The sequence below is a fragment of the Protopterus annectens genome, chromosome 4.part1 (genome assembly GCF_019279795.1).
Source record: "Protopterus annectens isolate FY-2018-M chromosome 4.part1, PAN1.0, whole genome shotgun sequence".
NCBI classification, from domain to species: Eukaryota; Metazoa; Chordata; order Ceratodontiformes; family Protopteridae; genus Protopterus; species Protopterus annectens.
The window spans coordinates 5,379,005-5,523,183 of NC_056734.1; the positions used below are offsets into that span (position 1 = coordinate 5,379,005).

Genomic DNA, 144,179 nt, shown 5'->3' on the forward strand with positions numbered 1-144,179 from the left:
ATCGAAGGCCTTAGCCAGATCGAGGTAGGCTGTATGGACTGCCTTTCCCTCAGCAATGGCTTTGGTGACTGTTTCAAAAAGTCAACCAAGTTTAAAAGGCATGATCTGCCTTTGACAAAGCCAAACTGGGTTGGATCCAAAGTCTGCAAATTCCTATGTCTTTATTTATGAGGTCCATTATGATCCTCTCCATGGCTTTGCAGATAAGGCTTGTCAAGCTAATGGGCGGTAATTTCCAGGGTCGGTGGAGGCACCGCCTTTGTGAAGTGGTACCACAGTTGCAGTGCGCCACTCCTGGGTGCGTATCCAGAGGTAAGACTTTGATTAAACAGCTGTCCTAGCTGTGGGTTTAATTCCTCATTGAGTTCATGGAGCACACAGCCGGGGACACCATCAGGTCCCATGGATGCTGTGTTTTTGCTTTGGAGAGAGCAGTTCTCACTTGGGCGCTGGAGATGTTTGGGGGCTGCAATCGTTTGGTATAGATATCTCTCCTTTTGGGGAGGGGAGAAGTTTGCACTGAACCTGTCAGCCAGTATGTTGGCAATGTCTGTAGGATCAGTAATCTTCACATCATTTTGAACTAGCTCTGAGCATATCTGGGAGTTTCCTCCCAGGTTTCTAACATAGCTAAAGAAGGCCTTATGATTGTCTTTTGAGTCTTTAGCTATTTTTCTCTCGAAATTTGCTTTGGATGATTTTATGAGAGCTCTTAGTTTTTTACTTATAGTGATCAAGGGTGTCTTACCTTTTAAGGATTTTGCTCTATCTTGTAGTAGCTTCCTCCTTTTGTTGTAGAGTTTGTTTATGGCTGGGGTCCACCAGACTGGATGCTTGCCTTTGGTACAAAGAGTCTTTGTTTTGCTTGGGATTGCCTTATCCATGCAGTCCTGCAGGTGCTGGTAGAAGGCATTTGTAAGTGATTCAGCGGCTTGAGTACTGTTTTCCGGCTCGGGGCCTTAAAGGAGACCACACTAGTCTTTAGAAGTGTGAAGTCGGCTTTGAGAAGTTCTTTACTGTGGTCTTTTTATTTCAGGTGGGGGTGGGATGAGGACCTCCAGCGAGATTAGTTTGTGGTCTGATCTCACCAGTGAGGGTACACCTCCGGTGTTGAACATTGTGCTCCCATGTTCGTGATGATGAGATCAAGTATGTTATCTCCTCTTGTGGGGATGGTGACTAGTTGTTCCATGGCATTTGAGTTTATGAATTCCAGGAACTTTTGGGCTAGGGTGTTTGGGCTTGAGTAGTGTTCCCAGTCTATATTAGGGTAATTGAAGTCACCTAGTATGATGGTGTTTGGTGATACATTTATCCCTCTAGTGTTTTCAGGAAGGCCATGTGAGGTTCCTGAGTTTGTGAGGGTGGCCTGTAACATGCTACAATTTGCAGAGCAGTCTTGCCTATGGTTAATTGCACCTGGATGGTCTCCGATGCATCGTCGTTGCCACCAGTCTTGAGGTGTGGGTGTCCTTGATGAATATGGATACCCCTCCTTTCTTGGTATTGTCCAGATTTTGGGGCCGAACGCATGATATGAGGTAAAACCTGATAGCGCGGGGTGCTCTCAGGAGCCTTGAACCAGGTTTCTGTCACAGCACAGACATCGATGTTCTCCATACTGAGAAGGGCCTCGAGTGCGTGCATTTTGAGATTTAGACTTCTGGCATTGAGCAGCATTACCCTTAGTTTTTTCCTTTTTGTGTTCTAGGGTGGTAGGTTTAGAATTTGAGCCTTGCCTAAAAAGGCACTATGGGGTGGCAAGAGCCTTTGCCAATATCCGAATCCCAGGGTGACAGGTGCAAGCCGTCCCTTGGCAGCGTGGCTTGTCCAGCATGTCATCCCAGGCAGACAGACACTGGATCCCCTTTGAATGACACCAGTGTTTAAGCCAATTGTTAAAGCTGATCATCTTATCTCTGTATTGTGGCATCATTCTTGGTGAAGGTAGGATTACTGCTCAAGGTCAGGGTCATACCTGTCTGGGCTACATAATCAGAGAGCTCCTCAATGTCTCTTTTCATGTAGTCCAAGGAGGTACGTCTCAGGTCGCTTACACCAGCGTGGACAATGACTGAATCATATTTGTACCTGCTGTTGAGAGACCTGAGTGCTTGCGTTATGTGGCGGATTCTAGCGCCCGACAGGCAGCTTACTGTGACCTTCTCCTTACTCAGTCTGGTGAGCGGGACGTCAGTGTGTCTGACTATGGAGTCACCAATGACTAGTGTGTCTGGCATTGTGTTTGGCCTTAAGGGCTGTGACTGTTTGACACTCTGACTGTGAGGTCTATGTGTTGCAGGTGTTGTGTTCTGAGGTGGTGGTTGTTTGGGTGTCTGCTTTGGTGGCCTCTGCTGTTTTGGTAGATTTTGATCAGAGCCTCCAGTATGTCTTTGTGTGTTTATGTGTATGATTTGAGGTTGTAATGGTAATATGTGAGACTGGGTCTATAGTGTGTGTGGTAACCTTCTCCTCCTGACTGGTCTTGCCAGTCCTATGTTGAGAGAGCTCAGCCTCCAGTTTGGCCGTGTAGTTGCATCTCTCGCATGTATTTGTGTTTTGTGGGAGGAGGAGAGGGTTGTTCAGGTACATGAGGCAATTGTAACATTGCCTCAATATTCCCAGGTTCACCAGCTGAGCAGGAGAGGACGCTAGCAACTGATCCCTCGACATGCTAGAAGGAATAGACAAAAACTTTAAAAAGATTCCGGGGGACGTGGGTGACCGAGAAATGGGGGTTGCCTTTTTGGGGTACTATCTATGACAAGAGTGCCGTATCAAGGTAATAAGTACTGTAGGAGCAAGTGCTACGTTTAACAGATAGAGAATAGTCTACTTGGAGTCAAGTAGAGATGATCTTTTTAATTATAGGATACGCTGATTAGATCAGTAGTATAGTTCGAGGAAGGTAGTTTAAGGGAAAATTTGAAGAGTGGACTTTAGGTAGCCCGAATAGTTTAAACCTGCTTAACCGGCGCTGCCCTAGTGTGCAACAGTAGCAACTCCGCGCTAAATCGGGCTAAATCAGGCTAAATCGCGCTAAAGCGTGCTTTATAGCAGGGGGCTGGAAAAGACAGGAAATGACCCAAATTGGCCAACAAACCACAAGTCACTGCCCTAAACCACTCCTCCGAGGACAAATGAAGGAGTTATGGAAATGACCCCTAGTGGCCAATAAAACTACAGTTTCAAGTCAGTAACCACCTCTCCGGGGGCAGGAAGCTGCTCAATGTTAGTCACTCCCACTGATAAACACAGAGACCCTCCTTCAGCCCAAGCAAAAATGGCCTCACAGAAACTTTCAAACAGTTCAGGAACAGCAAGCCTGTAACTGAACTTTTTTAACTCTCAGAAAAGTGGGAAAAAGCAAGATTTTTTTTTTTGTTTTGTTTTTACAGAGATAGCAGAGGTTCACAAGTAATATCAAGTTATAACAGTGCAGTAAATGACCCCACACAAGAGTGCTAGGTCAAGGACAGAAAATATGCAAGTTAAGAAAAAACGATTTAAAATTAAGTGCAAACAGGAAATTCAGCAAACAGCTTTTGGTTGTGCTCTAAATACAGCTACTAATACAGAAATCAAGTTTAACAAGCCAGAAAATGCTCAAGCTAGGCAGCTATGCAGAAAAACTTAGCAAATAAACAGAGAAAAATACTTAAAATCTCAAAAGTGGCTCCTTCTTCTCTCAGCGTTTTTCCTCTTGGAGGGTGCTTCACCAACAGCCAACAAGCCTGAAAAGACGCTCAAACCACGAGGCAACTAGGTTTTAAGAGAGGAAGATGAAGGAGTTATGGAAATGACCCCTAGTGGCCAATAAAACTACAGTTTCAAGTCAGTAACCACCTCTCCGGGGCAGGGAAGCTGCTCAATGTTAGTCACTCCCACTGATAAACACAGAGACCCTCCTTCAGCCCAAGCAAAATGGCCTCACAGAAACTTTCAAACAGTTCAGGAACAGCAAGCCTGTAACTGAACTTTTTAACTCTCAGAAAAGTGGGAAAAAGCAAGATTTTTTTTTGTTTTGTTTTTACAGAGATAGCAGAGGTTCACAAGTAATATCAAGTTATAACAGTGCAGTAAATGACCCCACACAAGAGTGCTAGGTCAAGGACAGAAAATATGCAAGTTAAGAAAAAACGATTTAAAATTAAGTGCAAACAGGAAATTCAGCAAACAGCTTTTGGTTGTGCTCTAAATACAGCTACTAATACAGAAATCAAGTTTAACAAGCCAGAAAATGCTCAAGCTAGGCAGCTATGCAGAAAAACTTAGCAAATAAACAGAGAAAAATACTTAAAATCTCAAAAGTGGCTCCTTCTTCTCTCAGCGTTTTTCCTCTTGGAGGGTGCTTCACCAACAGCCAACAAGCCTGAAAAGACGCTCAAACCACGAGGCAACTAGGTTTTAAGAGAGGAAGATGAAGGAGTTATGGAAATGACCCCTAGTGGCCAATAAAACTACAGTTTCAAGTCAGTAACCACCTCTCCGCCGGCCAGGGAAGCTGCTCAATGTTAGTCACTGCCCCTGATAAACACAGAGACCCTCCTCCAGCCCAAGCAAAATGGCCTCACAGAAACTTTCAAACAGTTCAGGAACAGCAAGCCTGTAACTGAACTTTTTTAACTCTCAGAAAAGTGGGAAAAAAGCAAGATTTTTTTTTTGTTTTTGTTTTTACAGAGATAGCAGAGGTTCACAAGTAATATCAAGTTATAACAGTGCAGTAAATGACCCCACACAAGAGTGCTAGGTCAAGGACAGAAAATATGCAAGTTTTAAGAAAAAACGATTTAAAATTAAGTGCAAACAGGAAATTCAGCAAACAGCTTTTGGTTGTGCTCTAAATACAGCTACTAATACAGAAATCAAGTTTAACAAGCCAGAAAATGCTCAAGCTAGGCAGCTATGCAGAAAAACTTAGCAAATAAACAGAGAAAAAATACTTAAAATCTCAAAAGTGGCTCCCTTCTTCTCTCAGCGTTTTTCCTCTTGGAGGGTGCTTCACCAACAGCCAACAAGCCTGAAAAGACGCTCAAACCACGAGGCAACTAGGTTTTAAGAGAGGAAGATGAAGGAGTTATGGAAATGACCCCTAGTGGCCAATAAAACTACAGTTTCAAGTCAGTAACCACCTCTCCGGGGCAGGGAAGCTGCTCAATGTTAGTCACTCCCACTGATAAACACAGAGACCCTCCTTCAGCCCAAGCAAAATGGCCTCACAGAAACTTTCAAACAGTTCAGGAACAGCAAGCCTGTAACTGAACTTTTTAACTCTCAGAAAAGTGGGAAAAAGCAAGATTTTTTTTTTTGTTTTGTTTTTACAGAGATAGCAGAGGTTCACAAGTAATATCAAGTTATAACAGTGCAGTAAATGACCCCACACAAGAGTGCTAGGTCAAGGACAGAAAATATGCAAGTTTTAAGAAAAAAACGATTTAAAATTAAGTGCAAACAGGAAATTCAGCAAACAGCTTTTGGTTGTGCTCTAAATACAGCTACTAATACAGAAATCAAGTTTAACAAGCCAGAAAATGCTCAAGCTAGGCAGCTATGCAGAAAAACTTAGCAAATAAACAGAGAAAAAATACTTAAAATCTCAAAAGTGGCTCCCTTCTTCTCTCAGCGTTTTTTCCTCTTGGAGGGTGCTTCACCAACAGCCAACAAGCCTGAAAAGACGCTCAAACCACGAGGCAACTAGGTTTTAAGAGCTTGAGCTTGTAGATTCACTTGGTAGCTCAAGGCTGTGTTCCACAATGCCAAGGCTAGTCTGCAGAGGGGGTAAGAATGGGTACCCCCCTGTTTGTTTATGTACAACATGACCGTGGTGTTGTCCGTCTTTACCATTAGTTGTCCTGGAAGAACGTGGTCCTTGAAGGCTGTCAGAGCATTCTGTACAGCTAACATTTCCTTTTGATTTATGTGCAGGTGCATTTGACTTGGGTTCCATTTGCCCTGAATGCACCTCCCTGTCAGGTGAGCCCCCCATGCATAGTCTGATGCATCTGTTGTCAAGGTTTGGGTGGCAGGGGGTAGTGTGAATGGTAGTCCCTTGTTTTGGTGGCAGGCCTCTGCCCACCAAAGGAACTCTAGGCGTAGGCAAGATATGATAGGAATCATTGCTTCTAGATCCTGTGAATGTTGACACCATAGGCTTTTAAGATACCATTGCAGTTTCCTCATATGCAGTCTTGCATATGGAATTAGAAGAATGCAGGAGGCCATGAATCCCAAGGCTTGCAGTATTTGCCTTGCAGATAACTGGGCTTTTGTGGCCATTTGTTTGAAGTAGGTTGTCAAAAGAATCCATTTCTCTGGCATGAGGAAAGCCATCTAGGAAGTTGTATTCAAGCTTGCTCCCAGGAATATAATTTGTTGACAGGGTACCATGTGTGATTTATTTTCATTTATGGTGTACCCCAGACAAGTCAATACCCTCTGAACAAAGGCCAGATGATTCAGAGGTATGTCCTGGCTTTCTGCCTGAATTAGACAATCGTCCAGGTATGGGTATATTTGAATATTTCTTTGCCTGAAAAATGCAAGGACTGGAGCTAGGCACTTTGTGAATACCCTGGGTGCAGTAGATAAGCCAAAGGGCAGTGCAGAGAACCGATAGTGCATGTAGCCTGCTTTGAAGCATAGGTATCTTCTGCAAGATTCCCTGATTGGGATGTGCAGGTATGCTTCTTTTAAGTCTAGTGTTGCCTGCCATGCATCTTTGCCTAACATAGGAAGCAGTTGGTGAAGAGTCAGCATCTTGAATTTTGGAATCACCAGAAAGGTATTTAGAGTAGAAAGGTCCAGGATAGGATGCCATGTATTGCCTTTTCTAGGTACCAAGAAAAGTCTTGAATAGAAACCTTGTCCCTTTTCCTCTTCTGGTACCAACTGAATAGCCCCCATGCTTAAAGGAGAGAGTACTTTATTTTGGGCCTCTGCCCACTGATTTGGGGGTATATCTAGCCACCTGCTTGGTGTTGGTAAGGTGTGGAAGTGAATCTGCATCCTTGGGACACTATATTTAAAACCCATTTGTCCTGGGTAATGAGTTCCCAGTTTTTTGCATGCAGACCAATCTTTCCGCCTAAAGGTGCATTCAGTTGGGAAGTGCTTGGAAATTTTAAAAGCAAGTCATTGCAACAGTTTTCCATAGGGGGGGGGTCTTACTACTCCCTGATTTGGGTGTGGAAACCCCCCACTGTTTAGTCTTGTGTGTCCCCTGGGACTGAAACCTGGGGTTTCTGCTGTGTCTGGATTTGGCTTGGGTAGACCTGGAAGGGGCTGGAAAGGACCAATTCTTAGAGGGCCAGTGCCTACTAAATCTAGGAGGCTGAATATTTAACAGTTTGCATAGATTTAGCTTATCTTCCATCTTTTTAAGAGCTTCCTTAGCCTTGTTGCCAAACAGGTGGTCCTGATTTAAGGAAACATCCAGCAATTTAGCTTTAACATGATCAGGCAAAGATTGCTCCTTAAGCCAAGCATGTCTTCTGAGCACAGACCCAGTAACAGCAGCCCTGCAAGAGGCCTCTAATTAAATCCTGTAATTCTTTATTTTTCACACAAACAGGAATCAACATAATTTTCTGTTTAAGCAATCCAATAACATGTTGCTGATACTTTAACATATGAAACTGGCAGTTTAAAGCTCTAATGGCCAAGTGTAAACCTTCTTACCCCATCTATCCAGCACCCTGGAGTCTCTATCAGAAGGGGTAGGATTTTTAGCAGTAGAAGCCTTAATGCCCTTGGACCCCTGTGAAATAGTCTCTAGATCCGCAATAAGATTTTTAAAAAGGAACTTGTGTGACTCAGGGATCCTGTAATACCTGTCAGGTTTTCTGGGAGCAGGAGGCAAGGAATCAGGGGCCAAATTAGATTCCGAAAAAGCATCATCAACAATGTTTAGTACAGGAGGAATTGCTAAAGGCCTATGCTGAGGCAGGGTAAAAAAATCCCTAAGCCTCTTTTTTTAATCAGAAAAATCCTGGCTTTCCCAGTGGAAATGCTCCCTTTGAGTATGTAAGGTTTCACCAAAAGAAAAATCCTCTGGATGGGAAGCAGAGGGAATAGAGTCCTCTGCATCAGAATCCTCAGAAGTAGATAAGGGCAAATCCAGATAATCAGAAGAATCAGAAAAAACAGAATCCTGGTCATAAGATTCATAAACAACTTCAGTCCTAGGACTCTTAGAAGAGGGGGGGGGGGCTGGCTTCCCCTGATTAGAGTTATTAGATCTTCAGCCATTCTTATCATTTGTTTGTCTGGCATAGAGGCCTGAGTATGTGGTATGGGCGTCGTTTTTTTAGGCATGGTTCGAGATTTAGGCCTAAGTGAAGAAGGGGGTATCGGTTTAATATGCAAGTCCATAGGCCTGAATTCACCCTCAGAAGCCGGTGCCTGCACAGTGGCTCCAGACCCATCCAAGGTAGAGACATCCACAGGTTCCATAGTTGAAGCATCTTGCGGCATACTGGACTCCGAATGGGTCTAAGTAGAGGCCTGCGAATCAGAAGTAGCTGGTATCAGGTGCTGCGAAAGCACCTCACTGAGTACCGGCGAACTGGCGACTGGCTTAGGAGAAGCGTCGTCACCAGTTTTGGACCTTGGCGGCCTGTGTCTGTCTTTATCTTTGCATTTTTTCAGAATCCCGGTAGTTGAATGGCTAACTGACGACATTTCTGAATAATTAAACCAAGATCCGAATTATTTAGAGGCGTAAATATACCGATGATGGACAGTACGCTGATTAAATAAAGCACAAAACCGACATCAAGGTATGTCGTGTTCAGGGCCTAGGCAAGGAATACAGTACGAATGAAAATCTTTATGAGGTATTTGCTTTCCAAAAGTAATGCAATTATTCGGTAAGGAGCAAGAAAAAGTTTCCCCAACGCGGTACTTAGCTTTAGTTGAAGACTTTGGTTCTGAAACTCGAAAATGAAAATTTCAGGAGTCAGCCGACCGGCACTTGCAAACTGCTTCTGCTTCGGGCACCGCACAGCAAGAAAGACTGATAAAATGGCGTCTGCTGCATGCTTTATATCCCTGACGTCATGGAAGATGAGACAGCAACTGACGCAGGACCCAAGACTTTGATAATCAGGCCGACTGAAGGCTACCTGCAAGCAGATAACACAAATGTAATGACTGCAACAGTGAAACACAAAGAACATCTGATTATGTGATCCAAACACACAAAGTCTAGTGTTGCCAGGAAACTTGAATGAAAAAGGAGGTAACAGGTTGTGAAGTGACAGCATTTTGAACTTTGGGACCATCACAAACAGTTTTAGGAAAGAAAGATCCAGAACTGGTCTCAAAGCATTTTCATTTATTGACACTAAAAAAAATCACTAAACAAAAACCTTTTCCCACCTAGGAAAGTGAAACTGGTTCTATCACTCACTGGGACAGCATGTGATGAAGGACAGGTAGAAATAGAGTCTGGTCTGATGGATAAGGAATTGCCACCTGGAATGGAGGAACGTCCTCCCACTCACCTGTAACCTTGATGAATGATCCTTAGAATCCATTTGTCTGAAACTATCTGTTGCCAAAAAGAAAAGTGGAGATTCAGACTTTCTGGAAGTGAAAAGGGGAGGCCAGGTTTGACCAGAGGGACAAGGTTCCTTAAATCTTCATTCTGACGTGGATTGTCTTTGGTTTTGGGGATTCCAGAATTCTTTTTGGAATCCCTTTACCATTTCTTCTTAAATGCCTATTTACATGCATTTTGTAACAGCTGTGTATTTTTATTATTTTTTGCCAAAATTGTTTGAGGGTTAGATAGTCCCTTAAAAATGTTGAAAAAGTGGGGCTAAAATCTCATCGTACTCATTTCATCATACTTTTTGATCACCTCTGCAGCAGGAGGAACAAAAACAATCTCTGTCCAAAGGTGAGTTTAGACTTTAACTTTCATCATCAGACAAGTTCTGAAAAAGCAGCTAGGCAGACCTCCTCAAAACCGTACCTGTGGTCACAGCCCTTGAAGTAGTATCAGCACAGTCATTCATACAGTGTAAACAAGGAGTAGTGAGGTGTACTACCAAGGAAACCAAATTATTTAAATTGACAGCAAAGAGATCTAGTTTTAAAAAGTACAATATTGTCTACTGACAGTCCGTTAAAACGCAAACTCCTAGCTTTAAAATAATGTTCCTGAACAGAACTGTGTTATCAAGGACAGTGTTATCAAATAAATCTTTTTTTTTTTTTTTTTTTTAAAATGGAAGTTTTTTTTCTCCTCTCTAAACAGAACTTAATCTTTACAGCAGAGGCACAGCACAAACCATCCGATCCTTGAAAGTCTTGTAGGTGTGTACTCTTTGGAAGAAGTAAAGGGCTTGGTGCCAAAACCTGTCTTTTTAGTCAGCTCAAGTTGATTGATGGTTTGAGCACATGGAAGTTGCCCTGTAGCTTTGGAAGCGGGATAGCTATTACTTCCTTGGCAGGATACAACTATATATATATATAAATATATATACAGCTCAGGCTACTGTAGCAGTGCTCAGTACGATAAACATTATGACTTAGTATATTTGGAGACATGAATGCGTTAGGGTGCAGTTTTCCCTGCAAAAAAGTTGTTTTATGATGTCTGTTCAATTGGATCTGTGCCTGCTTATTGTGTCTGTGTATGAGTTACCAACAAAATGCAACAATGGAGCAAGAAAATTTGCCTTTTACTCCACTGTTGTATGAAATAAGTATATCTTGAGGTGGTGAGGGTACCAGGGGACTCACTTATCTGGTCAGGATAAAACAGACGAACAAGCGTGGGTTCAGTTTATGCAGCTTTATTACACACAAACACATCAGGAAGGAGGTTTTGTGACTTAAACTTATAAAGAGACTGAATACCACACTCATACATGTTAACACTCTGGCTGTTCTCTCAAAATGGCACTGTTGCCTGCACATGCACACTATTTATATGCATGTGCTACATCTGGAAATGCTTCTTTAAAGGTACATGTGCTCTGTTCTACATCCTCCCTCTTTAAAAAATAGATCATACATCAAATGACAGTACTCAAGGACACACAATTATACAGAAATTATCTTTGACATGCAGTTATACAGAACTAATTCTTTGAGATGCAATTACACAAAATTAGACACATAAAATAGAACTAATTCTTTGAGATGCAATTACACACAATTAGACACATATAAAACAATCATGTCCAGGTTGCTGTGTATTTTACACTAGGTCTAGAAATACGACCTGATCATGTTAACATAAAAGTCAGAGTTAGCTCTAGCAATGGGGGCAGTTTTCAAGAAATGCTCAATTTTGGGGACAGCTGGGACAACATCACGTACGGGAATGGATACAGAGACATGTTCTTTGGTGTGAACATTGTCAGGGTTGCTCCGAGATCGAGTCTGTATCACAGGTACAATGCTGTGGTATTGCTTCTGACACAGGAAGAAGATACAACAAAAAAAGAAGCTAGCACCTAGGACGAATGAAGAGAAATTTATTGAAACTAGACCGGTTTCAGCACATAGCTTTCATCAGTAGTAAAATCACAGGCAGCAGGAAAAGACCTTGCAATAAATACCTGTTCCAATCTTAAATTTGACATAATTTCCTGTTTTGGAATGAAAACAAAATAATGTTATAAATATACAATGCTTGAATAATTGTTATAATAACATGATAAAATAAACATGTAAATTGATAATTATTATACCGACAAATATATCAGGCACAAAAACAAAATAGAGGAAATATTACAATTTGTCATTAAGTCCAGGAGAAAAAAGACCACCTAGTTTCGCTATCCATTTTCTTTCCTTGCTATTAAGTATATCATGCCATCCAGTTTTGAAGGATCCATTACCTGTAATATTATCAATAATTGTAAATGAAAATTTGGCAGTAGGGTGATTCAATGTGTGTCTGTACAAGGCATTGGTAGCTCGGGCATTCCTGATGTCACCCATATGTTCAGACATTCTAACCCTAAATTGTCTGGATGTCTGGCCTTAGGCTTGGCAAGTACACATGGCGAGATAGACAACCCAATCCATACTGCAATTACCAAAACAGTGTATATTGTAAAGTTGTTCAGTATTCCTACTAGTGAAGGTTTTAGTTTTAAATACATACTTACAAAAAGTGCAGTGTCCACAAGGGTATGATCCAACCAGTTTATCCCCCATGAGAGAGTTTGTTGTTGATAAATTATCATCCCGAAATGTGTTTTTTTTTATAGTGAGAAAAGTAAGACCCTAAGGTCTTACCTTTTCTATATGAGAATGAACACCTGTCCCCCAGGTGGTCCTCCAACTGTGAATGAGTTTTAAGGATGTTCCAATGCTTGTCCACAATGTCCAAAAGGTACACTGTGTTCCTTCTGTATGTAGTCACAAGCCTCAGAGTGTCATGATTATTCTGCTTTGGATGTGGTTGATATTGTAATAATGTATCCCTGGATCAGTTTTTATACCATTGTATGGTAGAACTAATATTATGTTTAGCATATCCCCTTGCTAAAAATCTATTAGCTAAATCATCGTGGTGTTGTTTCAGATCCTGTTGAGAAGAGCAAATCCTTTTAAGGCACAAAAACTGAGATTTGGGAATATTATTGATTGTATGCTTAGGATGGAGATTGCTGGCATGTAACAAGGTGTTGTATTCAGAAAATTTACGATATACAGTAGTTCTTAATGTATTATCAGGCTGGCGCTGTAAAAGCACATCAAGAAAATGAATTTCATTTTGATGGTAATCAACAGTAAACTCAGCGCCCCATATATTTCCATTTAGATGTTCTACAAACCCATCCAAATATTGACTACCTCCTTTCCAAACCAGCCAACAGTCATCTAGGTATCTTCTCCAAATGACAATTTCAGGCATATATAAATTATGAAGTTCATCATAAATAATATGCTCCTCTACATATCCCATATAGAGGTCAGCATAAATTGGGGCGAAAGAAGCCCCCATTGCTGTGCCCTGTATCTGCCAATAGCAATGCTGTTGGAAATAGAAAACGTTTTTAGTGAGGATGTGTTCAGCCATGCAAATAAGTAAGGTGTTAAAACCTGGACGATAGATATTAGCTTTATTCAACCAGAATTCAATTGCAACTAATCCTGCCCAATGCAGAATGCTAGTGTATAATGATTTAACATCAAGGGTACACATTAGCCAATGTGGTTCTAATTGGGAATCTGAAACAATTTGCAAAAATTCAGTGGTATCCTTGAGTCTAGCTCTAATAAATGGCAGAAGTGGTTTGAGTTTGTCCGTGAGGAATGCTGACAAAGGTTCTGTGAGGGACCCAATCCCTGAAACTATAGGTCTACCGGGTGGTTGATGAGAAGATTTATGAATCTTTGGTAATAAATATAAATATTGTTTGGCAGGATCAATGACTGTTAAATGTGATTTAGTATTAGCACTAATAATACCTTCCTCAACTGCATCCTGTAGAAAATCATCAATTTCTTTTTTAAAATTAGGAGTAGGGTCTGTGGGCATCCTCATGTAATGATGGGGTTTAGACAGCTGTCAATTTCCCTCTTCCCAATAATAATCGGAGGCCATGACGACCACCGCACCACCCTTATCAGCAGGGAGAATAACAATATTGGTATTATTACTAAGATCCCTGAGGGTCTGTTGTTCCACTTTTGATAAGTTATGTTTAGTAATGTTTTCGGAGCTCAAATGAAAATGTAGATCTTTGATGACCGCTTGCTGAAAAATGGCCACATGTTTATCCAAGGGTGGATTAAAGTTAGACCGATGGAATCTAAATTCAAAAGATCTTTGAGACTGATCATGTTGATCCTGTTGTTCAAAAAACAATTTAAGATTAATTTTTCTGCAAAATGCTATAATATCAGAAACAAAATTACTCTCATCAACAAAAAAGCCAGGGATGAATCCAAGACATTTATTAAGCAATGCTTGTTCATTAGATGTTAAAACATATTGAGAAATATTGTGTACATTAGTACATTGAGAATCTATTTCACTATTGATTGGAAAAGGTCCTCGAGACTTTTTACCCTTGTGTTTACGTCCTCCCCTGCGTTTCCTACCCCTAAAGTGTGTTCAGATACACGTCCCCTTTTGGAATCTGGGAATCACCAATATGTATAGATTCTGTGTCCGTGGTGGAGGACTCCTCACCGGAGGTGGTGTTTAGAGAGACACCTTTTTTCAGTATGGATCTTGGTCTCTTCTTACGAATATGGGTGGCATTCTTAGTACCATCGGCAAATCTTACTCCTTTATGCGACTCAAACTGTCTACCTCTATCGTAATCCTCCATATCCCTGGAGAACTTATGCAGCTTTTTAGCCTTTAAATTATTCTCAAAACTAATAAGTTCCTTTGACAGTTTACTCAAGCTATCTTTAAAACTAGTCTGTTCTTCAAACTGTTTCAAATCATTACATATTTTTTCAACTTCACCAATATTAGCCTGAACTGTTCTTTCATAAAAGGATGCCAATATGTTAAAAGACATAGATGCCTCCTGCTGGGCTTGATGCCAATCTTTAAGTAGAGTGCCATCAGGTGTATTAACCTGTGGCTGTACTTTAGACCTGAGACAGCTAGGGGTTATATTTTGGTTTTGATAGGCTTTAAACAGTTTCAAATGCCAAATATTAGTCCGTAAGGTTTTAATTTTTTTGCCCAGTTGGGTAAATAACAAATTGCAACCGTCAACTGGATCCAAGTGGCAACTTTCTGTAGAGCCAACATGCATTGCTCTAATACCAAAAACCTGAATGTCATCCTTATCAGCGCAAAGTCCAGAAAGTAATTTATGAAGATCCATGACAATGAGTTGCCAATTTGTATAAAGACAGTATTAGGCAATAATCAGTATAAATTTGGATTGAAAAACTACTAGTAAATAATACAACCCAAGCAACTGTCAAAGAGCAAGAATAAGTAACCCTGAAAAATGGTATGCACAAATTTGAGCCGCAAAAAGAGGAAAAGGAATTGCCTAGTAAAAATAAAACCAAAAGCCACCTGGCTAGTGTCTTTCTTATAAACAATCATATAACCACTACTAATGCGGCATCCGGAATACAGAAAGTGTAGCACATTTGCAGGGAATGGCAATCAACTGCTGTGTAATTATTAACAAAATTGGACACCTGTTCCAATGAGATGAGTATAAAATGTAGAATCAACATCAGGAAGCATATATCCAGCTTCCAAATAATCCTATCCTTCACAAAGGTCAAGCAACACAATGCACGAATATTACTGTATCCACCAAGCATATGGATGAGTGCTAAAAGGATCCCAATCTGCACATAATCAGCATAAGTATAAAATCAGTGTCATTAGAAAAATCATAATCTATCCCATAACCTGAGCTGAATGCTTATACAGTAATGATATAGTACATTTACAGATGATTTAGTTCAACTATTAAGAAAAAGCTAAGAGAAGTTAAGAGAATTAAACACCTGTTACAGTGAAATGAGTACAAAAATAGAAACAACATCGAGGAGCATATAACCAGCTTCCAAAAGGTCCCATCATTCCAAAAGGCCAATCAACACACTGCAGGAATATCACTATATTCACCGAGCATGGAAATAGGTGCTAAGAAGAGGTCTACCTGCACTTAGTCTGTATAAGTGCTAGAGCAATATGATAAAGAATTCTTATTGATACTTCTAGTATAGAAGACAATTACTAAAAGACCAAAAAAGGCCCATTAAATGAAGTGTCAGTACTCAAAACTTGTCTCATGACCCAAACTCATACAAATGTAACTACTAGCATGCCCAATGTAAAATATATAATGAGCACTCAACCTGCATAAATGTCAGATCAGTATAATTGTTATATACAGGATTATCGTTAATAATCCTATCTTAGTTGTTAAAATAAGCTTGAACAAGGAAAACAGGCCTGTAATATATCTAAACACATAACGTTTTAATATTAGTTCTGCCATACAATGGTCCAAAAACCAATCCAGGGATACATTATTACAATATCAACCATGTCCAAAGCAGAATAATCATGACACTCTGAGGCTTGTGACTACATACGGAAGAAACACAGTGTACCTTTTGGACATTGTGGACAAGCATTGGAACATCCTTAAAACTCATTCAGAGTTGGAGGACCACCTGGGTGACAGGTGTTCATTCTCATATAGAAAAGACCTTTCTCACTAAAAAAAAAAAAAAAAAACACATTTCGGGATGATATTTATCAAAAACAAACTCTCATGGGGGATAAACTGGTTGGATCATACCCTTGTGGACACTGCACTTTTTGTAAGTATGTATTTAAAACTAAAACCTTCACTAGCAGGAATACTGGACAACTTTACAATATACACTGTTTTGGTAATTGCAGTATGGATTGGGTTGTCTATCTCGCCATGTGTACTTGCCAAGCCTTCTACGTAGGCCAGACATCCAGACAATTTAGGTTAGAATGTCTGAACATATGGGTGACATCAGGAATGCCCGAGCTACCAATGCCTTATACAGACACACATTGAATCACCCTACTGCCAAATTTTCATTTACAATTATTGATAATATTACAGGTAATAGATCATTCAAAACTGGATGGCATGATATACTTAATAGCAAGGAAAGAAAATGGATAGTGAAACTAGGTGGTCTTTTTTCTCCAGGACTTAATGACAAATTGTAATATTTCCTCTATTTTATTTTTGTGCCTGATATATTTGTGGGTATAATAATTATCAATTTACATGTTTATTTTATCATATTATAACAATTACTCAAGCATTGTATATTTATAACATTATTTTGTTTTCATTCCAAAACAGGAAATTATGTCAAATTTAAGATTGGAACAAGTATTTATTTGCAAGGTCTTTTCCTGCTGCCTGTGATTTTACTACTGATGAAGCTATGTGCTGAAACCAGTCTAGTTCCAATAAATTTCTATTCACTCGTCCTAGGTGCTGGCTTCTTTTTTTGTTGTATACATGCTTGTTTGTCTTGCACCTGTTGTACTGGCTAGCTCTGATCTGCCTACAGGAAGAAGATGCCTTGTGCTTTCTCCTGTATTCTATTCCCTCAGATTCCACTAAGTAGAATCTTGGCTCAGCATATATACATCTCACTTGACCAGTTCGATCAAAGCCTCACTGTTTGCATCCTTACCATCTCTCCTTTTAATGGATGAAGAAATCTGCTCATTTTATCTTAGCTGGACTTCTGAGAAGAACGCTTTTTAAAAAGCTGGGCTTTGATTGCTCTGTTGTTTTTAGCATTAGGCACTAAAACTAGAACTGATAGACAAGGTTGCTCTGGTTTGCTTAGAAGTCTGAGAGCAGAGGAGCCAGGTAGGCTGTCACGGGGTATATTTGTGAGATTTAGTAAATTATGGATATTTGCATTATCACACTTTGACCTCTCTGGTAATTGCTTTGCACTCTGTACTGCACATGTGCAGTACAATTTCACTGTGGGTATTCTAGACTACTAGTAACATGGATAAAATCCCACTCTTTTGCAAGTCTCTGAAACAATTGACTGCTAAACTGGGTACCATTGTCAAACGATCTTGTGGACTACTATGGACAAAGAAATGAGGTTTCATCTTAGTAATAACAGCAATGGATGTCAGGCTAGGTAGCAAATCAATCTCAATCCAGTTTGAATAAGAGTCGACCAAAAGTAATTAATGCTGATTGTTCCACTCTAATTTGTCAGTGGCTACTGTTGACCAAGGTAGTTCAGGAATCTGGCTTAGCTGAAGTGGCTCTTTTTGCAAATGTTGCTTAGTACTATTACATACTGAATGAGATGAAAGCACTTTATCAATGTCTTTTGACAGAGAAGGCAAAAGCACTAGCCCTCTCACCCTTTTAGTAGATTCAGACCCTGGGTAGCCATGATGCAAAATCTGAATATATTCCTGTTGTAAGGAAGTAGGAAAAATAACTTTGGGACCTTTGAAAATGATATCTTCCATCAGCATCTCATCTCTATATGGAAAATAAGGTTGCACATCTGGTGGTACAAGGATTGCTTTGACAGCCATCCAACAATGATGAAGTGGTTGAGCCTTTTCAAAACTGGATGTCTTTGTATGATCTCAGCTCATCAAGTCTCATGGGAGAAAAATTACACACTTCCATGACATTAAGTTGAAACTCTACATCAAGCTGTTCTGTGGTATTTCTGGGTGATCTGGATAATGAATCAGCCAGATAAAGAGGTTTGCCTTTTCTATAGACCATTTTGAAATTGTACTTTTGTAATCCAAGCATTCTTTGTAGTCTTGCTGGAAAGGTATGCATAGGCTCCTTTAAAATAGTGACTAGTATCAGTTTAAATTTGGATAGCTTGGACATAAACATAATCGTGCAACTTCGAACAGGCAAACACAATTGCCAAAAGTTCCTTCTCAATTTGAGCATACTGCATCTCAGTTTGGGTAAGAGCTCTATAGGCAACAGGTCTGATCTCTTGAAGAATAACTGCACCAAGACAGAACTTTGAAACATCACAGGAAAGAATTACCTTCTGAGTTTTTGTTTAAAGAGGGGCAAGGAAGGAAGTAATGTAAGTTCATCAGGTAGTAGGTTCCAGTTTTTGCCAGAAGTGTTAGAGAACAGCGAGTCCCCTACCAAGTTGTTGGACTTACTTATGCTAACTAGTAGTTTATTAGATCATAACAAATTAATTTTTTATAGGGGATTATGAGGTTTGAAAGTATAGGGGGGGTGTTTGGTTGATTTAGGATCTTGTGGGTTATGGTAAGTTGTGAAAGTTGTAGCAGGTTTTGCAGTTAAGCCAGCCTAGCTGCTTTAGATTCTGACAGTGATGGCTTCGGAAGGTATTACCAGTGGCAAATCTGGCAATGTGATTATAGGAGTTGGCCAATTTGAGATTATTTTTTGACAGGTTAGTAAATATGGGGGAGGCATAGAGAAGTGTAGAGATAAGATGGGAGTGGGCAATGGTAGATCTAGCTGCTGGTGTAAGGAAGGGTTTAATTCTGTATAGGGACCCCATTTTACTGTTCAGTGTTTTTTAAAGTGTTATTAATATGGGTGTCAAAGTTGTGGTCAATTGTAATACCTAGGAGTTCGGTGGTAGAGTCAGGGGATATGAGGGTGCCATTGTTAGATATAATGGAGAAATCAATGAGGGAGGACTTGCGAGTAGGTGTAAAGAGGAGGAACTTTGTTTTTTTGGGATTCAGGAGGAGGCAACATTTTAAGAACCAGGTCTCCACTGTGTTAAACACTTTCTGAGTTAGGGATTGCAGTTCTGATGCAGAGTTAGCTGAACATATGAGCGTTGAATTATCTGTGTACTGTATGCAGGTGGCTTGAGGAATAGCTAGGTATAGATCATTGATAAATATTGAGAATAGGAGCAGTCCTAGAATGGAACCTTGAGGGACCCCCCAGGATTACAGGTAGGTGGGAAGAAAGACTACTGTCCCAGAGCACAGCCTGCTGCCTATTACTAATGTAGGAAACTAAACCATTGTACAGTCTGATTGCTAAGTGAAAGTGATTTGAGAATATTTATAAGAAGAGTATGGTTTACCATATCAAAAGCTTTTGAAAGATCAATAAAGAGTGCTAAAGAGAGAGCACTGCCATTACTGTTTCTGTTAATGTCAGTAGTAATACTGTCAAATGGCCATGTTGGCTGTTAGCTAGTATGTTATACTGAATTAAATGGTCAAGTAGCTGGTGATGAATGCATTTTTCCATTACTTTTGCTAAGGGTGACAGTAGGGCAATAGGCCGAGTATTTTGTCAGCTGAAGGAGTACATGGTTTTTGGATGAGCTTAAAGATGAAGTTAGTAGAGATGGGTTGCAGGTGGAAAGTAGGAAGGGGATTAGGAGAAGAGGTAAGAAGGCTAGAGTTATCAGGGGATAGCTGGCAGGCTAGAGATTGAATGTCTTCTGTAAAAAAGATGTTAAAGGTATTAGCAGTTTGGTTGGGAGCATTATGATTAGCATCAAATGGGGTTGGTATACTGGAGTGACCTGGGTGTAGGAGTTTATTGATACTCGCCCAGAACCTTTGTGGATTATTTTGGTTTGTTTGCTGTAGTTTGCTATAAAAGTTCTTGTCTGAGAGAATAGCCTTTTTTGTTACATTTCTCAACTGTCTAAAAGTTTGCTAATCGGTAATACTTTTGGTAGCTCGCCACCTAGACCAAGATTTGTTTCTGACTAGGATTTTCTGTCTGGTTTTTTTTTGTAAGCCAAGGGGCTGGTTTTGACTTGATTCTAATAGAGCATTTAGGAGCATGCTGGTTAAGGATAGTTAAGAATTTTTCATTGAAGTATTTGACTGCCTCTTCAAGTGAGTGTGTTTTTAAAGGAGTCCAGTCACAAGAGCTCAACTCACATTCAAATAGCACTGGTTTAAAGTGTTTATTGGACCTTGAAGTTCTACATGTGGGAGGATGGGAAATATCACTTTTTTGTCTGATAATGTAGGTCAAAGAGTGGTCACTTATGTCATCTGGTAAGATTCCTACCGTACATGTTTGGAAATGGTTATTAATAAGAATCCAATCTAAGGTACTCTTTATTGTTTGGTCTGTTAATTCTGGTAGAGGAGTTGATGATTTGAGTGAAGCCGTGGAGGTCAATGAGAGAAGTAGGATGTTCGGTGTTGACACTTCCAATCAATATTAAAGTCCCCTAGGATTATAGTTTCTTGTGGGAAAGTTAATGAAATCCAGCTGAGGATATTCTCAAGTGTACTAGAATTATTGCCAGGAGGCAGATAGATACAGATGATGTAGAAGGATTTACTTGAGTTAAGTTGAATTTTGGAAATAAGGACTTCTGCATTATTATCCTGGGGTAGATTATAAGATGAAGTGGTAACATGTAGGCTGTCTTTAAATAGATGAACTTTGACTGCACTTTGCACTGTAACTGTACTTTGCACACAGCAAACTCCAAAATAAGTGTACTGTAATAAAGCACACACTCTCCAAACACTTTGCACACTCTGAGATACGTCAAACTCTAATTATGCTTTGAATAGCTTTGGTCAATGCAAAATAGTAGCTTATGCCCAAAACATGGTTGTTTAAACGCATGCAATCAACTTGCTTTTTTAAGCTCATTTCCCCTTTTATTGTACTCGCTATGCCCATTTACCCTCATATCATGCTCATTATACTTTTCTTGTGCTCATTTTACTTTAAACCTGCCCTTTATGAAAATCAAAAGTAATTCTGAGCCCCTTATGAACACTTCTGCTAGTTTTATCAAATATTGTGGTTTCAAACATTTCATTTAATTAATAATGTGTTTTGTACCTTACGAATGCGGTTTCAGTTTCTTTGCAAAATAAATCATTTCTGCAAGTTTTGGTTACCTGAAGTTAGTTTCTGGCCCTTTTTGATCATTTGAGCTCTGTATCACTCAACCTGCTCAATCTGCCATCACCTTCAACTCTGCACCTCATGGCTTGAAGTTGCACTTTTAATCCTGCTTCTGACACCATATTGTTCGTTCGGTTAGGATAAAAAATATGAACAGTTGTGGGTTCGGTTCAAGCAGCTTTATTACATACAAACATCAGGAATGAGGCTTTATAACGTAACTTAAATAAACTTATATACATACCCGACTACCACACTCGTACATGTTAACACTCAGGCTGTTCTCTCAAAATGGCACTGCTGCCTGCATGTGCTCACTATTTATATGCATGTCCCTACATCTCAAAATAATTCTTAAAGATACAACACATTTTCTGTTCTAGAAGGGGCTTGCCCACCTTGAAAAAGGTGATGCACCCCCCCCCCATTTTGTGCTTTAAGTGGATCAGCAGTCAATAGAACAATCGGTTTTTGGATTGCAATGAAAGACTGAGCTATGATCCCATATAGACCCTTCCAAGTAATGGGATACACAAATAAGGCAGATAATATTGCTGCCTTATTTACAAGAAATACCTATTTAATTTGTACCCACCTGACATATATCACTGCAGTTTTTCAATGACCATATAAGTGTGTATTGTGACAAGCACCCCTTTTTATGGGACCACATAATTTTATATAAAAAAGCGATGTATGGAGGAAGAATGGCATCCTTAAGGCACGTCAAACTGCTGTTTGTGAGATTCAGTTTGAAGATTTTTTTCTGTCCTTGTAGACACAGAAAATACAAATAAACTTGAGGGAAAGTAATGCTGCAAGTCTCAAAAGGACTGGGAAAATGAGCACAAATTTAGTAGTCAAGATGAGAGGAGAAGTAACTCATACAAAGCAGAGTCTGATTTCCTCAACTCTGAATCTCTTTTGAGAACACAAACCTTAGCTATAGAGACATGCTGCGATACTCACTTTAGTTAAATTGTGTCAGTCAAAGTAAATGAACCAAACTAAATATTCTGAAGAATCACTTTTGCTTCCTTAGCTTACCTGGTTAAAAAGGGACTAAAAAAGCTGTCAAAGTACTACTTTATGTGGTAACACTTTATTCTTGGACTTTGCGTTTAAAAAGGGTAAAGAAGCATAGTGTTTCTAAGTCATTAGTAAATAGTGTTAAATAGTAATAGCAAATACATAATCAAACATACAGTTACTGAAAGAAAAAAAAAATCTAGACATTCATTTAGCAGGTTCAATATATTTTACTCAAAAATAAGTTCAAAGTAATATAAGAAATTGAATTTTATTCTTTATAAACATTTATTACAGTTGTAAAGAAAGGAAAACAGCAAGTAAATCAGATGGCCGTGTCCGTTTGCATAGCATTTTAGTAGACATGCACTACAATTTCCAGGAGGCCACAAAAAGGTGGCAATTTTAATGCATGCACAGTGGTGCAACAAAACAGAGGACAAAACCTCTGATTCTGAAATCCTATGCAGAAGAATGATTAGGGACATATTACAGAATGCTGCTCTAGAAAAACAAATCTATGTGATGCATTACATCAGTGGCACAGTCAGGTGATCTGCTGAGAAAAGAAAGGCTACCCATTTCCTTGTCATTTTACAAAGCAGACTAAGCCAGTTGAATACAAAACCTGTCATGAAAAAGAAGAGGGTTCAAACCAGAAAAAAAAAAAACTGTAAACTTCCAGTAACCAGTAACATGACAACAAAAGTCTGAAGCACATCAAAGTAGCACTTCCTTTTTGGATGAGCATTTATGTCAAAAAGTTTTCTGCTGTACATTTAAAATGCACATGACAAACTAATACTCAAAATCTGCTATAAGGTGTCCATGCAAGATAGCAGTTAAAATTTTAACAATATATGAAAAAAACTTACTAGAAAAATTTGAGCCATTTTCCAACAAAAAACACTCCTCTAATTCTCTCCACGTCAAAGTAGAACAGGTGGAAGCAGTGTGCAAATGTGCTCTGCAAAAGGCAACATTTTATGTTTTGCTTTCTCCAAATTTTATTTTAACAGGATTCAGTTTAAACACAGATATTAATACTTGTACCGGAAGACATCTTCCCACCTCTCCACACTAGTGCAACAATTTCCCAAGCCAGAAAAGCCAACAGAACATACAAGTAAATGATGAGCAAATATATACACATATATAACATGGCTATTTTAAATACATTTAAATATGTTAATACCAAAAATCACAGTTAAAAAGATATGCATATTGCTTGTAGCATTAAAAAAAGAACAGCTAAAGTTGTTGGAGTGGTTGGCTGGAAGGGCTTCAGAATGCATATTAAGTCTTAAATGTAATAAGCACATTATTCAAGTTCCACTAGTCAGCTCAGAATTGCAACAGTACTTTCTGGTTGCTCACCAAATATACCAGAGAAAAATTCCAGAGCTAAGCGGATGTGAACGGGGATGAAGACATAAGCCGTGTACACAACCATTGCGATGACAGTGAACATTACAGCATTGAAGACTGCTTGTTCCCAGGGTTCTAAGACATAGCAACATGTGATCAGAAGGTACTGGTAATAAAACCAGCAGAGACACTCCTTCAATGATTTCCTGTCCATCTTCGGTCTTCCACAATCAAAATCAGCCTAAAGACAAAATCAAGCATTTTTAAAGCTTAATTCTTCTGTCGAGCTTATGCTTTGAAATAAGCTTAAAAAACTTTAAGCTTCTATTTTATCTGGAAGTAGAAGACTTCAAACAAATGTATTTCACATTACTGTATTTTTCATATTAAAGTTTGTGAAGTAAACTTGTATTTAAAACATTATTACGGACAGCTTGCAAATATGTGAATTATTATTCATAAAAAAGTCTTGATTCATACTTGTGTGCAGGTCTTGTTGTGGATTATATTAGTTTATTCACCATTAATCCACTAAATACATTGATTGTTACAATTCTGTGCCCACATCAGTGATATTCCAAATTTGCATGGTGTTACTATAATTACCTATAGCACTTTCAGTAAAAGTTTCTATTTTGGGAGTGTTGTTATTGTTAGTGTAATATTCACCATACCATACAATGGTGTGTTACTACTACAGATCTCCACCAACAGCACAATTAGCATAAGGAAAAATAGACAGACCTCCACTGATAAAAGAGGGGTACTCATCATCAACTGATCTGTGAAGGTGCCTTCTGATAACTCTAGGTAGGCACAGTTTACAATATTTCATACTTTCTGCATTCAAGGACACATGCACCAGTGGCCAGCATGTTAACATGTTTATTAATGTACATTAAATACATTAACCTTGAGAAATGTGCAAATACTCAATGAGGAAAAAAAACTGCAATCCTGCCACTGTGTGCTTCACAAAATGATGCAGGTGTATACACACAGAAAAGAAAAAGTAGCATGTTTTCCTTTTATGAGAGGCCGTACATTAGCAATACAATATAAATGCAGAGATTCAAACTCAGAATGGGTTTGCACAATAATATTAATATATTAAAGATTCTGAAAAAATACACAATACACTAATTTTAAATGGAGAAGAGACAGTAGATAGCTTCAACCTATTTGGATCAACAAATAGTAATACTATGCCAAGAAGTCAAGAAATCCAATTACAAAATGGGGCATCCTTCATACAAAGTCAACTTGTCCAAGCTATGGTACTGTTAACATTGCAGATACATGAAAGTTCAACAGTGAAGAAGTGCCACAAAGAAAACTGATATCTTTGAATCATGATGTTGGAGAAGAACACTGCTTATACCAAGGGCTACCAGAAAAACAAATCAATAAGCACTGGGGGAGATACAGCCTAAACATTTCTTGGAAGCTCAGGATTATAAAAGTATCATACAAAAAGAAATATCATTACAAAAAAAATGCTTGACCAGGCTTAATGTTAAAGTAAGAAAGAAATTCCCACAATGGATTGATACAATAACAGGGATGTAGTGCCCCTTTAGCAGTAATAAGGCATCTGCCTGAAGACAGAAAATGGGTCAGGACAACTACCCAGAGTCATCACACATGCCATGGAGACTGTGAGGATGTAACTGATGTAGCTGTAAGATTTATATGGTGCAATTAGACAGGTGCAGTTTACAGCTTTAATGTATATATGGTTAAGTTTTCCAGGTGATGAGCCATGTTCAAATGAATATATCAGGTTGCCCGACAACTATATTCACCCCCCCTTCCAGCACACACATGAAAAGCAGCATAGTTACCAAAGTAGAAACCCAAACCTGAATCAGCTTCCAGCAACTAAAAATGACAAAAAAGTTGTGATACATACTCAACTGTAACTAAAGAGAAACAATATGACCAGTCAAAGAGAAAGAAATCCTTCCCACTATAACAAATAGCTAGTCCCACACACAAAAATACACGTTTAAAATTAGAACAGATCTAAAAATATGTAAAACACTTGCACATAAAATAAAACTGTCCACCTAAACAGCAGCTTAAAATGAAAAAAAGGTGCATTCATTTTCTGACCTCCTGCTTCATCTAATTCAGGGTCATAAGTCAACTAATTCTTAATGAGACACCAGCACATGTGGTGTACACTCACCTATAGGCAATTTTGAAGAATCACCAAATCAGCCATGGCACATCTTTAGAATGTGCAAGGAAACTGAAACACGCAGTGGAAACCATTCCTATGGAACAAAAGATAACAGTCTTGTCATCATTTATGCCCTGCCAGTGCCTGCATTTAGACCATATCTCCTTTCTGAGGTCAAGGCTAGTAAAGTCAAGCATGTATTTCACAGACTATCCAGTCAATCATCCAGTTCCCATTTAAATGAAGACAATATATCATTACTGCTTAATTTGCAGGGGGAGTCATTTCCAGAGGTGGGGAAGGCACTGTGTGATGAACCTCTCTCTTCACAGTGTTTTATTTATTTGCTGGTGAAAATCTAGATCCTTGGTTCTGGTTATTTGCAATAAAAGAGGTCTAGGACCACTGCCTAGATCTCCTCAAAGGTGTCTATATGATACTGAATAAAGGGACAGTACTTCTGGGCTTTACTGGTAGTTCAGAGCTTTTAAGCCAGCGATCTTCGCACTTAACCTCTGAAGTCTTTCTAGTTGATCTAGTGAGGGATATCACAAAGGGGACACTTATTCAGTAAGAGGTCTAATCAATGCTGAATGAAAGGGGACAATAACCTTTTTAGATCTGGACGATATTCCTTTATCAATTATCTGCAATAAATAAAAGGCTTTCCTTAAAAGCGTCATTACATAATGATCAAAAGAGAGGGAATTGACTGACTCAAGTTCCAAAATTTCTAACAACCTTCTCATTTTGGAATGGGGTGTGTTGTCTATGCTGTAAGCCGGGGGGGGGGGGTGGACTGTCTACCAAATGTGTCAATAGTGCATTTTTAGCATCTAATTTGAACCCGTTATTAGTACTAGATATTTTTAGGTGCAAGTTCATAATGAAGGGCTTGAGCATCACAGAAGGACTAGACAATGACCCCCAGTTTAAAATTTATCTGCAGACTTAGTTAGGCAGAGGTCTTAGTTCATTGCCTGGACAGCAGAAAAGTCAATTTTGAACAGCGGATGCCTAGCACTGACCCCTGTGAGACACAGCTTTGTCATCTTCATATACCTATCATTCTATAGACTATCTGTGATCACTTTGACAACATAATGATCTACTTATAATGAATTTAAGCTTACCAACTATGACAGCACTGGGGATGGTGCCAAATGCCTTGGCCAGACCAAGGTACATTTGTGTGGCCAGCATGACTGTTGTCAACAGCTTGTGTTACCCTAAGTTAACTAGACTAATTAGACAGCATCTCTCCTTGATAAAAGCCAATCTGCTGTAGCTCTAGCCAGATGAGGATTTTTAAAATCATAGTTTATAAGGTCAGTTATATGTTTCATGTCTGGGCAAACAAGACTCGCCAGGCCAATGGGCCTAAAATTCTCCACCACTGCTGTATGCTAATCATCAAAGAAAAAGTCAATGGGCAGGATTCACGAAGCCTCCATGTAAGAGTTACAAGGCTTACACGAAGGCTGCAGTTAAATGGTGTGACGTCAGCATGACACCTAAGGCTTACACAGTCCGTGGAAGACAGTAGGGGGTGTGTCCGTAGGCCGAGCCCTGCAAACGGACACCCCCCCAGAAGAGTAAAAGTCCCGAAAGTAAACCCCCACGACAGAGTCCATGGAAATGTGAATAAACATAACACAACACATGCCCCCAGAGACTATGAACATAAAATATATAAATGAACATGTTATATTTTTTTTAAATTGTAAAGATGTTTGCCCGTGAGTGCGCTCGTTTGCGCGGGCGTGCCTGGCGCTTAGCCACAGTTAGCAGTCAGTGGAAAAGCATATAAGAACTAAATATGCAAAGTAAGCCAAAAAGCAATAGCGTAGCGGTAGAGACGTCGGCTGAAAAGCAGGCAGTCATGGTTCGGGCCCCCACAACATCAATTTTTATTTTTAGTGAAATAAGCACGAAACAAGTCCCTGACATATATGTACACATATAAAATTATATTTTATGTAAAATGTAATGAAATGGGCCATTTATTTTGAAGAAATGTGAGATAAAATAATAAAAAATGCCAGATGTGCCTATAGCTGAACTACAGTTTAACAAGTTGAGTGCATCTGCCCGTAGGTGAGCAGTGGTTTAACATGTGTAAAATGAGTGCCCGAAGGTGAGTGTTTAACATGTGTAAAATGAGTGCCTGAAGGTGAGCAGTGGTTTAACAGGTACAAAATGAGTGCCCAAAGGTGAGCAGTGGTTTAACATGCTGAAATGGTGTGCCCGTAGCTGAGCTGAGCGTAATATGCATGATGACAGCCAAATGAAGCGTAAACCACCTTACCCCATTTGCACGGAGCTGCGCACCGCGCCAACAAGCTAACCGACGGGCAACGGTGAGCAAGCTGTAACAAAACTGCCTTTACACAGACACACCTCCTAGCCTGTGTAGACAGTCATAAAATATAAAAAGCAGTGGCTAGGTTCGAACCCAGGATACCATGCAACACAGTCAAGGTAATGAACCACTAAGCCATAACAGCTGTACTTAGAAATGCAGTAATAGCAAATATATAGGAATGAATAGAAAGAGGAGCATGACAAAGCAGGTTTTGTGAAGCTGATACAATTCCAAAATGGCCAATCACAGATAAGTGCGGGAAAAACGGCATATATAAGCCCCATAGGTGGGAATACACAGCATAACAGATTGTAGAACCAACTTGCAGCCAGAATGTCAGGTGTAGGTGAGGGTAGTTGCTTTCAAGCACAGAGGTGGGGCGTTGAGGAGTCCAAATATATGGTTTGGCTCTTTGTCCACAATCATGAGGCCCAACTCATGCAGGGCCAGGTCATGTGGGGACCGGTTGGCTCATGATCTTACCAGTGCCACAGGGATACCAAGGACTGGTGAGCAGGTCCGTCACCACCATGCTGACCTGAAGAGACAGAAGCAGGACCAACTGAACCATTGGATCCAGGAGGCCCGGCAAATGCCCAACGCCCCACTACTGAGTAAGTTACATCTAATTATTTATGTAAGAAATTAACCTAGCTGATATTATGGAGATGTGTATTCCAATATTACTTTATTTATATGACAGCTGCAGGTTCTGCGAACCGTAGAGCCTATGGCGATAGGCTGGTGCAGTTGCACCACCAGGCAGGTCAGTAATCCTCTCCCTGTAACTGTAAATAAATATAAAAGCATGACAGTTAGCAAAATAGTGCAGTGTAGTTATTAAGTAATAAAATGTGCAAGTAACAGTGTAACAGGGTTTGCAAGTATTGCTTGATTACAAAAGTGTGTTGCAGTCTGTAATCCAAACAGAAAAATGAAAATGTCTGAAATAAAGATGTCCCACCTGTAATATAATAGTACACAACTTGCAGCAGGCTGAAAAGTACAGCTGCAGAAGCTGAGTAAAACACGTGTGAAATATATCCCTGTTGAAATACAGAAACATGACAGAAGTGAGACTGTTAGAAAGGATTGTAATAACTACAGGTAAAACATGTCAATAAAGCGTAGAAGTAAGTACCATCCTGAATTGTAAAAATAAAACAAGTGAGAGAGTGAGAAAGAGTTATGAATCCACCAATAAAGTAGTAATAACTCCTGAATAAAGTATACTGCAGTCGGTACAGAATGAAATGAATGTGACAAGCAGAACCAAACTGCGAAATGTGTTCAAATTGTTCCTGCAGCTGGAATGTGTATCCCAAAATCTGGGTATGTTGCTCTCAGTCTGCAATATGCAGATAGTATGGTTGTCTGAAATACCAAACATCCACAGTTGTCTATAGCTATATAAAGCAAATGTAGCAGGATGATGTAGCTGAACAGAGCCAGATATGAACGTGTATGAATAAAAATGAAAATGTATATTGATGTAGCAGTAACATTCCTATCACCAACTTGAAGTAGTTATCACATAGGAAACTGTAGGTAGAACTGTAGTGTGTATATATCTGCAGCTATTAGAAATGTACAGCATATGTATTGGTATTTGAAGGTGTTAATTTTCTTCACCCTACCCTATAACAACATATAATACATTCCACGTGTAATTGGTATGTGCAATCAAAATTAACACCCCTGGACATTTGTCCTGTTGGGTCATACATATTTGCATGTATGTTGATGCATCTGCCCTGTTCATACATCCAAACCTGATGGCCTGTTGCCATCAATCAACCCTGCATGTTGTTGGACTGTGTATTGCTGTTCAAATTATGCATGTGTTATGCTTGCTGTTCAATGGTTTGAATATCTGGGTGTTTGGTTAATGGGAATACTAATGCATGCTGTTACAACTAATTGTGAATGGTATTGTATGTTACTAACCCAAACTGTCATGACATAATGCAAAACATAGGACGACAGGGAAGGCGGGTTCCAGCGGACCCACCTCTCCCACCTCAGCTGGTGAGTGCACCTGGCAGTAGTGCCCAGTACGGACCCTCCTCTGGTGGCCCTGTGCCACCAGTGGGTGGAAGCGCTGCAGGGGATGGGGCTCATCCCCCCTCTGCAAGTGTGGCCGGAGGAGAACAACCACTCACCCTCCGTAGCGTCCGGACTGTGGTGCGTAGGGAGATCCAGGAAGCTGTTCTTGGGCCCCTACGCCAGCTTGAGGCACAGGTGGCACAACTAACAGGCATGCCTGCTTCCCGGCCTGCACAGCCCCATCCTGGGCAGTGAAGGCACTCTAGATATCCAAACATCCGTCCCCGTCAATTGTGTAACCCTCCACACGTGTCATACACCGCCCCTGTATGCGTCTTGTTTGTCTTGTCTGTTGACCTAGCCAACCTACCTCCCCAGCTATACCGACTTCCTTTACCTGACTTACCACCCTCAACTGAAAAAAAAAAAAAAAAAAAAAAAAAAGAGCACTCTATACCCACAATAAAATTACGCCCCATACATAGCTGCCCATTTCGCACACATGTCTGCTGGACATGGAAACTGTGAATTACAATTGGCTGTACAACAAGTATTATTGTTGTCCTTACACCTCTCTCAGGGGTGGAAGGTTTCAAATGTCACACCAAATTACAAACATATACACAGCTGTTGCTGATGAAGAAATGGGCAGCTATGGGCCTTACCTACATCCCTCCTGCAAAACCCAAGCTTGTTTCCCTACTGTCTTACCCTCTTTGTGACCCCTTTTTCACCACTTTCCTGTCTCCCCATTTTCATTTCTTTCAAAGAAAATAGCGCAGGTGTGCGCAAGAGTAAGCGGTTGTAAGCGGGTGTGCGCGGAGCTGAACGCCAGTGCGCATGCGGGAGCTCCACGCAAACCAGCGCTAACCTGGTTACAACTGCTTAAAAGTGCCTTAGTCACTCTGAATGACAGGTCCTGTAGTCTGTTCAAAAGCAAAATAAAATCCCACTGTCAGTCCCGAACCCAGGACCTTGGAAACAGTAGTCTGCATGACTTACCACTAAGCCATGACTGTTATATAAGAACATTGTGCTACAATAAATATATAATGTAATAGTAGGAATGAATGTAAAGGGAATATAGGATATGTAGTACACAAAGCATGTCATGTATATTTACTGTCAAATCTAGTGGATTTCTATAATAGTAGTGTGCGAACAGAAACAGCCATGCTAGTTGGTAGCTAGTAGGTAATAATGTCACTATAGCACCTTGCAAGCCACACACATACTCACAGCAGGATAATCACTGCCCATACCCCACAACCTCTTACAGGAACACAACCGGACCAAGTAATAAAATATGTGGAGCAAAGGGCCAAAAACAGGGACACATTCCAAATAATGTTACAACAAACTTAGACAGTTCAGAGAGTAACATGTTCTGCATTTTGTTGGATGTTTGGAAGGGTATGAAGTCTGAAACTTAAATGCTTGTCACTATAGTTTGACTTGAGCCCAGATTGATTTGCCAGAAAGAGCTGTTCATGAGATATTGACCAAAATATGAGGCAGAAATGTGGACAACCTGCAAATATCTGTACACTTAAGAGGTCTGACACTGCCATATTTGAATAGTTAAGAGCCTCATATTTGAATAGTTAAGAGCCTAGACATAGCAACAGTGACTGAGTTACAGGGATGCCCCACAGACTCCATGTGAAATGTACAAACAGTAGGCAGAAAGGTGTTACAACACATGCAATGGTAACTATGAAGTACTGAAAGTATGCACCACTTGCACTCCAGAAATAGTGTAGTAATACATATGCTCATGCTATCCCACAGTCACAACTGCAGAATACCAGACAATTTAATGGGTGTATCCCACTGATATGTACCATTCCATGAGGCAGATAAAAGATGCACCTGAGAGCCTCTAGGGCCTGCTCAGCAGCACACTCAAATACCCTAATAGATGTCAAGGCCTACACCATGGCCAGACCACACTGCATGCAGTAACACCCTAGCGGATATAGCAAGCATTCCAAGGTGTGAATGTACATGGAAAATAGGAAAGCCACAGCAACACACTATAGTTCAAGACACCTAGCAGGCATACAAGTAGTGAATGTAAAGGGCAAATATTGAAGCCATAGCAAGAAAGTGCAAGAGCCACTGCTATACACCAGTTACACCACATGTCCCACAGGAAAGCACACACACCCACATTAACAGTAGTAGTAGTAGTCTTAGGTGTCAGTGTACATACACACGTAGTACAGGAAACTGGAGAAATTAATGGAGAAATGTTAATCTACAACACAGATGGAAATGAGAGAGATACTAACCTTTACACTCACAGAACATTGTCCACGGCATACCAACATGGTCCGTGCCCTTAAAATCTGAAAGGGCTACACCTATCTCACATACCTTTTTATAGCACTGTCCTGAAATCACAGTGAGAACTGCAATCAGTACACAACTGGCTACATGCAATTAGCAAATGCTGGCTAACAATTGGTGCAGAGGCCATCACATGGACATATGCAGATACCTACAAAAGCATGCTGTACTCCCAGTCCACACATGCAATACTTTCATTGCACCCTGTGGAGGTAGGGGGAGACAGAGAGAGAGAGAGAAAAAAAAAACACACACAAACAAAACCGGTCAGCAACAACCACTTGAAAGCTGACAACTAGCAAGTGGAGCAGCAGGACACAAAACCAGATGGCAGCACAAGCAGCTGTGACAAACACAGGTAATGTAAAGTAATACTATAAAAGTCTACATACTGTGAACCCTCCATATGTGTCATTGGTCTGTATCCATATGTATATGAAGATGTGCAAAGGGCAGGGAACATACAGCAACTGTCAGTGAAGGCTGTACATACATATGTATGTGAGAGCACCTATGCGCACATATCAATGTAGGTTGAATGTAGGTTGTAGTGCAATGTACAAAGTAGGTTTCACAGTTATGTATGTTTAGCAGTATGTTAGTGTGTGTATACAGTTTTGTAAACAAACATGTTGATATACCTATCATATGGATATGTATGTCTATATATATATATATATATATATATATATATATATATATATATATATATATATATATATATATATAAAATATGCATATATGTATACATACATACATAGAGAGAGATGTAGGAATACATAGACAGATGTAGACAGATAGAATATGTACAAACATATATATGTAATACACACATACAGATATAGATATATGTAGATACATATACATAGAGACAGACAGATCTGACTATCTACAGGTATGACTGTATATGACGATCTCGAACTCCCCCTGTCCCACCCCCTCTGTCACTCTCACCCCCTCTCCATATCTATAGCAATATATGTACATCAATACATATATGTGTATATGTATACAGATATATATATATATATATATATATATATATACACACACATATACATATATAGAGAGAGAGAGAGATGTATATATATTCTGAGTGAGGCACGTGAACAGATGTACTGCAACAGGTGCCTGGTGACAAAGGCATGGAGTAAACACCAGTGTCAAAACTGGAGTACCATACCCCATTTCAAATCACCTACACCAGTAACCACCAGATATGTGACTGGCTGCCCACCACTGCATGTGTCAGGGGTGAACAGGGTCATAAATGTGTACAATAGTCCCCCCAATGATGTTCACAGTGGCACACTATACCTGGAATACCTGCACATGGTATGTGTCAGCAGACATGGTGTGTCAGCTATGGACATGTAGGTCAGTGTACCCCTCCACACCACATAATGGCTGCCACGGTATGTACCTCACATGACAGCTACAGATATGGAGAAGGACACAGTGACATGTGCAATACTGTGACAATGCACTCAAACACATTACCAATGCACAGTGACTGACAACACCACAGAGTACACACATACTACCCACATTGAGGTTACCACTCCTGGATTTACATACTTAAGTCACACCCATAGTCACACCCATGACAGATGTCCAACAACCATAGTAACACCTCACACCATCCACAACCTAAATGACTGCTGTGTGTCGTCCATGACACTGCAATAGAGAGCACATGGTGGAGGTACAGGTTCCTACCCACAGACAAGACATACCCTGCAATAAACCACACAGCATTAAGAAGCAAGACTCCCCATGAGTACATGTCACACATACCCCTGCTGAATGTTAGTCAGATAGGTAATATGCCATATGAGTCATCCTGTGTAACTGTTTGACAGCAGCAGGTACCATCACATCACATGTGTCACAATGGTCAGGGTAGCAGAACAGTATGCTGCTGTAGTCCCAGGGGCAATAGCATATTGTATTGTAATGTATTGTATTGTGTTGTATTGTATTGGTATGTAGAGGTGCCTCCTTCGTGTAGTGGAACCACTGCTGCTGTGCGCCACTGTACAGGTACATATAGTGTAGTCAGGCTAGTGTTACATAGCACTTCTATATGTGTGTTTAGCTCCTCTTGGAGTTCATGTAGCATGCAACCGGGGATACCATTAGGTCCCATTCATGTTGTGTATCCTGCTTTCCTGACGGCGGCTCTCACCTGGACATCTGTGATGACAGGGAGGTTACAGTCAGCTGGGATAAGTATGTCTTATTTTGGGGGAGAGGGAGGGGGGAACCTACACTGAACCTGCCACAATGTTGCCAATATCTGTGGGTTCAGGGAATCATTTGTTGTTGTGCACTAACAATGAGCATAGTGGAGGGTTTCTGACCAGGTTGCTAACATAACTGAAGAAGGCCTTGTGGTTATCTGTAGTGTCCCTGTTGATTTCCCTCTCAAAGTTGCCCATGGATGTTTGCATGTGAGAAAATAGCTCCTTACTAGTGCTGATCAGACATGCCTTCCCTTTATGGAATTATGCTCTGTCTTGCAGTAGCTTCCATCTTTTGTTATACAATCTGTCTATGGCTGGGGTCCACCAGACAGGATGCTGTCCCTTTGTGGAGAGTGTCTTTGTCTTATATGGGATTGCATGATCCATGCATTCTCGGAGATGTCCGTAGAAATAATTTGTGAAGGGGTCAGCATTGTGGGTTGTGTCTTCCACTGGCCCAGTGGGCTGAAAGGATACCGTGTCACTGTTACAAAGTGTAAAGTTTGCATTTGAAATGTTATTCACTATAGTCATTTGTGCTGGTGGTGGAGGTGGGATATGTATATCCAGGGCAATTAGTTTGTGGTCAGCTCACAGTAGTTGATGATGTACCCCATACAGTACCTCGATACAAACCCCCAGAGTGAGGAGGTGCTTTGGACCTGAATCAGTGTTCTGACTGCTGGGGTTTGGTAGTATGTCGTATGGAGTGTGCCAGGTACTGTTGCACAGTATTTGGCTGAGCACTGATACCTGGCCATTTACATATGTATCCACCAATAGACAGACAGATGCTATATATGTGAGATATGTTGTATCACAACAGTCGAGTAGCATGTGTAGTATGTGTGCCAAATTCTGCTGACATATTTTGCTGATATCATGTTATTTCCTTTTTCAGGACCATGGCTCACCAGCGCAATCCAGGTTACTCAGCAGCTGAGGATGAGGAGATACACCCGAGCCTGGTGTGGGATTATGCAATACTCTTTTCCCACACCAGCCAGAATCAGCAGGAGAGGGCTGCACTGTGGCAAGACCTGGTCCGTCGGGTAAATGACATAGGCACGCATAATAGGATGTATGAGCAGGTACGACATCACTGCAGTGATTTAAATCAGAAATGTCCATCAGCGTGCGTCAGATATCCACAGGCAACAGGTTGCCACAGGTGGTGGGGTGGCTACACATCCCCCACTCACCAGACTGGAGGGACTACTCATAAGTGATGTGGCTCCTGCCCGCCAACAACAACAACAGCAGCAGACATGCATTATGATGGAGGCTGGAGCCATGCAGCAGCAAGACTACGAGCATGCAGGTAATATGCCATATGTATAGTTGACTGTTGTGTACACTGGTAGTTAATGCATGTGTGAGGTGTGTCCTTTTTGTAGCTGTCATCATAGTATTTAATGTGCAAGTGTGATCAGCAGCTGACCTGTGAAAGGTGACTGTTGTACTACTGACTTGTATCATACTCAGTAACAATAGCACAGCTGTGCCCACTGACATTAGTTTTCTCACTTCTGAAGGTCCCTCTGGTGTAACAGCAATGCAGCCTATCCATGCTGGTGAGTGTGTATTAACAATACCTTTAATAGTCTTGATAGTAATAGTAATATTAGGCTCACTGAGTAGTGCTCTGTGTATGCATGCAGGTGTGTCTGTGTGTTGCTATCTCGCATACTGAGTAGTGTGCAACTGTGTGCACCTGTGCATGTGTGCATCACTGGTAATATTGTGTAGACATTGTAAACTGTGTTTCCTGTTTCCCTCCCACAGGTTCTGGTGCTGGTCTGGTGTCATGCAGCAGGGAACCCGAATCAGGTGCCATGGGTACTGATAATGATGACATCTGTGTAATGGCACAGGAAGGTATGCCAGGGTCCATCATTGGTCAGCCAATTGACAGTACACAGCTGTCAACCCCATCAATGTGCACAGTTATCCTGCCAATACACCCTTTGTCACCAATGTCCCTAGGTGATGGACAGGATACAGTGGGCATTGACCAGGGTAATGTGGTATCTGTGGCACGTGTCCCCACACAGCAGCCATGGACATGGCCCCGAGATGGTACCACACAGACAGATGTCCAGGGGTTCTCGTGGGAGCATCTGTGGGTGTACTGCCCCTGTCAGACATGCCCACAGAGGTCTTACAACCTCAGCTATGTTTCCGGCTGTCATGCAGGCACAGTCACGTATGGAACGGTGCACCAGACAGGGTCTGAGGGAGCTGACAGCATGTCACACAGCCATGACTGACAGTATGCGTGACATTGCGGCTGCCATCCGTAATTTCCCTGATGTCATAGACAGACATTGTGGGGACATATTAGACCAGTTCTACAACTACATGTCCATGAGCCAGGGTGATGGTGGACGGTTGAGGCATCGACGTGGGTGTATGCCAGCAACAGCTGGCAGTCGTCGCGGACGATAACAGGGCCGCGGCCACCCCATAGTGCCAGCAGCAGCCCCAGCAATGCTGGGTCTGTGCTGTCATCAGACCACCCCAGGAGACCACGTGCACGTGGCTCTGGCCAGGCCCGACAGGGATCTGTGTCCAGTCAACGAACACCTGCTTCTGATGACAGTACCCAGTCTGGGTTGGTACCGGATATGGTCCATAGCACCCCTGCAAGGCACAGGTACTGTGTCCATGGCCAGAGACACTGATCTGTATACCTGGCAGGTACAGTCTGCGGCTGTCCACAAACACCAGTATATGGCAGCCATGAGGTGGAACTGTGTGCATCCATACACACATGTGAATTGACAACACCTAGGGCTACCGCATACATGCACACACTGCATCAACATTGCCCCACCTTGTACTGCTGTCCCTCACCAACACACATACACATACATGTCAATTGGTGGTATCGGTGGCTGACTCAGGCATACCAAGTTCACACCCTGTGCATATGATGAAACTGTGCCACCTTCTGCAATCTGTAACATCAGTGCAGGTACAGGTTAACATGTTGCTGATGCACAGGGTGACTACATAGACATGTAGTAATAGTATCATGTTGTTAACAGTATTGTGTGCTGATATAATTGTGGGTATATCCCAGCATGCCTGATGCAGTAAGGGTATGATTGTCATGTATTGTTGTCTACGCCCATGGTTAAGTACCATAGTGTATCATCTGCACATGTTGGCATACTGGTGGTAAGGATGTCAATAGAAGGCTGTGCACATTGATGGGGTTGACATAGGTAGCACAGGGGATAAGGTAATGAAAGTATTGAAACGCAATGATGGACATGTAAACTGCAAGTGGCATGTTGCCCACACTGGACTCTGCAATGCGGATGTTTGAGGATGTTGATATGTGTGCAGTACTACACGACTGGTACAGGACACACAGGAGCACCCTAGCACTGCAAGCTCACATTCTCATACCATGCTAGACAACCCCAACATACAAAACTAACTTTCACAGGAGGGAGAGTCCCCATACATGTCAGGGATACTGAGGTGGCAGGCCATGTAGCATACATCCTACTAAGTATGGAACCACTGACTGAAGGCTCAGTGTCTGTTATTTGACATGTGTATTACTGCAGGTATGAGCACCTGGGTTTCCATCCAGTTATTGCACATCCTGACGGTACATGGTCTGTACACTTGTGTGTGCTGAGACTGGACCCTAGCCATCTGACCTGTGTATTTCCATGTACATGTGTATAGTGCCTGCATATTTGCACTGTTACCTACTGGAAGTGATACAGCTTGTTTGTTGTACAATGGACTACATGCAGCCCTGCTTACTGTAGCTTTGTTTGCATGCATGTTTGCTTGCAGTTACCCTGGAACACTGATCCCACCTGCATTGCAGAGTTAGAGCTTCTGTGGACTCCTAGTGACATCTGCATAGCTTACTATATGCATGTCCATGTCTCACTTGACAGAACATCACTGTTTGTCCTGTTCACATGTACGTTGCCTGTGACACATTGCATATGACTTACCTGGCATTTGTCCACGTGAGCAGTCATATATGCCAGTGCTAACTAATCACAGGCACTACACCCTCACATACTCACCTTCTGTTGAACCACCTGCTTTGCTAGGGACGGCTTGCACCTGTCACCCCTGGGCTTTCGAATATTGGCAAAGGCTCTTGCTACCCCCATAGCGGCTTTTTCAGGCAAGGCTCAAAGGACAAACCCACCTCCATAGGTATCACAAGGGATAACAATAAGAGTAATGCTACTCAACGCCAGGTGTCTAAACCTCAAGAAGCATGCACTCGAAACTCTCCTTAGCATGGAGAACATCGATATCTGTGCAATAACAGATACCTGGTTCAGGGCTACCGAGAACACCCCAGCACTACCAGGTTATACCTCATACCATGCTTTTCGGCCCCAAAACTTGGATTGAACCACAAAAGGAGGGGGAGTATCGATATTCAACAAAGATACCCACACCTCCAGGTTGTTGACAAAGCGCGAAGCATCAGAGACTACCCATGTGCAACTAACAGTGGGTAAAACTGCCTTCCAGGTTATAGCCTGCTACAGACCACCCTCCCAAACCCAGGAACCCCACTCGGCCTTCCTGAGAACACTGGAAAATATGAAGGTCTCTCCAAACACAATTATATTGGGTGACTTCAACTACCCAAACATAGACTAGGAGCATTACTCTAGCTCCAACACCCTAGCCCAAAGGTTCCTAGAATGTATAAACTCAAATGCTATGGAATAACTTGTTACCACTCCCGCAAGAGGGGAAAACATACTGGACCTGATCATCACCAACATGGGGACTCTATGCTCCAAACCAGAAGTGTATACCTCACTGGTAAGATCAGACCATAAACTAATCTCACTGGATATTCACATCCCAACCCCACCCCCTGCCCAGAAAACCACGGTGAAAAACTTCTCTAAAGCAAATTCACACTCCTCAAAACCGAGGTGGAATCCTTCAAAGCCCCCAGGCCTGTGGAAAATACGGCCCAGACCGCAGAATCCTCTATAAACTCATTCTATGGACACCTTCAGGAATGCATGGATCATGCGATACAAAATAAAACCAAGACCCAATCCTCCAAAGGCAGACATCCTGTCTGATGGACCCCAGCCATAAACAAACTATACAATAGAAGGAGGAAGCTACTAAATGATAAGAGCAAAATCCCAAAAAGGGAAGGCATCAATGATCAGTATTAGCAAAAAACTACGGGCACTCATAAAATTGTCTAAGGCCAGCTTCGAGAGGTAATTGCACAGGACACTAAGGATAATCACAAGGCTTTCTTTAGTTATGTTAGGAACCTGGGTGGTAATTCCCAGATATGCTCAGAATTAGTCAAAAATGACAAAAGAAACACTGAACCCACAGATATTGCCAACATCCTAGCTGACAGGTTCAGCACAAACTTCTCCCCCCCTCCACACCAAAAGGGCAAATATCTATCCCAGCAGAGTGCTGCCCCCCTGACATCTCAGATGCTCAGGTAAGAGCCGCCCTCTCAAAAGCAAAAAACACAGCATCAATGGAGCCAGACAGTGTCCCGGGCCGTGTCCTACATGAACTCCAAGAAGAGCTAAACCCAAACATAAAACTACTATTTAATCTCAGCCTTACTACAGGATATGTGCCCAAAGAGTGGCGTACAGCAACAGTGGTCCCTCTCCATAAAGGTGGTGCCTCAACGGACCCTGGAAACTATCGCCCCATAAGCCTGACTAGCTTGGTCTGCAAAGCTATGGAAAGGATCATCATGGACCTCCTAAATAAAGATATTGGGGACCTACAGACACTGGATCCTACCCAGTTCGGCTTTGTTAAGGGCAGATCCTGCCTTTTAAACCTGGTTGATTTCTTTGAAACAGTCACCAAGGCCATTGATGAAGGGAAGGTGGTTCACACAGCCTACCTGGACCTCGCAAAAGCCTTCGATACAATACCCCACTCAGGCATTATAGAGAAGCTCACCAGCTTAAATATAAACCCCAATGTCACTAGATGGATTGCAAACTGGCTCAAGGACAGAACCCACATGGTTAGAATTGCTGGAGCCATGTCAGACTCCAAACCAGTTACAAGTTGTGTCCCACAAGGCTCAGTCCTGGGACCTCTCTTGTTCAGTATATATTTCTCGGAGGTACAGGCCAACACGGAAGGACTGTGGCTGACCAAGTTCGCAGATGACTGCAAACTGGCCGCCATAATCGACTCTCCAGCTGACACAAGCATCCTCGAAAAGGGCCTCATAGAAACAGACAACTGGTGCCAGAGCCATGGCCTCAAGCTAAATGCCGAAAAGTGTATAGTCATCCCCTTTGGCAAAAACAAAGTGCCCGCAAATTACCACATAGGTGGTAATCCATTAAGTACAGCAGAAGTAATTAGGGACCGCCCAAGTTGATAGCAATCTCTCATTTGACAACCACGTGGCCAAAGTGGTTAGAAAAACAATTTATATAGCCCACCTAATCATGAAGGGATTCACATCTAGATCAGGGGAGGTCATTGTGCCTCTTTACTCATCCCTCATCAGGCCCATAATTGAGTACAATGCCCCTGTTGGGATGTACCTTACCAGACACCTGCAGCAAAGACCCCAAAAGTACCTCACCAGGAGGATCAAAGGGCTCAAACAGATGCCATATGCTGCCCGGTTAAAGAAACTCCAGCTCTACTCAGTGGCATACCGCCTGTTCAGAGGCGATCTATGCCTGACGTATAAAGCCATGTCCAACCCGGAATTAATGGACATGCTGCACCTCAGAATATCCAAATCCCATCCCATCGAGCTACGCGCTCGAGAGACTTGAACCTCAGCACTGAAATAAATAGGGACATGCTGGAGGGACAGATTCATAACCCAGAGGCTCCCTTCACTCTGGAACAAAATCCCAGTCCAGGTTAGGCAGAGTCCCTCATTGACTCTCTTCAAGAGGAATCTTGATGAGTGGATGGGAGGTCGTAGGTTTACCCCGGGTATCACTTCTGTGCCACTGTTAGACAGAGGCACAGTATACTAACCTCGGAAAAGGGCATAGCAAAATAAATTTAAAATGGGTGGCGAAAGCCAAACACATTCTGGCTAGGCTTATAAATGCCCTAGGGAAGATAGCCTAGTATGAACCTATTAACCTGTGTACCTTGTTCCCCATTGGCCCTATGTGCTGTTAATCACCATGGCAATCACAATACTATGGTAGCATGTGCAAAGGTCACTTGTCAGTCACCTCTATGGAACAGTTGTGGAATATGTGGATCATGCGGCAATGTCACAGCTGCCACATGTACACAGTCAACCCTCTCCCCTACACATGGACGTACAACACATGTATGAGATGCAACCACATAGCCAAACTGGGGAGTAAGCACTCTGAACCCAGTACTGACATAACCTGTCAGGTGGCATGAAATACTACAGTGACTACAATACCAGTCTGATGTAGACCTACACTGACAGCAATCCAAACACGTGACCACACTGGGCCATTCGTGGAGCCTCAGAATAGCATCCTGCCTGAGCAGCAGACACACAGGCATACGTTAAGCCAGAACACAGCACATGCAACACATAGCACACAAATCCTGTGTGCCAAACAGTCACAGCCTGTACGGCTAGACAACACACCTGCTACAGTTGTATTAGGTACCTTTACTGTCCGGTACAGTGAGGTCCCGCTCACCAGGCTAGACAAGGTGAAGGTCACAGTGATATGCCTGTGGGGCACTATGGTCCACCACATAACACAAGCATACAGGTCAGAGGCATGGACACATATGACTCAGTCATTGTCCATGCCACTGTGGCTGACCTGTGATGTACCTCCCTCGACTACATGATAGGGAACATGGAAGGGCTCTTTGAGCATGTGGCACAGGCTGGTATGACCCTGACCTTGGTTGGCATCATACCCTCACCAGGAATGCTGATGTATTACTGAATGCTGATGAATTACTGTAGCTACAACACCCTAGCTGAAATGTTCCTAGCATGTAGTCACTGCATCGCTATGGAACAACTTGTTACCACTCCCACAACAGGTGAAAACATGCAGCACCTGTTCATCAACAACATGTAGACTATATGCCCCAGACCAGATGTGTATCCCTCGCTGCTAGGATGATACCATCTACATCTCACACTGTATATACACATAGCACATGCAGCATCCGCACAGAAGACCACAGTCATAATGTTATCCAGTGCAAATACCATGTATTCACATGTGGCAGGCATCAGACATGGGAACTATTGAAGGTCACAGGTACATATGTGAATTTGGCACACATATACATCATCCGTGTCCATTGTCATTACTGGTTTAATCGATGTCATGCATTATTGTGAACAACAACCCACACACATGGGCATTGTGTGTGACAAAAGCACACATGGCATGTGTGGAATTCAAAGCCATAACTAACTGTGCTATGACAGTAGTGAGAGACGCAGTAGCAGAGCGTGCTATTTGCATTACTGGGAGATTTGGCCTCTTCCGCTGTACTTGTAGGGTGCTGACATCATCTCCATGTAGAGATTGGAATATGCAGCAGCTGGTGTGTTGTACTGGTTGGCAAAAGGGTCAGTTCTCTCACACATGTAATTGAACACACCCTACTACTGGGAGGTTTCCTTTCTCCGGCTGTACTTGTTGACATCATCAGTGTTTAGAAAGGGGAATGTGCATCCTGTAGTGTGTTCTCCTAGTTGCCAAAAGGGACATTTCTCTCACACAGAATTGCACACACACTAACCCCCGTCACCCAAATACACACACTGAGCATTTGCAAAATTCAAACCCCTACCTAACTATGTTATGACACTCGAGAAAGACGCATTAGCAGAGCATGCTATTGGCATTACTGGAAGGTTTCCCTTCTCCGGCTGTACTTATAGGGTGCTGACATCAACAGTGTTTAGAAAGGGGAATGTGCATCCTGTAGTGTGTTCTCCTAGTTGCCAAAAGGGACATTTCTCTCACACAGAATTGCACACACACCAACCCCGCTCACACACACACACACACACACACACACACACACACACACACACACACACACACAGAGCATTTGCAGGATTCAAACCCCTACCTAACTATATTATGACACTTGAGGGTGACGCATTAGCAGAGTGCACTATCCAAATTACTGGGCCTCTGTTCTGCACCTGCAGTATTTATAGGGTGCTGACATCATTATTTATACAGAGGTATGTACATCTATTACTACCTGTCAGGTGGGGGATAGCATATATATGCATTTGCAGCCACCTACTTCAGGGTCAGATATACACATCGCACTGGCAGGTTATGTTCTATACCATGCTTCATGACCACAGGACCTGCAACACACAACACAACCAGTTTGGACCACCCCTCCCACATCCAGGACACACTTTGCTTCCCTGGGAACAGTGCCAAGATATGCAGGTGTTCACATACACCATTCCAGTTGTTAACGTCAGGTACAGGTATGTTGTGTGTGGGAACTACTCAGGCCTCTACAACATTACCCTACAGCCACTACAATTTGTGAGTCCATGTGCTATGGCAGAACCACTCACCACAGCCACAAGGGGGAATACATATTGCACCTGACCATCTGCAACATGGGTACTCACTGTTCCACAACAAAGGTAGACCACCATTGTTGATATCTGACCATACCCACCTTTCCCTGGACATCCATATCCCATCCCCACCCCCAGGCAAAGTTGTCACTGCAAACAAAGTGTATTTATCAAAAGCAGACTTTACACTCGTGAAGACTGGGGTGGAAGACTTCAAAGGACCCATGCTGGGGGAGTATACAGGCCACTCTGCATAATCCTTGACAACCGCATTCTATGAGCATGTGGAAGGTTTGCATTGATCATGCTATCCCAAATATACCCATGACTGCTCCACAACAGGACACCTGTCAGGTGTGCACCAGCCATATATGAGCTGTCCAACAGACAGAGTGAGCTAATACATTGCAGAGCAGTAGCCCACAGAGGGAGGACATCTCTGAACAGTACTGGCACAACACTTCAATCCCTCATAATCATCACGACAAAGTGTTGACAGTGAAATTGTCCAGACAATGCAGATAAGGCTCCCCTCAGTCTGTTATTGATGCCCACTTACTGTTAGAGGTCCTCAGCAACCCTCTTCCAGCACACACCAACAACATGGATGTGGCTTAGCAAATTCAACCCCTGGGATCTCCACTGTGTCCCTGCTTGACAGAGGCACAGCACACTAGCCTCACACGGTGCCTTATGTGACCTACTTTACAGTGGCACAGTAGCCTACTGTACTGGTGAGGCAGACGCCAAGCACACTCTGGCTAAGCTGTCATTCCCTAGGGCAAACAGCCTAGTGTTGACCTCTACACCCATATGTTTAATTGTCAGATGCACAATATTTGTTGCTGATAGACTGTTTGCAGGTCTTTATTGCCATAAAATTCCCTGTTTCTATGAACAACTTGTGTATCTGTGGAAGATGTTTGAATATGGCAGGGATCCACTATATCACATATGTCTCTGTAGTCATTTAACTGTGTGCACTGGGCAGATTGCTGCAATGTGGTTGGTTCCTGGAATAACACGTACAAATACCAGATATGTGTGGCCAACTGCTAAACTGAGATTTGGCCTAAGTGTGTGAGCATGCCCAGTTCAGGCTTCCCATGGCATGTTGTCTGACATAGGTCTCATTTATCAAAGTGTGCGAGCATGCCCAGTGTGAGCTTTCCATATGTTGAACTCTGCAGCCCACCACATTTGTGGATGAGTGTGAACTTCAGCAATATCTCACGTTTATGGTTGTGTGTTGTGTGTCATGTTGTGTAGTTACTGTCCAACTGCTTTGTGTCTGAAAACAACAGGGATTATACTCTGCCTGCAGGGTTTGCATGGGATACTTTGCATACAGTTGTCAACATCCTTTCATACTGACCCAACACTGTAGTACCGCATAGTGTACTGGTTCAGTACTTTCACTGTGGTGGACAGTATCCTGGCCTTTAGTCCTATCACTGCTTTACATTTTCATAGTGAGCACAACAGCCTGGTTAGGGGCCAGTTGTGCACATCTGACCATGTTGCATGATGTTCAGATATGAACTACCCAGGGTAAACCTACCATCTCCCATCCACTCATCAAGATTCCTCTTGAGGAGAGTCGATGAGTGACTCTCTGGCTAACCTGTACTGGGAGTTTACTCATGAGTGGGGGTGGCTTCTGTGTTATGGATCATTCAGTACAGCTTGTCCTATGTATGTCAGTGCTGGGGTTCAGGTCTCTCATGTGCATAGCTCACTGCCATTCAGATTGTACAAGGTGCAGCATGTTCATCGATTCCAGCTTGGACATGGCTTTATACATCAGGCACAGCTTGCCTCTGGGTGGGCAGTATGGCAGTGTGAGGAGCTGCAGTTTGTTTAATCAGGCAACACATGGCATCTGTTCAAGCTCTTTGATACTCCTGGTGAGGTACTTTTGGGGACTTTACAGTTGATGGAGGTGTCTGCTGAAGTACATCCCACAGGGGCTATTGTAGTCAATTGTAATGCTGATGAAGGATGAATGCAGAGCCACAATGACCTCCCCTTATCTAGATCTGACAACCTTCATGATAGGTGGGTATATGGTATGTTTCTGTAACCACTACAGCCACATGTTTGTCCAATGCAGAATATCTATCAACTTGTGTCCCCAGGTCTCTCATTACATAGTTAACACCTATGTGGTAATTGGTGGGCACTTACTGTATATCCACAGGGGTTGACTATACACTTTTCTGCAATTAGCTTGCTGACATGGCTATGGCACCAGTTGTCTGTTTCTATGTGGCCCTTTTGTGGGATGCTTGTGTCAGCTGGAGGGTCAGATATGGTGGCCAGTTTGTAGTCCTCTGTAAACATGTTCAGGCACAGTCCTTCCATGTTGGCCTGTACCTATGGGACATATATACCAAATGAGGGAGGTCCCAGGACCAAGCCTTGTGGGATGCCAGTTATATCTGGTGTGTAGTCTGACATGGCTGCAGCATGTCTGACCATGTCAGTTCTGTCCTTGGTCTGGTTTGCAACCCCTCTACTGACATAGGGTTTTATTTTTAAGCTAGTGAGCCTATCTATAATGAACATGTGGGTTAGTGTATGGAAGCCTTTGCAAGGTCCAGCTATGCTGTGTGGACCACATTGCCCTCATCAATGACCTTAATGACGGTTTCAAATGAGTCAAACATGTTTAAGGGGCAGGACCTGCACTTAAGAAAGCCACACTGGGTAGGGTCCAGTGTCAGTAGGCCCCAATATCTTTATGTCTGCGGTACATGCTGATCCTTTCCATAGCTGTGCAGACCAAGCTTATCAGGATTCTAGGGTGGTAGTTTGCAGTATCCATTCAGGCAACACCTTTGTTGAGAAGGACCACTGTTGTTGTACACTGCTCTTTGGGTACATATCCTGTGGTAAGGCTGACATTGAGCAGTAGTGTGATTTGGCATTCCATTCTTCTTGGAGTCCATGTTGGACTCAGCCCAGGACACCATCTCATACCATTGCTGCTGTGTGTTTTGCTTTGTAGATGCTGGCTGTTATCACAGCAGACGCTGTGATAATTTTGCATTCTGGGGGGGGGGGGGTTTGCACTGCACCTGTCAGGTTGTATGTTGGCAATGTGTGTGTGTGTTTGGTATGTTGTTTGTAATATTTGAGTGAGTCAGAGCATATCTGTGAATTCCCAACAAGGTTCCTACCATCAGTTAAGAAAGCCTTGTGATTATCCTTAGTGTCCTGTACAATTTGTATCTTCATAGGTTCATACTAGGCTATCCACCCTAGGGCATTTATAAGCCTAGCCAGAGTGTGTGTGGCTTTTGCCACCCCTTGCTATGTGAATATTATGGCCATTTATGATTTACTTTACTGTGCCTCTGTCTGGACATGACACAGTGAAGACCCCTAGTGTACATCTATGATCATCCATCCACTTGGCAAGATTCCTGTTGAAGAGTGTCAGTGAGGGGCTCTGCCTAACATGGAGTGGTATTCTGTTCCAGGGTGTAGGGAGCCTCTGGGTTATGTATCTGTCCCTCCAGCACATCCTATTTCATTATGTGTTGAGGTTGACATCTCTCACTCTCACAGCTCCAATGGCTTTGGGTTTTCTGGCGTGGAGCATGTCCATTACTCCTGTGTTGGACATGGCAACAGGCATACAACGCCTCTGTGTAGGCAGTATGTGACTGCATTCAGCTGGGGTGTCTGCAGCCAGGCAGCATATGACATATATTTGAGACCCTTTATCCTCTTGGTGAGGTACCTTTGAGGTCTTTCTAACTGCTGCAGGTGTCAGGTAAGGTACATCCCAAATGAGGCATTGTACTAGATTATGGGTCTGATAATATAACAGTATAGGGGCACAATGACCTCTGTTGACGTAGATGTGAATCCTTTCATGATACGGTGTCCAATATAGACAGTCTTCCTAGCCACATTGGAAATGTGAGTGTCACAGAACAGGTTACTGTCCACTTGTGTCCCTAGGTCCCCGATTACTCCTTCCATACATAATGGTTTACCACCTATGTGGTAATTTGTGAGTACCTCGTTTGGTATTTGGTGGGACTTTCATACTGTCCAGTGTCTTCAGGATGGCTGGGTGGGGTTCCTGTGTGTGAGAGTGTGGTCTGTAGCATGCTACAGACTGTACAGCAGTTTTGCCTACGGTTAGTTGCCCATGGGTGGTCTCCGATGCTTCATGCATTCTCAGTTACCTGGACGTATTTCTGTGCTGAATATGGATACCCCCCCTCCTTTTATGTTTTGGTCCAGGTTTTGGGGCCATAACACATGATATGAGGTATAACCTGGTAGTGCTGGTGTGCTGTCAGGAGGCTTGCAGCAGGTTTCTGTCACTGCACGGACATCGATGTTCTCCATATTGGGGAGGGCCTCGGGAGCATGCATATTACGGTTTACACGTCTGGCATTGGTCAGCATTACCCTTATGTTTCTTTCCACTTATGTTTTCTAGGGTGGTGGGTTAGTCTTTTCAGCCTTGCCTACAAAAGGCTCTATGGAGGTGACAAAAGCCTTATCCAATATCCAGACGCCCAGGGGTAACAGGTGCAAGCCATCCCTGGAACAGCAGCGTGGCTTGTCAAGCATGACATCCCAAGCAGACAGACATTGGATCCCCTTGGAATGACACCAGTAATTGTGCCACTTGTTAAAGATGATCATTCTGTGTTTGTACTGTGGCAACAGTCTTGGTGAGGGTAGGATGCTGCAAACGGTCAGTGTCATACCGGCCTGGACTACATAATCCGAGAGCTTATCTATGCCTCTTTTCATGTAGTCCAGGGAGGTACACCTCAGGTCATTCACACCAGCATGGACAATGACTGCATCATATTTCTACTTGCTTTGGGGTGACCTGCGTACTTGTGTTATGTGGCGTATTGTAGCAGCCTACAGGCAGCTTACTGTACCCTTTCCCTTGTTCAGTCTGGTGAGCGGGACAGCAGTGTGTCTGACTATGGAGTCACCTATTACAACTGTGGACAGCAGTGTGTCTGACTATGGAGTCACCTATTACAACTGTATCAGGCATGTTGTTTCTCCTTCTGGCCTGTGACTGTTTGGCACACCAGCTTTGTGTACTATGTGTTGCATGTGCTATGTTTGGAGGTTGTGGTTACTTGGGTGTCTGCTTTGGAGGCCTCTGTTGGTGTGGTGTGTTTGTAATTAGGGCCTCTGGGAATGTTTTTCTGCGTTTATGTCTTTGGTTTGCAGTTGTGATAGGTCTATGTGGGACTAGGTTTGTGGTGTGTGTGGTTACCTTCTCCTCCTGACTAGTTGAGCAGTAGTGTGATCTGGCATTCCATTCTTCTTGGAGTCCATGTTGGACTCAGCCCAGGACACCATCTCATACCATTGCTGCTGTGTGTTTTGCTTTGTAGAGGGAGCTCAGCCTCCGGTTTGGATAAATGGTTGCATCTCTCACATATATTTGTATTTCTTGTGGGGGGAGTTGAGGGTTGTCTGTGTACTTGGGGCAGGTGTAACATTGCCTCAGGATTCACAGATTCAACTTGTTGTAGCTGGCCTTAGTGGATTGTATGTGTGGACATATTTTATTGCCATACTACTGATCAGTGATTACTTCCCTTTTTATGTTTGCTCTATCATGTAGTAGCTTCCTCATTCTCTTGCATGGTTTGGCAATGGCTGGAGTCCACCATGCCAGATGCCTGCGTGTATGGCATTGTGTCTTGTTTTTATTTGGGACTGCATAATCCAAGCATTCCTGGCAGTGTTCATGGAATGCCTGTATAACAGGTTCTGAGGTGTGGCCCATATTTTGCACCTGCACAGGGCCTTTAATGGATTCCACATCAGTTTGGTGGAGTGCAACCTTTGCTTTACACATGTTTTTCACTGTGGTTTTCTGGTCAGGATGTGTATATCCAGTGCGATTACTCTATGGTCTGGTCTTACCAGTGAGGGATACACTTCTCATCTTGCCATCCAGTACCCATGTTGCTGATTATCACATCCAGTATGCTTACCCCTCTTGTGGGAGTGGTACGTTGTTCCTGGGCATTTTGGTTTATGGATTCTAGGAACTTTTCTCCTACAGTGTTGGAGCTAGTATAATGCTCCCAGTCTATGTCTGGGTATTTTCAGTCACCCAATATAATGTGGCTTGGAGGGCTTGATATATTCATGTATTCCAATATAGGCCAGGTGCAGTTCCTGGTGTTAGGATGGTAGTCTGTAGCAGGCTATAAACTGGGAGGCAGTTTTAGCCACTGTTACTTGTCCATGGCTAGTCCATGCTGCTTCTTGTTGTGGTACCAACATGGGGGTATGGTTATCCTTGACAATTATTGCTAGTCACCCTAATTTTGTAGCTTGTTCCATGTTTTGAGGCTGTACAGCAAGTATGAGGTGTAACCTGGTAGTGTTAGGGTGCTGTTGTGAGCCTTGACCCAGTTTTCTGTTACAGGACCGATATCAACATTCTCCATACTAGGTGAGTTTAGACTGCATGCATCTTGCTGTTTAGACTTCTGGCATTGGGTAGCATTACATCTAGGTTCTTATCCCTTGTGATACCTATGGAGGTGGGTTTGTGTTTTGAGCCTTACCTATTCAGGGCACGCTCTGGGTAACAACAGCCTTTGCCAGTATCCATAAGGCCTGGACTGATAGGTGCACACCACCCCTAGCAGGTGGAGCATCATTTCATGCTCAGCATGTCATCCCAGGCTGGCACACATTGGATCCCCTTTGACTAACTGCAATACTTCAACCAATTAATGCAATTGATCATCTCATTGTCATACTGTGGCATCATGCTCGATGAGGGTAGGATGTTAGTCAGGGTCTTCAAGTGTGCATATACTACATGGTGTTGCATTGCTTTACACATGGCATTCATGCCTCAGGTGGTGCTGCAGGGCTGCCTCTAGGAACCCTGGGAATGATACCCCTCTCTGACTCCCTCATATAATAACAGGGATGCCTAAAATGACATAACCTGCTCACATGTACAGGGAGTGTAATATGTGCTATGCGTTGCCTCTTTGCCAAGGCTAGGGCATACTGGGGATGCCTCCTTCTGCCTACTGGGGCAGGCTCAGGTTGCTCCTCCTCCGAGTCACGCTCTGCCTGTGATGGCCTTGGCAATGGTGGGGGGCTGTTTGGCCCGGCCCCATGCTGGTCCTGCTGCAGCTGTTTTCGCAAGATCATATTATGTAGCATAGCACATACCATGACAATTTGGGTACATGTAGTTGGTGAGTACTGCAAGGCTCCACCAGATGTGTCCAGACACCGGAACCGTCACTTGGAGCAGCCCAAACACACGCTCTATTACATTACGTGTTTGTGTGTGTGCCTCATTATGGCATTCCTGTTCAGGTGTGTGTGCGTTTCTGATGGGTGTCATCAGCCACAGCTCCAGTGCATAACCTGCATCCTCCACTAGATGTCCATGTGGGATGTCCCCATTGGCAAATGTCTGGTACAGCTGCGTCAAATGCCAGATATGGGAATCATGGTAGCTCCCAGGGCAGCCAGCACACACATTCATTATTATGCCCTGGGCATCACACACGACCTGGCAGTTGGAGGGGAAGCCCTTGCGGTTAATGTAGGCCCTACCCCGCTCACCGGCTGGTGCTTTGATGTGTATGTGCGTGCAGTCTATTGCACCCACTACCTCAGGGTATTCCGCTATTTGCTGGAAGAGACGCATATTGCTGGCCAATACCTCACGGGCATTGGGGAAATATACATGATCACCGACATGTGCTGACATGGCATTCAGGAACTGGTGCAGTACCCTGGAGGCTGATGCCTGTGATATCCCCATCATATCACCAGTTGGTCTCTGGAAGGTACCTGTTGCTAATATTCTTATGCCAACACATACCTTGGTTTCCACTGGGATGGGTTCCCCTCTGTTGGTTGTGTGTGTGAAGCATGGCCTGCACAGCTTGAAAATTTGCTGCAGGAGGTCTCTGTCCACTCTATAGTGCTCTACTATCTCCAGTTCATGTAACCCGTGGTAGGTGACCCTGGGCCTGTACACTCTTCTCAGTCTCCTCACTGTGGGTTGTCTGGCACCATCTGCATTGTCACCACCCTCAGCAAGTAGCCTATGTCTCCTTAGGACAGCTATGGCAGCCCCTAGCATTTCTGCTCTGAGTTCAGCTTTTTCAGTTTTCACTTCTAATAGCTTACTCCTGTCTTGCAGTGTCTCCTGAGGGAAACATCCTGCACTGCTGTTTGCAGAGTTTTAAGTGCTTGGCTGAGCTACTATTCTGCCTGTGTAATTGCCTGCTTCTAATTGTTTTCACCTGCTAGCTCCAGCAGTATTCCCTGCTAGCTTCCTACTAATTCTGTTGCTTCCTTTTTGCTTTCTGTTTCCTCAGGGGGGAACAACATGCATACCAGCAGAAACACGCTCACAGTGGCTTACACGCGTGCACACATGCTTACACGGATCAGAATCTGCTTTTTCGGGTTAAAACGCATGCACACCAGCGCAAACAGTCTTACAAGTCTGCCAACAGGCTCCCACATGCTCAGTCTGCCTTACATGCATGCTGCCCTACTCGCGCTTCATGTTGCGCACATGTGCGCATGCATGCCCAGCAAGAAACTTTGGTGTAAGCAACAGTGTACACCTTCCATTTCTTGACTTTCCCATGCTTATGTTGTGGCACTCCTCTTTCCATGATATGTGTCTGACATCTGTCATGTAACAGTGACCTCCAATGAACTGCATTTCTTTCTACCATTCCCCCCCAGTGATGTCACCTATCTCCTACTCTATTCCTCCCCTTATGTATCTCTTACACTACTCAGAATGTGCTCATTTGCTATGTGACAGTGGAATCCAGTATCCTAACACTCATTTACATCAGATTGCCTACTAATGCTTAGTTACATGTCTTAGACTCAGCTTCCCCCCTTAGCAACCACTAAACAGTGGCCATGTTGTTTTTGGTCTGCTGGTCCCTGCATTGTAAATCCATGTATTACATAAACCCCACATTTGTGGGTTTATAACCTTCAGTTTTATGCAGCGCAGCCCGTTTCATATTTGCATCAGGGTACCTTGCCAATGGCCACATATTTGGCCATTGGCATGCTGTCTGACACATATGCACCCTTTATTTGGAGCTGACATGGCTCCATTGTGGTTTTTGCAGAAACGTACTCAGTCGTCAACTGAGTACATTTCTGCAGCAAAATCGGCTCTTACACAGGCTGCTTTGGGCTTCGTGGATCGCTAATCTACCTCATTTGCATGCCTTTGGGCTGCAAGTGAGGTGATTAGCATATCCATGCCCACTCCGTGTAAGAGAAGTTTTAGCTGGTCTCTTACACGGACTTTAGGGCTGTTCCTGGATCACGAAGGCTGCATGGAGTCTTACACTACTCAGACTCCATGCAAGTCTTCGTGAATCCTGCTCAATGGGTTAAACAGTTTAAGGAGTGACTATCAGGTCTCATTTGGTATTATTTATTAAACACCCAGGTATCTTATCAGGTGCCACAGAGGAAGTATTTTTAATCTTGGACAGCACCTTTAGTACGTGTTTGTTAGTGATGATGGGTAGAGGTCTGAGCGATTCAGGAATGTCAGCTTTTGATAGCCATTTCTAGGGTAAAGTTTGCACTGAATTTGTTTGCCAACATACTAGCAATGTCTACTCATTCAGAGTAGATAATGCCATTATGAGTAAGTTCAGAGCAATGTTGGGTGCTATGTATTTCTTATGTTTCTGATGTAGCTAAAGGAGGATTAGTAATTGTTCTTAGGTTCAGATGCTAGCACAAGTTCATGGGATGCTTTAGTGACCCAACAGTATTTTTCAAGTTTATTCAATTTCCTGATGTCATACGATTTATTCTAGCCCCTCACAAAGGTGGCAATGCTACCAGTATCTCAAACTACCATAGCCATTCTCTCTCCTATTTATAGTAACTGAAAGGATGAGTCTGCACATTTACAAATTATTCATTATTAAAATTCTATTTTTATTCTTTTTTGCTGCATGACATTGCAACCCTATGCATGGTATTTCTCTAGCTTGTACCACAAGTTTTTTTTTTATATGTCATTAACTAGTTACAGCCTCTTGTATACTATATACATTTTTGGTTCGACTACCTTCCCTATACCGGGTATGTCCAACTGGGGCCAGGGGCCCATTTTCACTGGGGGCCCGTGTAAACAAATAAAAATATCTCCAAGATCCTTGAAAAATGTATACATATGCAACTTCTAAACTTTCTCCTTAATAACCAAATCATATCTTCCCCACAAAATGGATTTAGACCACGTCATAGTTCTAGAACTGCCTTCACATCCTTCTTGTACACAGTTAATAAAGCCCAAGATTCGGGTTAAGAAATGTGGAGGAAACAATTTTATCCATCAAAAGCTTTTGATACAGTCTCTCACCCCCTCTTTCTAACCAAACTCTCAAAAAGTGGCATCTCCCTCCCTTCTCTCCACTGGTTCTCAAGTTACCTATCTGGCAACAGGCCATTAATAGCAAAGCTCCTCTCAATATCTTTACACCTCTACCAGGGTTCCCCCAAGGCTCTATATTACATTACAACTCCTCCTATTCAGCATCTTCAATTAATCATTGAGCTCTTATACAATATGCAGATGACTCTGCTATTATATGCTCTGCTGATTCCATGTCTGATCTTCAACAAATCACTCATCTGGCCTTTACTTCCATACAGACCTGGTTATACACTAATCATCTGTCTCTTAATCCAAACAAAACCAAGTTAATTTGAATTTACCCCCAAGAAGAAAACTCCCATAAATAAAACCCAGTTTATGATACTTTCCGAAAGCAACACCAAAACTGAAGTTGTTACTCAAACTAAACTACTTGGAGCAATAACAGATGAATATCTAAAATTTGACCTGCACATACAGCATAACATTAGTAAAGCACATCAAATGCTAGGCTTTCATTACAGCCACAAAACGCTTCCTTAACCCTTCTACTAAACAAACCCTTGCTACCACTTGCCTACTTCCCCCTCTCATCTATGGTGCCTCTTTACTTACTAACCTTCAATCCTCCCTAAAAATAAAGCTTGAGATATGTTATAACAAAAATCGTCAAGTCTGCCACAAATACCAAACATTTTACCCATCACTGCACAGCTCCACCCTCTCCTGAATTCACTAGAACTTCCACACTATCTTTCCTACCTGCAATTAACAATGGCACATAAAATAATTTATAAACCTTTAGACTGTCCTGCTCCTAGTTTATTATTTAGTTACTACCATCACAAGAGATCTCTCAGATCTGTGAATCAACACCTTTGGCAGGTTCACAAGCCAAATTTACCTGCTGGCCAGCTTCTTTATTCGTGTTCTGTAGCCAAAACCTGGAATGCCTTACTATTAATTATTAGAACTACTCAGAATCCTGCATCATTTAAAACTTCTCTACGAGGGCATCTATCTTTTTTCTGAAACTGCACTTACACCAAAGTCTCCACACTTCATAACCCGACTGCCTTTGATTCATGATGATATTGATATTTCAACGACCTCTATCTATTAAGTGGATAGAGAAAACCACGCTACGCTTGTGGCAGAAAGTTTTATGTAATGTTATCCGTTTGTTCCCTTATTTTTTCTATCTTCCTCTGTAATTTAAGTTAGTATATTAGTTGTACGAAATTGTAAATTCCTGTCTTAACTTTATTTTAAAAGTCAATTAACTATGTACATATACTTTATTGAATCTTATCATAGTGTTATGATCTGCTGCATATCTTATGACATTTTTCTTTAATTGCACAGTTTATTTATGCTAGTGGACCACCAGAATAGTCCGTTTTTAAAATTCCCCTTTATATTTAGATTAGGTTGTGACCGTTAGTCCTATACATTTATTGGAGTGAGTACACAGCTCATTTGTAAAGTTACCAGCCACAGGGAAAAAAATGACTGTGCACTGTCATAATCAGTCAACAAAATTAAAAAATCCTATTTTCTCAAATTCATTTACCAATAATAAAGTCAAATGCAGCACAATCATGTATATATACACACACACACACACACACACACACACACACACACACACACACACACACACACACACACACACACACACACACACACACACACACACACAAATGCATTAACCCCCAAAGTCACATTATCCGGTAAAAGCATTCTTATTTAAAGCTTGCTCTAACACCCAGTTTAAGACACCACCTTTACTCCAAAGCCATGTGATAGTCATACTGTCACTGTAACAGACATTACCTAACCATTAAGAAACCAAATCTGATTAATATAAACTAGCACACATTACACCAAACATGGCCACAAGCAAACACAACAGACCAAACTCACTGGTGCGGACACAGATGCCCACAAAAGAACCCTCCCTATAAATACAAAGCCACCCCCCCACAACTAAATAAGATGCAAGGCAGAGGAGAGTGGCACTGCTGCAGTCTCGTGGTAGTTTTATTCTGCAGCCACGTCTCAGATGAATGAAGGAGTTCGCAATAAAAGGGGGAAAAAAGTGTCCCACAGTATATAAAGAAATGACAGGTGAAGGAAAGTGCATTCATACCATGAGAATAATTCATAGAAGTTAGTGGATGAATGAGGTCCCTGATGCTTCAAGCTGACTTCCTGCAGGTCCAGATTAATTAATACCTGTAATCTAAAATAAAGAAGAATTCTAAAAATTACACGCTAAAGCTTTACAGGGAAAACATGGACGCAGCTGCAGGTTAAGAAATTAAATGGCTAAATGGAAAAGAGATAAAGAGGAGTTGTGTGTGGGAGTGTGTGTGTGTGTATGGGATGGACTAATTACTAACACACACAAATAACTATTTTAAGAATAGAATGTTATGATTCCGGAGTCACATGCTTGAAGTCTTGCTTGAAGTCTATCAATGAATATAGAGAAAAGGAAGGAATGTAAACAGCACAATGTTTACAATCCACTAAAGAAATGGATTCTGGAAGCAGGGAAAAAAAGACTAATTAATTAACGCAGATCAGGATATATTCAAGTTTGTCCCTTATTAAGCAGATTAGACATTTAAACTACAGTTGACTTTTGGGGCCATGCAAGATAATTTGGGGATAAACTGGAGTAAATCTGGTTTCTAGTTATGCCTATAGAACCAGAAATGGGGGCTGGGTAGGGGCAAACTAAAATCTGATGACATTATGAAGCTAGCATATGCAAAGGAAGTACGCCAAATGACTATTTGACCCCTTTGTAATTCCTAGCCAGTAAGACAAAGGTGCAGAGTCAATGGAAACAGAAGGAAAGAACAGTAACAAACAACTGGTGTGTGTGTGTCTGCGTGTGCGTGTGCGTGTGTGTGTGTGTGTGTGTGTGTGTGTGATACAGCAATGGCAAGCCAGATATTAAGATCTGGAAAAGTTACACCTGGCAGAATTATAAGCCAAGACTCCAAGTAGCAGAGCAAGGGGCAAACAATGAACATTCAAAACAGTCATGGGAAGAAAGAAATGAAACAACTTGAGCAGAGCAAGCAGTGAAAAAAAGGCAAATCAACTGGGTAAAAAAAGTTATATAGGAAGGAGCACTAAGCAGAAGAGTACAAGTGAAAAACAAGCATTGGTCTGAAGGGTTTTGCACAAAGAAGACCCATTTCAAAAGGCTGACTTTTGAAGATTAAATTAAAGGTATTGTAAGTGGCATTAACTGCTGTGAACAGATCCAGTTTAAATGAAATTGTGTTGGTGGATCTTGTGTTAAAGAAACCATTTATAAGTAAAATGTTTAGGAGACAAGTATAGATTAAACTGAATGTAAAAGTAATATTTGGGGTAGACATGGGAGGTGGGTAGTTATGATTGAAAAAAAAAAGAGAGAAAGTAGTTGTGGGCGAGAAGAAATTGAAAGCATCTAAGTATTTAAAATGTGAAGAAAGAGCCAGAAGAAATAATATAAATGGATCGTGCATGATATGGAAGGATGGACATTAAGTTGGTAGCAAAAAAAAAAAATGTACAGTATTTAAAGGAATCAGATGTGGCAGCATAAATGGTACAAGTAAAGGAGGGTGGTAAGCAGAGGGCCACTTGCATGTTACTAGCATAGGTGAGAGAGAGACAACAATACATAAAAATAAGGAAGTACAGTATGAAAAAAAGGGGAAGCAAATAAATGGCTACTAGCATCCTTGTGGAATGCACCATATTTTTTATTGGGGGGTACAAAGTAGGTAAATTAGATGGAGGGCAATGCAACTATGGCATAATGAGGCATGTAGGGGCATAGTTAATTAAAGCTCTCATGTGTGGCCAAGAATCCACCTTCATAGCATTTGCAGCTAAAAGAATACTTACCAGTGGAATGGATAACAAGGATGCTTGTAAGGATTTCCTTGCTGTAAAATAATGCAAGCCTGTTAAGGGCTGCAGGAGTCAATACACTCGTGCAGGAGTCAATACACTCCTGCTGGTGGTACTATCAGTAATGGCAACAATGATTCACAGGGGGTTATACAGAGTGATAGACATCCCTGAAGAGGGTGGTTTAATACAGAAAGGAGAATGGTATGGGAAATGTGATGTACTGAAAAACACCAGTGAACCAAAGTATGGACATTTCATATATAACTGGACGAGGTGTTCTTTCCAAGAACTGTAAACGAGAAGTTCAATTTTTTTGTCTTTCAACCCTGCACATGCTCAGGTGTGAAATCATGTACCAATAAACACTATGTATGTATGTATGTATGTATGCATGCATGCATGTATGTAAACATGCATGCACTATGAGAAGATGTACAAATTCTATATCAGGAGATATTTATCTACACAGATTGACTTAAGTCACAAAACTCCATGTTACCCAGCAATTAAATTGTATGTTATATACAATATATTTTATCTCAGATCAAATACATCAATAGCACCAATCCAAACACATGTAGAGATGAAACGTTTGAAACGGACTCTTCCAATGCAGCTAGGTCATGGAATACAGATGATTCAATAGCCAGTAATGGAACCAGAATTTAGCATTGTGGCAGACGTATGTATCCAGCTAGTTATTCCGTTGCCTAAAGCAATGCATTTCAGACTGAGGAAATGGCTTTCTACAAACTGATGGCTTTGTCTTCTCAACTACAGGAACTTAAGGTTTAAAATATCATTATTACAAACAGCATCTGAGCTCTGAGCTTTAATATTCAAACCTAAAAGTAAGTGTTTTGGATAAAGTTGGCAAAAAGTCTCACTATAAAAAATACCTCGGCTTCTGCAGATGAGAACCAAACTGAATTTCTACTAAACCAAAATAATGTTGGTAGACTGGCATGAGGATCACCAGACTTTAGCCCACTGCATGTTCAACTGAGAATTCCAAAATGGTACATTTACTGACAAGTAGCTTTGCCGTGTGCTGAACAATTTGAATACTGCCAATATGTCCAATAAGTGGGGATCACAGGTTAATTCATTCAGATCCAAAACCTCCACAGTGCAAACCTAGAAGTGTGGTGGTCCATTTCCTAAACTAAAAAGAGACACTTAAAGCAGCTTTGGTTACAAAGAACAGCAAAGAAAAACTTCTAAGATGTACCAAAGTACATGAATCTTTAAGGCAACCAAATGGTTTTCAATGAATGAAGAAAGGAAGTCTTCAAATGGGGACCAGATAACAACCAGTAAAGAAGAATGTAAAGAGAGAGACCCCTCCCCCCCAAAGAAAGATCATTGGCTACAGACCTAAGATCATTGGCTACAGACCTCCTATAGGGTGAAAGTACTGTACTGGCAATGGGAAGTTTCATCTTGTTTTGGAACAGCTTCCAATACCAAGGAATTCAGAATTTTCCTAACCCAGAGAATGTATTAAATAAACAAACCAGCCAAGGCAAAAACAAAAGTTTAAATGGATATAGTGACTAATTGCACAGCATGCTATATTTATGTGCATAAATAAATGTACAAAGAGTGACATGCATCTCTGTTTTGCTGCTGCATATCCCATTATCAACCCGAAAAAAAAATTTATCTTATAAAACAAATGACAAAACAGCTAAACTGCTACTTGGGCAAATGTTTACTGCCTAAGAAAGTAGGACAATGTCTCTGAAACAAGTGGAAGTTTTCTAATAAACTGTCACGACTCAAGTTTAGTGATCAGTTTTAGATATAAAACCATACCAACATTTTAGCTTCATGAAATTTGAGCCACTGCATATGAATCTACATCTGTGGGGAATTGAGGAGGCAAGCATAAATCTAGTGACAGAAAAACAGCCAGGTTTGGTGGCTTAAAATGATAAGTCCTGACTACCATCCATAGATTTACAGATTGCTACTATGCTAATGACCCGGCGGATGGGGTGGGGCTTTCTACACCTAGCCCAAGTTTTCCCCAAAAGAATAATGACATCCTGTATCCAAATATGACAGTCAGGCATTTGTACAGATACCTCTGTCCATAAGGGACATGGGTGCCAGGCACTGTGTAAATTTCCTATTCCCCACCAATGGTCTATGCCTGTTCCATAGCATGGGCAGTCTCTGGGACACATATGTCTCTCCAGCATGTTCTGTTTAAGTTACAGACAAGATTCAGTAATGTTTGACTTATGACTATGCAGAAGATTCATAAGTGTGTGGTTTGTGGATGCCTTGTAAGCCAGGCATAGATCACCCCTCAGCAATCTATAGGAGAACAAATAGGGGGGAAAAAGGACTTTAACCCTTGTATTCTTTTTGTAAGGATCCTCGGAGGTTGCACTAGTTGCTGTATATGCCTGGTCAGGTACATACCAAAGGGAGCATTGTACTCAGTGACTGGTCTGCTAAGAGCAGAGTACAGTGGGAAAATGACATCTTTGAACCTAGATGCCCTGCACCTTACTACCACTGTAGCCACGTGGTTGTAAAAGGTAATGTTACAATGTCACTGTCTATGTGCATATCCAGATTGCTGACCACCGGGGCATATTATCGACATGGTAATTAGCTGCATTGGTTGACTTACTAAAGTGTAAAGTTATGCATTTCTTAGCACCAAATTGTAGACCATGACCTTGGCACCATTTGTTAGTCAGAGATGGACCTTCTTGAAGAATGCTAGTGTCTGCAGAGGGGTCAATCTACAAGCTTGGGTCAGCCATAATCCTTCAGTATTTGCTTCCATTTCAGAGAAATGGCTGCCAAAAAGTAGCAGGCCCAGTACCAGTTCCTGGGCGACTGCTCTAATGACTGGCCTCTTGATGGAGGTGGCCTCACCTACTTTGACCTCCTGGGTCTTATCAGTGAGTCAGTTGCCTACCCAGTGCGTGATAAAAGTTTTTATATCTAAATTAGTGAGGTTGACTATAATGAATGAGTGGGGTATTGTATCAAAAGCCTTGGCCAGGTGCTGTGTGCACAGTATTGCCTTCATCCATTGCTTTGGTGACCTTCTCAAAACAGAACATCAGATTTAATAGGTATTAGCTTCCTTTAACAAAGCTGATCTGTGATGGGTCCAGTACTTGCAGGTTACCTATGTTCTCATTTTTATGTATATGATGATTCTTTGCATGACCTTACATATGAAGATGGTCAGACTTACGGGCCTGTAGTCATCTGATCAGTGGTTCGACTTCCATTGTGCAGGGGAATGACTATAACCATCTTCCATTTCTTATGCACAAAACCTGACTGTAGACACCTACTGAAAATTGATTCAAATGGACCAGAGAGGTCATGTTTCATGCTATTTACTAAGCATCTTGGAATGTTATCGGGGTGCTGTGTTTTTGGTCATGGAAAGTACACAGATGACCTATTCCCTAGTAATGTTTGAGGGGATTGTGGTATGCAGCATTTCTTTTGGGCTATCTGAGGGGGTAGATGGAGAGAGAGGGGAGAAATTTGAGCTGAATCGCTGTCAGCCAAAAGGTTGCAATGGCTTTCAGTTCAGTGTGGGTGATCCAGGCATTGTTGCATATTTTCCCCAAGGTTATCGACATGGCTGTATACAACTTTGTGGTTATCCTTTGCCCGAGAAGCTATTTATTCTTCAAATCTAACCTTTAAAGCATTAATTAACCCTCTTAGTTGCCTGTTTAGATTGGACATGACGATTTCAGTATGTAGGGCTTTGTTCCTCCTATACTTGGCTAAGATTTTTCTTTTGTTGTATAACGTACTGATATTGTGCTTCCGCCAGGATGGCTTGTCTTTTGATTTTGTCTTATTCTTAATATGAATGGACACAGCTCATTCTATGCAGCTATCAATACAGCTGGACAGAGACTTTGCCCAGCATATGCTATGTGTTTACTGGGATTGGGGGGTGCTTGAAATTTAGCCAAGGTGCATCTTAGTAGAGAAGAGTTTAACCCTGGAATAGTTCCTAAAGGTTTTTGGTTTCATTGGGTCCCCAAATTTAATTTCTGTTTCAAGCAATACTACCTTATGGTTAGATGTGATAAGTGAAAATATTACACTGGTTGAGGAACATCACTCCCCATGTTTGTGAGTACAAGGTCAAGGATGGTTGTAACCTTGGTAGGAGAAGGATGTTCATATTAAAGTTTAGGAATCTCTGGGCTTATGCATTAGAAGTGGTGTAGGATTCCCAATCTATTGAGGGGTAGTTGAAATCCCTCATGAACATCGAATTGGGTGGAACGGTGAGGGACATTGAGATAGATAGTATGGGTTTCCTGGGACATGGAGGGAGACCTATAGGCTGCAAAGATATGGTACGAGACCTTGTTTATGGAGAGTTGCACATGAGCTCCAGTGGGTCATACACTAACTAGTCTGGATGCAAAGTTGTTTTTAATACGGTCAGACTCCTTCACCTTTAGTTCCCTCCTGTGCAGTAGCTGGTGTGAAAAGTATTATAACCTTGCATTGCCAGAGTACTCTCCCATACTTTAAACCAGGTCTGTTACTACACAGATGTCTACATTCTTTCTTGTTAAGACTTCTAGCATTTTCTTGTTAAGACTTCTAGCATTGAGCAGTACCACCTTCAGATATTCCTTTTTACGTTCAGTTAAATTGGGAGGTTTGTCAGTTTGGCATTGCCTAAAAAAGGCAATAGGGGAGTGGAAAAGATCTTTGCCAATACTTTAAAGCCTAGAGGGGCTAATGCAGACTATTCCTGTCACAATAGCATGGTCTGTCAAGCACTTTCTCCCAGGCTGTCAAATATCGTACCCCCTTGGACTGACACCAGAAGCTAAACCAATTGTTAGTCAGTCATTTCTATTAATGTGAAATCAGCCTTGGAAAAGGTAGTATGCTGCTGAGTGCTAGACTCATACCTGCCTATGACAGATTATCAGTGATCTGCGGTCAATAACACCCACACAGACTATGAGAGTCATACTAGTATTTGTAGTTCAATGACCTGAGTGTCTATGCAACTTGACGGATCCTGGCCCCAGAAAGGCAGCTAACCATGACTCTCTGCTTACTTAATCTGGTAATGGGGCCATCATTATAGAATCACCAATAACCAAATAAATTTGACTGTGCACTGGTTTGCATTAAGGGCCTAGCAGTAGAGGCACTAAATACAGTGTCACTATGTGTAGCCGTGGGTGGGGTTTTAATGGAGTGCTTACTATGAGAGAGTTTTGCTTCCAGCGGTGAAGTGTATTTACAGCTCTCATACTTTATCTGTTTTATTAAGAATAAGTGGGCCATCAGTGTACATGAGGCAATTGCTACAATATCTCAGAATACCCATCTCAACCAGATTGGTTGCAAACAGGGTTGCCGCCTTTTAAGTGGGCCAAAGTGGGACATGCGGGTGTGGCCAATGACGCTGGCCACACCCTTTGCCATGACATCACAACAGGAGTGGTGAAGGAGATGCTGTTATGGGTACAACAGATGGCTGCTTGCTGGAGTGGTTACCTCGTTGGTGGGAGTAGCAGCTGGATGGATGAATGACTGGAGGGATAGCTTGATTTATGGATGGCTGGATGAATGAATGGATGGCTGGCTGTACGAATTGAATGGATGGATGGCTGGACAAATGAATGAATGAATGAATGAATGAATGGCTGGCTGGAAGAATGAATGAATGAATGGCTGGCTGGCTGGACGAATGAATGAATGGCTGGCTGGACGAATGAATGAATGGCTGGCTGGACGAATGAATGAATGGCTGGCTGGCTGGATGAATGAATGAATGAATGAATGGCTGGCTGGACAAATGAATGAATGAATGAATGGCTGGATGAATGAATGAATGGCTGCACAAATGAATGAATGAATGGCTGGACAAATGAATGAATGGATGGCATTTTTTTTAGCGGCTGTAGAAGCACTTAAAAACAAAGCGCTCCTACAGCCATGATCTTTGGAGGGCTCTTCCTGCCCCAATCCCCACCCCTTTCATGGACTGCAGCTAATTGCTGCATGAATTAAAGCACTTGGACCCAACAGGCAGCAGCTTTGCCTGCAGGTCCAGGTTGGTGACGTAACTGAATTGCCATGGAAAAGCCAGAAGTAATTGCAGCTTTTCCACGGCAATTCAGTGTGATTAAAAAGCAGGACTTTAAGTCCCACTACTTTGCACAGCGGGCAATGGGATGAGGCAGCTCAACATGCGAGTGCCCTGCTGACAACGGGATGGGTGGCAACCTTAGCCATAGAGTCAAGAAGTGCAAATCCATGGCTGCAGACAAGAAACTTGATGAGCAATGCTAAGCTATGCACAAACTAGATGCTCTAGTAGTCAAAGAAAAATATGTCTAGAGAGTGAGGGGATTTTTACGGGAAACTTACAAGAGCTTGGCTTCTAGACAGATTACAAGGGGAAAATTATGCTGCGCTATATCAGCGACTATATACATCACCGCTAGGCACAGCTGCACGGAGAGCAGCAGTAATAATTAAATACTGTAAAACAGAAAGTGCAAATATTCAGAGAAACAATTAGGGAACAATTAGGGAGGGTGTGACAAAAACAATTTGGTAAACAAGTGTCAAAACAGTGGATATGGTAATGTAGGTGTTAGCTTGCTTGAAGGTTATAAGCCAAGCATTGGGGAACTGTACTGCTTAAACAGCAAAGGAGATTAGATTAAAAAACACAAACAAGGGCCTGTGGCCAATCAAAAACAGCACATTATTCTTTCCTTTACACAATCCTGGGCAGAAAATGAGGTCCCGCCACTCTCATTAAGGTGGAACCAAAGCTGTTTTAACTAAAAGGTCAAAAAGTACATATATTCAAACAAACACTCAATTAATGCAACTATGGCAAAAACAGTTCAAGAAACAATTACTGAAACAATGGATATGGTAATACAAATCTTAGCTTTTGTAGAGTTTAGAAGAAACCAGCAACACTCTTCTTCTCAAATAGCAGGGTCGCCAAACACCCCAGGCTGAGATTCAAATTTTTAAACACGCTAGACCTCTGGCCAATCAAATAAAGGCCCAATAATACAACAGCAATTCTCAGCTCAAAAAGGCAATGACTATCCTCTCTTGCCACAAGAGTGTAGACCACAAACCTTCCTCCATTCAAATTGGAGTAATAACCCAGGATCCAATCAAATAAAGGCCCAATAATACAACAGCAATTCTCAGCTCAAAAAGGCAATGACTATCCTCTCTTGCCACAAGAGTGTAGACCACAAACCTTCCTCCATTCAAATTGGAGTAATAACCCAGGATTTTTACTGTGCTGGAAGAGGAGGATAGGTAAACACAAGGCAGAGGGAACTGAGCACACTACTGCTAGTCTACAGAGGAGGGGCTGTCTGGTGCCAGCATTAGGGTCACCAAGCCACTGATGGAAGAGAAGTCTCCCTAGCAAGCATGAGGAAGAATGCACTTGGAGGGAGGGGATGTGGGCCACAATTGTGATGCAGTTTTAACATTCACCCGGCATAGCCAAATACTTTCATTGCTGGTATACTGCTGACAGCACAATGCACCTTGGTAGCGCCCTGAATGATTGTCCCCTCCGACAATTCTCCCTTTGGCTCTGTATAGAATGAAGGCGCATAAAAATTAAATCCAAGAGAAATAAACATTATATATGTATCAGTGTATACATTGTGTGTGGATGACAAAAATATAGTTATTAGATCAGCAGACAAAGGTGGTGGGATTGTTTTATTAAACAAACAAGACTATAATGATAGAATGTTACAGATGCTAAAAGATGAAGCAATGTAGACTGCTATTAACAGGTTAAGAAAATGGTTCACGGTATTCATACAAAACTGAGTTTCCGCGACTTACTAGCATTTTGAAGGATCTTTTTGATTTTTTTTTTAGTATAGAATATTCCACTATACCAATCAGTGGTCTCCCCCAAAATACATAAAGATTGAAATAATCCTCTAATGCATCCCATAATATCAGGGAATGGACGGGAAACAGAAATCTTGTCACTGTATGTTGAATACCAGCTAAAGAAAATTTTAACAGACTTCGACCAGCTAAAGAAAATTTTAACAGACTTCGACCATCATTAAAGATACTGGTCCTTTTTTGGGTATGCTCTCAGACTTCATGAATTTGATGGATAATAGAGAAAATCATTTAATGGTCATGTTTAGATGTCTAGTTTTTTCACTGTTATATCAAACGACTATGGTGTCACTTCAATTAAACGTTTTTTAGAATGTAACAGTGATTTTGACTCCATAAAAACAGAACTTATATGCACTTTACTATATCTTATTCTACATAGTAATGTATTTATTTTTGACAAGTGCATTTAATAGCAGAGAATTGGGCACACCCTGCTCCAACAGCTATGCCAATCTGATATTAGCCGATTGTCATTCAATACCATGGATGTCTCCCAATGATCCATTTAGATTGGCTGTTAAGTTCTATGAACATTTTGTGGATAACAAATATTTGATATGGGAGACACTCCGACCATGCTAAAGGACTTTGTATCATACTTAGAAATGACCGCAGACTTTTTAAGGTTTACCATGCACTATTCTGCCTTGGACATTAACTACTTAGATGGATGAGAAAGGTGACGTGTACAGGGCTTTACAGGAAAGACTGTAGGAAAAAACAAAATCTTTTGCACAGATGGAGCATGCATTCACAATTTGTTTTTTCTAATGTTATAAAGAATCAGATCTATAGATCCTCCAGACTCTGCACTGCTGATCAAGACATTAAGGCAATGGGCAATTTGGGCCTAGAGTTTCAAGAAAGACGTTGCAAATGACAGGAAACAGAGATAGATGGTCGATATAAATGTACAGGAAACTAAAGGAAGACCATACTTTAGACACAAGGGAAATAGTTTGTCCTCATCAAATAATGCAGAGGAAACAAATTAATAAGCTGAATATGCCCCCCACTCGAGAAATACTTGCTCTCACTTATACCAGTGATGTTAAGCATATTTGCAATATCATTAGGAATAACTGGAAGATAGTGCTACTTGATCCCAACCAAAGATATTGTTGGCAAAGAACCTTCATTTAGTTTCAAGACAAATAAAAATCTCAAGCAGTTGCTATGCTATACAAATAATGTCATGGACAAGGTTTACTCAGATAGGGTTGGCACGTTTCTATGCAGGTCCTGTTGGTACTGTAGATATATTTCAATGGAAAGTGAGTTTTTACATCCAGTTTCCTGGAGACACTACAGATGCTATAAGTATGCGAACTGCAAGACACGGCACATGATTATAGATATATAGAATATATATAAAATATATATAAATAAAATGACATGTGCCTTTTGTCAATGTTTTCACTTGGGTAAAACTGAAACAGTTAAAGGACCGTATCTCCAAGGATATTAGGGATGTTCGGCTAGGAGATATGAAGAGTCCATTATGTAAACATATTTCTGAAAATTCAGGACATTCATTTTTGTTTACGGTCTTACAAGTAGTATAAGAAAACGTTTGAGGTGGTGACTATATGCTTACCGGACACCTAGTCTAAATACCGATTTACCTCTCAAACCTGTCCTTAAGGGTTGTGAATTGCATAGAAAGTTATGATTGTATGTAAAATAGGTAATGCCTGAATAGAGACATTTGATCCCCTTTATGAATATATACACACACCCCTTAGATCTTCATAACGCATTCAGGATTAAAGATAATTTGGAAAAAGAACTGAATATATATTGTGAACATTTTAAAAGGTTTTGGGCGATTATTATTATTTTTACTAGTTATATCTTTATTACGTTTACTTTTTCCATTTATGACCTTAAGTCCAATGAAAGTAAATCTTGCTCCAATACTGTGTGATTAGTTGTATAGCAGAACTACAATTCCATTGGATATTTTAAGTGTGAACCTACCTACATTGAAGCAGTGTAGATTCCTCTAGAAGACGCTGATTGGTCAACTGTCTGAAAGAAGCTATTTGATTTGTTAAGTGAGCTATAACATTATGTAATTAGCTGGATAACAGAATCACAATCTTACTGGACATTTGACTTGAGTGTGAACCTATCCACACTGAAGAGGCGTAGATTGTGGGGAAGACACCGATTAGATAACTAAAAGGTTTGAAAGGAGCAACTTTGATTTGTTAGTTTCTACCATAATTGTCTCATTTTACCTCCTAATGGCAGATCTGAAGAAGGGTTTAACCGGAAAGTGCTTATCCTGCCATTTTAAGTTTTTATTTCTCATTTTTTATTGAAGTAGAGTTTTATGATAGCCAGCCTGTGATCACCTTAGTTTTGTCTTTTTGTTTTTTCATAGATATTAAATATAAATATTTATATGGGATTACACTTCACATGACTGAAAACTCAAAATATTGAATTTCATTTGACTGAAAACTCAAAATACTGAATTTCATTTGACTGAGACCACAATACCCAATTTTCAAAATACTGAAAGCTCATTTGACAGAGACTCATTATAATGAAAGCTTACAATGCTGAATTTCAAAATACTGAATTTTAAGCCATAGAAGTGATGTGTGTTTCCCCTTCACCTGTGACTTGCTTGTGATAACTTTAGGTTAAAGTGACTACTGTTGGAATACTAATAGCAGTGTAGACCGTAGTGTTGGAATACTAATAGTAGTGTAGACCGTAGTGTTGGAATACTAATAGTAGTGTAGACCGTAGTGTTGGAATACTAATAGTAGTGTAGACCGTAGTGTTGGAATACTAATAGTAGTGTAGACCGTGGTGTTGGAATACTAATAGTAGTGTAGACCGTAGTGTTGGAATACTAATAGTAGTGTAGACCGTAGTGTTGGAATACTAATAGTAGTGTAGACCGTAGTGTTGGAATACTAATAGTAGTGTAGACCGTAGTGTTGGAATACTAATAGTAGTGTAGACCGTAGTGTTGGAATACTAATAGTAGTGTAGACCGTAGTGTTGGAATACTAATAGTAGTGTAGACCGTGAGTGTTGGAATACTAATAGTAGTGTAGACCGTAGTGTTGGAATACTAATAGTAGTGTAGACCGTAGTGTTGGAATACTAATAGTAGTGTAGACCGTAGTGTTGGAATACTAATAGTAGTGTAGACCGTAGTGTTGGAATACTAATAGTAGTGTAGACCGTAGTGTTGGAATACTAATAGTAGTGTAGACCGTGAGTGTTGGAATACTAATAGTAGTGTAGACCGTAGTGTTGGAATACTAATAGTAGTGTAGACCGTAGTGTTGGAATACTAATAGTAGTGTAGACCGTAGTGTTGGAATACTAATAGTAGTGTAGACCGTAGTGTTGGAATACTAATAGTAGTGTAGACCGTAGTGTTGGAATACTAATAGTAGTGTAGACCGTAGTGTTGGAATACTAATAGTAGTGTAGACCGTAGTGTTGGAATACTAATAGTAGTGTAGACCGTAGTGTTGGAATACTAATAGTAGTGTAGACCGTAGTGTTGGAATACTAATAGTAGTGTAGACCGTAGTGTTGGAATACTAATAGTAGTGTAGACCGTAGTGTTGGAATACTAATAGTAGTGTAGACCGTAGTGTTGGAATACTAATAGTAGTGTAGACCGTAGTGTTGGAATACTAATAGTAGTGTAGACCGTAGTGTTGGAATACTAATAGTAGTGTAGACCGTAGTGTTGGAATACTAATAGTAGTGTAGACCGTAGTGTTGGAATACTAATAGTAGTGTAGACCGTAGTGTTGGAATACTAATAGTAGTGTAGACCGTAGTGTTGGAATACTAATAGTAGTGTAGACCGTAGTGTTGGAATACTAATAGTAGTGTAGACCGTAGTGTTGGAATACTAATAGTAGTGTAGACCGTAGTGTTGGAATACTAATAGTAGTGTAGACCGTAGTGTTGGAATACTAATAGTAGTGTAGACCGTAGTGTTGGAATACTAATAGTAGTGTAGAAAGTAGTGTTGGAATACTAATAGTAGTGTAGAACGTAGTGTTGTAGCATTTCTAAATGTGGGTATGTCTGTTTACATTTTTATGGGAAGTATCTAAAGTAATATAGCAGATGTTTCATGCATGTCCGGCAGTAGTGGCAGCGAGTACAGTAGTGTAATGTAAGCAAAAGGTATATGCCCTTTTCTCCACTGTAGTGGGATCCTGGAGTTAGTATATATAGTTGTGGAGTATAGCCCCATACCTAGTTTGGTTTTATATCATCCAGTTTCTGTTAAGAGGGTAAGTAAGTATTTTTTAAGTTTTGGAAAGAGTTAGTCGCTGGTATTGTAAGTGTGCATATTTATGGCTTAAAATTCAGTATTTTGAAATTCAGCATTGTAAGCTTTAAGTATACTGAGACTCAGTCAAATGAGTTTTGGTCTCAGTCAAATGAAATGCAGTTTATGACACTCTATGCATATGCAACCTGAATAAATATCTGCATAGGTCCCCTTCGAATGGTCGACATTTCACAATGCCGACATTCATATGGCCGACACCATATGATCGACATTTGAAATGTCAACCATGGGGAACAGGCATTTCCCTACAGTGCAGAATGGAAAGATTTCCACTTCTGCACTGTAGTGCGATCTCGAGTTGGTATATTTAAGTTCTGGGGGTGTGAGGGGGCAGAGCCCCCTGACAGGGGGCGAAGCTTGCAGCATTAAAGTATTTTTTTTTGTTTTTTATGTTCTACTTGTATGGTCGATATTTCAAATGTCGATCATATGGTCTCTGCAGAATTTTGACATAGTAGACCCATCTGCATTTGGGTTATGAAGCTTTAAACAAGTGTGACAGCAGAAATGGCCATTAATCTTTAGATTAGACTATAAAACTGGATTACTTCTATTAACTTAGAGTTGTCTCATACCCTTCAGGGGTTTCAGAGGATTGCCTACATTTTTAACCCACCTAGAATTAACTTTGGTTAAAACAAGCTTAATCATCTGAAGAAAATAATGACTGAGCAAATTGTCTATGGATACTAGTGTTATGAAGTACTGCCCAGATCTACAAATGGCATCTAATTTCCAAGACCTGTTTTATTAGTGAATGTGATTCAGCACACAGAGGGAATTAAATAAAGTCTGTAGTTTTAGATTAGTTGCCCAATTTTTTTTTTCAGCAACAAATATGACAGTGGCCAGTTTCAATTTCTTAAGTATGGCCAGTCAGAATATTAGCAATATATGCAGTTCTCGTGGTAGGAGAGCAGCTCTTTCAGCTTCATCTTTGATAATTATGAAACGATTTGTAAGTAAAGTTAAAGTATCATCAACAAAAGATACGAAGCAAAGCCTTAGGTCTAAAAAATTACATAGGAAGCAAAAACTACAAAACATAATATCTTGACTGCTTCTTTGTAGATTTAAAAAAATCCAATAGAAGAGTGGAGAACAGGAAATGTTGCCTCAAGACACTATTTTATTCGAGCCACTAGAACTCCAAACATAAAACGAACATTAAATGAACATTAACGCTCTTAACACATGCGTTTTTTTGTCTGCGATATCAGACTTCATCAGATGAATCATAAGGTTAGCACATTCCTTTTATAACCTGACCAATAAATCAATTAGTGTTCATGAATTAAGATATTTTCAAATTTACAAGTACATTTGTATGTTTATTCAAATACAATCACTTCCCTAGCTCCTATAAAAACTCAATACATTATTAGTATGTACTTTATAAGTTAATAATTATTATACATGTTAAAAAATAGTAGCAACTAAATCAGATGTATATTTTTAGATTTGATGTTAGGCTGACCCCTAGCGGAAATTCATATTATTCAACAATAAAACTTTCACATAATGTATTTAAAATATCATTCCACAGTTAAAATTGTTAAAAATAATAATGATAAAAATATTGTATATAAATAAATAAATAAATAAAAAAATACAATACTTCTAATAATATATTTAAATGCATTTTCCCTTATAATTTAGCTGCCCTTAATTTCAAAATGGGTATAATACTTGTGTATTCATTCAATACTGGTGAATTATAAGCCTCCAGTGTTAACTGCCACCAGAGCTCCCTATATTCAATCTTTTCTTCCCGGGGACCTCCTCTTATATCTCTCTGTGTGTGTTCTAACACCATAAATCTAAAATTAGCTCCTGTGCATTAATATGCTTAAATAAAGCATTTGTATCCTTACAGTTCTTAATGTCATTATAATGTTCATATATTCTTCTTCTTAATTTTCTTTCTGTTTTTCCTATGTAGAAAGAATTACATATTCCATATTTTGGTTGGAGTTCTTCATACCACCGCTTTTATTTGTTTCTTTGTAAATCTCTTACTTCTTCTGTAGGCAGTGTAGTTTATAGTACTACCACGGACCAGAATTGTTGTACATTGCCTTTCTGTAATGTAATATCGTATATTTGAGACCGCATACTTTCTGTTAGCATTAGGGAGGGATCCAGCACAAGGCTCCATAGCCAGCTATCTATGCCTGTTGCTAGCTTGGGGCCTCATAAATGTCTCATAGTACAGTCAGAATGTATCTTATCCCTTCTGTTTTTTTTTTCTATCTGAGCAGTCCCATCTCCCTTAAAATTAGTACTGTTATTTTTGACCCAATACTTCAAACTCTAACTAAATTTACCTGCTTGGATTATTTGGATTCTTCAATTTTGGTGGGCAGGAGGTGATATTTTCCATTTGTTTTTTTTTTTTTTCTTACTTCATGTAGTCTAACATATTCCCATTTCTTTAAAATTATTTACTTATTCTTCTCTTCTACCATATAGCCACGCTTCCCAGATAATGAGACTCCCTCCTTTCCTCATTTCTGTTGGTCCTGTCAGCAGTATCTCGAAGTTGAACTTATCAGTGGAGCGAACAGTAGGCTCAGTCAAGCTTATACAGATTGGCATGGCAGTTAGCCTGACAGTGCGACTCCATCTTAGAAGGTCAGACAACTTCATATTAGCTAATGCTAGTGTGGCTGCATACTACTTTTAGTAGGAGATCCCACCACTGTTTCTAATGTGTTGCCTCAGAGGACTTGCCTGACTGATGGATAGACACTGACCTGCCTTAAACCGTTCCTGTGCAGTCACATCTGCAAAGTCCATTGTAGTGAATGGGGAATTTAAAGCTTATAATTTACTTATTAGACTGGTATTAAATTATGATTTTTTGTAGTAGCCTGCTAGAGGCAATAGTAGGCACAGCAGTAATGTTCTGACCTCTCGGAATTATAGTATAATAAACTAGAACCAATTAATGCGTGGTCAGCAGTGACACCTACTGAAGTTCTTTCAACAGGTGTCATGTTGTGCTGGCTGTATGCCACAGCAGAAAAGGAATGACTGTTGATCAGTGTTTTCCGATCTGTGACCTGAGCTAATGTACAACTGCCAGTCAGATGTAATCAATAATGTGATTGATATTAAGATTTCATACTTCAGTTGTTCCAGAATTTGCAGACTGTAGTTAGACAGATGGCCTCTAGCAATAAAATGATTCTCTGTAGGATAGCAATCAGGCAGCAATGCTATTAGACTTTCATACTCCTTTGCAATCAGAATGTCATCAACTACAATGTCCATGCTTTTCCATTATATTTTGTGCTGTACTTTGACTGTCCCTGGTCAAATGATTAAATGAAACACTTTCATTTAGTCAGTCGAGAATGACACACACAATAGAGTTAAATACTTCTTACTGCAAAATGCAAGTGTGCTATTGGCGATTCAGTGTCTTGCATCATACTTCTACTGTGTACAGTCCCTTCTAAAATGTCTGACTTTCACTGAGGGTCCCTTCTAAAATGTCTGACTTTCACTGAGGGCTGCAGCTAGACAATAAATAATGACCTGCATTGAAGTTTCATACTTTCCATTGCTCTTAAAATGATTTTGCCTGTCCCCAAAAACAATTTTGGTTTTGGTCTTATTGTAGCTGCCTACCTTCAATTTAATTTCCAGAATGTTATTTACCTTCCACGGTCTGGAAGGAATGGGGAAGATGTGTGGCACTTGACTTAGTAACAGTTAACAATGCCCAACTTAGTTTCATACTTTTTGTTGCGATTTGCTCTTGCTGATTTTGACTAATTTTGCCATGCCCCTGGCAAAGTTTATTTTCTGGTATGTATCACCAAGGGTTACAGCCAGTCAATACTAAAGAGTAGAGTTACAAGTTTCACATGTCCTATTGTTCATAAAATTGTTGCAGTTACTAAATAATGACAGGTCATGGAAGTTCCAGACTTCACGTCCTTCAGAAAATGCTTGCTAAACCAAAGTTCATAAAATTGTTGCGGTTACTAAATAATGACAGGTCATGGAAGTTCCAGACTTCACGTCCTTCAGAAAATGCTTGCTAAACCAAAGTGTATTAAATGTAGAAACTTTAATATTTTTCAGGAGATAAATATTTGAAAATCTGTTCTTGGTTTTGGGTCTTTGCCTTGGATTCTTGATCTAAAAAGTTGAGAGGAGCATTGCACTGGGTTACACTCTATGGTTCTGACAGCAGCAAAGCGGAGATACATTTCAAGGCAATTATTCATGCACTGTGTAGTTCTAATAGCATTGAGCTAGCATACATTTCTAGATCATTATTTATATACGTGTTCATTCATGTGACCCCAAGCAAAACCCTGAGGTGTATTGTCACTCGTAGGACTGTAACTGATAGTCATATGTGTATGTGTGCACACACGCAAAGCTCATAGCTCAACTGTCTGAATTTGCCTCATATTTGTGGCCTGTTCCTTGTAAAATCTGTGGTATTCTGTTAAGGTGTTGTGGACTGCAGTCATTAAAATAATGACAAACATGGGTTTCAGACTTTGTATCCTTCAGAAAATGCTTGCCAATATAAAAAAAAAAAAAAAACTGTTGCTAGTAACTTTCTAAGTACATAAGAGCAATATTCAAAATCTATTCCTAATATATATACACCTTTGTCTCAGATTCTTGAGCTAGGAGGTTGAGAAGGCAATGGGTTGCACTGTGTAGTTCTCATAGCAGCGAGGTGAAATACATTTCTACATCATTACAGATGTAGCATTTCATGTACTTGATCACAAGCAACAAGGAGCTGCAACGGATATTTGTGTGTGTTGACCTTTGGCAGTCTTAATTATTTCACTCAACCAAGGAAGCCAAAAGATCGATATACCAGGATCAAAAGATAAATAAATCCGAGCTAGACAAATACGCTGAACTCACGACGGTTTATTTAAGCCATGACAAATATACACAGGTTTTCATCAGCGAACTCACCAACTTCTTCAAAACATTAAAAACGTCACCACTGACGCACCCGGTTTATATATTAAAATGCGACCACATGATGTCAACTCCGCCTCCTTCAATGGGTTGAAATTTAAATTAACACCCCCCCCCAAAAAAAAAAAAAAAGTGGTTAAAACCAACCCAGGTCACCAGATAATATTATATTAATATTACAATCAAGGTTGACACAACAGCCACTACCTCATAAAATAACAAAGCTACCAATTCTTTACTAGTAGCTCCTAAGACATATGCTAAATGTTCGGCAAGCTTAAAAGCAGGTAATCTGCAATATTAAATTGACAAATAAATAAAATACAACCTAAACAACCTAAATAGAAATAATAAAAAAATAAAAACTAAACCTTTCTAAAATATGATATAGATCAATCTTGACAACGTATCTAAAAACTAAACATAAAAAATTTTTATATAATCTAAATGTAAAAGACATATTAAAGCGGTCTACCTGATCAATTTCAAAACGCAAGTAATAGACAGCATGCTATTCAAGCCTGGAAAATGGTATGCTTCCAATTTTAATTGCCAACCATTTAAGTTCCAATATTAATGAATCAGGGCCCCCCCTATTGTCTAATCCAACTTGATCAATCACTGTGAAACTAAATTCATGATCAGGACACTCAATGTGCTTGGCTAGTGCATTATCCATTTTCTCCTTCTTGATGGCATAAATGTGTTCATATAGGCGCTCTTGAAATTTACGATTTGTTGCCTATATAAAACACAGGACATGAAGAACACTGGGCCAAGTAGACTACATGCGCACTAGCACAATTAAACCTCCCCTTAATTTTGCACTTAGTTTCTCTGATGATGAAATGGGTGCCTGCTTTTATGAACTGGCAATATTTACACATACTGCATTTATCCACACTATAGGTGGTGATGAAACTACATGCAAATACATCCCTTGCATGGACGTTTTCAGATGAACTGCCAACTCCACAATGGGATGACCTAAAATTGGTGAATATGTTCCATTCTCCCTCTTACAACATACCTCCTTCCACAAGTCATCAGGTGACTAGGGTAACCTCTATTCAAAAATAGGTTTCTGATGAAGGCTAATGTCTTTTACATTTAGATTATATACAATTTTTTTATGTTTATGTTTAGTTTTTAGATATGTTGTTAAGATTGATCTATATCATATTTTAGAAAAGTTTATTTATTTTTTTTTTTATTATTTTTATTTAGGTTGTATTTTATTTATTTGTTAATTTAATATTGCAGATTACCCGCTTTTAAGCTTGCCGAACATTTAGCATATGTCTTAGGAGCTATTAGTAAAGAATCGGTAGCTTTATCATCGTTTTATGAGGTAGTGGCTGTTGTGTCAACCTGGATTGTAATATTAATATAATATTATCTGGTGACCTGGGTTGGTTTTAACCACCTTTTTTTGGGGGGGTGTTAATTTAAATTTCAACCCATTGAAGGAGGCGGAGTTGACATCATGTGGTCGCAATTTAATATATAAACAGAGTGCGTCAGTGGTGACGTTTTTATTGTTCTGAAGAAGTTGGTGAGTTTGCCGATGAAAAGCTGTGTATATTTGTCGTGGCTTAAATAAACTGTCGGGAGTTCAGCGTATTTGTCTAGCTTGGATTTATTTACCTTTTGATCCTGGTGTATAGATCCTTTGGCTTCCTTGGTTGATTGAAGTTCGTCTTGGTCTTTTTCGATTTTTGGAGTCTTAATTATTTGGTTGAGAATCCAGTGGAAAGCACAAAATCTACAAGCTTGATTTGTTTTTTTGGAGGCATGTGTATGTGAAATGCTCTGTGCTATGCTACCACAGAGTTTGTCTGGCAATTGGTGCCAAAGAGTATGGCTATGTATTGGTAATCATCTGCTTCCCCCAATTGTCTACTGTGTGGCAGAACAACTCAAATCACCAGATAGTGCTCGTGGGTTGCCCATGAAAAGGAACACTGGTATCCAGGTTTCAATGTTACACACCATCTTTTGAATCCCTGCACCCTTTACATAACTGTTAATAAGCTTTTCACTGTATGCTATTTGATTCAGAATCCCAACACACCTCTTGCAGTGTAAGTGGCTTACCAGATGAACTTTCAAATAAATGTGAGAGAAGTTTAGTGTTGCTTATGCCAAGTCTGTTTAAAATGAGTTTTTGTTTTAACAACTGACTTATTTTTTGCTATAAGATTTGAAATAAAAATTTAAATTACATTCCAAATTTCTGTGATTAAGAAAAAAAATATATGCATACAGCAGATGTGAGCAATGTTTTATGGTAATTGGGTAGAGACAATCAAGCAGACCATCACCACCGATCCCCCCCCCCATTTTTCTACATTGAGTTGGGGGTGTAATGTCAACGGTCATTGATCTTGATTCCATGCCACTCTCCTACCTTCAATAGTCATGTCCGACATTCACAGGTCTTCTCTCACACAATCCAACCATTTCTTTGCTGGATGCCCTTATTTCCTTTTGTCCTTTTCCCAGTCTGCCCAAAATCCTCTTCACTATATTGTCTTCTCCTTTTCTGTACATTTGCCTGAACCACTATAATCTGTTCTCTTTGACCTTCTCTGCAACTGGAGCTACTATGGCTTCTACTCAGATTTCTTCATCTGTCCCAAAGTGTGCATCCTACCACCAGTCTCAGGCACCTACCTGTGACACTCTATATCATATACTAGCTTTGACTTACTTATTCAGACTCCCCTTCTTTTTATCCACCCTTCCTCATATACTAGCTTTGACTTACTCATTCAGACTCCCCTTCTTTTTATCCACCCTTCCCCATATACTTGAAGCCTTAGTTTTCCCTCCATCATAGTTCTCAGCATCTCTATTTTCACTTGTTTGCTGCCATTACAGATGCATTATATGACAGAGTTTCATCCCATATGTCTTCAGTTTTGCATTCCATTCCCCTATCCATTGCTAAAGTTCTTGTTCAGAGTCTGCCTGTAATATCACATTGTCTGCATAAAGCAACTTTGTTGATCTATCCTCTCTGTTGGTGTTGTAGTCCATCATAAGTATGAACAGCCTGAAGAAGTTCATTGTGTACTGTGGATGAATGAAAGAAATCTCTGGGTGTTTGGAGAGGTCCATCTGGCATCATTTGTTTTACTAGTTGGTCAAAAGTTTGTTGGCAAGTATGAATAGCAGTGGGCTCACAGCTGAACCCTAATGTACAACGGCTCCTACTCAGAATCCCTCTGAAAATAGAATACTGTTTGTACTTCAGTCCTTAGGTCCCTATACATTGCCTCCACTAATTCTACCAATGCTTCAGGGACTTTGAACCATTACAGGACTACCCAAATCATCTTTCTTTGTGCGTTGTCATATGCTTTTTATAAGTCTAGAAAAAGATCAGTTGGACTCTTTCCTCATTTCTAGTTTCTTCTCAACTGTCTGTCTCACTGCAAACATTGTAACAGTTGTGCTGCATACTGATCTGAATCTGAACTGCTCAACCCCTTCTTACTTTCTACTACTCTGCACATTCGTTTATTAATCGCCCTCTCCAGAATTTTCATGCAGTGTGACAGGAGTTTGATGCCTCTATGCTGCATACAGTTATGGATGCCCCTTTGTTCTTTTTCACTGGTACTAGTATGCTTATTCTCCAGTTATCTGGGATATGCACTTCCCTCCATATGGAAGAGTATTAGTAATGGAATACCAGTATGATTCATGGGTCTAAGTCTCCATTTTACAATGATCCAGCTCCAGCCACTATGCTCATGGACCGTATTTGTAACGATAAAAATACATTACTACACTACTACATACAGAACGTCTGTCACTTGCTTGTAGCAAACCATCAAAAGTATCCCGGCAAAGGGGATTTAATTGCGATTCTAGTGACATGTATAATTAACTGCTTTTCCTTCGAGTTATCTTCTGGCAGGTCTACTCAGACTGATCAAGTGAAATTTCTGCACATACAAACATATTCAACTTATTCTGCACACACAGTTTCCACATCACTCATGTGAAGTAAAAAGACAAGTCATCTGGTATCCAATGGTTAAGAAAAAAAAAAAAATCAAGCAATGCCAGCCTTCTAACTCCTACCAGTACGTTCTCTACATATACCTTAGTACGTTAGCACACAACAAGGTTTACAAGTGTCCTGCAGCTTAATATGACTGCTATCATCATCTACTATCACCACTACACTGTACATACCAGTATTAGACACTATTCTACTTGTATAATAAAAGCCAATCTGTGTGTGTAACTCATTTGTGACCGTCTTGGCCGAGGTAATATCTAAAAAGGAAGCATGAGCCAGCTAACCCACCCAATTAAATGTAAACAAATAGCTTGGACAGGTGTGAATAAAAGTACAGCTAAACCCTTTTTCTGAGGGTACCAAGGGGATGGGGGAGTGTACCTTTACACACACTGTTCCATTTACTGCTTAATGTTTGCCACCCAGCTGAACAATCCACATGCATTCAGCCTGCATATCTGCACTGGAAAAACTGAGGAGGATTCTTGGGTCTAAAACAGAATACTCTTTTTATAAACTGAAGACCAGAAAAGTGACATGGTCAAATAAAGGTCACATTATATTTTAATGCATACATATATATTAACTGTTACATACATTGTGTGTTAAAAGTTTTTAAGTCCTTAATCACAAGCGAAGGAACCAGACTAAACATAAAAACGTAATGTTGCTTGGAAATAAGAATATATATGTATAAATCATACATTCATCCCACTCTTCAAACAATGATAGTGTACTTCTACATTTTTTGGTTGTGATATTAACACAAAAGCTAAAAACAACTACAATCAAAACAGTTGCAGTCATCTATGCACAAAAGCATTTTCAGTAACACTCACTATGTATAGAGCTGCTATGATGCAAAGTATCACCCCCCATTTGTAATGTGTTATGTCTACCCTTCTCTCAGTTTCTCAGCAACTTATCTGATGGGAATGAATTATCCATACCCACTTTACCTTGACTGTGCTGATGCAAAGATATACAGAAATTTTAAATTTCACAGTAGTACGAGAGAAAGGAAAAAGATTTAGGAATGCAACGCATAAACAACTTCCATGACAATATCTGCATAACAAAATATTAAATGTCATCAGTGTTGTAGCAGTAGCCTTACAACATTTTATTCTTTGATTCTTTTCCCAACTGTGGTGTCTTCTGTACAGAATCTGTATACCCCCTCCATGTCATGTCCAGATATGTTTTTGTTTGGGTCATCCTACAAGCCAAAGACATGCCAACAGCTTAAAATGTTGACACCCTAAAACTGCCTCTGCACATGGACTGTGTGCCCCATGGTGGACTGACATTCTTTCCAGTCTGGGATGCTTATAGTGATAGTCACCTGCTTCCTCACATTCCCTGAGCATAATACAGGCATCAGAAAATACATACCTGTGACTAAAAGGCAATCTCATAATTAGATTTTAATAAGGGATTCATCTCCCCAAGTTGGACTGAGAATTCCATCAGAATAAATATGCAAGACAAGGCAAACAAATTGCAAATATAGTAACCAAAAGCAGTTATGTGACCCATTGACAACCAATTAAAAACACAAAGATTATTTACCAAAAAGTGGATGTTGCAATGCCCAAGAGTCATAAAACAAAAACAAACCATATTAATTGTGTTTTACTTTTGGAAAACAGACTGACAGTACAGTAAAGCAGGACATCATAGTGCACTGAAAGCAAGAATACAACAAAAAAAAATCTAAGTAAAATAAGTTACCTTAGATCTAAAAATCAATAAATAAAATTAATAAGAGTTCCTAGATTTGAAATTACTGCGCAGAGTTCCTAGAAATTACTGTGCATACTACCCATTTGATTCATGGATTACTATTGCCAGAGAGACCTTCTCATTTCTAGAAGCAGCCTGTGTCATTTGCTGTTTTGGTACAGGATTTTTTTTTTTTTAAACCAGTTGCAAAGCCCTTCGCCTCTACAACTACCAACTGCTACAGCAGTCATTGAGCAGGGTCTTGCTCTTCACAAAGCAGCCTAGCTGCTACCCAGCACATTTTGTTCCATGCTTTGAATATGACAGTACAACAGTTTACAGCAGTGAAGTCCTGACAGTCTACTATTTTGTTTGGCCACTATATTTCTAGTAATCCCCTACTTATTTCCTAGTCAGCCGTCTAATGACTGGCCTTATCCATTCATGCAATCAGTAAACACAAATATCACATGCACTGTGTATACTTTCCACAGACCTATGAAGAAATTAACAATTGCCATCTGCAACAGGCCACAAGCTTTAAACAGACTGCTGCAATTGCAGCTATCAACTATGTCTTAAACCTCTTACTGTCCCCTCCTGATCTGACTTATGAGCACTGATGCAACAATGCAAGGGGAATGCAAGGGGTCTTAGTAGACTGCTTCTAAACACAGTGCCACAAAACATAACATCTTTCCTGCTCTAGCAATGGTCCAATTCATTACTCAATATACCGTGATATAGAAGACACGGCCTTACTACTATTACTACAGACTGGACTGATGGATCAGAATACTGGAAATAGAAAGCCCACCAAGACATAAAATCATAACATTTGATGTCTAAACTGTTAAGTCCCCCTCCCAAACATATCTCCACAATAACTGCCTTGCAAAGAAGCACAAGTTTTGCACAAACATTTCCCAGGGAAGGCTGGTAAAATTCTTAAATTCGACACAGCTTTCTTCCTTGCATGATTGTAACTTGAGTGGTGGCAGTACTAAGTAGAAATCATCAGTTTTAATTCTAATGGGGAGAGTGGTTCAACATATCTGTCCTACATACCACGTGCAGGGGGGGGGGAGGGGTGCCTTATGACCTTATGACTAGACTGACAGGCATATGATTTAAACGCACAGTCTTATTGACATCTCGTGTAGACAATGCATGGAATGAAATACTCATTCAATTCTGTCTGACTGTATTATTGTACTGTGATTACCATGTGTTGTATTATTGTACTGTGATTACCATGTGTTATTTTTGATCTGATTAATAATTTCATTTATCCCTAGGTGAGCATAAAAATGGTCTAACAGGACCAGCATTTTGCCTTAGTCAGCAAATACAAATAAACAAATGATGTGCATAAGTTTAGTGTGTCGAGTGCGGTTAGACATGGGAGAAGGCAATGCCATGTCAGGGTAGACTGGCACCGGTACTACTGCCTTGTACTTCAGCAGTAGTGTAACTATTAAGGCAATAGATACAGTAAACTCAATACAGTGTTCCAAGAATCATGGCTTGCTGTTAAGTGTTACCACAACCCCATCAACACCTTTTACACATACAATCAGGGACTACCTTCTTCTGTCATTAAGGACATATTCTGTAATCTTAAAAATGCAGTGCACAGTACTTCACAGTTTTATTATTTATAGGTTCATAGGTAGGTAACTAGGCTATCTGCCCGAAGACATTTATAAGCCTAGCCAGAATGTGTTGGCTTTCGCTGCCCTCTTAGATTAGTTCCCTGTGCCTCTGTCCAGCAGAGCCATTGAAGTGATCCCTGAGGTAAACTTTCTGTTTCCCATCCACTTGTCAAGGTTTCTCGTGAAGAGAGTTAGCGAGGAGCTCTGCCTAATGTAGACTGGAATTTTGTTCCAGAGCTTGAGAAGTCTCTGGGACAGGAATCCATCCCTCCAGCACATCCTATTTATTGTTGTGGTGAGGTTTAGATCCCTGGAGCATGTGGCTCGAGGGGGATATGGTTTTCTTTAGGTGGAGCATGTCCATCAATTCTGGGTTGGACATGGCCTTGTATGTCAGGCAGACATCACCTCTGAGTAGGCGGTATGCAACAGAGTACAGCTGAAGTTTCTTCAGTCGAACTGCATATTCTGCGTGAGGCCAGTTATCCTCTTGGTGAGGAATTTATGCCTTACAAGCTCCTACAGTTCTACAGACAGTGAGGTTTGGTTTTAAGAGTCTGAATGCTTCATTAGAGACTTAAAGTCATACATAAAAATTCAATGGTTTGTTGGAATCCTTACAATTAAACACTTCCTTAGCGGGTCATTTCCATATATCCGATGGGCCTCCTATAGAGGTTTAAGGCATTACACATTGAAGACTGCAGTTTAGCTAGAGTCTCTGTTTGTCAGCTTTTTGGCTTTCCTCGTTTTCCTTTTACAGTTTGTTTTTGTATTAGGTTATCGGACCTTGTATTAGCTTCCATAGCAATGGATACAAGGTACAGGCTTTCCAAACAGAACTGATCATATTTTCTTTTTGTCATCAGGAATAGGTCACCTTTAAATGACCTTTGTGAAGCAGAACTCAATGGCTTGTTAAAATGCTACAAACATTAACCACCATTTTCAATAAATGGCCAAGTCAGTGAGATGATAAAATGTTTTCCTTCATCTCTCTAAACATGTCTAGAACCAAATGGACTTTGGTTGATTAACTGGTAAATTATGTCATTGGCCAGTGTTCCTAAAGCTTTAAATATGTGTTATTAGAGTGTGACAACTGACCTTGTGGTCAAAGATTAATTCATGCCCTTTTTCTGCTAGGTCTCATGATTCTGCAATAAGCAACATATTAGGGCCCACTTTCAACTTTTGTATTAGAGAAGAACAGACCAAAAGAGATTGCTTCAAGTCAGGACACCACTTAATTCCACAGGATACCACTGGGAATTCCAACCCCCCATCTGCGAATTCCATCTTTCCCCATCAGGACACCACTGGGAATTCCATCCTTCCTCATCAGGATGGCACAGGAATAACACTCCTATCCTGACTTGTTTCCCTTTGCTCTACTGGTATTTATCTCACTAAATATTATATAGATGAACAATGAAATCAAAAACATAATTCCTATTAAGAGATATTCTCCATGTAGATTTTAACAGGGATACAGATATTGACTACCACGTTAATGACGCTACATAAAACAAGCTAAATACAATTAGCAGAAGTCATGATTTGGTAGATGTCTCTGCTGGCCAGGAAGTTTCAGAAGCAGTTGTAGGAGGATTGTAAAAAAGTATTATGCTGCCCTATTGCACAGAGGCAGGACATCCATTTCTGCCATTGGTGATCACAGTTTAAGAGTGGGCTCTAGATGTTGGTGAGTGGAACTGTGGGGATAAGATGAAGAGGCCACTGGGCAGATCTTTTATCCTGCGGGCAGTATTTAGGGAAACCTGATGACTGTGCATCCTCTACTGGTGACCAGAGGCTATTCAGTAGATGTGAGAGGTAATGATTTTGTTATAACATGTTCCACTATCAGTTTTAGGGGCTCTGACTGACCAGTCTTCATAACAGCTCCTGGATCTGCATACAAGACTCCTACAACAAACCCCCTTACCCCTGGGGCTACAGCTGAGCTTCTGAAAAAAGTTAAATTCCCCATGGAGGCAGTGGGGCTTGCATGCTAAGGGTTATGTCTGGGGTATCCAGTTAAGTAGCAACTAGGTGAGCTGGCTAAAGTGGGTTTGGAAGCAAAGCAGAACAGGAAGTTACATGGGGGTCGAGAGGGGAAATAAGAACAAATAAATAAAAAGCAAATTCTGAATTATGAGCTCAAGACAAGGGAATAAGTGAGCCATCACATCAGACTAACTAATGCTGTCAAGTTTTATTAACTACGGCCTTTCACGGGGCGAGGAATGTATTAATGATACTTTTGTTTTAAGAAGGGTTCATTCAAAATCAGTTCATACCCAATGTATTAAACCTAGGTTTAATCAAAACCAGTGCATCCCGATGCAGCTCCAAAACACAGAGATATAAACACTTGACTACGTATAGGCAAACAAAGGAAATCAAATAGCAAATTAGGTACTTGTAGGAGCTGGTGAGAGAGGGTAAATGTGAGCAGCTGTTTCTAGCCCACCCATCCTGGGTGCAATGATGTGGCCTGTGGTTCTCATCAGGTGTGACACCAAGGAGGAGTACTAGGTGTTGCACGTTATGGGGCTTGAGCTTAACAAGCCCATGCTTATGGGTGTACTTGTACAGTAGGCTAAGTGGAAGTGAGCATGGGGAAGCATGGTAGCACATAATGAAGCTAAAAACAGCCTTCATGGGGGGATGGGATGTTCCACCAGGACAGAGGGCAAACAAACCCACAGGACTAGCAAGCTGGTCTGATCCCCGACACCTTAATTTCACTGCAGATAAGCCACTTAGGATTACTAGAAAAGACTGACTGAATGGCTTCTGTTGCGTAGCCCATGGATACCACCGTGAATGGGCAAATTAGGTGCAGACAAAAGATCCATCAATCTAGGTTCTGTGAGGAGAGGAATAACTGTATCCAGGAAGTTGCTCTTTTGCCCAAGATGTGGAAAGCTGGTTAAAATGTATGAAAGTGCTAAAGCACTCTTCCTTCACTCCTGCATAAAGAATGTGTGGAGCTTTGCCCCCACTCCTACCCACAGGAAATTGTCATGCTGTTTTTGTTTGGTTTACAGTGTCATGTCATCAAATTGTGTTCACCGAAACCATATTTGAATATACAATTGACTGAAGCTACATAACATAAAGACAGCTGTATTAACTGCCCTGGTACTGAAGTAATGGATCAGCAGAAAGGGATGTTTGAAGGAGCAGGATATACCTAGCCAAGCAGTAGTGCAGGATATACCTAGCCAAGCAGAAGTAAAATAAAAATCACTAGCATCTATTGGTCACTTGTGGGTAACAAACAGATGCTAACAAAAGTATCAGAAAGCCTGAAGAGAAATCGTTAGTAGGCTTTAGTGAACACATGACAATTAAATATACCGCTATCCAAGTATCAAGCTAAACAGCAAAAAAAAAATAAATAAATAAAAATGTTTCTCTTGCATCTTTTCTAATCACTGTGGTCTCAATAAAAGTTGCTCATTAGTGAAAATGAAAAGTCATGTTGTAACAGATGCAACATATAAATAACTAACTTGGTAACATTTTCAAAAGTTGACATCATTATTGTAAACAGGAGTACATTATGACAAGTCAGCAGAAGTAATCAGGGCAGTGTTTATTTCCTCACCATCCATATACAACAAATAATACATAAAATATTTGGCCCCTTATTTTTTGAGTCCATTTTTTTAAACATTCTACATTATATGTATTTCTCAAGACAAAATGTTGAAAACACCATTACTCTCTAGAGACAAAAACAAAATATAAAAATGCTTTACTGTGAAGCAACTTCTAGATTATGATTGGTATTTGCCTAAAGATCAAACAAGATTCCTTTGTTCCTCATTTTAATGAACTATTACTGAAGTCACATTACCCACGATACTGAATGGTGTTAGCACTTACTAAAATCTTACAGGCTAATATGTTTGAGCAACTGAGTCCCACAATAATCCATGTCCAGGAGTAGTTTAGTAATCTGTAGATACAGGAATGTAGCAAAAATGTTAACATAACAATCTAACTTTGCAAAAGTGACCCTCATAACCAGTAAGCAACTCCCCTGTTATACATTTATAATCCACCTACAAGGAACCTTGGTGTTCCACTATCTCAGAAGTCCTCTCCGAAGGCTAGGAGAAAGAAAACTAAATGACACCAAAAAGAAGTACAACAGTTTCCAGCCCGTTCCAGATAAAGATGCCCAACTTATCCAGCCTCTCACTGCAAATATGCTCTTCTCAAAAAATCACCTACATTATACAGATTTAATATTTTAATACAATCTGCTGCCTAGAAAAGAGACCTAACTGCTGCTTTATGCTTTGGGGTAGAACAGTGAACAAGTACTGAACTAAGCATAAAGAGCCTGGTGTGGTCAAATCAAAACTTTAAATATGTTCTTGTTTTGAAAAAAAAACAAAAAAACTTTAAATATGTTCTGATGGCCTTTTCTTTTGTACTTGATCCTGAAAACTGGCAGTTGGATTTGAGCATCCACGCTCACCAGACAAAACTCTCTCCGTAGTTCACACTGGAAAAGTGTCATTTACATTGCTTCACAGAAAAAATATATAAATTTCAAATATGCAAAGCACAAACAGCTGACCAATAATTATTAGGAACTTGAATTCCCCATCATTTTAAATTAGGCAACATTTGCTTAAATTAGGCAACATCTGCTAACCAGTTAACTGAGACAGAAGTTGCAGAGCTTATTTGTAGAAGTCACCCAGGACTTCAAACAATTACAGTTGGGCAAAGAGTTTAAGGCAGGGTTAAAAAGGATAATGTAAATGCATTTAAGAACACTTGCCAAGTGTATTTAAAATTAAAACTTATTCAGGTGTCACAAGTATTCTTAATTTTAGTTTGTGCAGGACTTCTATTCAGCAACAAAATTGTTTTGCAAATATATTATCAAACGACATTTGCCTACACCTCAGAAGTTCTTCAGGTTTGTCTAATTCAATTTTCTTAGTAAATCCAGTCTGCAAAATGTGGGGGAGGGCTCTTTAGACATACCTGACACAGGTCTCGTGTGCAAATTCTGGCAGAACAACAACGCTACACCCAAGAGGTTACGTTCCATATATCCATTCCATTAAAATCACAACTAAACGCGCCAGACGTCAAGAATCCTCATATTTTGCCAAAAATTGCACATCTGTTTAGATTTAGGCGATAAAGCCACAGTTTATGTTTTTAAAGTGCAATCTTTTGGAGCTAACCTACCAACTAATACAGTTTAACACCACAAAAAAGCCTCGCCCCCGATCTCCAGTTACACAGTACCATTTCAACTTTCCTGAAGCATAAAAGTACAACAGTTGACAAAACATGCTCCTCTTTTACCTTTTTAGTAACTGATCCAAAATTATGCAGTGGAAGCGTGACAACAAAATGCTAAGAAAAAAAAAAAAAAAACACCTGGACACTGACAGCTATTGCATGCTACTTGGATACTATTCCTGAAGTAACACTCGAAAAGTCACTAACTGATTGCAACTTAAAGAAGTCTTTCGAAAATTCCCATACTAATGATAGGGGCTGCTATGTATCCGCAGCTTCAAAAATGACTCACCTGCAGGATTTTTTCCACTTATTGCAGACTCGGACTATTTTAGCACATCACGGCTTATACTAGTCTTACAAGACGAGTGAAAAGAGCGTTAAGTTGGTTACATGTGGGGACCAGGTGTTAGTCATCAGCCTCCCTCCTTAAAGCAGTTAAACCAGGTGAACCCAATACTAGTTTTACAAAAAAATACAATTTATGGAGAGATCAGCAGAAAAGTGGCGCAACCCTCGTCTCGGTCCTGCTGTTTAGAAACCTCTCTGCACTTGTTCTTCCCACAAGCCACCTGCGCTCAGCTAATAAGAAGACGGGGCTGAAATACCTCTGGGATTGGAATATGCTTACAGAACCGGTAGAGGAATGCAGTAGCGCAACTTTTCTTCAGCTATAAGTAACAGACTACATATCACACGGGAGGGAGCCAGCTGCCTGCAGGACCATCAGAGTTCCTAGTTTGCTGCAGAGCAGGGGCATGCTGCATTATCCTGCAGCAAATGCTCAGATCTCATTACAGCAAAACCTCTTGCAACACAGCACACCCCTCTCAGTCAATACCGATGAATGACGTCTGATACCACCCTGCCTTGTAATTTGGGAAAACCCCATCCACTGAAGCAGTCAGTAGTTGGGATACTGGGCTCGTTCGGCGCAGCTGGCTCCGCCCACACGCAGGGATGTCTGCAGGTGCAGGAGGTATGGGCTTGTTTGGGGAACATTCAGAATGGGCTTAGAGTTCTGCTTTTGAAATTAATCTTGCAACATTTAGCGCACAGATAACGTGTAGGTGTGGTGTAGATTTACTATTATTTGTTTGTTTAGCAAGCATGACGTCAAGCAATGCATTGCTTCATTTTGTATACTGGCCACCACACCTGAAAACTAAAACGGTAAACAAACTATTTCCCTTCTCATGTTGAGTGAGTGATCATAGTCAGATAAGCTGTGCAGGCTCTTCTGGTAACAATGGACAGGTCTTCCACAGAAGATGAGTGCCTGGAGAATTCTTTATGACATTTACTTTGCCATAACATCTTGTCACCCTATTTTTACTATTTAACCTGTTTTTTCAGTGTGCAACCCCCCCCCCCTCCCCCCGAATTAGTGCCCCTAGTCTTACTTGGAGGAACTATCTACAAATAGTTTGAGTGACAATAACGTTTGATGTGCTTCCGCACAGAAGCACAAGGGAAGAGAGAAGATAAAGGGGAGAGACAGAGGAGGTTAGCAGAGACGGTTACTCAGACGTGGGTCCACCTAGGAAACAGATCTTTAAAGAAATACTAAAGGATTTCTTAACTGAAAGATCTAAACGTACTTGTCATGAAATACATAACCGTTTGTGCTTCTGGAGCAATGGGTGAAACCCCTGTTTGAAAAACTGAATGGCTATTAATATAAAGTAATGGTTGCAACTCATTTTACTTTCTGTTTTTATTTTCTATAGCGTAATACTTGGGTAACAATTCCTGTATGCTGCTACAATCTTTTCATATTGTCCTGTTTGCTCTACTGTGCCAGTATTGCAAGGCTCTCTTACAAATGTTATTGCTTTCTTGGCATCTATTTTTATTTGTATTTGCACAAACACTACTTATTGTCTTGATTTCCATTTTGTCATCCCTCAGTATGTCTACTATACTGTATCTCTTGCCACTTGTTACATAGGTTCATAGGTAGGTACTAGGCTATCGGCCCAGGGGCCTATACAAGCCCAGCCAAAAAGGTACCCTGGCTTTTGCCACCCAAGAAAATTATTTTCCTGTGTCACTGTCGAGCAGAGCCACAGGAGTGATCCCCGGGGTGAATTTCCTATTTCCCATCCAGTCATCAAGATTTTTCTTGAAGAATGCTAATGAGGAGCTTTGTTTGATATAGATAAATAATTTATTCCAGAGTATGGGAAGTCTCTGGGACAGGAATCTATCCCTCCGGCATGTTTTGTTTATTGTGGTGACAAGGTTTAGGTCCCTAGAGCATGTAGCTCGAAGGGATTGGGACTTTCCAACAGCTCTGGGTTTGACATAGCTTTGTATGTTAGGCAGAGATCACCTCTGAGTAGGTGATATGTGATGGAGTAAAGCTGGAGTTTTTTGTGATGGTCTGCGTAGGGCATCTGTTTGAGGCTGGTAATCCTCTTTGTGAGGTATTTCTGCAGCCTTTCCAGTTGTAGATGTCTTTTGTGGTACATACCAAAAGGGGTGTTGTACTCTATAATGGGTCTAATGAGTGACGAGTAGAGGGGAACAATGACCTCTTTTTTTATGGATAAGAAACCTTTTGTGATGAGGTGTGCCACGTAGAAGGATTTCCTGACTACTTTGATGATGTGATTATCAAAGGAGTGACTACTGTCCTCCTGTGTCCCAAGGTCTCTTATCATACATTCGGTGTTAAGTATACTACTGCCTATGTTGTAGTTCATGGGTACAGAGTTTTTACCAAAGGGGATGACAATGCACTTTTTGGCATTGAGCTTGAGGCAATGGCTTTGACACCAGGCATCTGTCTCAGTGAGGCCCTTTTGTAGGATGTCCACATCGTTAGGAGTTTCGATTATGGCTCCTAGTTTGCAGTCACCTGCGAACTTCGTTAGCCTGTACTTCAGAGAAGTAGATACCAAACAGGAGAGGACCCAGGACTGAACCCTGTGGTACTCCACTTGTCACTGGTCTGAAATCAGATTTGGAGTCTGCTACTTTCACAGTGTGGGTTCTGTCAGTGAGCCAGTTGGCAACCCATCTTGTGATATAGGGATTTATACCTAGGTTAGTGAGTTTATCTATAATTCCAGAGTGGGGTATGGTGTCAAAAGCCTTGGCAAGATCTAGATAGGCTGTGTGAACCACTTTACCCTCATCTACGGCTTTGTTGACTGCTTCAAAGAAGTCTACCAGGTTTAGGAGACATGATCTGCCTTTTACAAACCCAAATTGGGTGGGGTCCAGAGTTTGGAGATTACCAATGTCTTTGTTTATTAGTTCCATGATGATATGTTCCATGGCCTTGCAGACCAGGCTCATCAGGCTAATGGGGCAGTAGTTCCCAGGGTCCGTGGTGGCTCCCCCCTTGTGGAGTGGGATAACAGTCGCTGTGCGCCATTCAGTGGGCACAAAGCCTGAGGTGAGGCTATGATTGAACATGGTACTTAGGTGGGGTGCCAGTTCGTTCTGTAGGTCATGTAGAACGCAGCCTGGGATGTTGTCTGCTCCCATGGATGCTGTGTTCCTGGCTTTGGAGAGTGTGGTTTTTACCTGTGCAGCTGTGATTACAGGAACTTTGCATTCTTCCGGTATAGAGATGGGCTCTTTAGGGGGTGAGAGGGGGGGTACAGTTAGCACTGAACCTATCTGCCAGAATGTTGGCAATATCAGATGGGTCTGTATATTTAGTGCCATTGTGCTGTAACTCAGAGCAGATCTGAGTGTTGCCATTAAGATTCTTGACATAGCTATAGAATGCTTTGTGGTTGTCTTTAGAATCAGTGGCAATTTTCTTTTCATAACTAGCTTTGGAGGATTTTGTCAGGGATCGCAACTTCTTACTTAGGCTGACTAGGGAGATCCTCCACTCATGGGATTTTACTCTCTTTTGCAACAGTTTCTTCCTTCTGTTGTACAGTTTGTTTATGGCAGGGGACCACCAGATTGGCTTCCTTTTTTTGGAGGATAGCGTCTTGGTTTTGTTTGAGATAGCATGATCCATGCACTCACATCAGTACCGCTGTTCTGCATTGTGGCTGAAAAAGGGTCCCTGAACAAGCCAACTTAGATGAATATCAAACAGGTTTTAAAATGTGCATAAAATATGTCTTGCACTCATTGACTGTTAAATATGACAAACATGTCCAAGGAATGCAAATGCTGTAGAGCAGCGTTATAAGAACACTGCAGTGCACATCCACGCAATGTGATGATAACCCAGACTTATTAAACAAGCTAAATATCTACTTCAGCAGATTCGAGGAATGAAATAGAACCTCACCAGAGAGACTACCCACAACTGAAGATGACACATTGCTATGCTTCAGCCTGGAAGGAGTACGCAGGAACCTATGTTGTGTTCATCCAGTCAAAGGAGCTGGTCCGGATAGGATCCCAGGGAAGCTACTTAAAACTGTGCTGATTAGCTGGCACCAGTCTTCACAGACATTTTCAATATATCGGTCTGCCAGGAAAAAGTGTCCAAATGCTTTAAGACCACTGGCATCATCCCTCTGTCCAAGAAACTATCTCCACCTTAATTAAATGATTACTGGCCAATTGCACTTACCTCAACAGTGATGAAGTGTTTTGAAAAAATGGTCAAGGATCACATAAATGAATGAACATATGATGAACTTTTATTCACAAGCCTTCCTTTACAATTAATCAAATTGGCCACTACACAGGAACATACTCTACTAATTATATAAGATCCTTATTCCCTCTCTATGCAAACAGGTGAGCTCCAGAGTCTAAGATTAAAACTATTCCCAAGCAAAACTTTAGTTCAGTCCCAATTGCCTTAGCTTTACTCATCCTTAAAGAGCTTGCTAGCAACATTTGCTTCTAGATAAACATGATTGTTTTTTAAGCTTTCTTGCTTCTCAGGTGTAGCCCCACTCTGTTCACCCTCGATACACTTGGGCTTTCTCGCCTCTCAGGTGTAGCCCCACTCTGTTCACCCTCGATACACTTGGGCTCACTTCTACTTGCTGGAGATATTCATCCCAATCCAGGTCCCACTCAATACAACTCCACCTATAACTATAGCCCCACTAACCCATAAACCTCTGCCCCCCCCAAACAAACAAATCTCCTTTTACCCAATAAACACTAGAAGTATATTAAACAAGGTTAATGAACTCCATGCTTGGATCTCAAGCCACACCCCTGATGTCATCATCCTAACAGAAAATTGGCTAAAACCCCAATACCATGACAAAGACTATCTTCCTCCTGGCTATTGTACACTGTGCCTTGACTGCCAAAAAAAAAGGGTGGTGGAGTTGCCATTGTTTAATATAACCACCTTGCTCTAACAACTCCTAATAAAACTATCCAGTCCTTTCCCCCTGCTGAAATACTGACAGCCAGCCTTGTACTTAACACCCATACCCCCATCACAAAAGTAGCAATCTACATTCCCCAAGGGTATAATTTACTCCTGCTGGAAAACAATTATCTCATACTTCTCTCAACATATCCCTATTGAAACCATTATTGTTGGTGATGTCAATATTAATTCGTTAACTCTCTGTACCCCAAATTCTTCTTTACACATCAACTTGTACAGCTTTACTCAACTTATCACTGATGCCACCCATACCAACAACTGTCATACACACAGCACCTTTATCAAATGGATTCTAGCCTTTCATCCCTCTAAATATGACAATCCTGAAACCCTTCCCAACACACTAAGTGATCCCTCCCCAATAAAAGTACTTAGATATATCCCTCACTTTACTAAACAGCACAGGTTTATCACATGCCATAAGCTTACTAACTTCTACCCTGACACCTTTAAATCTCTTCTCTCTAAAGTTAACTGGAATTTCTTTACCCAACTCCCCCTTGACAATGCTGTCCTGTCTTTCAACTCCACCTTTCTCAGTATTCTTGACTCACTTGCCCCACTTTGAACAGTCCATATTAAATCCAATATATCTCCATTGCTATCAAATTCCACCCACATCCTAATGAAAAATTGAGACAGAGCATGGAAAACATGGACCAAAACAAAGCTCTCTTCAGGCTTGCTAAAATACAAAGAACTTAGAAATTGAAATCAGATCAAAAAGTGTATTAATAAAGATAAAAGAGACTTCTATTATAATCCACACTCAGCCTAGAAATCTAGCCCTCAAAAATTTTGGAACTCATTAAACCACATACTACATCCTGGTGGTCCCTGCTCCCCCAATCCTTGTTGTGATAAGACCCCCAAAGATACTTCCTCCACCTTCAGCACATATTCCATTGACTCTATATCCAAACTATTTAACTCCACTGCCAGCTCATCTACCTTTAATAATATTTCAAACCCCTGTCTATCAAATCCCACTATATTCTCATCAAATTCTTTTTCCCCTCAAACCTGTACCCACTAGCTACATCAAATCCCTAATCTCTAAACTTAAACCTTGCTCAGCTTCTACCAACAGCATTCCTTCCCTTTTCCTTCAGTTAGCTGCTGACTCTCTTGCTCTCCCTGTAACTATCTTAATCACTCCATTTCAGAGTCTAAAGTCCCTTCCATATGGGAACAATTCTTAACCTTACCAATACATAAAGGAGGTAACTCCTCAGACATCACTATTTTTAGACTAATTGCCATCCTTTCACCTGTCTCTAAAGTTTTAGAAAAATGCATACATAAACAAGTTACCTACTACCTACTCTCTGAAAATCTGCTCACACCTACTCAGCGTGGCTTTAGACCAAAGCATAGTACTACTACTGCCCTACTATTATTCTTTAATACTATATCCCTTGCCAGAAATAACAACAAACATGTCTCTTTCCTATTCTTAGATGTCTCTAAACCTTTCAACATTGTCTCTCACCCTCTCCTTCTGCACAAACTAACCAACCTTAACGTCTCCCCTGCTACTCTTTCATGGTTTTCCACCTACCTCACTGACAGATTTCAAGCAGTGAAGTGGCAATCTGCACTATCCCCTCCTTTCCCAGTTAAAATGGGTGTCCCTCAGAGTTCCATCCTTGGTCCACTACCTTTCAACATCTTCACTAATCTTCTTTATTCTTCCTGTTCTCAGTCATCACTGGTCCAATATGCTGATGACTCTACTGTCATCACTATTGTGACTCTCCCTTCAAAATCATCTCTACATCACAGCCTTCCTTTAACTCAGTAGAAAACTGTCTCTCTGATAACCAGCTTATCCTTAACACCCCAAAAGAACTAAGCTACTGGTTTTTCTTCCTAAAAACTACAACCACATTAAATCCAGTTTCACAATCCTGTCCCTCAATGACACACACATTGAGGTGGAAACTAGCACTAAACTCCTTGGTGTCATCATTGACAACCAACTTAAATTCGATCTACACATTAACAACTGCATCAAGCAAACTCATCAGAAACTAGGGCTCCTCTACCACAACAAATAAATTCTCACCAGTGAAACTAAAGTAACTCTCTGGTTATGCCTACCTCCTGCCCAGTCTATTATATGGCTCTCAAATTCTTACTTGCCTCAACTCCACACTCCTTGTAAAACTTGAATCTACCTACAACAAGATACCTAAATTTGCAGCCCATCAAACTTACAAGTCAGATCATTGTCCTACCCTATCATCTGTCATCTCCCACTGTTTACCTGATAGATCCCTCTGGAATTCTAACCTGGATCTGCTACAAATCCACACACCTAAATCTAAGAAAGGATGTATTCTCTATAGCTATAATCCTTCCAAGGCCTGGAACAGACTCCCACTAGAGATCAGGTCACTCAAACAAATTAGTCAATTCAAGCTAGCCACTAAAGAATACCTGTTAAGCTAATGGACCTGCCTCTGTACCCGCCCCCCTTAAACAGCTTATCAACCCTAACTACACACCTCTATCTGCTCCCAACTTCTGTAACTTTTTCTAACTTTCTAGAGGTTGTCTCACATTAACTTCTCTATCCTGAGCACATTACGTACATTCTTATCTGCGTAATGTGAGATTTTATGTCTTGTGACAAAACTATTATCAGTCCTTCTGAATGATGTAGGATTCTAAATCTGACAGACATAATGATTAGTTTACTGTAGTAAATCCTTGTTTTTCATGTATATGTTGCTTTGAATATTTTCTGTAAACCAGTTGTTGACTGATTGATTACTTATTTTTGTAAATGATAATCTGTAGAACATGTGGAGCTTTTCTCCCCAGGCCTCCGCTGAAAAAGGGCTACTTAGCTCAGTCAGATAAACCCGGTCAACAAATGTAAAATAAATATATAAAATAAAATAACATCCTGCCTACCTGCTACATTTGATCCTTTACAATTTGCATACAGGCCAAATTGTTCTACTGCAGATGCTATAGCCTTAACACCTCATCACACCTTGGAGCACCTGGAAAATAAGGACTGTTATGTATGCATGCTGTTCATAGAAGTCAGCTCGGCCTTCAACATGGTTATTCCACAAAAAGTGCTGTCTAAGCTGAGTAAACTTGGCATAGAAAACACAATATGCAACTGGATTCTCAATTTCCTAACTGAAAGCCCACAGATAGTTTGAGCTGGAAAGCATCACTCAAACAGCATCACCCTAAGCAATGGGGTCCCACAAGGTTGCGTACTCCGTCCACTTCTTTTCACAGCTCTAAAACATGACTGCACAGCTATGCATCAGTCAAATAGAATCATCAAATTTGCAGATGACACCACAGTAATTGGCCTTACCAAGAAGGAAGATTAGGGGCCTGCAGGGAGGAAGTGAACCAACTCATTCATTGGTGCACTAACAACAACTTAGCACTAAATGTTAAGAAAACCAAGGAAGTCATCATCAATTTTAGGAAGAAGAAAAAGCCACACACCCCTGTCATTATCAATGGTGCCACACTAGAGAGTGTAAATAGCACCAAATTCCCAGGGGTACGTATCTCACAAGACCTAAGTTGGGCCACAAACACTTCCTACCTTATAAAGACAGCCTAATATCTCCACTTCCTTAGGAGACTTCATAGAGCTAACCTCCCCCCACAGGTCCTACTCACCTTCTACAGAGCCATGACTGAGTGTGTACTGACAAACAACATCATTGTCTGATATGGAAATTGCACTCAAGCTGATCAGAAGGCACTAGATAAGATTGTTAAACAGGCCCCAAAAATAATTGGCTCCAACCTTCAGTCCCTACAGGAGATATATTCAAACAGACTCTATGGCAGAGTCCAAAAAACATTGAGGAATATACACCATTTGGCTCATGGACTGTTCAAACTCCTGCCAACAAGAAAGCGCTAGAGAAGCACTAGATGCGGGACATCCAGATTCCATAATAGCTTCTTTCCACATGCTATTAGACTGCTGAATAACAAACCCATTGCCTAATGCGCTACATGGGTAAAACATTATTTGTGCACAATATGTCATTGTTGTTTGCATAAACTCTCTGAAGGGCTCACCTCATACATTTCTAACTGCACTAGGAAAACTGTGAACTGTAAGTTTATGGTATATATTGGTGGTGGGTAAGTTTACATGTGTGCCTCTTATTTATTATAGTACTGTTTTTCCATATCCTTATATTTCTACTGAGTCTATTCTTGCTGTTGTATTTGTTGTGGTTCTGATGTAAATAGAGCTTTTAAAGAGCTTTTAAATTTGTTTTACTTTATTTACTTTTTGTAAGTATTGTTATTTTTTATCATTTATTTTATTTATAGTTAATTTTTTATTAATTTAATCTATTTTCCTTCTGTAGACTGACATTCATATGGTACGAGGCTGAGTATAATTTTGTGCAGTGATACGCACTTTTTCCTCTGAATTGATCTGTATGACAATAAAGTTTACTTTGAATTTGACTTTGACAGTGTAATCTGTAACATTGTCTTGTCAGTATCTTTGCTGGTGCTGTGAACTAGTTATAACAAAACAGCTACTGTGTTTCAATTCTGTTTCCAGGCTAGTAAATGAAATTAACTGACTCGTTAAGCCGTTTATTATGAATCTCCATTTCCTTGCTGTTGGACTGTGACCAAACTAATAAATGTTATCTGTCATATTATCATCATCATCATCAGGTACAGATGGGGACAAAGTTCCTATGCTGCCTAAAAGATTATCAAATAACAATGATTTTCATAAAAACATTTTTAACTGTCCACTGTTTTACATTCTTTGATATCTTTTAATATGTAGTTCCCAAAATTTTGCTATATATTCACAAACTCTTTGGTAATTTTGGTGTTTCTGGTTGTAGCCCGGATTAAAGCATATGCATTCATAACATTAATCATATCTCATGCTGTGCACACACAGCTAAGGCCTGCTCTTTAAAAATAAAAGTGCAATCAAGTCTGGTAGTGCTACTTTTCTAATTTTCATGCACTTTTTGTTATTAGTCTCTGAACTCTTTCTGGCTTCATACTGTGTTATATCATAGACCGTGCTAATCTATAGCTAGCCTACAAAAGAAAAAAGTAAATTATACCCATAAGAGACTTAGATTTGAATACACCTTAATATGCAGCTGATGAGTTTATATTCCTCAGTGCTTCAATCATATATGTTGTTGTTTGTCTTTTCGGCTTTTCCCAGTTAGGGGTCGCCACAGCAGAACTCCGGTCCGCTAATGATTGGCAGTAGATTTTTATGGTGCCGGGTTGCCAGCCCGACACCCAACCTTCAGCGAAGGCACGCCCATTCACAAATGTCTTTTAAAGGACACTCGACCGCACTTCAATCATATATATGATCCATAAATGACAGACTGTACCCACAAGGATATCTAGATCATTGAAATGACAGAGCTATTCATAAACCTCTTTACAAGTTCAGTAGATCCTAATCTAACCTCCTTGATGCAAATGTGGTTTTAGTAGTGTTAATTTTAAGTTTTATTTCTACTAGTCTAATCAAGCAGTTTATTTATGGTTATTTGCAGTATATGCAATCATTAGCATAATAAGGCATTTCCCAGTTTTATATCATCTGCATAAATGAGTAAAATGTGAACTCATTTATATCACTGCCTGATATGTATATGCATCTATATGTATATAGTACATCTATCTATTTTGTATATATCTATATATCCTCTATTTTTGTATATATCTATATATCCTCTATTTTTGTATATATCTATAGATGTATATCTATCTATCTATCTATATATATATATATATATATATATACACACACACACACACACACACACACACACACACACACATTGCAAAGCTAGGCTCCTAAAATTGATATCTACTGCATTTTTTGATTTATTACCTTCCATTTTCTTTGCAATGCACCAATCTCTAAATACCAAAGACTGTCATTGAGCCAGTAAGGCAATCAATCACGGAAACCAAAATACATTATTTTATAAAATGTTGTTATTGATCTGTAATCTACCTGAAGGAAAGTGCTTCAAAATCAGCATATGCAATCCATCTATCCATCCTCAATCTCTTTTTCCCATTTTATACATGGGGTAGGGGTGTCACTTTAACAGTGACAGTCATCGCAAGCCAAGGTTTACACCACTAGATGGCTAGTAGTGTCTGTCTGTAATTCCTAGTTATTTATAGTTTCATCATTGTTTTAGAAGAAGTGATTATGCAAGTTAATCAGTCATCTCCAAAACTGATGATGGATGTCTAAAATATAGAATATCATAACTGGGTCTCTAATCATAACCAAGTTGCTATATGTTCAATAAACTGATATAAAGATATTCTCCACAAAAACAGAGTAAAATGAAGTGTGTGGGATGAATCTTGACTTAAATTTTGAAAATAGATGGCTAACCTCATGAAATGGATATCCAGAAATTCTCCTCAAGAGCAGAAGCACAATAGGTGAATATTTTAAGCTGTCATCATCGCTTTCTGGTTTAACAGAAAAACAAAACACAAAAAAATGTGTTCAAACTATAAAGGTTATCAGAAAAGAATCCACCAAAATTCTTTGGATAGCTAAAGATAACTGTAAACAATCTTGAGATAAAATAATTCAGTTATTATGGAATGGTCTGTTAATCCCATAACTCTTTGTTGAGCACCCCTTTCTCATGTAGGTGTTAATTATAAGGATTTTCCCATTCATAGTCCTAAATGTTTTGTTTCATTTAAAATAGTGGAGCAATGATGGATTTAAAAATAGTCTTTTGTTCATTATAAAATTCCTTCCATTTGCACCAACGTATGCGCCTACATTACACTTGCAGCATTCAAATCCTATTTATTGCTCATTATTCATAGTATCAAGTTTGCAGATCAGATATGCCAGACTAATTTATATCAACTGAATAGTAACAGAGTTTAAATTTTATCTTTGTTGCATACTTCTGTTGCTTTGTACTGTAATGTTTTCATATTTGTAATTGTTTTGTTTGTCTTGCATTGGACTAAAATAGTCCAGATGAGTAACGAATTAGAAGAAATAAAATAAAGAACGAGTGAGGTGCTAAATAACTTTATGTAATTAAATTCTTCTGTGAAGTTGTTCATTTTGGAAAGCTAATGGCTGTTTGGCATTTTAGATTAGTTGAAGGTTAAACATGCTGCCATCTAGGCCACAAAAAATGTATACTAAACTATTGGCTTATTTTTTGGGGAGGAGCAGACATAACTCTGCAGACATTCAAGTGTTTGTTCACTTCTGTTTTATCATTAATAAGGTTACAAGAGCAGCCAGACTCATTAAGCGTACAGCTTGTTTTGATTTGAATAAACTCTTAAGATGTACACAAAGCCACCATTGTAAATGAGTGCAAGATGGGCTTGACTAGTCAACAAAATAAATAGATGCAAAGAAATGCCAGAATCAGTTTGGACATTCATGAACTCTGTACTTCCTTGTTACTTGAAGAAGTGTGTGTTGTTCATCTAAATCGTAAGTTGAAGACAAGCCTTGCTATGCTCAAAAAATATGCATAGAAAAATAACTAACATATCCACTGTATCAGTCAGTGGAGCTGTAGAAGTTTGTACTCTTGTAAGTTCATAGATGAGCACTAGGCTAGCTGCTGTTAAGGGCCATTTTAAACTTATAGACAAAAGGATCAGAAAACAGTAATTCGTTTAGACATTACTCAAAACTAATAAACACTTACTGCTTGGGCTGAAGATCCATGCACCGCAATTCACCACCAACAATGTTGATGCAAAATCACTTCTCTTTATTATAATCAAGAAAGACAAAACTGATAATATAAAATAAATGGATTTACACTAATAAACTAGCAGTGTCTTCATCCTATCATTAGGACTTCATCAGAAAATATTTTAAATGCCCTGGTCTGACACTTTTTATTTAAATTCCAGTTCCCTACATAATAACCTCCCTTAAGCCACCGATGACTTATAAAAAGTTGTATACTTACATTATAAAAGTTGTATGCTTACATTATAATCAGCAATGTAAATATGATGAAATCTGTGCCAGATGTCATCGAATATACATCAAAAACTGTGTGTGTGTGTGTGTGTGTGTGTGTGTGTGTGTGTGTGTGTGTGTGTGTGTGTATATATATATATATATATATATATATATATATATATATATGTATGTATATATATATATATATACAAACACACAATACAGAAATATAAATATATTATAAACATTAAAAAATGAAAATTAATAACAAGTTCACTTATATGTACAGTTCTATACAAGAACCAGAAGAACTATTTTGTATAGTCAAAGAGACTGTTTTTAAATAAAGAAAAAAGGAAAAAAAAAATTTTCTTATACAACCTTTTTAAAAAACTTCTTTTAATCCATTTTAAGGCAGTGTTATGCACTACACCGCCCAAAATGACCTAAGATATCACTGTAGCATTTCATATTGTTTGATGAGAAATTTTTAAAATCCCATGAATCATATCTATCTAGTTAGTAAATAGTAATATAGAAAAATAATTAATAATAAATATAATGAATGACTGCATGATATAGTATAAAGACTAGCCCCCAGATTCACGAAGCCTCCGTGTAAGAGTTACAAGTCTTAAATGGAGGCTGCAGTTAAACGGTGTGATGTCAGCATGCCATGCATATTCATGAGGGCATGCTGACTCACACCCAAGGCTAACACAGTCTGTGTAAGAAAGTAGGGGGCGTGTCCACAGGGCAAGTCCTGCAAACGGACACGCCCCCAGAAGAGTAACAGTCCCGAAAGTAAACCCCCATGAGAGAGTCCGCTTAAATGTCAACAAACACAACACATGCCCCCACAGACTATAAACATAAAATGTAAAAATGAACATGTTATATATTTTTTTATAAGTTTTAAAGATGTTTGCCCGTAATTGCGCTCGTTTGCGCAGGCGTGCCCGTCACTTAGCCACAGTTAGCAGTCAGTGGAAAAGTATATAAGATCTAAATATGCAAAGTAAGCCAAGAAGCAATAGCGTAGCAGTAGAGACGTCGGCTGAAGAGGAGGCAGTCACGGTTCGAGCCCCAACAACATCAATTTTTATTTCTAGTGAAATAAGCACGAAACAATTCCCTGACCTATATGTACATATATAAAATTATATTTTATGTAAAATGTAATGAAATGGGCCATGTATTTTGAAGAAATGTGAGATAATGAAAAAAAAAAATGTCAGAAGTGCCTATAGCTGAACTACGCTCTAACAAGCTGAGTATATCTGCCCATAGGTGAGCAGTGGTTTAACAGGTGCAAAATGAGTGCTCGGGGTTGAGCAGTGTTGTAACACGCTGAAACTGAGTGCCCGTAGCTGAGCTGAGCGTAATATGCGTGCTGACAGCCAAATGACGCGTAAACCAGCGTAACCCGTTTGCGCAGAGCTGCGCACTGCGCCAACAAGCTAACCGGCGGGCAACGTTGAGCAAGCTGTATCAAAACTGCCTTTACACAGACACACCTCCTAGCCTGTGTAGACAGTCCTAAAATAAAAAAAGCAATGGCCAGGCTCGAACTCAGGATACCATGCACCATAGTCAAAGTACTGAACCACTAAGCCATGACAGTTGCTCTTAGAAATGCAGTATTAGCATATATATAGGAATGAATGGAAAGAGAAGCATGACAAAGCAGGTTTTGTGAAGCTGATACATTTCCAAAATGGCCAATCACAGATAAGTGTGGGAAAAACGGCATATATAAGCCCCATAGGTGGGAATACACAGCATAACTGATTGTTGAATCGATTTGCAGTCAAGATGGCAGGTGTAGGAGAGGGTAGTTGCTTCTGAGCACAGAGGTGGGGTGGTGAGGAGTCCAAATATATGGTTTGGCTCCTCGTCCACGATCATGAGGCCCAACTCATGCAGGGCCAGGTCCTGTGGGGAGCATACAAGGCTGAGGCATGGGACTGGTTGGCACATGATCTCACCAGTGCCACAGGAATACCAAGGACTGGTGAACAGGTCCATCACCACCATGCGGACCTGAAGAGACAGAAGCAGGACCAACTGAACCGTTGGATCCAGGAGGCCCGGCAAATGCCCAAAACCCCACTACTGAGTAAGTTACATGTAATTATTTATGTAAGAAATTAACCTAGCTGATATTATGGAGATGTGAATTCCAGTATTACTTCATTTATATTACAGCTGCAGGTGTCCGTTCCATGAATCGTCGAGCCTATGCCAATAGGCTTGTGCGGTTGCGCCACCAGGCAGGTTAGTAATTCTCTCCCTGTAACTGTTAAAAAATATAAGTATGACAGCTTGCAAAAGAGTGCAGTGTAGTCACTTATTAATAAAAAGTTCAAGTAACAGTGTAAGAGAGATTCTGCTAGTACTGCGTGATTACATAAGTGTGATGCAGCCTGTAATTCAAAAATAAAAATGAAACAAGTCTGAAATAAAGATGTTCCACCTGTAATGTAATAGTACATAACCTGCAACAGGCTGTAAATTACAGCTACACAAGCTGAGTACAACACATGTGTGAAATATATCCCCGTTTAAAATCTGAAACATGACACAAGTGAGACAGTTGGAAAGGATTGTTGTAACCAAGTAAAACATGTCAATAAAGCCTAGAATTAAGTACCATCCTGAATTGTAAAAAATAAAACAAGTGAGAGTGTGAGAGAGGTATGAATCCACCAAGAAAGTTGTAATAACTCCTGAATAAAGTATACTGCAGTCAGTACAGAATGAAATGAATGTGTCAGGCACAACCAAAGAGTGAAATGTGTGCAATAAAGTACTGAAGCTGGAATGTCTGTCCCACAATTTCAATATGTTGCTGTACCTTTGCATTATGCAGATAGTATGGTTGTATGAAATACCAAACATCCGCAGTTGTCTAGAGCCGTATAAATCAAATGTAGCAGGATGCTGTAGCTGAACAGAGCCAGATATGAATGTGTATGAATAAAAATGCAATGTATATTAATGTAGCAGTAACATTCCCATCACCAACATGCCTAAGTTTACACATAGGAAACTGTAGTCAGACCTGTAGGGTGTATATATCTGCAGCTAGTAGAAATGTACAGCATATGTATAGGTATTTGAAGTTGTTAATGAAATATTTTTTCACCCTACCCTATAACCACAAATAATCCGTTCCACATGAAATGGGTATGTGTATTCACAATTAATTCCCCTGGACATTTTTCCTGTTGGTTCATACATATTTGCATGTACGTTGATGCATGTGCCCTGTTCATACATCCAAACCTGATGGCCTGTTGCCATCAATCAACCCTGCATGCTGTTGGATTGTGTACTGTTGTTCAAATTATGCATGTGTTATTCTTGCTGTTCAATGTCTTGAATTTATGGGTGTTTGGTTAATGGGAATACTAATGCATGCTGTTACAACTAATTGTGAATGGTATTATTTGTTACTAACCCAAACTGTCATAAAATATTGCAAAACATAGGACGACAGGGAAGGCGGGTTCCAGCGGACCCACCTCTCCCACCTCAGCTGGCGAGTGCACCTGGCACTAGTGCCCAGGCTGGACCCTCCTCCGGTGGCCCTGTGCCACCTTCGGGTGGAAGCACTGCAGGGGATGGGGCTCATCCCCCCTCTGCAAGCGTGGCCGGAGGAGACCATCCACTCACCCTCCTTAGTGTCTGGACTGTGGTGCGTAGGGAGATCAGGTATTCTGTGCTTGAGCCCCTACGCCAGCTTGAGGCATGGGTGGCACAACTCACAGGCGTGCCTGCTGCCTGTCCTACACAGCCCCCAGCACAGCCCTGTCCTGGGCAGTGAAGGCACAGTGGCAACTGCCCATGGGTGGGGATCTCAGTTCCACTGTTGCCATCTGTGGGCTCATGGGCTCGAGATATCCAAACATCCGTCCCCGTCAATTGTGTTTCCCCCCCACATGTGTCATACACCACCCCTGAATGCATCTTGTTTGTCTTGTCTGTAAACCTCCCCTACCTACCTCCCCAACTATACCTACTTCCCGTACCTGACATTCCACTCTCACCTGTAAAAAAAAAAAAAAAGGGCACTCTGTTCCCGCAAAAAAAATTACGCCCCATACATAGCTGCCCATTTCACAAACATGTCTGCTGGACATGTAAACTGGCAATTACAATTGGCTGTACAACAAATATTGTTGTCCTCACCCCTCTCTCAGGGATGGAAGGTTTCAAATTTCACACCAAATTACACATGTATGCACAGCTGTTGCTGATAAAGAAATGTGCAGCTATGGGCCTTTCCTACACCCTTACTGCAAATCCTGAGCTTGTTTCCCTACTGTCCTACCCTCTTTGTGACCCCTTTTTCACCACTTTCCTGTCTCCCCATTTTCATTTCTTTCAAAGAAATTAGCGCGGGTGCGCACAAGAGTAAGCACTTTTAAGCAGTTGTAAGCAGGTATGCGCTTAGCTACACGTGTGTGTGCAAAGCTAAACGCCAGTGCGCATGCGTGAGCTCCGCGCAAACCAGCGCTACCCCGCTTACAACTGCTTAAAAGTGCCTTAATCACTCTGAATGACAAGGCCTGTAGTCTGCTCAGAAGCAAAATATCCCACTGTCAGTCCTGAACCCAGGACCTTGGAAACAATAGTCTGCATGACTTACCACTAAGCCATGACTGCTATACAAGAGCATTGTGCTGAAAGAAATATATCATGAAATAGTAGGAATGAATGTAAAGGGAATATAGGAAGTCTAGTACACAAAGCATGTCATGTATATTTACTGTCAAATCTAGTGGATTTCTAAAATATTAGTGTGTGAAGAGAAACAGCCATGCTAGTTGGTAGCTAGTAGGTAATAATGTCACAGTAGCACCTTGCAAGCCACACACATACTCAGAGCAGGATAAACACTGCCATAGTTTAATAGTTAAGAGCCCAGACATAGCAACTGTGACTGAGTTACAGGGATGTCCCTGATTTGAAAACAAATGTTAACTGTGCCCCACTGACTCCCTGTGAAATGTACTAACAGTAGGCAGAAAGGTGTTACAACACATGCAATGGTAACTATGAATTACTGAAAGTATGCACCACTTGCACGTCACAAATGGTGTAGTAATACATATGCTCAAAATAACCCACAGTCACAACTGCTGAATATCAGAAAATTTCATGGATGTATCCCACTGATATGTACCATTCCATGAGGCTGATAAAAGATGCACCTGAGAGTATCTGAGGCCTGCTCAGCAGCATAATCAAATACCCTTCTAGGCGTCAAGGCCCACACCATGGCCAGACCACACTGCATGCAGTACTACCCTACCACAACAAACACATAGGGAATTGCTGCTCAAACAGATATAGCAAGTATTACAAGCTGTGAATGTAAATGGAAAATAGGAAAGCCATAGCAACACATTACAGTAAAGACACATAACAGGCATACAAGGAGTGAATGTAAAGGGCAAATACTGAAGCCATAGCAACAAATTGCAAGAGCCACTGCTATATACCAGTTACACCACAAGTCCCACAGGAAAGCACACACACACATATACACAGTATTACTAGTCTTGGGTGTCAGTTTACATACACACTGAGAAGAGGAAACTGGAGGAAGGAATACTCAGGTTACAGTATAACATGCATTGCAGTGTCTACAACACAGCCTGAAATATGAGAGACATACCAACCGTTACACTCACAGAACAGTGTCCACAGCATACCAGCATGGTCCCCACCCTGATAATCTGAAAGGGCTACGCCTACCTAACAAACCTTTTTATAGCACTGTCCTGAAATCACTGTGAGAACTGCAATCACTACACAACAGGCTGCATGCAATTAGTAAATGCTGGCTAACAATTGGTGCAGAGGCCATCACATGGACATGTGCAGATACCTACAAAAGCATCCTGTACTCCCAGTCCACACATGCAATACTTTCATTGCACCCTCTGGAGGTAGAGACAGAAAGAGAGAGAGAGAGAGAAAAGAAAGAAAATTTAAAACAACAAAACAAACAAGTTGTCATCACAACCTGACACTGCCAAGCCAAACTGAAGCTGGAAAGAGAAGCAGCAGCAGGCAAACTATCACAAAGCCAACACAAACAGCTGTAACAAACACAGGTAATGTAAAGTAATAATATAATAGTCTACATACTGTGAACCCTCCATATGTGTTATTGGTCTGTATCTATGTATATGAAGATGTGCATAGGGCAGGGGACATACTGCAACTGTCACTGAAGGCTGTACATACATATGTATGTGAAGGTAACTATGTGCACATATCAATGTAGGTTGTAGTGCAATGTACAATGTAGGTTGTACAGTAATGGATGTTTATCAGTATGTTAGTGTGTGTATACATATGTGTAAATAAAAAGGTTTATATATATATATCTATCATATGTATACGTATGTATATCGAAATATGTATATATATATATATATATATATATATATATATACATATATATATATATATATATATATATATATATATATATATATAGATATATGTAATATGCATATATGTATACATAGATAGAGAGGGATGTAGAAATACATAGACATATATAGTTAGATAGAATATGTACATACATATATATGTAATACACACATACATATATAGATATATGTAGATACATATACATATACAGACAGATCTGACTGTCTACAGATATGTCTGTATATGACTATCTCTCTCTCTCTGTCCCACCTCCTCTCTCTCTCTCTCTCCCTCTGTCTCTCTCTCTCTCCCCCTCTCTCTCCATATCCATATCTATATCTATATATCTATATCTATATATATATATATATTATATTATATATATATATATATATATATATATATATATATATATACATACATACATACATATATATACTGAGTGAGGCGCATGTGTGCAGATGTATTGCAACAGGTGCCTGGTAACAAGGGCATGGAGTGAACACCAGTGTGGATACTGGAGTACCATACCCCATTCCAAAACACTTACACCATTAACCACCACATATGTGCTCGCCTGCCTACCACTGCATGTGTCAGGGGGGAACAGGGGCAACAAGTGTACAATAGGCTCCCCATTGATATTCACAGTGGCACACTAGTCCTGTAATACCTGTACATGGTATGTGTCAGCAGACATGGTGTGTCAGCTATGGACATGTAGGTCACTGTACCCCTCTACACCCCACAATGTCCTACACGGTATGTACCTTCCATGACAGCTACAGATATGGAAAAGGACACAGTCATATGTAAGAAACTGTGACAATGCACTCAAACACATTACCTATGCAGAGTGACCGACAAGACCACAGAGCATACCCATACTACCTACATAGAGGTTACCCTGCTGGATATACATAGTTAAGTCACACCCATGACAGTTGTCCAACAACCATGGTAGTGCCTCACAACATCCACAACCCAAATGACCTATGTCTGTCGGCCTTGTCACCGCAGTAAGGAGCACATGGTGGAGGTACAAGTTCCTACCCACAGATACGACATACCCTGGAGTAAACCACACAGCATTAAGAAGCAAGGCTCCCCATGAGTAGATGTCAGACATACCCCTGCTGAATGTTATGCAGATAGGTAATATGCCATATGAGTCACCCTGTGTAACTGTTTGACAGGAGCAGGTACGATCACATCACATGTGTCACAAGGGGCAGGGTAGCATAACAGTATGCTGCTGTAGGCCCAGGGCCAATAGCAGACTACCTACCTAAGACACAATGCACACCCACAAACCCATTGCAAACCAACTATGTGAGGTGGAATGAGTGTGCCAGTGACTGGGTGCATGTTATGTAATGGTGTGATTGCTCATCATGACTGTCTGTCTGTCATGGTAGTGTGTGTCCTTGGTGTGAGGCCAGAGACAGATGTGTGAGGTATTGTGATCCAAACATACTACATTGCCATATGTTGTGCTGTGTTACCCTGTATGTGACTGCGGTGTAGGTAGGGTTATGGCAAGTAAGAGTAGTGTGCATTACCAGTGAAATATGTAACGTGCATTGCATGCAGTGCATGTGTTGATAATGTTCCCCATACAGTACCTTGATACAAACCCCCAGTGTGAGGTTGTGCATTGGACCTGAATCAGTGTGCTGACTGCTGGAGTATACTAGTCTGTCATATGGAGTGTGCCAGGTACTGTTGCACAGTTGTCGGCTGAGCCCTGATATCTGGTCATTTACATGTGTATCCCCCAATAGACAGACATATGCTATATATGGGAGTTAAGTTATATCACTACAGTCGAGTATTATGTGTATTATGTGTGCCATATTTTGCTGACATATATTACTGACATATATTTCTTTTCCTTTTCAGGGCTATGGTTCACCAGCAAAATCCTACCTACTCCGCTGCGGAGGATGAGGAGATACACCAGAGCCTGGTGTGGGATTTCGCAATACTCTTTTCCCGCACCAGCCAGAACCAGCAGGAGAGGGCTGCACTGTGGCAAGACCTGGTCTGTCGGGTAAATGACATAGGCACGCATAACCAGACATATGAGCAGGTACGCCATCACTGCAGTGATTTAATTAGAAATGTCCATCAGCATGCGTCGGATATCCACAGGCAACAGCTTGTCACAGGTGGTGGGGTGGCTATACATCCCCCCCTCACCAGACTGGAGGGACTACTCCTAGGTGTTGTGGCTCCAGCATAATAGCAACAACAGCAGCAGCAGCATACATGCATAATGATGGAGGCTGGAGCCACCCAGCAGCAGGACTTGGAGCGTGCAGGTAACATGCCATATTTATAGTTGACTGTTCTGTATACTGGTAGTTTATGCATGTGTGAGGCGTGTCCTCAGTTTGTAGCTGTTATCTTGGTAATTATTGTGCAAGAGTGATATTCTCAATATCAGCAGTAGACCTGTGGAAGCCAACTGTTGTACTACTGAACTGTATCATACTCACAGTATCAATGGCACAGTTGTGCCCACTGACAATAAATGTCTCATTTCTGCAGGTCCCGCTGGTGTAACAGCAAGGCAGCCTATCCATGCTGGCGAGTGTGTAATAGCAATATCTTCAATACTCTTGATACTAATAGTAATAATAGGCTGAAGCAGTAGTGCTATGTGTTTGATTGCAGGTGTGTTTGTGTCTGTGTGTTGATATCTCATATACTGAGGAGTGTGCATGTGTGCATGTGCACGTGTGCATATGTGCATGTGCACCTGTGTGCATGTGTGCATGTGCACCTGTGTGCATGTGCACCTGTGTGCATGTGTACCTGTTTGCATGTGTGCCTGTGTGTATCAGTGGTGACATTGTATACACATTGTAAACTGTGTTTCCTGTCTTACTCCCACAGGTTCTGGTGCTGCTCTGGTGTTGTGCAGCAGGGAACCTGAATCAGCTGCCATGGATAGTGATAATGATGATACCTGTGTAATGGCACAGGGAGGTGTGCCAGGGTTCGTCGTTGGTCAGCCAATTGACAGTACACAGCTGTCGACCCCATCAATGCGCACAGTCATCCTGCCATTACATCCTTTGTCACCATTGTCCCTAGGTGATGGACAGGATACAGTGAGCATTGACCAAGGTAATGTGGTATCGGTGGCACATGCATCCCCACACAGCAGCCATGGCCAGGGTCCTGACATGGTACCACACAGGAAGATGTCCAGGGGTTCTCGTGGGAGCATACATGGGCGTACTGCCCCTGTCAGATGTGCCCATAGAGGTCTTTCAACCTCAGCTATGTTTTGGGCTGTAATGCAGGCACAGTCACGTATGGAACGGTACACCAGACAGGGTCTGAGGGAGCTGAGAGCATGTCGCACAGCTATGAATGACAGTATGCGTGATGTTGAGGCTGCCATCCATAATTTCACCGAGGTCATTGACAGACATTGAGGGGACCCATTATATCTGTTCCACAACTACATGTCCATGAGCCAGGGCAATGGTGGATGGTTGAGGCGTCAACGTGGGCGTATGCCAGCAACAGCAGCAGCTGGCAGTCGTCGCGGACGACTACAGGCCCACGGCTGCTCCCTTAGTGCCAGCAGCAGCCCCAGCAATGCTGGGTCTGTGCTGTCATCAGACCGCCCCAGGAGACCACATGCACGTGGCTCTGGACAGTCCCAACAGGGACCTGTCTCCAGTCACCAACCACCTGCTTCTGATGACAGTACCCAGTCTGGCTTATTACCTGATACAGTCCGTAGCACCCCTACCAGGCACAGGTACCATGTCCGTGGCCAGAGACAGTGATCTGTATGACCTGGCAGGTACAGTCTGTAGCTGTCCACAAACACCTGTATATGGCAGCCATGAGGTGGAACTGTGTGCATGCATACACACATGTGAATTGATAACACCTAGGGCTACTGCATGCATGCACACACTGCATCAACATTGCCACATCTTGTACTGCTGTCCCTCATCAACACACACACACATACATGTCAATTGGTTGTATCAGTGGCAGACTCAGGCATACCAAGTACACACCATGTGCATATGATGAAACTGTGCCACCTCCTGCAATCTGTAACATTGGTGCAGGAATAGGTTAACATGGTGCTGATGCACAGGGTGACTACATAGAAGTGTAGTAATAGTATCATATTGTCAACAGTACAGTGTAATTATATCATTGTGGGTATATCCCAGCATGCGTGATGCAGTAACAGTATGATTGTCATTGTATTGTTTTGTACACCCATAGTAATTACCATAGTGTAATATCTGCACATCTTTGCATACTGGTGGTAAGGCTGTCAACAGAAGGCCACCTACATAGGTAGCACAGGGGATAAGAAAATGTAAGTATTGATACTCAATGATGGACATGTAAACTGCAAGTTGCATGCTGTCCACACTCGACTCTGCAATGAGGATGTTTGAGGATGTTGATAGCTGTGCAGTAATACACAACAGGTTCAAGACTCACAAGAGCACCCTAGCACTACAAGGTCACACCTCATACCATGCTTGACAGCCCCAAAACACAGAACTAACTATGACAGGAGGGAGAGTCTCCATAAATGTCAAGGATACTGTGGTGCCACGACAGGTAGCATACATCCTACTAAGTTTGGAACTGCTGAGTGAGGGCTCAGTGTCTGTTATTCGAAATGTGTATTAATTCAGGTATGAGCACTTGGGTTTCAGGCCGGTTATTCTACATTACGAAGGTACATGGTCTGTACACTTGTGGGAGGTGAGGCTGGACCCTGCATGTCTGACCTGTGAATTTCTGGGTACGGGCTTATAGTGCTTGAATATTTGCACTGTTACTCACTGGAAGTGGTACACCTTGTTTGTTGTAGCATAGACTAGATCCAGGCCTGCTGACTGTAGCTTTGTTTGTATGCATGTTTGCTTGTTATTTCCCTGAAACACTGATTCCACCTGCAATGCAGATTTACAGTGCCTCTGTGGATCCCTAGTGACATCTGTATTGCTTACTGTACTGATGTCCATGTCTCACTTGACAGAACGTCACTATTTGTCCTGTTTGCATGCAAGTTGCCTGTAACACATTGCATATGACTTACCTGGCATTTGCCCATGAAAGCATTTATATATGCCAGCACTAACAAATCAGAAGCACTACACCCTCACATACTCACCTTGAGTACCTTGTTCCCCATTGGCCCTATGTGTTGTTAATTATTATAGAATTCACAATACTATGGTAGCATGTGCAAAGGTCACTTGTCAGTCTCCTCTCTGGTCCAGCTGGTGAATCTGTGAGTCATGTGGCAATGTTACAGCTGCCTCATTTACACAGACAACCCTCTCCCCTTCCCATAAACTTACAACACATGTGAGAGATGCAACCACATAGCCAAACTGGGGGCTAAGCTCTCTTAACTCAGTACTGGCATAACCTGTCAGGTGGAGTGGGATACTACAGTGAATACAATACCAGTCTCACATAGACCTACCACGACAGCAATCCAAACACATAAACACACAGGAACATTTTTGGAGTCTCAGAATAGCATCCTGCCTGAGCAGCAGACACCTCCGAAGCAGACACACAACCAAACGTTACATCAGAACAGAGCACGTGCAACACATAGCTCACAAAGCCTGTGTGCCGAACAGTCACAGCCCGTAAGGCTAAACAACACACCTGCTACAGTTGTAATAGGTACCTCTATCGTCAGGTACACTGAGGTCCCGCTCACCAGGCTGAACAAGGAGAAGGTCACGGTGAGATGCCCATCGGGCACTATGATCCACCACATAACACAAGCATACAGGTTACTCCAAGGCATGTACAAATATGACTCAGTCATTGTCCATGCCAGTGTGAATGACCTGTGACGTACCTCCCTGGACTACATGATAGGGGACATAGAGGGGCTCTCTGAGCATGTGGCACAGGCTGGTATGACCCTGACCTTGAGTAGCATCTTACCCTCACCAAGACTGCTGCCACAATATGTAGACAGGATGATCAATTTCTACAATTGGCTTATGTTCCGGTGACATTCAAAGGGGATCCAATGCCTGTCAGTGTGGGATTACATGCTAGACAAGCCACGATGCTTTGCTAGGGACAGCTTGCACATGTCACCCATGGGCCGTTGCATATTGGCAAAGGCTCTTGCTACACACGTAGTGCCTTTTTATGCAAGGCTCAAATTATATAGCCACCTACACAGGTATCACACGGGATAGGACACTAATAGTAATGCTACTCAATGCCAGCAGTGTAAACCTCAAGATGCATGCACTGGAAACTGTCCTTAGCATGGAGAACAGCAATATCTGTGCAGTAACAGAATCCTGGTTCAAGGCTCCCAGGTGCACCCCATCACTGCCAGGTTATACCTCATACCATGCTTGTTGTCCCCTAAACATGCACCAAACCAGAACAGGGGGGAAGTATCCAAAGGCACCACAGATACACACACCTCCAGGTTGGTGGCACAGCACAAAGCATCAGAGCCTATCCATGTGCAACTAACAGTGGGTTAGACTGCCTTCAGGTTCATAGTCTGGCACACACCACCCTCCCATACCCAGGAAACCCACTTGGCCTTCCTAACAACACTGGGAATATGACGTTCTCTACAAACACCATTATATGGGTGGACTGCAACTGCCCAAACATAGAGTGTGAGCATTACTCTAGCTCCAAGACCCTAGCTGAAAGGTTCCTAGCATTTATTCATTGAATTGCTATGGAACAACTTGTTACCACTCCCACAAGAGGTGAAAACATGCTGCACCCGTTCATCAACAACATGTGGACTATATGCTCCAGACCAGACGTGTATCCCTCGCTGGTAGGATGACACCATATACAACTCACATTGTATATTCACATACCACATGCAGCCCCTGCACAGAACACCACAGTCATAAAGTTGTCTAATGCAAATTCCATGTATTCTCATGAGGCAGGCTTCAGACATGGGAACTATTGAAGGTCACAGGTACATATGTGTATGTGGCACAGACATACATCATGTGTGCATTGACATTACTGATATAATCTATGTTGTGCAATATTGGGAACAACACCCCACACACATGGATAAACTGTGTGACAGAAACACACATGGCGTTTGTAGGATACAAACCCCTAACTAACTGTGTTATGACACTTGTGAGAGACGCAGTAGCAGAGCGTGCTATTTGCATTACTGGGAGGCTTGCTTTCTCCTGCTGTACTTATAGGGTGCTGACATCATCAGTGTTTAGACAGGGGAATATGCAGCATGTGGTGTGTTAAACTAGTTGCCAAAAGGGACATTTCTCTTACACATAGAATTGCACACACCCTACTCCCCCCACATTCACACACACACTGAGCATTTGCAGGATTCAAACCCCTACCTAACTATGTTATGACACTTGTGAGAGATGCAGTAGCAGAGTGCAGTATTTGCATTAATGGGAGGCTTGCTTTCTCCTGCTGTACTTATAGGGTGCTGACATCATCAGTGTTTAGACAGTGGAATATGCAGCATGTGGTGTGTTGTACTAGTTGCCAAAAGAGACATTTCTCTTAGACATAGAATTGGACACACCCTACCCCCCCCACATTCACACATACACACACACACACACTGAGCATTTTCAGGATTCAAACCCCTACCTAACTATGTTATGACACTTGTGACATCATCAGTGTTTAGACAGTGGAATATGCAGCATGTGGTGTGTTGTACTAGTTGCCAAAAGGGACATTTCTCTTACACATAGAATTGCACACACCCTACTCCCCCCCACATTCACACATACACACACACACTGAGCATTTTCAGGATTCAAACCCCTACCTAACTGTGTTGTGACACTTGTGAGAAACGCAGTAGCAGAGCGCACTATTTGCATTACTGGGAGGCTTGCTTTCTCCTGCTGTACTTATAGGGTGCTGACATCATCAGTGTTTAGACAGTGGAATATGCAGCATGTGGTGTGTTGTACTAGTTGCCAAAAGGGACATTTCTCTTACACATAGAATTGCACACACCCTACTCCCCCCCACATTCACACATACACACACACACACACTGAGCATTTGCAGGATTCAAACCCCTACCTAACTATGTTATGACACTTGTGGGAGACGCAGTAGCTGAGGGCGCTATTCAAATTACTGGGTATCATTTGTGCTCCTGACATATGTATAGTGTGCTGACATCATTATTTATGAAGAGGTATGTACATCTGTTACTATCCATCAGTAAGGGGGAGAGCATATATATGCATTAACTTTGCAGAGGCACAGTGGCCTACTGTACTGCGGAGGCAGACACCAAATACACTGTGGATAGCCTTCTGTATTCCCTAGGGACAACAGCCTAGTATTGAACTCTACGGCCATATGTTTACCTGTCAGATGCAAGTATCTGTTGCTCATAAACTGTTTGTGGGTCTTTATTGCCATAGCTTTCCCTATCTCTATGAACAACTTGTGTACTGTGGCAGATGTTTGCATATGAGTGGGATCCACTACTTTACTTATGTCTCTGTTGTAATTTCACTGTGTAGATTTCTGTATTGTGGGAGGTTCCTGTATTAACACATACAAATGCCAGATATGTGTGTGCAACTGCTGAACTGTGATATGGCCTGTGTGTGTGAGCATGCCCAGTTCACAGTTTATATGGCTTCTTGACTGACACGTCTCATTTATCTAAGTGTGCGAGCATGCCCAGTGTGAACTTTCCATATGTTGAGATCTGTGGTCCACCACATTTGTGTTTGTGTGTGGACTTAATCTATATTTCACATGTACTGTTGAGTGTTGGATGTCAGGTTGTGTTCTTACTGCCCAACTGCTTTGTGTCTGAACCTAACAGGCATTATGCTGTGCCTGCAGGGTTTCCATGAGATAGTTTGCATACAGTTGTCAACATCCTTTCATACTGACCAAACAGTGTATTGTCGTATAGTGTACTGGTTCAGTACTTTCACTGTGGTGGACAGTATCATCGGTTTCAGTCCTATCACTGCTTGTAATATTTATAGTGAGCACACCAGACTGGTTGAGGGCCAGTTGTGTAGATATGACCTTGTTGCTTTTTGTTCAGATATGGACAACATAGAACAAGATTGTCCGACATTGTTAATGTATTCCACAACTTGTGTGGACAGTGACAAACAATGGCCATGTGCCCTAGGCCATTTGTCATGCTAGTCAGAGAGTGTTTGTCCTTCAACACACATATTTACTGGTGTTTGCCATGACATATTTCAAGGTTAGTGTGCTGTGCCTCTGTCTACCCATGACATACAGGTGATATCCAGGGTACACCTACCATCTCCCATCCAGTCATCATGATTCTTCTGGATGACAGTCAATGAGGGACTCCCTGGATAACCTGTACTGGGAGTTTAGTCATGAGTGGAGTGAGCTTCTGGGTTATGGACCAATCGGTACAGCATGTCCTGTTTATGTCTGTGCTGGGATTCAGGCCTGTCATGTGCATAGGTCACCAGCATTCAGATTTTACATGGTGCCAAATGTCCATTGATTCCAGCTTGGTCATGGCTTTATACATCAGGCACAGATCACCTCTAGCCAGGTGGTATGGCACTGTGTGGAGCTGCAGTTTGTTTAATCAGGCAACACATGGCATCTGTTACAGCTTTGAGATCCTTCTGGTGGGGTATTTGTGGGGTCTTTCCAGTTGATGCAGGTGTCTGCTAAGGTACATCCCACAAGGGCCATTGTACGCAATTGTGAGGCTGCTGATGGATGACTGGAGAGGCACAGTGACCTCTCCTGACCTAGCTGTGCTTACCTTCATGATTAGGTGGGTATATGACATGTTTCTGTAACCACTACAGACACATGGTTGTCACATGCAGGATATCTATCACCTTGTGTCCTCAGGTCTCTTATTGCTCCTGATGTACTTAATGGGTTAACACCTATGTGGTAATTTGTGGCCACATACTGTGTTTCCACAGGTGATGACTATACACTATTCTGCATTTTGCTTGTTGATGGCTGTGGCACCACTTGTCTGTTTCTATGTGTGCCTTTTGTAGGATGCTTGTGTCAGCTGGAGGGTCCGATATGGTGGGCAGTTTGTAGTCATCTGCGAACCTGTTCAGACACAGGCCTTCCATGTTAGCCTGTACCTATGTGACATATATACCATACAAGAGAGGTCCCAGGACCGTGCCTTGTGGGATGCCAGTTGTACCTGGTTTGTAGTCTGACATGTCTGCAGCATTTCTGACCAGGTCAGTTCTGTCCTTGAGCTGGTTTGCAACCCATCTACTTGGATAGGGGTTTATAGTTAGGCTGGTGAGCTTATCTGTACTGAACAACTGGGGTATTGTATGGAAGGGTTTAGCAAGGTCCAGATAGGCTGTGTGAACCACATTCCCCTCATCAATGGCCTTGGTGCATGTTTCACATGAGTCAGACATGTTTAAGGGGCAGGATCTGCCCTATGAAAGCCACACTGGGTAGGGTCCAATGTCTGTAGGTACCCAATCTCGTTATTCCTGGGGTCCATGATCATCCTCTCCATTATTCTGCCGACCAAGATAGTCAGGGTTGAGGGGTGATAGTTTGCAGTATACATTCAGGCACCACCTTTGTGGTGAGGGACCACTGTTGCTGTACACTGCTCTTTGGGTACATATCCTGTGGTAAGACTGAGAGTGAGCAGTAGTGCTATTTGGTGTTCCATTCTTCTTACAGTTCTTGTTGGACACAACCCAGGACACCATCTGGTACCATTGATGCTGTGTGATTTGCTTTGTAGATGCTGGCTGTTACCTCAGCATCTGCAATGTCAGGGGGCCAGCACTCTGCTGGGATAGATATTTGGCAGTTTGGTGCTGGTGGGGAGTTTGCAAAGAATCTGTTAGGTTGGATGTTGGCAATGTGTGGGGCTTTGGTGTATTGCTTGTGATATTTGAGTAATGCAGAGCATATCTGTGGATTATCACCATGGTTCCTACCATCAGTTAGGACAGCTGTGTAATTATCCTTTGTGTCCTGCACAATTTGTATCATCATAGGTTCATAGGTTCATACTAGGCTATCTGCCCTGGCCATGTTTGAGCCTAGACAGACTGTGTGTGGCTTTCGACACCCCTTGCAATGTGCATATTATGCCCATTTAGGGTTTACTTTACTAGATGTGACACAGACATGGCCCCCAGTGTACACCTACTATCTCCCATGCACTTGACCGGATTTCTCTTGTTGAGTATGAGTGTGGAGCTCAGCCTATCATGGGCTGGGATTCTGTTCCAGAGTGTAAGGAGCCTCTGGGTTATGAATCTGTCCCTCCAGCACATCCTATTTATCTATGTGTTGAGGTTCAGATATCTCATTGTGGTGTCTGCTGGATTTGGAGTTTCTGCAGTGGAGCATGTCCATTCATTCTGGATTGGACATGGCCTTGTACATCAGGCATACATCGCCTCTGACTGGGCAGTATGCATGTGAATTGGGCTGTGGTTTCCTCAGCCAGGTGGCAGATGACAAATGTTTGGACCCTTTATCCTCTTGGTGAGGTACGTTTGGGGTCTTTCTAACTGCTGCAGGTGTCAGGTAAGGTACATCCAAAATGGGGCATTGTTCTCAAGTATGGGCCTGATAAGAGGAGGGTATGGGGGCACAGTGACCTCTCTTGATCTACATGTGCATCCTTTCATGTTAAGGTGGGCAATATAGCAGGTCTTCCTGGCCACCTTGGCAATGTGAGTGTCACATGATGGGTTACTGTCCACTTGTGTCCCTAGGTCCCTGATTACGTCTTCCGTACATAATGGATTACCACCTATGTCATATTTTGTGTGTGCCTTGTTTGGTATTTGGTGAGACATTCATACTCTGCAGTGTCTTCAGGAAGGCTGACTGGGGTCCCTGGGTTTGGGAGGGTGGTCTGTTGCAGGCTGCAAACTGGGACGCAGTTTGAGCCACTGTTACTTTCCCGTGGATAGTCCATGCTGCTTCTTGCTGTGGTACCAACCTGGGGGTGTGGTTATCCTTATCAATTATTGATAGCCACACTCCTATTGTAGTTTGTTCCATGTTTTGGGGCTGTAAAGCATGGTATAAGGCATAACCTGGTAGTATTAGGGTGCTCTTTTGAGCCTTGACCCAGGTTTCTGTTACAGAACAGATATTACCATTCTCCATGCTGAGGTGGGTTTGGTCTGCATGCATCTTGCAGTTTAGACTTCTGGCATTGGGTAGCATTATGTCCAGGTTGTTATCCCTTGTGCTACCTATGGTGGTGGGTTTGTGTTTCCAGCCTTACCTATTCAAGGCACAGTGGGGGTAACAACAGCCTTTGCCAGTATCCACACAGCCAGCTGTGCTGGGTGCGTGCCATCCCTAGCAGGTGGAGCATCATGTCTTGCTCGGCATGTCATCCCAGGCTGTCAGCCATTTGTTCCCCTTTGACTAACAGCAATACTTCAGCCAATTATTTTACTTGATCTTGTTGTCTTCATAGTGTGGCATCATGCTTGGTGAGGGTGAGATGTTAGGCAGGGTCATCATGTTTGCATATACTAGATGGTGTTACATTGCTTAACACATGGCAATCATGCCTCAGGTGGTGCTGCAGGGCTGCCTATGTCAGATGAACATACTACCCTCCCTGTACATGTTTAAAAGCAGGTTGTGTCATGTTAGGCGTCCCTTTTACTATATGAGTGAGTCAGAGAGGGGTATAATTCCCAGGGTTCCTACTGAGCCAGTGTATGTGCTATGCGTTGCCTCTTTGCCAAGGCCAGGGCATACTGGGCATACCTCCTTCTGCCTACTGGGGCAGGCTCAGGTTGTTCCTCCTCCGAGTCACGCTCTGCCTGTGATGGCCTTGGCAATGGTGGGGGGCTGTTTGTCCCGGCCCTATGCTGGTTCTGCTGCAGCTGTTTTCGCAGTATCATATTATGTAGCATAGCACATACCATGACAATTTCGTACTTGTAGTTGGTGAGTACTGCAAGGCTCCACCAGATGTGTCCAGGCACCGGAACCGTGACTTGAGCAGCCCAAACACACGCTCTATTACATTTCGTGTTTGTGCGTGTGCCTCATTATGGTGTTCTTGTTCAGGTGTGTGTGCGTTTCTGATGGGTGTCATCAGCCATGGCTCCAGTGCATATCCAGCATCCCCCACTAAGTGACCATGTGGGATGTCCCCATTGGCAAATGTCTGGTACAGCTGCGTCAGACGCCAGATATGGGAATCATGGTAGCTTCCAGGGCAGCCAGCGCACACATTCGTTATTATGCCCTGGGCATCACACACAACCTGGCAGTTGATGGAGGGGAAGCCCTTGCGGTTAATGTAGGCCCTACCCCGCTCACCAGCTGGTGCCTTGATGCATATATGCGTGCAGTCTATTGCACCCACTACCTCAGGGTATTCCGCTATTTGCTGGAAGAGTCACATATTGCTGGCCAATACCTCATGGGAATTGGGGAAATATACATGATCTCCGACATGTGCCGACATGGCATCCAGGAACTGGTGCAGTTCCCTGGATGCTGATGCCTGTGAGATCCCCATCATATCACCAGTTGGTCTCTGGAAGGTACCTGTTGCTAGTATTCTTAGGCCAACACATACCTTGGTTTCCACTGGGATGGGTTCCCCACTGTTGGTTCTGTGTGTGAGGCATGGCCTGCACAGCTCAACACTTTGCTGCAGGAGGTCACTGTCCACTCTATAGCGCTCCACTATCTCCAGCTCATGTAACCCCTGGTAGGTGACCCTGGGCCTGTACACTCTTCTCCGTCTCCTCACTGTGGGTTGTCTGGCAGCATTTGCATTGTCACCACCCTCAGCAAGTCTCCTATGTCTCCTTATAACAGCTATGGCAGCCCCTAGCATGTTTGGTCTGAGTGCAGCTTTTTCAGTTTTCACTTCTAATAGCTTACTCCTGTCTTGCAGTGTCTCTTGAGAGAAACATACTGCAATGCTGTTTGCAGTGTTTTAAGTGCTGGGCTGTGCTAGTATTCCGCCTGTGTAATTGCCTGCTTCTAATTGTTTTCACCTGCTAGCTCTACCAGTATTCCCTGCTAGCTTCCTACTATTTCTTCTGCTTCCTTTTTCCTCTCTGTTTCCTCAGGGGGGAGCAGCGTGCATACCAGCGAAAACACGCTCATAGTGGCTACCACGCGCGCACACATGCTTACACGGACTAAAATCTGCTTATTTGGGTTAAAACACGCGCACACCAGCGCAAACAGGTTTACAGATCTTTAAACAGGCTCCTACATGCTTACTCTGCCTTACACGCGCACACTCTGTCTTACTTGCGACTCCCAGTGCGCACATGCACGCATGCACGCACAGCAAGAAACTTTGGTGTTAGCCACAGTGTACACCTTCCATTTCTTGACTTTCCCATGCTTATCTGTTGACACTCCTCTTTCTATGCTGTGTGACTGACATCTTTCACATACCACTTTGCTCCAGTGAGCTTGATTTCTTTCTGACATTCCCCCCTGTGATGTCACCTATCTCCTACTCTGTTACTCCCCCTTATCTAACTCTTACACTACATGGAATGTGCTCATTTGCTATGTGACAGTGAGATTCACTATCCTACCACTCATTTACATAGGATTGTCTACTAATGCTTAGTTACATGTCTTAAACTCAGCTTCCCCCCTTAGCAACCACTAAACGGTGGCCATGTTGTTTTCGGTCTGCTAGTCCCTGCATTGTAAATCCATGCATTGCATAAACCCCACATTTGTGGGTTTAAAACCTTTATTTTTATGTTTTATATAGTGCAGCCCATTTGCGCGGGGCTGCGCTGCGTTTAAACATCGACGATCGCCAAAAAAAAAAATTTTTTTCATGTTTGCATCGGGTTACCATGCCAATGGCCACTGGCATGCTGCCTGACACATATACACACTTTATTTGGAGCTGACATGGCTCCATTGTGTTATTTGCGGAAAAGTACTCGGTTGTCAACTGAGTACATTTCTACACCTAACACGACTCTTACACGGGCTGGTTTCAGCTTCGTGGATCACTAATCTACCTCATTTGCATGCCTTTTGGCTGCAAGTGAGGTAATTAGCATATCCACGCCCTGCTCATGTAAGAGACGTTTTAGCTGGTCTCTTACATGGTATTTCGGGCTGTTCCTGGATCGCTATGGCTGCATGGAGTTTTACACGACTCTTATACTCCATGCAAGCCATCATGAATCCTGCCCTAGGATTTGTTATAATCTAGCTGCTCTAAGTTTTAATATATGAGCAATAGATATATTATCACTGAACCTAGGACCTTACTGGCATCTATCACCAACTGCCAGTAAAGTTCGCGCTACTCAATTTTAGTCTTCCATAAATCTTTTCTAGGATCTTTGGGGATTTCCTGTATCACAATAAAAATAAAATCTGCATTTTCACATTGTGCTGTATGTCTATAGAAGGCATTTGTATCATCTTTCCTTTTGATGTCATAAAAATGTTCATATTTTTTTTTCCTTAATATACATTTAGTTTTACTAATGTAACATGATGGGCAACATTTATACATGGCAATATATATTACACCTCTGCTATTACAACCAAAATATTGATTATTATATATGTATTTATTTCTTGCAGGGATGTACATATGATCAGCATTCACTATATGAGACCACTGCACACAAAATCCACATTTATATGTATCCACTTTCTTTTGATTACTCGGAATATATATATATATTTCTTAATCTCCAGTGTATTCTTCATATTTTTCCCCCTTTCATCGATAAAGGTAATAGGTTCTGAAAAATCTCTGGGACATCTGAAAACTTAGAAAACATATTCTAATGTTTTAAAGTTATACTTTAATCAAGTTTGCATTGGTATTATACTTCATTATAAATGCGTCACCATGATGAGCAGATTCCTTCTTTGCATTATCATCCTTAGTATTCTTATAGTCCTCTCTCATTTGACTTAAATTCATAATTATTTGCCCTTTTCCCCAAACAGGTGGGTATTTAGTAATTCTACCTTTTTTAACCTCCTTTAAAATTTTGTTTACTAATCTAACAAAGTATTTTCTCTCCAAAAACATATTTTTTTTACTTTATCACATTTTTTTATAAAATACTTGTCATCAGAAACAATATGTGTCACCTTAATAAAGTGACCCTTTACTATACTTTTTTCTGTTGTAAACGGTGTTCACTTGCAAAATACAAATATGAATTAGAAATGGTGTCCTTTCATAGTTGATAACAACCTGAAGTTTGATGCGCATATCAATCAAACTATCAAAACCATTAATAAAAAACTTGGCTCTCCTTTCCTTATCCCATTTGCTAGAACTGCAATTGCCCATTCCCATCTGCTATCAACTCTTTTCTATGCCTCACCTCTATTTTCCAACTTAAAACAGATCTTAATAAACTATCATCCTGCTATAACCACATTGCCAGATTTGCTACTGGCACAGCCTACCAGACACACCACTGTCACAACCTAAATCGTCTAGGATGGCTTGAACTGCCAAGCCTACTGCAGTTCAACCAGCTAACAGTGGCACATAAAGTCCTTTATCAACCAGAAAATACACCTGCACTAAAAAATATTATCAGCCCCAACACCAGCACCCAGCCACTGCGATCATCCACTAGACTCCTAGTTCAAACATACACATCCAACTACTCAGCTGGGGGCTCTCTGTTTGCCAACTCTGTTGGAGAAAATATGGAACAGACTCCCAGCTGACTTGACCCTAGAACCCTCACTAACTCAATTCAAAAACAAACTCAAAAAATACTTCAGAACTCATTGGTTATGTCCTTGCACTAACCCCGACTACTGACCTCTCTATTTCTTAGGAACCTTACCTTCAACTACTTCTAAATTTTTTCTACCACTCCATTTAAGGAAGGGTCAGTTTTATAACTGCTGCTCAGTGTGTCTTAAACCTGAATGTAATGTTATGTATGTTTAACTTTGAAAATAATGTTATGTTTTGTAAAGTGTTTTATAATAAGTACTATATGTGCTAAATGCTGGTATTGCTTATGACTGTAATCTGCTTGAAACTAGCATTTACTAAATGTTTGATGTGTATTATTATCTTGGAGCTTTTCGCCCCAGGCCTCCAGTGAAAATGGACATGTATCCAGTCAGACTATCCTGGTTAACAAATGTAAAATAAATAAATAAATGAATTATTATGTAAAGTGGATTTAAACACCTCATGGTGATCCAATTTAGGTATGGTCGCATCTAAATAATTCACCTTCTCATTGGTAATGTATGTGAATTTTAAAAACATTGTAGTCTCCTCAATATATTTAATAAATTCTAACAGTAACTCTTTACTTTCAATCCAAAATGTACATATATCATGTATAAATGTTTTTAAACTTTCCAGTATTTTGCAAATGGTGAATTTAAAATAAATGTTTGTTCCCACATTTTAAGGACCATATTGACAGATATGGGGGTGCAAGATGCCCCCATAGCTATCCCTTGAACTTGTCTATAATATTCCCCTTTGAAATACATAAAATTACTTTTTTAAATTGATTCCATTAACTCTACCATCAGTCTAATTTCCTTATTGTCTAGGGAGCTATATTGTAATAATATGTCTCCAAACCATCCTATTCCTATATCATGGGAGGGTATTGCTGTAAATGAATCTATAATGCCCATAGTTACAAATATCACATTCTCATCACAGAGGTGATTGTTACCTTCTTGTAAAAAAAAAATCACAAGTCTTTCAGAATGAGTTGATTACCTTTCCAAAACGTTTTCAATTTTTGATCCACATACACTGACAATGGATGGATTTTTGATCCTTTTACTGCAACTATTTGTCTCAGATGTGTGTTATGAATGTCCTTATGGACTTTGGGGATACCAAAAATGGAAAGCATTGCAGCTTTCAATTTATTTAAAAAAATAAACATATCTAAATCAATAATCCCTGGTAATAAGAGATCATTTAAATAATAATCTATCTTGCAATAAGCAATACTGATTTCATTTTTGGAAACAGGAGTATATTTATCCCCATTACATAAGATTTCCATAATTTTACCCATGTATTCCATAATGACTATCCCTCCTTCTTTATCCGTTCTCATGATTATAATATATTTATTCCCTCTTAACTTGTCCAAAATTATTTTTTCTTCTTTTTCTAAATTATATGATTTTTTTTCTTTTAAATACTTTCTTTAATTTCTTGTTCAACTCTTGCTTCAAAATGTTTTAATTGGGTATGTATAGGGGATTGTATATATTCTCCTTTTTAAAACTATTTTGTACATCTTGGTGCTATCATTAGGAAAAATCTATTTAAAATTAATTTTCCTGATAAATAATTTAAGATCTATAACTGTTTTACTTATGTCACATTTTTTATAAGGGGTAAACTTAAAGCCTTTCTTTATTATAATAAAGAGTGGTAATTTTACATCAGCATCACTGGTGGTGAATTATGGTGTATGATTCTTCAAGCCCGTTTTATGCCTAGCCAGTTTCTTTTTCTGCACCCAGATTAACTTATTCCATTGGGTTAGAGATTGGCCTTACCTATTCCATGGCTGATGATTATATATTACACCTAATGAGAATAGGTGGGATCATACCACAGATAATTTGAGGGTACTCTCACCTCCCAATGATCGCCTCCTGAGATTGTTTGACAAAATCAAGTTATGTCCTCACATTTCAAATGTTCATGTCTCTGGAATCATAAGGGATACTAAAGAAATGTAAATTGCTAGCTGTCCTACAGAAACAAATCAATACAGTGGTAGTATTCATTCAATTCCAGGTCTTAAACTGGGTTTTATAAGTCATTAATAAACACAGTAAATTACAATTGTGTAATATTTTGTAAACAACTTATAAAATATCAGTAACCATTCAAGCTACCATATATTGTCTGCAGTATTTTGTTCATCCATCTGTGAGCTTTTATATGAGGCTAAGCATTTATACCTGTGTACTATTTTTGAGATATTTAGAAAAATATGAAAATTATGACAATATAAATAAATACTTTATGAACAACAATTAATGTATCTTAAGCAGAACTAGACAGGAGAAGGTCTAGGACTGTGGTAGTGAGGGTCGGAACTTTGAATGTTGGCAGCATGACTGGTATAGGGAGAGAGCTAGCCAATATGATGGCAGAAGGAAGGTTGGTATATTGTGTGTGCAAGAGACCAGATGGAAGGGGAGTAAAGCTAGGTGTATCGGAGGTGGGTTCAAATTGTTTTATCATGGTATGGATGGGTGGAGAAATGGTGTAGGAGTTATCCAGATGGAACAGTATGCTAAGAGTGTTTTGGAGGTGAAAAGAGTGGCGGATAGAGTGATGTTTATGAAGCTGGAAATTGATGGTGTAATGATGAATGTTAGTGCATACACTCCACAAGTTGGGTGTGCGATGGATGAGAAAGAAAAATTTTGGAGTGAGTTGGATGAAGTGGTAATGACTGTACCCAAGGGTGAGAGAGTGGTGATTGGAGCAGATTTCAATGGGCATGTTGGTGAAGGGAACAGAGGGGATGAGGAAGTGATGGGTAGGTATGGTGTTAAGCAAAGGAATGCAGAACATCAGATGGCAGTGGATTTTGTGAAAAGGATGGACATGGCTGTGGTGAATACGTATTTTAACAAGAGGGAGAAGCATAGGGTGACATACAAGAGTGGAGAAAGATGCACACAGGTGGATGATATCTTATGTAGGGGGGCCAGTTTGAAGGAGATTGGAGACTGTAAAATGGTGACTGGGGAAAGTGTAGTTAGGCAGCATAGGATGGTGGTTTGTAGGATGATGGTGGTGATCAAGAAGAGGAGGAGGAGTGTGAGGGCAACACCAAGGATCAAATGGTGGAAATTGAAAAAGGGCAATTGTGAAGTGGAGTTCAGGGAAGAGTTAAGACAGGCACTGGGTGGCAGTGAAGAGTTACCAAATAGCTGGGTAACTACAACAGAGCTTGTAAGGGAGACAGCTAGAAAGGTGCTTGGTATGACATCTGGATAGAGGAAGGACGACAAGAAGACATGGTGGTGGAATGAGGAAATGGTGGAATGAGGAAATACAAGAGAGTATACAGAGAAAGAGGTTGGCAAAGAAGAAGTGGGATTGTCAGAGAGATGAAGAAAGTAGACAGGAGTATAAGGAGATGAGGTGCATGGCAAAGAGAGAGGTGGCGAAGGCTAAGGATAAGGCATATGAAGAGTTGTATGAAAGGTTGGACACTAAGGAGCGAGAAAAGGACCTGTATCGATTGGCTAGACTGAGGGACCGAGCTAGGAAAGATGTGCAGCAGGTAAAAGTGATAAAGGATAATGAGGGAAACATACTCACAAGCGAGGAGAGTTTGTTGAGCAGATGGAAAGAGTACTTTGAGGGGTTGATGAATGAAGATAATGAGAGGGAGAGAAGGTTGGGTGATATGGTGATAGTGAATCATGAAGTGCAATGGATACGCAAGGAGGAAGTAAGGATTGCTATAAAGAGGATGAAGAATGGAAAGGCTGTTGGTCCAGATGACATACCTGTGGAAGCATGAAGGTGTTGAGGTGAAATGGCAGTGGAATTTTTAACCAGATTGTTTAATGAAATCTTGGAAAGTCCGAGGATGCCTGAGGAATGGAGAAAAAGTGTTTTGGTACTGATTTTTAAGAATAAGGGTGATGTGCAGAGCTGTAGTAACTACAGAGGGATTAAATTGATCAGTCACAGCATGAGGTTATGGGAAAGAGTAGAGGAAGCTAGGTTAAGAAGGGATGTGATGATTAGTGATCAGCAGTATGGTTTCTTGCTGGCAAAGAGCACTACAGATGCGATGTGTGCTCTGAGATTGTTGATGGAGAAGTACAGAGAAGGTCAGAAGGAGTTGCATTGTGTTTTTGTAGACTTAGAGAAAGCATATGACAGGGTGCCTAGAGAGGAGTTGTGGTATTGTATGAGGAAGTCCGGAGTGTCAGAGAAGTATGTAAGAGTGGTACAGGATATGTACAAGGGTAGTGTGACAGTGGTAAGGTCTGAGGTGGGAGTGACGGATGCGTTTAAGGTGGAGGTGGGATTGCATCAAGGATCAGTTCTGAGCCCTTTCTTATTTGTAATGGTGATGGACAGGTTGACAGACGAGATCAGACAGGAGTCCCCATGGACTATGATGTTTGCAAATGACATTGTGATCTGTAGTGAGAGTAGGGACCAGGTTGAGGAAACCCTGGAGAGATGGAGATGTGCTCTAAAGAGGAGAGGAATGAAGGTCAGCAGGACTAAGACAGAATATATGTGTGTGAATGAGAGGGAGGTTAGAAGAATGGTGAGGATGAAGGGAGTAGAGGTGGCGAAGGTGGATGAGTTTAAATACTTGGGATCAATAGTTTAGAGTAATGGTGAGTGTGGAAGAGAGGTGAAGAAGAGAGTACAGACAGGATGGAGTGAGTGGAGAAGAGTGTCAGGAGTGATTTGTGACAGACGAGTACCAGTAAGAGTGAAAGGGAAGGTCTACAAGAGGGTAGTGAGACCTTCTATGTTATATGGGTTGGAGACAGTGGCACTGGCAAAAAGGCAGGAGTTAGAGCTGGATGTGGCGGAGTTAAAGATGTTAAGATGTGCACTGGGTGTGACGGGGGTGGACAGGATTAAGAATATGTATATTAGAGGGTCATCCCAGGTTGGAAGGTTTGGAGACAAAGCCAGAGAGGCAAGATTATGTTGGTTTGGACATGTGCTGAGGAGGGATGCTGAGTATATTGGGAAAAAGATGCCAAGGATGGAGCTATTAGGTAACAGGAAAAGAGGAAGGCCTAAGATAAGGTTTATGGATGTGGTGAGAGAGAACATGCAGGTGGTTGGTGTGACAGAGCAAGATGCAGAGGACAGGAAGAAATGGAAACGGATGATCCGCTGTGGCGACCCCTAACGGGCACAGCCGTAAGAAGATGATGATGATGATGATGACTGTGTAAGCTTTTGTATGAAATCTTTGCAATGAAAGAGTGATCATAAAATGCTCAGAAAAACATAACTAGACACTGAAAACTAGACAAGCTACTTGGATACTATTCCTGATGTGAGACTCCAAAAGGCACCAATGGATTGCAACTAAAAAAAATGAAAATTCATGTACTAATGGTATTGGCTGTTATGTATCTGTAGCTTCAAAAATAACTACCCTAGTATATATAAGTCTAGGGTGTGTGTGAGACTTGCAGCTGTGCAAAAACAAAATGTTTAAATATTTGCTTTTCTCTTGCATTTTCAGTCTTTTTTTCACAATTTGTCAAGACTCAGTATCGTGAGTGCAGTCATTTCCAAAGGGATGCAATCTGTGTGCTTGAAATCCAGTTTGTGTGCTTCAAGTCTTTGAATTCTGATATATTGGTTTCAGGGTGTTTAGATAGTTACTGGATTATGGTCTGACTTATTCAGAGAAGGAAGTGGTAGTAGATTTGTGCATGATGGTGCTGCTTTTGTAAGCACTAGGCAATAATATTTTGTCCTGTAGCTGGACTAGTAACAATCTGGTTCACTGATTTATTTTATTTATTGGATATAAAAACTGTGCATATCCTAAGTAGTTGGTGTAGGTACTCCATCAATAGATGTGGAATTTAAATCTCCCAGAATGATAATATAATTCTTGTTTATGGAGCACTTATCAATGATGTTTAGGAACCTGGCAAGAATTTTTTGAGGTCATGGAAAGTGCCCTGTGATAGACATTTGTGGGTCTCTGGGAATTAGTATATACGTGATATGGCCTCTGAAAAATGTTGACACACCACCACAGTTGTCATTGTGTCTGAAAGTATGTTAGTGACTTAACCCATATATGGTGGGAGTGTTACCTGGACATTTAAACCAGGTTTCAGTGATTACATGTATATGGATGCCTTCCAAATGCAGGAGTACTTTAAGGTCAGTCAGCTTGTTATCTAGACTTTTGGCATTAAGCAGAGCCATCCTAATTTAATCCTGATTTGATAATGATACATTCACAACACTTGAATGTTCATTAACTGAAATTTGTCTGAAAAAAAATGCAGCATTGGGACAACAAGGGCTTTAGCCAGTATGTGGAAGCCTTTGAGTGAATGAGAGGTGCAATCCATCCCTTGAAAGCCAGTATGATTGTCAGGCATCTTGTTCCATGCTGACATCTACTAAGGTTTCATAGAATGACACAGTTACTTAGTCAATTGTTGAAGCTGACCAACTTTTCTTTGCACCTAGGCATTGTACATGGAGAAGGGAGAATTCTGCTCCATATCAAGATCTCATTTGCGTTTATGATATGCATAGAGAGCACAGACATGTCTGTTTGCATCTCCCTTAGGATTTTTTGCCCCATGTTATTTACCCCCCGCCAACACACACAACTACCATATTGTAGTTACATTTGTCTGGTGAGTGAGTCTTGAAAAATCTGAGATCCTGACATCTGAAATACAACTCACTATCACCTTGTCATTGTCCATCCTAATGTGTTGGGAATCTATGTGTCTCACTAAGGAGTCCCCAATCACCAAAGTATTTTTGTTTGTGGAGTTCTGGGGAGTACTGAAACTGAGGTCCTTTGTGTCATAACATAACTTTGTTTAAGGTGAGATATTATGTGATACAATGTTTGATTAAGACTTTTATTGAGGCTTAATCCTTATGGTTCTAGTAGGCTTATGTAAGGACTTCTTATGACATTACTGTATGTGTCATAGTTGGGCGTACAATGTGGTGTGTTATTGTGATGCTCTCAATCTGTGTTTTTTTTGTGCGAGTGAAGCCTCCATATATTTTAAATATTTGCTTCTTTCACAAAAAAAAGAGTTCTTTTTAGTAACAGTTCATTATCTGTGACCATAAGGCAGTTGCTATACTGCTTAAGGATATATATTGTCGTGAGGTTGACAGCAGACGCGGGACAAGATAACTGACTTTCCATTTTGTCCAGTGTGAAGCAAAACTTAATTTGATTTACAGAGAGTTGCTGAGTTTAACAAAAACAGAGATCTGCAGTAAAATGAGAAATGTATCAGTTCAGGGGAGGTCATGTAGTTATGTATGGATGTGTATTTAGGTAAATAACTAACCTGGGTATATATCTGACTATGATAAGCACAGCTTGGAAACCTTGCTTAATGGAGGTGTTATGCTTCTTTGAAGCAGCTGTTGGCTAAGATGATGAAAATAGCACCATTAGGGCTGTTGTGAGATGCTTAGGCTGCTGATAGTGCATCTCTGTGAATAATGCCATTACATGCAGCTTGCTCTACCTGCTCAAATCAAGAGCCTATTTATTGATAGGATTTGGAAGAGTTAACTATATCAGGAAAAGTTACAACTGAAAGTGCCTGTTTCTATCGAGTGCATGCTTCAACCCCACCCACTACTCTAAGCATGCAAAATAAACAGGAATAGTGAAAGAATCAATGAAAAACTGCTAATACTTTAACCAGTGGTAGTACTCTTTCCCTGAACTACAGCAGTTACCTTCTTCCCCTAGGATTACCACTACAAGTTCTAGATAACTCACTGACCTGGCCAAAACTGTCTGCTTGCTGTAACTTTTAAAGTGACTAAAACTAGAAAACTGGCTAGTTATAAGAAATAAAACTAAGCTAGAAGGCTTCCCTCCAACACAGAAGGGCTTGGGGGCTCAGAAGCCTACAAACAGTATAGTCATATGGCAGAATAAACTGCATTTCAAATTGTTTCTGTGCTGTTCATAGCTATTTAAATCCATTTTGAGTGGTCATGTTGCTTTTCTGCACTTTTTTTGCATTCTACTGTGTTTTCTCTAAAATGAAATTACAACTTTTTATTGAAGTTGTTTTACAGTTTGCAATGCATTTCAAGTGCTTTCAGTGCAATTCCTAGTTATTTAAATCAGTTCCAAGTACATTTGAAATGGTCTCTGTGCTAAATGAATTAATCAGTGCTGCTGCATTTATTTACTGTGTTTCAGCACTCAAATCTGTTTCTTTGAACTCAGCACGTTCAGAACTCATTGTAAGCACTACATAAGCTGCAAATTACTACAGCACTCAACTTTCCACACTTGTCTAGAGGAAAGCAGTTTTTAATACTTAATAAATAAGCACCTATCCAGGCATGTCTAAGGGTCAGCTCCCAGTGATTTCACCTGTCTACCTGATGAATCTCGGCATCTTGGGGCAATGCAGCAATTGCCTCATGTACACAGACAACCCTCTCCTCCTACCACCCAACACTACAACCTGTGAGAGATGCACTTATATAGCCAAACTGGAAGCAAAGCTCTCTTCACCCAAGACTGGACTAGACAGTCAAGAGGAGAAGGTAAACACTTGCACCACACCACACTCATCACATAGTCCCTCAAAACCTACACCACCAAAACACACACATAAAAACACAAAACACACACCTACATTCACGGAGGCTCTCAATAAAAACCTGCCCGAGCATCAGGGACCTCCAAAGCATAAAAGCAAGCAAACTCCACCCTCCAACACAACCCAAATGACACATAGCCCACAAACTCAGTGTGCCACTCAACCACAGCCCATAAGGCATAACAACGTACCCAACACTCTAGTCATAGTTGACTATAGTCAGGCACACTGCTATTCCACTCACTAGACTAAACAAGGAGAAAGTTACTGTCAGCTGCCTGTCAGGTGCCAGGATCCACTACATAACGCATGCACTCAGGTCACTCCACAATAAGTACAAATATGACACTGTCATTGTCCATGTTGGTGTGAATGACCTGAGACATACCTCCCTAGACTACATGAAAAGAGACATGGAGGAGCTCTCCGATCTTGTATCCCAGGCAGGTATGACCCTAACCCTGAGCCGCATCCTGCCATCACCCAGAATGATACCACAGTACAAGGACAAAATGATTGACTTCAACAATTGGCTAAGCTTCTGGTGTCAATCTAAGGGGATCCAGTATTTGTCTGCCTGGGATGACATGATCGACAGACCACGATGCTTTGCCAGAGATGGCCTGCACCTGTCGCCCTTAGGATTCCAGATACTGGCTAAGGCTCTCGCCACCCCTATAGTGCCTTTTTTAGGCAAGGTTCAAATGACAAATTCACCACCGTAACAGGTACAAGCAAGCAAAATCTGAGGGTAATGCTACTCAATGCTAGAAGTCTAAACCTCAAAATGCACTCACTCGAGGCACTCCTTAAAATGGAGAACATTGACATCTGTGCAATGATAGAGACCTGGTTCAAAGCTCCAGAGAGCACCCCTGCATAACCAGGCTACAATTCATACCACACCTTTCGGCCACCTAACCCAGAACAAAGCACTAAAGGCGGAGGCGTGTCCATATTCATTAAGGATATCCACACCTCCAGGCTAGTTGCACAGCATAATGCATCCAAGATTATCCAAGTGCAACTAACTCTGGGAAAGACCACAATCCAAATTCTAGCTTGCTACAGACCCCCCACCATGGCCCAGGATTCCCACTCCTCATTTCTTGATACACTGGAAAGTATTAGGATGCAACCCAACACCCTAATAATGGGTGATTTCAACTACTGCACCATTAACTGGGAAAACTGCTCATGTACCAACTCTTTTGCTCAACGTTTTCTAGAATTCATAAATTCCAACACCTTGGATCAACTTATTCACACCCCCACCAGGGGCAGCAATATCCTAGACCTGGTCATTACCAACATGGGAAACTGGTGTTCCACACCAGAGGTCAATTTCTCGTTGGTCAGATCCGACCACAAGCTAATCAGCCTAGACATCCACATCCCACCCCCACCCCCAATTAGGGAAACCATCGTAAAAAACTTCTCCAAAGCCAACTTCACACTTCTTAAGACAGAAGTGGCAAACTTCATGACACCCGTGCAGACGGACAATAGAGGTATGACTGCTGAATCCTACACAAATGCACTTTATAAGCACATACACGAGTGCATGGATCATGCTCTCCCTAATAGAACCAAGATATTATCCTCCAAAAAAAGGAAGCCAATCTGGTGGTCCTCTGCCATAAACAAACTCTACAACAGAAGAAAGAAACTGTTGCAAAAAAGAGTAAAATCCCATGACTGGAGAATCTCCCTGGTCAACCTCAGTAAGAAACTGAGATCCCTCATAAAATCCTCCAAAGTAGTTACAAAAACAAAATTGCCACTGACTCTAAAGACAACCACAAAGCATTCTATAGCTATGTCAAGAATCTATATAGGAACACTCAGATCTGCTCTGAGTTATAGCACAATGGCACTAAATATAAAGAACCAACTGATATTGCCAACATCCTGGCAGATAGGTTCAGTGCTAACTTTACCCCCCTCTCACCCCCTAGAGGGCCCATCTCTATGCTGGAAGAATGCAAAGTTCCTATAATCACGGCTGCAGAGGTAAAAAACACACTCTCCAAAGCCAAGAACACAGCATCCATGGGACCTGACAATATCCCAGGCTGCGTTCTACACGAACTACAGAATGAACTGGCACCCTACCTAAGTACCATGTTCAATCATAGCCTCACCTCAGGCTTTGTACCCACTGAATGGCGCACCACAATGGTTATCCCACTCCACAAAGGGGGAGCCACGATGGACCCCTGGAACTACCGCCCTATTAGCCTGACAAGTCTGGTCTGCAAGGCCATGGAACGTATCATCGTGGAACTCATAAACAAATACATTGGTAATCTCCAAACTCTGGACCCTACTCAGTTCAGATTTGTAAAAGGCAGATCATGTCTCCTAATCCTGATTGACTACTTTGAAGCAGTCACCAAAGCCATAGATGAGGGTAAAGTGGTTCACACAGCTTATCTAGATCTCGCCAAGGCTTTCGACACCATCCCTCACCCTAGAATTATAGATAAGCTCACTAAACTAGGTATAAGTCCCTATGTCACAAGATGGGTTGCCAACTGGCTCATGGACAGAACCCACACTGTGAAAGTAGCGGATTCCAAATCAGACTTCAGACCAATGGCAAGTGGAGTACCACAGGGTTCAGTCCTGGGTCCTCTCCTGTTTGGTATCTACTTCTCTGAAGTGCAGGCTAACACAGAAGGTCTTTGGCTGACAAAGTTTGTAGATGACTGCAAACTAGGAGCCATAATCGAAACTCCTAACGATGTGGACATCCTACAAAAGGGCCTCACTGAGACAGATACCTGGGGTCAAAGCCATGGCCTGAAGCTCAATGCCTAAAAGTGTATTGTCATCCCTTTAGGTAAAAGCTCTGTACCTATGAACTACCACATAGCTGGTAATCTACTTAATGTCAAAAATGTGATAAGAGACCTTGGGACACAGGTGGACAGTAGTCTCTCCTTTGATAATCACATCGCCACCATCATCAGGAAATCCTTCTATGTGGCTCATCTCATCACAAAAGGATTCTCATCCAGGAAAAAAAGAGGTCATTGTTCCCCTCGACTCATCACTTATTAGACCCATTATAGAGTACAACACCCCCTTTGGTGTGTACCTCACAAGATATCTACAACAACTGGAAAGACCACAGAAATACCTCACAAAGAGGATTACTGGCCTCAAACAGATGCCCTACGCAGACCGTCTAAAAAAACTACAGCTTTACTCCATCGCATATCGCCTACTCAGGGGCGATCTCTGCCTAACATACAAAGCTATGTCAAACCCAGAGCTGTTGGACATGCTCCACTTAAAGAAATCTCAATCCCTCCGAGCTACATGCTCTAGGGACCTAAACCTTGTCACCACAATAAACAGAACATGCTGGAGGGATAGATTCCTGTCCCAGAGACTTCCCATACTCTGGAACAGACTACCTATCTATGTCAAACAGAGCTCCTCATTAGCACTCTTCAAGAAAAATCTTGATGATTGGATGGGAAATAGGAAATTCATCCCAGGGATCACTTCTGTGGCTCTGCTCAACAGGGGCACAGGAAAATAATTTTCTTGGGTGGCGAAAGCCAGGGTACATTTTTTGACTAGGCTTATATAGGCCCTAGGGCCAATAGCCTAGTACCTACCTATGAACCTATGAATCAATTACTGTAACTTCAAATTCAGAGAAAACATGTTAAAATGCAGAAAAAAGACAGAAACCACTTAAAACTGATTTAAATACCTAGATGACTTTACATGAAGTAGAAAATGAACTTTTCTGTTTATTGGATGCAAAATGGAGTCAAAACACCACCGTATGTTTTTATAGCTTGTACTCAGATGAGCCGCTTCTGAGAGTCTTAATAATAATAAGATAGCAATGGCTCCTCTGCCTGTGTAATATAAAATAAACAAGGAAAATGAAATAACTGATGGATAACAGCTAAAATAATAACCAATAGTGTTTATCTTCCCAGACCTGCAGCAATTACCCTCCTCCCATAAGCATAACCACTACAAGGTCTAGATGACTTCCACGCCTGTCTTAAACTGTCTGTTTGTCGTAACTCTGGAAGTGACAAAAAAAGAAAAACATAGCACTTGAGTGCAGAAATGCTGATGAATTCACTTAGCACAGAAACTACTTGAAATGCATTTAAAACTAATTTAAATAGCTGGGCACATCACACAACTGAAATGCAGTGCAAGCTGTCAAACAACTTCAATTAAGAGCTGTAATTTAAACTTCAGAGAAAACACAGTAAAATGCAGAAAAGTACACAAAAAACAACAGCACCACTCAAAACTGATTTAAATTCCTAGGCACAGTACAGAAAACACTTGAAATGCAGTGCAAATACCCCTCCATCAACTGGGAAAACTACTCGTGCACCAATACACTTGCCCAACGCTTCCTGGAATTCATTAATTCCAGTGCTCTGGACCAGCAGCTCATTCTTACCCCCACTAGAGGAAGCAACATCCTTCACCTGGTTATTATTAAACACGGGAAACCATTGCGTAACACCAATAGCCACTTCCCCCCTGGTTAGATCCGACCACAAACTAATTACCATGGAAATCCACATCTCACCCACACCACCAGCAAAGGTAAGCACCATGAAAAACTTCTCCAAAGCTGACCTTGGGCTCCTAAAAACAGAGGTAGCCAACTTCCCGGCACCATGCCCATGCAAATGGAAAATAGGTGCATGACTGCCGAATCATACACCAGTGCACTGTATGAGCACGAACATAAATGCATGGAACTAGCCATACCCAACAGAACCAAGACCACTCTCCTCCAAAAAAAGCAAGGCAATTTGGTGGTCCCCTGCCATAAACAAACTCTACAACAGAAGGAGGAAACTGTTGTTGAATAAGATGAAGTCACAAGACTGGAAAAACTCCCTTATCAGCCTTAACAAAAAGTTGAGATCCCTCATCAAATCCTCTAAAGCTAGCTATGAAAACAGAATTGCAGCAGATAGTAAAAACAACCACAAGGCCTTCTACAGTTATGTAAAGAATCTCCATGGCAATACCCAGATTTTCTCTGAGCTACTGCACAATGGTACCTCCTATACTGAGCCAACGGATATTGCCAATATACTGGCTGACAGATTCAGTGCCAACTTTACCCCTCTCGCCCCAAGGGACCAGTCACAATACCAATAGATTGCCAGGCACCCAGTATTACTGCTGAACAGGTTAAAACAGCACTGTCCAATGTGAAGAATACAGCTTCTATAGGACCTGACTATATCCCTGGCTGTGTTTTACATGAACTACAGAGTGAACTGTCACCTCACCTACGTGCACTGTTCAATCACAGCCTCACCTCAGGCTTTGTCCCTACCGAATGGCACAGTACTACAGTCATCCCTCTCCACAAAGGAGAAGTGACTACAGACCCTGGGAACTATTGCCCCATTAGCCTGACATGTCTGATAAGCAAAGCTATGGAACATATCATCATGGACCTAATAAACAAGGATATAGGGAATCTCCAAACTCTGGATCCCACACAGTTTGGTTTTGTGAAGGGTAGATCATGCCTCCTCAACTTGGTCAACTTCTTTGAGTTAGTCACCAGAGCTGTGGATGAAGGCAAGGTGGTTAATACAGCCTACCTTGATCTGGCCAAGGCATTTGATACCATTCCCCACTCAGGAATCATAGAAAAACTCACTAAGCTAGGCATCAACCCTTATATCACTAGGTGGGTTGCAAACTGGCTCACAGGTAGAACCCACAGTGCGAAAGTAGCGGACTCCAAGTCAGACTGCTGACCGGTCACGAGTGGAGTCCCACACAGTTCGGTCCTGGGTCCTCTCCTGTTTGGTATCTACATCTCTGAAGTCCAGGTCAACATGAAGGGACTCAGGCTGACAAAGTTTGCAGATGATTACAAGGTAGGAGCTATTTTTAACTCGCCAAGTGATGTTGACATCCCACAGAAAGGCCTCACTGAGACCAATGACTGGTGTCAGAACCACGGCCTTAAGCTCAATGCCAAAAAAATGTGTCATCATCCCTTTGGGTAAAACTCAGTTCCCATGAATTACCACATCGATGGTAGTCCACTGAACGCAGAAGGCGTTTTTATAAGAGATCTGGGAACACAGATTGATAGCAGCCTCTCTTTTGATCACCACATTACCACTGTAGTCAGAAAGTCCTTCTTTGTGGCACATTTCATTACTAAGGGTTTTCATCCAGGAATAAAGAGGTCATTGTCTCCCTCTACTCTTCCTCCATTAGGCCAATCATTGAGTACAATGCCCCATTTGGCATATACCTCACTAAACACCTGCAACAACTGGAGAGGCCGCAAAAGTACCTCACAAAGAGGATCCTAGGCCTTAAACATCTGTCCTATATGGACGGACTAAAAAACTCCAACTATTCTCTGTCTCATATCGCCTACTTAAAGGCAATCTCTGCTTGACGTACAAAGCCATGTCTGACCCAGCTCTGTTAGAAATGTTACACCTAAAGAAATCCCAATCCCCTCACACCACACACTCCAGGGACCTCAACCTCATTACCACAATCAGCAGAACATGCTGGATGGACAGGTTCATAACCCAGAGACTGCCCATGCTATGGAATAGACTTCCCATACATGTCAAGCAGAGCACCTCACTGGCCCTCTTCAAGAGAAATCTTGATGAGTGGATGGGAAATAGATAATTCACCTCAGGGATCACTCCAGTGGCTTTACTCAACAGAGGCACTGGGAACTAAGGTTGGGTGGCACAATGCCAGGGTAATCCAATGGGCTAGGTTTGTAAAGGCTCCAGGTTCATTAGCCTAGTACACACTTATGAACCAATCATCGAGTATAATGCCCCATTTGGCATGTTCCTCACTAGACACCTGCAACAACTGGAGATGACACAAAAGTACCTCATGAAGAGGATCCTAGGCCTTAAACATATGGCCTACTGGACAGACTCAAAAAACTCTATATTTTCTTTGTCTTATATCGTCTATTAAGAGGCAATCTCTGTTTGACGTATAAAGCCATGTCTGACTTAGCCCTGTTAGAAATGTTACACCTAAAGAAATCTCAATCCCCTCATACCACACGCTCCAGGGACCTGAACCTCATTACCACAATCAACAGAACATGCTGGATGGACAGGTTCATAACCCAGAGACTGCCCATGCTCTGGAACAGACATCCCATACATGTCAAACAGAGCATCTCACTGGCCCTTTTCAAGAGAAATCTTGATGAGTGGATGGGAAATAGTTCACCCCAGGAATCAATCCAGTGGCTACTTGATAGAGGCACTGGGGACTAATGGCAGCATGATGCCAGGGCACTTCTATGGGCTAGGCTTGTAAAGACTCCAAGGCCGTTGGCCTAGTACACACCTATGAACCTAAGAACCTATAAAAAATCTATTAGTAGCTGTAACTTCAAATTCAGAGAGAACTTAGTTAAATGTTGAAATAAATAGCAGAATCCATTCAAAACTGATTTAAATTACAAGGTGAGTTTAAACACAGTAGAGAAAATGTACTTTTCTGCTTAATGGATGGAAAAATAAGTCAAAATGTAACTTTATTTTTTAGATGATGTGTAGTAGAGCATCTTCCAGGAATCTAAAATGAGACTTTTTGGAACTCACAAGCCTTTTATAAAGGTGATTTTAGCAGGTCGTCATGCATTTTATAGACTGCCAATGAAAGTAGAACACTTTTAAATGTTTACCACAACTAAAAGTGCTGTGATTCTGTTTCACCATGAAGTGGGCTCATAAACATTCCTTGTTGAAATATTTATTGTTGTAACATAGCCTCTTCTCACAGGTAGCTCTTAAGTGGCTACGGTTGTTTGGAATTTTGTGCACCATGTTGGCAATGCTTTCTGTTTGACCTGAATATAAGTCAGTCTATGTGATGGCAGTAAACCATGTTATTCCCTTTCAGTTTAACTTTATTTTCTTTATATTTTCCAGCTAAGAGTAAGATTTACTACTTTGAGTGTCCTGATTTTCAATTACAAACAACAGGAATCACAAAGCATAAAAAATATACAAAAGGATCCAAGGACAACCAAAGAACTCCAGAATAAATAAGTTTTTAATGAATAAGAATAAAGGCATAAGCTCTTTCGTAGCAAAGCTACTTCATCAGATGCATATCACAACTGAAGGGTCAGCTCATTAAATACACTAATTAAAAAATCACATGACTAAAAAAGCTTGCTTTCTTAAAGGCATACATCATAAAAAACACTCATAAACAATATATGCATATGCGCATAAGTAAAAAACATCCAAAAGGAGATAGTCTGGAATTCATTTATCTTGAATCATTATTATTATATTTTTTATTTTATTGACATATGTTTATATGTTTTATATAGAATTTTGGATGCTTTTACATATGCGCATATGCATATATTTTTATAAGTGTTTTTATGATGTATGCCTTTAAGAAAGCAAGCTTTTTTAGTCATGTGATTTTTTAATTAGTGTATTTAATGAGCTGAATCTTAAATTGTGATATGCATCTGTTGAAGTAGCTTTGCTATGAAAGCGCTTATGCCTGTATTCTTATTCATTAAAGACGGATTTATTCTGGAGTTCTGTGGTCGCCTTTGGATCCTTTTGTATATTTTTTGTGCTTTGCAATTTTTTTAGTGGAACCATGTTTTGGTATTGGTTGGTGGCTGTCGTGTTTTATTACTTTAAACAACAGGAATCATTTTAGTCCATAGAAGCACTCAGCTATTAGTTTCTTTGTGATTTGTTTAGGTGGGTGGCAGTACATAACTTCTTAATATCGCATATGCCTTTCACCATAGCAAAACTTATCCAACCAATTATTCCCCATTGTTATCTATGATGTTTACAGTTTGTGAAATTTATAAAAATGTAAAGACTGTGTAAATTCATGCAAACTGATGCAGAGGGCATGGCATGGGGTAGTAATCCTACAACAAATATACATCTCATAAATTATGGCAAGCATGTATGTATGTTTACCTGACCGTGGTACAGTGTCATTGAACCAGAAATAGTGGTATAGTAATACTTTTCATAGGAATGTATGTCAGAACATTACAAGTCTCCAAAATTCATTTAGCAATCAGATTATAGAAGGTGGAGTTCTCCAAAATGTTAGTCTGTTCAAGTGTTTAAAAATGAAGCTGTTGAATTGCTGTATACTATGTCGAAGGTGAAGAAAGAAGACGTGGGTGAGTGGTGGTGCAGCTATTATTATGATGATGATTTAATGCCAGTCATATCCCAGCTATGTTAATTGATTAGCAGCTTCTTTACCAACAGGACTGTAAGTCTGACCCATCTGGGTTGTCATCAAAGTTTATATTCTTTTCCATTTTGTCATCCTAAAAGTACTATGCTAGACATCTCCAGTCATCTACATAAAGGATATCAGCCATCAGCTTCACATGCATTTTAAAACACATAAAGGAATAACTTTTGCTCACTGACACCCCCTGGAGATTACAAACCACCATGCATACAATCTACAGAAAGATAGGTTTGCTGAGAGAACTAGTGTAATAGCCTGCAACTATATAGTTATATAGCTATGTGTGTCCCATTGCATAATGAAAGGATTATGTGTACGAATCAAAATGGATTCTAATCCAACTGTCAGGTTGTGGCATCATCAGAAGTAATGCTTTGTGAGAGCCATGTGAGCATTTACAAAGATCACATATTGCAAATCACTAACCTGCATCAAGTATTCAGTCAAGGTTTTGTACAAGTGCTTGATATTTTTTTGCAATTGTGAATGTCACAAAGTGCAGTTAAGACAATAAACACTATGTTATGTATAATAAGGGTCATGAGGTAATATACAAAGACTGATCAGTACATTCTTTCTGTTTCATAGGTCATGCTGTGTATCAATGATGAAGCTAGATGATCTGATGTCTGTAGCAGATAGCAGTTTGATGAAGTGGGGTATAACAGGTGCAGAGATGAACGGATGCAGTATTGGAATATGTTTGCCATCATAAAGGGATGAAGAGTACCCCCAGGATTTAATAAAATCCATGTAGGCACAATGTAGAGCCTGCAAAAAATGTTACTGTGTTTGTGTACATGGTCCCCCTTGGCAGCATGCCATGCATATTAATGCTGGTGCATTGCCAAGGGAAAGCCGAGGAACATGGTTATT

General features: G+C 41.1%; 1 protein-coding gene across 3 annotated transcripts; it reads right to left on the reverse strand.

Moving 5' to 3' along the window:
• Positions 1-22,652: 22,652 nt before the first annotated feature.
• On the reverse strand, positions 22,653-89,719 carry SPTSSB (serine palmitoyltransferase small subunit B). 3 transcript variants are annotated; one of them, XM_044069979.1, is made up of 2 exons: positions 89,138-89,719; positions 22,653-24,009 (listed from the first exon to the last, which is right to left on the reverse strand). In XM_044069979.1, the coding sequence occupies exon 2, from the start codon at positions 23,980-23,982 to the stop codon at positions 23,740-23,742; it is 243 nt and encodes an 80-aa protein (XP_043925914.1). In that variant the 5' UTR covers positions 23,983-24,009; positions 89,138-89,719; the 3' UTR covers positions 22,653-23,739. The 3 variants fall into 3 exon arrangements, with proteins under 3 accessions (XP_043925914.1, XP_043925916.1, XP_043925915.1); XM_044069981.1 differs by lacking the exon at positions 89,138-89,719 and adding an exon at positions 88,579-88,744; XM_044069980.1 differs by lacking the exon at positions 89,138-89,719 and adding an exon at positions 25,960-26,051.
• Between the last annotated feature and the right edge of the window lie 54,460 nt (positions 89,720-144,179).

Coding starts and splice junctions, on each gene's coding strand:
- SPTSSB (XM_044069979.1), bottom strand. CDS start 23,982: ATGGACAGGAAATCATTGAAGGAGTGTCTCTGCTGGTTTTATTACCAG.